At 38.6% G+C, this 143,769-nt stretch overlaps 10 protein-coding genes across 25 annotated transcripts; 4 read left to right on the top strand and 6 right to left on the bottom strand.

Annotated features, from left to right (window-relative positions):
* Positions 1-17,397: 17,397 nt before the first annotated feature.
* Positions 17,398-26,264, top strand: RB195_020965 (uncharacterized protein; the record flags this gene model as incomplete). Of its 2 annotated transcripts, XM_064189541.1 has the most annotated exons (13): positions 17,398-17,439; positions 18,807-18,832; positions 18,934-18,968; positions 18,997-19,025; positions 19,596-19,688; positions 21,585-21,695; positions 21,768-21,893; positions 23,105-23,235; positions 23,312-23,401; positions 23,463-23,581; positions 25,663-25,841; positions 25,908-25,974; positions 26,194-26,264. In XM_064189541.1, the coding sequence occupies 13 exons, from the start codon at positions 17,398-17,400 to the stop codon at positions 26,262-26,264; spliced, it is 1,119 nt and encodes a 372-aa protein (XP_064045421.1). The 2 variants fall into 2 exon arrangements, with proteins under 2 accessions (XP_064045421.1, XP_064045422.1); XM_064189540.1 differs by lacking the exons at positions 17,398-17,439; positions 18,807-18,832 and having other exon boundaries at positions 18,960-19,025.
* Positions 26,265-26,270: 6 nt separating this feature from the next.
* On the bottom strand, positions 26,271-28,824 carry RB195_020966 (uncharacterized protein; the record flags this gene model as incomplete). Of its 2 annotated transcripts, XM_064189542.1 has the most annotated exons (6): positions 26,271-26,323; positions 26,407-26,543; positions 27,323-27,399; positions 27,668-27,813; positions 27,876-28,088; positions 28,686-28,824. In XM_064189542.1, the coding sequence occupies 6 exons, from the start codon at positions 28,822-28,824 to the stop codon at positions 26,271-26,273; spliced, it is 765 nt and encodes a 254-aa protein (XP_064045423.1). The 2 variants fall into 2 exon arrangements, with proteins under 2 accessions (XP_064045423.1, XP_064045424.1); XM_064189543.1 differs by lacking the exons at positions 27,323-27,399; positions 27,668-27,813 and having other exon boundaries at positions 26,407-26,464; positions 26,515-26,543; positions 28,686-28,815.
* Positions 28,825-34,949: 6,125 nt separating this feature from the next.
* RB195_020967 (uncharacterized protein) lies at positions 34,950-51,107 on the bottom strand (the record flags this gene model as incomplete). Of its 3 annotated transcripts, XM_064189546.1 has the most annotated exons (18): positions 34,950-35,275; positions 35,504-35,616; positions 35,984-36,039; positions 36,703-36,824; positions 39,291-39,418; positions 39,493-39,566; positions 39,874-40,005; positions 40,098-40,202; positions 42,758-42,853; positions 45,340-45,431; positions 45,535-45,621; positions 45,680-45,792; positions 45,848-45,969; positions 47,862-47,993; positions 48,092-48,177; positions 48,296-48,403; positions 48,501-48,682; positions 50,731-50,840. In XM_064189546.1, 18 exons carry the CDS (start codon positions 50,838-50,840, stop codon positions 34,950-34,952), a joined length of 2,184 nt encoding a protein of 727 aa, XP_064045425.1. The 3 variants fall into 3 exon arrangements, with proteins under 3 accessions (XP_064045425.1, XP_064045426.1, XP_064045427.1); XM_064189545.1 differs by lacking the exons at positions 34,950-35,275; positions 35,504-35,616; positions 35,984-36,039; ... (7 more) ...; positions 48,501-48,682; positions 50,731-50,840 and adding an exon at positions 43,085-43,147 and having other exon boundaries at positions 36,670-36,824; XM_064189544.1 differs by lacking the exons at positions 36,703-36,824; positions 39,291-39,418; positions 39,493-39,566; ... (10 more) ...; positions 48,501-48,682; positions 50,731-50,840 and having other exon boundaries at positions 35,984-36,054.
* Positions 51,108-51,209: 102 nt separating this feature from the next.
* On the bottom strand, positions 51,210-55,972 carry RB195_020968 (uncharacterized protein; the record flags this gene model as incomplete). Of its 2 annotated transcripts, none has more annotated exons than XM_064189547.1 (17): positions 51,210-51,290; positions 52,014-52,102; positions 52,159-52,245; positions 52,296-52,408; positions 52,981-53,102; positions 53,176-53,335; positions 53,387-53,465; positions 53,702-53,829; positions 53,889-53,962; positions 54,024-54,155; positions 54,235-54,320; positions 54,378-54,485; positions 54,540-54,706; positions 55,452-55,507; positions 55,606-55,674; positions 55,747-55,857; positions 55,916-55,972. In XM_064189547.1, 17 exons carry the CDS (start codon positions 55,970-55,972, stop codon positions 51,210-51,212), a joined length of 1,719 nt encoding a protein of 572 aa, XP_064045428.1. The 2 variants fall into 2 exon arrangements, with proteins under 2 accessions (XP_064045428.1, XP_064045429.1); XM_064189548.1 differs by having other exon boundaries at positions 55,955-55,957.
* Positions 55,973-59,379: 3,407 nt separating this feature from the next.
* RB195_020969 (uncharacterized protein) lies at positions 59,380-63,474 on the top strand (the record flags this gene model as incomplete). 4 transcript variants are annotated; one of them, XM_064189552.1, is made up of 8 exons in its annotated part: positions 59,380-59,407; positions 60,537-60,606; positions 62,561-62,671; positions 62,738-62,884; positions 63,035-63,110; positions 63,159-63,224; positions 63,279-63,361; positions 63,420-63,474. In XM_064189552.1, the coding sequence occupies 8 exons, from the start codon at positions 59,380-59,382 to the stop codon at positions 63,472-63,474; spliced, it is 636 nt and encodes a 211-aa protein (XP_064045431.1). The 4 variants fall into 4 exon arrangements, with proteins under 4 accessions (XP_064045431.1, XP_064045432.1, XP_064045433.1 ...); XM_064189551.1 differs by having other exon boundaries at positions 63,279-63,355; XM_064189550.1 differs by having other exon boundaries at positions 63,279-63,355; positions 63,425-63,449.
* A 1-nt stretch (position 63,475) lies between these two features.
* Positions 63,476-73,673, bottom strand: RB195_020970 (uncharacterized protein; the record flags this gene model as incomplete). 2 transcript variants are annotated; one of them, XM_064189553.1, is made up of 18 exons in its annotated part: positions 63,476-63,587; positions 64,202-64,308; positions 64,517-64,591; positions 64,653-64,816; positions 64,877-65,000; positions 65,205-65,332; positions 65,402-65,540; positions 65,798-65,985; positions 66,083-66,155; positions 66,214-66,303; positions 66,371-66,500; positions 66,569-66,657; positions 69,380-69,478; positions 71,671-71,817; positions 71,869-71,981; positions 72,270-72,372; positions 72,655-72,876; positions 73,647-73,673. In XM_064189553.1, 18 exons carry the CDS (start codon positions 73,671-73,673, stop codon positions 63,476-63,478), a joined length of 2,130 nt encoding a protein of 709 aa, XP_064045434.1. The 2 variants fall into 2 exon arrangements, with proteins under 2 accessions (XP_064045434.1, XP_064045435.1); XM_064189554.1 differs by lacking the exons at positions 63,476-63,587; positions 73,647-73,673 and adding an exon at positions 72,928-72,972 and having other exon boundaries at positions 64,177-64,308.
* A 75-nt stretch (positions 73,674-73,748) lies between these two features.
* On the top strand, positions 73,749-84,024 carry RB195_020971 (uncharacterized protein; the record flags this gene model as incomplete). Of its 2 annotated transcripts, XM_064189555.1 has the most annotated exons (17): positions 73,749-73,992; positions 75,667-75,893; positions 76,552-76,650; positions 76,705-76,789; positions 78,521-78,757; positions 79,042-79,352; positions 79,417-79,574; positions 80,413-80,504; positions 80,557-80,717; positions 80,844-80,942; positions 81,090-81,304; positions 81,586-81,766; positions 82,851-82,984; positions 83,111-83,288; positions 83,399-83,583; positions 83,648-83,731; positions 83,928-84,024. In XM_064189555.1, the coding sequence occupies 17 exons, from the start codon at positions 73,749-73,751 to the stop codon at positions 84,022-84,024; spliced, it is 2,787 nt and encodes a 928-aa protein (XP_064045436.1). The 2 variants fall into 2 exon arrangements, with proteins under 2 accessions (XP_064045436.1, XP_064045437.1); XM_064189556.1 differs by lacking the exons at positions 73,749-73,992; positions 75,667-75,893 and having other exon boundaries at positions 76,648-76,650.
* An 8-nt stretch (positions 84,025-84,032) lies between these two features.
* On the bottom strand, positions 84,033-90,576 carry RB195_020972 (uncharacterized protein; the record flags this gene model as incomplete). Of its 2 annotated transcripts, XM_064189558.1 has the most annotated exons (11): positions 84,033-84,116; positions 84,178-84,302; positions 85,763-85,831; positions 86,850-86,928; positions 87,326-87,409; positions 87,490-87,539; positions 87,651-87,824; positions 88,015-88,126; positions 89,853-89,987; positions 90,138-90,144; positions 90,566-90,576. In XM_064189558.1, the coding sequence occupies 11 exons, from the start codon at positions 90,574-90,576 to the stop codon at positions 84,033-84,035; spliced, it is 930 nt and encodes a 309-aa protein (XP_064045438.1). The 2 variants fall into 2 exon arrangements, with proteins under 2 accessions (XP_064045438.1, XP_064045439.1); XM_064189557.1 differs by lacking the exons at positions 90,138-90,144; positions 90,566-90,576 and adding an exon at positions 90,434-90,508.
* A 736-nt stretch (positions 90,577-91,312) lies between these two features.
* On the top strand, positions 91,313-101,218 carry RB195_020973 (uncharacterized protein; the record flags this gene model as incomplete). 4 transcript variants are annotated; one of them, XM_064189559.1, is made up of 13 exons in its annotated part: positions 91,313-91,349; positions 91,397-91,502; positions 91,603-91,738; positions 94,650-94,736; positions 95,632-95,742; positions 95,814-95,927; positions 97,323-97,398; positions 97,465-97,553; positions 97,848-97,949; positions 98,078-99,058; positions 99,143-101,059; positions 101,109-101,135; positions 101,195-101,218. In XM_064189559.1, the coding sequence occupies 13 exons, from the start codon at positions 91,313-91,315 to the stop codon at positions 101,216-101,218; spliced, it is 3,807 nt and encodes a 1,268-aa protein (XP_064045441.1). The 4 variants fall into 4 exon arrangements, with proteins under 4 accessions (XP_064045441.1, XP_064045440.1, XP_064045442.1 ...); XM_064189561.1 differs by having other exon boundaries at positions 98,078-101,059; XM_064189562.1 differs by lacking the exon at positions 94,650-94,736 and having other exon boundaries at positions 98,078-101,059.
* Positions 101,219-101,351: 133 nt separating this feature from the next.
* RB195_020974 (uncharacterized protein) lies at positions 101,352-118,343 on the bottom strand (the record flags this gene model as incomplete). Of its 2 annotated transcripts, XM_013442600.2 has the most annotated exons (11): positions 102,862-102,972; positions 103,129-103,235; positions 103,290-103,381; positions 103,437-103,531; positions 103,583-103,677; positions 104,250-104,423; positions 104,490-104,613; positions 105,366-105,426; positions 111,412-111,459; positions 116,906-117,043; positions 118,243-118,343. In XM_013442600.2, 11 exons carry the CDS (start codon positions 118,341-118,343, stop codon positions 102,862-102,864), a joined length of 1,146 nt encoding a protein of 381 aa, XP_013298054.2. The 2 variants fall into 2 exon arrangements, with proteins under 2 accessions (XP_064045444.1, XP_013298054.2); XM_064189563.1 differs by lacking the exons at positions 102,862-102,972; positions 105,366-105,426; positions 111,412-111,459; positions 116,906-117,043; positions 118,243-118,343 and adding an exon at positions 101,352-101,480 and having other exon boundaries at positions 103,583-103,698; positions 104,490-104,628.
* Positions 118,344-143,769: the final 25,426 nt, after the last annotated feature.

The following is a 143,769-nucleotide window of genomic DNA, read 5'->3' on the forward strand; positions in this document are numbered from 1 at the left end:
ATCCATGTGGAGGTGGAATTTGAGGGTTTTCTGAATGTATATATTAGGAATTTAACAATTTTACCCTGGCCGGGGAGAAATAATGAAATCTGTGGAGAGGCGGGCGCACCTTTGGCAAAATAAGCCTGGTCTTTGGCCTAATTAGCTTAGGCTTGCCCGTCCAAATCCATGTGGAGGTGGGATTTGAGGGTTTTCTGAATGTATATATTAGGAATTTAACAATTTTACCCTGGCCGGGGAGAAATTATGAAATCTGTGGAGAGGCGGGCGCACCTTTGGCAAAATAAGCTTGGACTTTGGCCTAATTAGCTTAGGCTTGCCCGTCCAAATCCATGTGGAGGTGGAATTTGAGGGTTTTCTGAATGCAAATATTATGATTTTAACAATTTTACCTTGGCAGGGGAGAAATTATGAAATCTGTGGAGAGGCGGGCACACCTTTGGCAAAATAAGCCTGGGCTTAGGCCTATCTAGCTTAGGCTTGCCCGTCCAGATCCCTGTGGAGGTGGGGTTTGAAGGTTTTCTGAATGTAAATATTAGGAATTTAACAATTTTACCCTGGCCGGGGAGAAATTATGAAATCTGTGGAGAGGCGGGCACACCTTTGGCAAAATAAGCCTGGGCTTAGGCCTATCTAGCTTAGGCTTGCCCGTCCAGATCCGTCTGGAATTGGGATTTGAGGGTTTTCTGAATGCAAATATTAGGATTTTAACAATTTTATCCTGGCCGGGAGAAATTATGAAATCTGTGGAGAGGCGGGCACACCTTTGGCAAAATAAGCTTGGACTTTGGCCTATCTAGCTTAGGCTTGCCCGTCCAAATCCATGTGGAGGTGGAATTTGAGGGTTTTCTGAATGTATATATTAGGAATTTAACAATTTTACCCTGGCCGGGGAGAAATTATGAAATCTGTGGAGAGGCGGGCACACCTTTGGCAAAATAAGCTTCGACTTTGGCCTAATTAGCTTAGGCTTGCCCGTCCAAATCCATGTGGAGGTGGGATTTGAGGGTTTTCTGAATGTATATATTAGGATTTTAACAATTTTACCCTGGCCGGGGAGAAATTATGAAATCTGTGGAGAGGCGGGCACACCTTTGGCAAAATAAGCTTCGACTTTGGCCTAATTAGCTTAGGCTTGCCCCCGTCCAGATCCGTCTGGAATTGGGATTTGAGGGTTTTCTGAATGCAAATATTAGGATTTTAACAATTTTATCCTGGCCGGGAGAAATTATGAAATCTGTGGAGAGGCGGGCACACCTTTGGCAAAATAAGCCTGGGCTTAGGCCTATCTAGCTTAGGCTTGCCCGTCCAAATCCATGTGGAGGTGGAATTTGAGGGTTTTCTGAATGTATATATTAGGATTTTAACAATTTTACCCTGGCCGGGGAGAAATTATGAAATCTGTGGAGAGGCGGGCACACCTTTGGCAAAATAAGCTTCGACTTTGGCCTAATTAGCTTAGGCTTGCCCGTCCAAATCCATGTGGAGGTGGGATTTGAGGGTTTTCTGAATGTATATATTAGGAATTTAACAATTTTACCCTGGCCGGGGAGAAATTATGAAATCTGTGGAGAGGCGGGCACACCTTTGGCAAAATAAGCTTGGACTTTGGCCTAATTAGCTTAGGCTTGCCCGTCCAAATCCATGTGGAGGTGGAATTTGAGGGTTTTCTGAATGTATATATTAGGAATTTAACAATTTTACCCTGGCCGGGGAGAAATTATGAAATCTGTGGAGAGGCGGGCACACCTTTGGCAAAATAAGCTTGGACTTTGGCCTAATTAGCTTAGGCTTGCCCCCGTCCAGATCCCTGTGGGGGTGGGGTTTGAAGGTTTTCTGAATGCAAATATTGTGATTTTAACAATTTGACCTTGGCCGGGGAGAAATTATGAAATCTGTGGAGAGGCGGGCACACCTTTGGCAAAATAAGCCTGGGCCTAGGCCTATCTAGCTTAGGCTTGCCCGTCCAAATCCATGTGGAGGTGGAATTTGAGGGTTTTCTGAATGTATATATTAGGAATTTAACAATTTTACCCTGGCCGGGGAGAAATTATGAAATCTGTGGAGAGGCGGGCACACCTTTGGCAAAATAAGCTTCGACTTTGGCCTATCTAGCTTAGGCTTGCCCGTCCAAATCCATGTGGAGGTGGAATTTGAGGGTTTTCTGAATGTATATATTAGGAATTTAACAATTTTACCCTGGCCGGGGAGAAATTATGAAATCTGTGGAGAGGCGGGCACACCTTTGGCAAAATAAGCTTCGACTTTGGCCTAATTAGCTTAGGCTTGCCCGTCCAAATCCATGTGGAGGTGGAATTTGAGGGTTTTCTGAATGTATATATTAGGAATTTAACAATTTTACCCTGGCCGGGGAGAAATTATGAAATCTGTGGAGAGGCGGGCACACCTTTGGCAAAATAAGCCTGGGCTTAGGCCTATCTAGCTTAGGCTTGCCCGTCCAGATCCGTCTGGAATTGTTATTTGAGGGTTTCGTGAATGTAAATATTAGGAATTTAACAATTTTATCCTGGCCGGGGAGAAATTATGAAATCTGTGGAGAGGCGGGCGCACCTTTGGCAAAATAAGCTTCGACTTTGGCCTAATTAGCTTAGGCTTGCCCGTCCAAATCCATGTGGAGGTGGAATTTGAGGGTTTTCTGAATGCAAATATTATGATTTTAACAATTTTACCTTGGCAGGGGAGAAATAATGAAATCTGTGGAGAGGCGGGCACACCTTTGGCAAAATAAGCCTGGGCTTAGGCCTATCTAGCTTAGGCTTGCCCGTCCAGATCCGTCTGGAATTGGGATTTGAGGGTTTTCTGAATGCAAATATTAGGATTTTAACAATTTTATCCTGGCCGGGAGAAATTATGAAATCTGTGGAGAGGCGGGCACACCTTTGGCAAAATAAGCTTCGACTTTGGCCTAATTAGCTTAGGCTTGCCCCCGTCCAGATCCCTGTGGGGGTGGGGTTTGAAGGTTTTCTGAATGCAAATATTGTGATTTTAACAATTTGACCTTGGCAGGGGAGAAGTAATGAAATCTGTGGAGGGGCGGGCGCACCTTTGGCAAAATAAGCTTGGACTTTGGCCTAATTAGCTTAGGCTTGCCCGTCCAAATCCATGTGGAGGTGGAATTTGAGGGTTTTCTGAATGTATATATTAGGAATTTAACAATTTTACCCTGGCCGGGGAGAAATTATGAAATCTGTGGAGAGGCGGGCGCACCTTTGGCAAAATAAGCTTCGACTTTGGCCTAATTAGCTTAGGCTTGCCCGTCCAAATCCCTCTGGAATTGGGATTTGAGGGTTTTCTGAATGTATATATTAGGAATTTAACAATTTTACCCTGGCCGGGGAGAAATTATGAAATCTGTGGAGAGGCGGGCACACCTTTGGCAAAATAAGCCTGGGCTTAGGCCTATCTAGCTTAGGCTTGCCCGTCCAGATCCGTCTGGAATTGGGATTTGAGGGTTTTCTGAATGCAAATATTAGGATTTTAACAATTTTATCCTGGCCGGGAGAAATTATGAAATCTGTGGAGAGGCGGGCACACCTTTGGCAAAATAAGCTTCGACTTTGGCCTATCTAGCTTAGGCTTGCCCGTCCAAATCCATGTGGAGGTGGAATTTGAGGGTTTTCTGAATGTATATATTAGGAATTTAACAATTTTACCCTGGCCGGGGAGAAATTATGAAATCTGTGGAGAGGCGGGCGCACCTTTGGCAAAATAAGCTTCGACTTTGGCCTAATTAGCTTAGGCTTGCCCGTCCAAATCCATGTGGAGGTGGAATTTGAGGGTTTTCTGAATGTATATATTAGGAATTTAACAATTTTACCCTGGCCGGGGAGAAATTATGAAATCTGTGGAGAGGCGGGCACACCTTTGGCAAAATAAGCTTCGACTTTGGCCTAATTAGCTTAGGCTTGCCCCCGTCCAGATCCCTGTGGGGGTGGGGTTTGAAGGTTTTCTGAATGCAAATATTGTGATTTTAACAATTTGACCTTGGCAGGGGAGAAGTAATGAAATCTGTGGAGGGGCGGGCGCACCTTTGGCAAAATAAGCCTGGGCTTAGGCCTATCTAGCTTAGGCTTGCCCGTCCAAATCCATGTGGAGGTGGAATTTGAGGGTTTTCTGAATGTATATATTAGGAATTTAACAATTTTACCCTGGCCGGGGAGAAATTATGAAATCTGTGGAGAGGCGGGCACACCTTTGGCAAAATAAGCTTGGACTTTGGCCTAATTAGCTTAGGCTTGCCCGTCCAAATCCATGTGGAGGTGGAATTTGAGGGTTTTCTGAATGTATATATTAGGAATTTAACAATTTTACCCTGGCCGGGGAGAAATTATGAAATCTGTGGAGAGGCGGGCGCACCTTTGGCAAAATAAGCTTCGACTTTGGCCTAATTAGCTTAGGCTTGCCCGTCCAAATCCATGTGGAGGTGGAATTTGAGGGTTTTCTGAATGTATATATTAGGAATTTAACAATTTTACCCTGGCCGGGGAGAAATTATGAAATCTGTGGAGAGGCGGGCGCACCTTTGGCAAAATAAGCTTCGACTTTGGCCTAATTAGCTTAGGCTTGCCCCCGTCCAGATCCCTGTGGGGGTGGGGTTTGAGGGTTTTCTGAATGTATATATTAGGAATTTAACAATTTTACCCTGGCAGGGGAGAAATAATGAAATCTGTGGAGAGGCGGGCGCACCTTTGGCAAAATAAGCCTGGACTTAGGCCTATCTAGCTTAGGCTTGCCCGTCCAGATCCGTCTGGAATTGGGATTTGAGGGTTTCGTGAATGTAAATATTAGGATTTTAACAATTTTACCCTGGCCGGGGAGAAATTATGAAATCTGTGGAGAGGCGGGCGCACCTTTGGCAAAATAAGCCTGGACTTAGGCCTATCTAGCTTAGGCTTGCCCGTCCAGATCCATGTGGAGGTGGAATTTGAGGGTTTTCTGAATGCAAATATTAGGATTTTAACAATTTTATCCTGGCCGGGAGAAATTATGAAATCTGTGGAGAGGCGGGCACACCTTTGGCAAAATAAGCCTGGACTTAGGCCTATCTAGCTTAGGCTTGCCCGTCCAAATCCATGTGGAGGTGGAATTTGAGGGTTTTCTGAATGCAAATATTAGGATTTTAACAATTTTATCCTGGCCGGGAGAAATTATGAAATCTGTGGAGAGGCGGGCGCACCTTTGGCAAAATAAGCCTGGACTTAGGCCTATCTAGCTTAGGCTTGCCCGTCCAGATCCGTCTGGAATTGGGATTTGAGGGTTTTCTGAATGTATATATTAGGAATTTAACAATTTTACCCTGGCCGGGGAGAAATTATGAAATCTGTGGAGAGGCGGGCACACCTTTGGCAAAATAAGCCTGGGCTTAGGCCTATCTAGCTTAGGCTTGCCCGTCCAGATCCCTGTGGAATTGGGATTTGAGGGTTTTCTGAATGTATATATTAGGAATTTAACAATTTTACCCTGGCCGGGGAGAAATTATGAAATCTGTGGAGAGGCGGGCACACCTTTGGCAAAATAAGCCTGGGCTTAGGCCTATCTAGCTTAGGCTTGCCCGTCCAGATCCCTCTGGAATTGGGATTTGAGGGTTTTCTGAATGTATATATTAGGAATTTAACAATTTTACCCTGGCAGGGGAGAAATAATGAAATCTGTGAAGAGGCGGGCACACCTTTGGCAAAATAAGCCTGGGCTTAGGCCTATCTAGCTTAGGCTTGCCCGTCCAGATCCCTCTGGAATTGGGATTTGAGGGTTTTCTGAATGTATATATTAGGAATTTAACAATTTTACCCTGGCCGGGGAGAAGTAATGAAATCTGTGGAGGGGCGGGCACACCTTTGGCAAAATAAGCCTGGGCCTAGGCCTATCTAGCTTAGGCTTGCCCGACCAGATCCCTCTGGAATTGGGATTTGAGGGTTTTCTGAATGTATATATTAGGAATTTAACAATTTTACCCTGGCCGGGGAGAAATTATGAAATCTGTGGAGAGGCGGGCACACCTTTGGCAAAATAAGCCTGGGCCTAGGCCTATCTAGCTTAGGCTTGCCCGACCAGATCCCTCTGGAATTGGGATTTGAGGGTTTTCTGAATGTATATATTAGGAATTTAACAATTTTACCCTGGCCGGGGAGAAATTATGAAATCTGTGGAGAGGCGGGCGCACCTTTGGCAAAATAAGCCTGGACTTAGGCCTATCTAGCTTAGGCTTGCCCGTCCAGATCCATGTGGAGGTGGAATTTGAGGGTTTCGTGAATGTAAATATTATTATTTTAACAATTTTAACGTGGTCGGGGAGAAATTATGAAATCTGTGGAGAGGCGGACACACCTTTGGCAAAATAAGCCTGGACTTAGGCCTATCTAGCTTAGGCTTGCCCGTCCAGATCCCTGTGGAGGTGGGGTTTGAGGGTTTTCTGAATGTAAACCGTAGGAGTTTAGCAGTTTTTCCCTGACCGTGCCGAAAGTGTTCAGTTTAGTACGCAATCTGTCAGCTCGTCAGATTTATTTTTTTTTCTTCCTTTTGTTACCATTGACTGTTGTCAAGGTTTTAATGACTTCATGTGATGCACAGGGGAGCTGACGGTGCTAGAAGATTATGTTTATTATTTTCAAGAGAACGCAAATGAAGGCTGAACAGCGAAAAAAATGCTTCGATGGTTAGCTGTCACGTGTTCACGGTTCCTGCAAAAATGTCGAATACTTGAAAATTGAGATTTTTTAAGATATTAATGGTAATGTTATCTTACGAGTGTTTCTCAGTTCTTTCACAGTTGTGAGAGTTCTCCATCTCTTTTGGGATATCCTCCTTTGAAAGGCCCAAACAAAGTGATTTCCTTTTTTTTAATATTCTCAGTCTTTCCCTTTCCCTCTTCAGCAAGTCAAAAGTGGCGGGATTTTGAAAAGGAAAGATATTTTAAATGGTTATGGTGCGGATATAATAAGAATAGAATAAAGGATAAAGGGTGAAGTTTTTGGCGTTAAAGGCATCACCCCACGAATCTGAGGTGGTGCAGATTTCAGGTGTAGTATTCGTATACGGGATGGGAGACTACGGAGAGGGGGGTGATTCCGTCCATTTCTTCTTAATTGCCGTAAAAAATGACCCGGAAGATGCGGCGCTGCACAAGGCTGGCACGCTCCAGTCGAATTCCCTGTGGAAAATAGTGCGCCAAAACGCCTGAAGTCGTATCTTCCGGGCCATTTTTTTACGGCAATTAGGAAGGAATGGACGGAATCACCCCCCTCTCCGTACTCTCTCATCGCGTATACGAATACTCCACCTGAGATTTGCACCACCTCAGATTCGTGGGGTGATGCCTTAGATCATTCCGTTTGGGATGCTCCCCCACGTTCACTTCAATTCAGAATCGTATGAGGTTTTTTTACGAACGTGTAACTGGCCTATACAGTGACTGGCTAGCCGATGTGTCAAGTCAATGTTTTTATCCTCCCAGACTTATTTGGTACCACAGAGACCCCGGAGGGATGAAAGGCTTGGTGAGCACTAGGGCGGATTCGAGCCTCCGATCGAGGAAACGGAACCTCTAACCGCTACAACAATAGAGTACAATAGAGAATAGAGTACTTCAAAAACGCGAAGATTTTCTGGCAAGGGAAGTTCTTTGAACTTTGGTTGATCTCAGCTGTAGAAGGGCTTCCCGTAAAATATGCACTATTTCTTCAATTCGCGAACAGCAAAGATTAGGAAAAGAAAACGTGAATGGAGCTACGTGTATACAAATTTAAGAGGCTAGTCTTTGTTTTCTAGAGCTTTAGATTGAAGATTCGGAGAGGACATGAATCAGGTTTTACTAACACATGTGATTTGAGTAGACCTCCAAACATGCGATCAACTGTGAAAAAGTCAAAGGTTTGGATGTCATTCCTGTACAGGAATTATTTTATGAAACGGTGTCAGGAAGCGGAGTCCTAGTTGGAACGATAAATCCGACGTTTGTATGTATCGAATTTATTTAATTTTCTGAGAACTTCAAACAAGTCCTTAAAAAAACTTTATGCAGCACCCATGAGCTTCTGCGAATAGTCTGCTTAAAAAAGTAGGCGAAGAGCCAAACGGAATGAAAATCAGCCTTTTTTTAAATACATTATTAATATAAATTCAAATAATATGTTATTGAATATATGGCTATGTTTTATATTGCTCCTCCCTCTGCCGACATCCAATCCCTTTCGATAGATTCCACTTTGCGCTGAACTCCGCAGCCGTCCGATACGGTTTGCGGTGGATGTGTGCCACAATTCTGTGTGTTGCGTAATTCCGAACCACTCCGTTACGTCATAAATGTTGATTTCGCTGGGATTTATTGGATCCCTTCCATCGAAACCCTAGAACTTATCTGATTCAAACTATGCATTTCTGAGATTTCAAAGCGTACCAGATGAAAGACTCCCGAACTATAGTGGCAATTAACCCGCATTAGTCTATTTCCACCTACTTGATTGCTGCGAGAGGAATTTTGCAGAATAATAGAGGTAGACGATTAGTCCTCTCCGAAAAAATGACCCAGTATTTTTTCATTTGCAGCCTCTCATTCAGGTTGGTCTCGTCCAGAAGTCTCTTTACACCACATGTTTTTTTTTCCAGAAAACCTCTCTCTTATCAGCAGGCCAGCTATCAGTTCGATGAAAATCGACATGCTTGGCCTTGTGCGCTCAGCATTCTCTCCGTCTCCGTCCACTCATTGCTCTCTGTCGGGTTCAATCCCGAAATGTCAGCTGCTTTTATGAGCGGAACATGTGCGCGAGGGGAACCAGTGTTCGTGGATCTGCAATCATTTTTCACAAACCGGCTCCATTGCGCTCCGCACTCCTTCCAGTAGCGACCTCCCCGAGAATCCGCAGATCCCAGCAGTGCAGCAACACCGTTTAGCGTTCCTTACGTTATCGATCCGGTCCACAGAAATTGTTGCGATGTTATAGATACAGTGTTTGTAGACGATGTATCATTGGAGCGGTACAAAGTCATGCTTTTAACATGAGACTTCAATGCTTGTATATTTTGTGCAGGACGAAAACATTTCGAACGAAAATTTCCACTATTTTCTTGGCCTACCAGTGCAAAAATGTTTTTTTTCCTCAAAATAACGTACCAACGTCCCAACGAACTTGACCCTGCTTCTCTGGAAACACTGCTCTTCCCATTATATTATTGCATATTTGCTTGAAAGGTTTTTCCCTGTTCGTATTGGAAGCCAAGCCGATTAACTGCTGGTGCAAAACCTGCTTTTCTTTGATGTTCATCTCCAAGTCTATTTCTTCTGCATAAACACTAACACATGACTCAGGAAGCTTGTGAAATTCTAGAGTGTTCTTTGAAATCTGGTCTCGAGAGCCATTCTCTGAACTAGAATATCTATTCCAGTATCTTCTCCCGTCTTTGCATTTCTATACGCATGGATTTCAAATTTATTTTAAAAAACTAAAATAACTGCTATAGTGCTTTTAAAAATGAACAGAACTTATTTCCTCGTGATCCTCATCTTTTTCTGTTTCTTCTCGTTTTTGCTCTATTTTTTCGTTGCTTGCCCTCTGGTTTAAGCTGGAGAATTTGCCGGCTATTTGCTTGCGGAAGTGTCTGAAGAATGAGATAGGTCTAAATAAATAAGGAATCTTCATAGCTTCCCTGAACTGTCACTGGCACAAGGAGTTTGCTAAGACAAACAAAAAATACTCCACTAAATAAACAGAATAAAAAGTAAAATTAAATAACCATATAAAGTTGATAAAATGTTGACAAAAACAGCTTAAAAACGCTAAAAGGATAAAACTATCCATCGGTTAGACGAATGTGTTAGCAAGTGCTAAAATCAATCTATATATGTTTATTTATTAGCTTAAGGTATATTTTTGTTTACGGTTATTTTTTAATGAAAATATTTATCAGTTTTTTCAGTGGATGTTTTTCTTTTCAGTGCTTTATGTGTCCAACGAAAATAAAATATTACAAAAGTGCGCTGATTTATTTATCATAGACGTACATAGATGGATTAAAGATAGACCACCAGGTGAATATTCTGCTTTCTTTCTCTGAAAATATCAAAATTTGGATTTCTAAGCTGAAGATTACACGATTAGAAGAAAGGGGACAGTCGGTTCGAGTTTTCTCAATTGTATTCACCGTAAACCGTACCGTATTACGGTGAATCCTGTAGATTTCATTTGAATGTTCTGAAGGAACAACTACACTAGAAATAAAACAACTTTTGAAGGCCCCTTTTTTGGACACATGTATTTCATCAAATTGTAATCTGTTGCAAACTTATGTGCCTGAGATATCCTTAGATCAATCTTGCGACCAGTCCGGTCCGTGCGTTGCAGTTTCTCCATGTTAAACAGGTCATACATATCAATGTACAACTGATCAGAATCAATGCCAAACTTTTGACACATTTAATATTGAAGGTCTCAAGAAGGTTGCAGTGAGAAATTTTCTATTCTCACTCAATTTAGAAGAAGTTTAGAAGAGTTCGGACGATCGCATCATGAAAATATCGGTCGTGTTATTTTTTTGGCTCGAAAACCGCACTAAACTAGTCCTCCTCGACATGTTTTCACATCGACTTTTTTTTCGACAACTGAAAAACGTGTTATCTCTTGCTCCTATTCCCTTTCCTTCGTTTTCAAACTTTCATCTATCCATTTTTAGTCGTATCAACCGACTCTTTTCTTTATATGCTAAGGACTCGTTAGCTCTTCCTTCTTGTTATCACCAAACATGATAGAATCGAAATATTTCATACCAATAACACAGAATTGTGCAATATTCTTCTTTTTTTTTTGCAGACAGTCAATGATCGAAGTCAACTGAACACTTCAAGTAATAACACTTTCTTATAATGGATGTCTCTCAAATTCTACCTCTCCGAGAATTTTTTTAAACATTCGTTCCCTTCGAATAACGCGAATATAGGTCGTTTCGTCGCTTTTCGTTGTTAATTCGCTAAAATTCGTGATTTACTTTATTTCCTGCTTTGTTTTCCTAGTGACTTTAAATTTCGTATCTAATTATTTTTATATCGTTGTGATTACATAATTTATTAGTGTACGATGAGTGATGTTCGATGTTGTGAGCGTCCTCGAAAATTATCGCGCTGGCTTATTTGTTCGTGCCCGAATGCGTTCAGGAATAATTTTCCGAACAAATATGTACATAGGGTTCTCTGAAGAATAAACTAGAACTATGAGAAATAAGTTTTCTTTAATTTTCTCGTTTTTCCTGTTTACAGCTTCAATATTTTTTAACGCTAGCTTCTTCAACAACGAAAATGAATCCTCGAAAATTTTTAAGCAGCCTTTTTGCGTTCAGAGAATGCCTTAGAGGATTAATTCATTAGTCGTTAAAAGCGGTGCTGCTGAGAATTTTCAGTTTTGTGTTCTCCCAGTAATACGTGGATTCGAAAAACACATATTTCAAAAAGAACACAGTAAAAACAAAAAACTCTGCGCAAACCTAAGAATCTAACGACAAAAATTCCTCAAAAGCTGTTATTTTAAGTGGGGAACGGTCAAGAGGTACCCGCATGATGCGCCGCCGCGTATCCAGGAGGCTAATGAGCGTCGTTCATTTCAGGGCGCGTCTCCTGATACCGTCATAATTGCTACAGTAGCCTGATTGTTCCTCTTGTGCTACGTCTTCAAGATGCAGCGCCCACGCCACCCTTCCCACCCATTTTGTCGCGTCTGCCGCTCTTACGACGATTTTTTTTCGCTGCGCCTGCAGCTCCTATGATGCGCTTTCAAAATCGAACGGAAAGGAAAGTACCTAGTATTAGATGTTGTTCGAACGTCTACATAAAGAGTGCTTGTAAGTTGATATAAAAGAAGGAGAGAATGAAACAGGTTTGTATAAGTGATATGCCATTTAGAAATGCGAGTAAAAATGAAATTATCCTGTTTCGACTTGTTAGGTGGGAAACACTCATTCATGTCTGGGAATGCGAGAGATGTTTCAAAAAATGTCCCACTGATCGGTGTTATGCTATCTTCTTTACTTTTTTCTTCGCTTTCTAAGGATTTATTTTTGCTTATCTAGTTGGGTAAAACTGGCATTCAACGATTTACGAAGCGCGAATAATGCCTCGCAGACATGCACTGCACCTAAAGGCATATCTCGAAGATACAAAGGTCTCGGTTCGCCACTAATACACCTAACCTGTCATATTGATTTTATGCAGAGAATAGATAGAAATGGAGCGATAAAACGCTGTTGAAAGAAGTTTGAAGAACCATACAACTTCAAATTTCCATTATATAAAACTGTATAAAACGTACAAGCAAGTATTGAAATATTTGACATTCGCTATATATAAACATTACATCTAAGTGAAATTTTGAAGGGGTGAAATGTAGAAAGAAGATTAAGGAATGTATACAAAGTAATAAGCGCGTAAATTTTCTGTTATTATAGCTGCTGCAGTTGAAGTTGAACACGAATTCGCTGAATGGCATCGTGACAAACACATACTTATGCACTGCTAATTTATATAGAAGACTTAGGGCATGAAATGTGTTAAATTATGAGATGAGATGAGAAAATATATGCATGCTATTCTTTTCCCAGGAGCATCTTTTTGAGATAATTTTTACTTATGTAAAGTTACATTGGATAGGAGGATCTACTTTTTCTCTTTTATTCCCAATAATATGCTTAGTTTACTTTATTCGTACATCAGAACTCGCTGCGACAGTTCGTTTTTCCTTCCCCTCCCTTCAAAATTCGCACTATCCACCGCTTTGTCGCGACGCGAACGTCACGCACGGCGTTGATCAGAGAGCAATAGGGAAGCGGGGTGTAGGTGATCTCAGGCGGTCGTGGATGATGTCTAGCTGGTGGAGCGGCAGCAGTAATTACGCGGAGGAGCGCGGTGCTGAAGGGAGGACAGGAGCGGCCAGCCGGTTTTCACGGGTACCTCTTGTTCCGCACCCATTTTAAGTTCCAAGTTCGACCTTCTCGTGTAATCTACTCTCTCAAACGCCTCGTCATCCCACAAGATATGATTTAGCAAACAGATTATTTAAAAGCAACGTCAGAAGAGCAGACCAGCGCTCACCTTGATAGAAACGAAATCGTGATGTTAGCGGACCACCAGTTGTTAGAGTTGCGCCGCTAGTATTAACTAGTAACGATGCCTCGCCTCTGACCCCGCAGATCAAAACCCGCAAAGGTCCTGATATGGTGCCAGCTCGTTGGTCACAACCTCTTTACGATTTATGATTGGACTTTTGACCGTGATATAAAACGCTTCCAATGTTTTTCGCGCTAGAACGTCGATTCGCGTGCTAAGATAGTGACAGCTATCTTGAAAGGGGTGTTGTCATGACACTGTCTGCGATGATCACCTAAAAAGATGATGTTTTTGATTTTATGAGTCCGTCTAGGTTCATTGGACTGAGCAATGTGGTTAGCCATGTTTATGGAGGCAATGCACCCTTGAGCCTCAGAAGAAACCGTTGCCGCTGTCTTAAATATAGTTTTCAATGACTGACTTTTTGGTTCTCCAGGGGTGCGCCGATTAGTAGTGAATCAGAATGTTTTTACAACTTGGTTTTCGATACCATTTTGTTTTCCAATTTCCCCTACACAAATGGACCTAGACATTGAGAAACGGCAGCCAATTGTGTTTAGGTTTTTCCCTCGTGAAACTCATGTACTGGGATTGTTTATTTAAGAGATAGAAGCAAGTGTCCGTTTCGGCTTGTGTTGGACATACAATGCAACAATCATCTATGTATCGGCAGTACAATAGAGGTTTGCGTTCCAGTAGGGGTTTTTCCACTTTAGACATGAAAGCAACGGCTAATGTAGGCGCAAGTCTTTGTCCCATGGCCAAGCCTCTAATCTGCTTATAGTATTGCCCAGACCAGCGAAATACGGAACATCTCAAACATTCGCTTAGCAGCATCGTTATTTGCTGTATCGCAAACAAATACATGTTAAGAGCTCCCTGGTGTTCGATAAGCAGCTCTGATGTTGCTTGTAGCGCAGCATCGGTGGAGACGTTGGTGTAGAGCGAGGTGACATCGAAGGATTCGATGACACAATCTCACTATTATTTTACCCCACGAAGCAACTCTTTACAGTAATATTACAGTGGAAAAAGAACGCAAAATGGAAACAACGCCAATTGCTTCTAAAACAGTTATATTATTATCACTATTACATTCATTTTATTATTAACACTTTATTATTATGGAGAAAATCGAAAATCTCTTCTCTCCAGCGCTAAATTCTGCTATTGCACCATTACGACAACAAACTGATGAATTCAAGAGTTTGACTGTAACCAAGGAAATTAGCTTTTACTTTTAATTTTACAAGTGCAAGGCATATGGTCGAATTTTGAGGACTTTTCCCTTTTCCCATAAGAACAATGCCTATCTTCCCGCTGACATTACATCAAAATTGCTGAATGTTACCGAGCAACGCAATAATTCAGGCCGGAATATTTCATTTGGTGGAACTGGTTACACAATGACTTTCGATAATTTGTTATCCTTGAAACTTTCGCAAGGATTTGCACATTAACATTTCGAGGGGTTCGAACATCGAAAACACTTAAAAACGAGATTTCTTTCGTTACTTTGTACATAATGTTTACTTCTTTATACTCGCTGGTTTCTCTGATGTTTGCGATTATTTTTCTGCATTTCATTCACGGTTATGTGTATTGTAGCAAGATCTCATCACAGGTGATTATTCAGGAGGACGATGGATAGAAATTTTCAGCAGTCAGCGGAGGCACTGACAAAGTTTGTAGGAAAGAGCATATTAAAACAAATGATAAAATAATTTCGCTTACGTTGCGCTTGTTCATCCAAGAAAAACTCCAGGAACGTACGTACGGTACGGATACACTTTAATTCAAATCTGTATCTTTAGAAAAATGCGATCCGTTCGCAAGCCTATTCAAATCCAATCTCAATTCCTTTCTTTCTTTGCAAATTTCCTGAAATCTTGTTTGTTCGGTCCGAAGTGGGCCATCACGGCTCATGAAGTAGCGAGGATTGTTTTTTGATCGACGCCGTTTCGGTAATCAACGAAAACTACATGTTTTCGTTAATGAGTTCTGTATTCCTGGAAGCAAAATTTGAAGATGTTGTATGCTTTGAGCAAACGATCCTCATCAGATGACAGATGATGGCATGTTTGAAGAAATTCGTGCTTTTCGGACAGCTTGGGAACAGAGGGAAGAAGAGGTTAAACAAATAAAGCACTTAAAACATGAACAGATTCCATGGATTTCTAGTGGTTAAACATTACGCGAATTGAAAGCAGGAACATTTTCAGAGGTTTTTATGCTTTTTGGGTGGGAAAATGTTGAACATTAAAAGAATAACGGGCTGATTGTTCTCTTCGCTCGTCCGCCGGCATTTCTCACCATTTACAATCCGAAATTTTGCTCCATTTTCAATAAAAAATCTGGAGAAATTTGTTGGAAACTGAGCCATTCGTTTAGTCTGCAGATTGTTCAGTTAGAAATTTCTGGAACATTTTTTCTTCTCATTTGTTAATGTACCTCGTTTGCAACTCGACATATCCCTGATAACTACAAGAAACATCTCCTGTCTTCGAATTTTTTCTATCTTTACTTTAAAATACTATAGGATGTTGACGGATCCCTTTGGAATGTCTGAAAGGTGGCGAACCATCGACCTGGTAGTCGTAGTGTTAGTCCTTTTCTTTTTCTAGTTAGCCCTTTCTTAGTTACTTGCTCTGGAAAAAAAAGCAGGAGAATATATTTTATTTCATATGCGCCTCTTTGCTCTCCTTCCCCATCCTTCGCGCATCAATTCTTTATTCACACACGCAGTTTCTTCTGTTTTTATGCCACACTTTTTTATGGCAGAGGCTCAGAATTTGTCAAAGTTCGGAATGCATGCACGCAAACGCAAGTGTACTGGTAAATTTATTTACTTGGATGGCACAAAAACTGCAAAGTATATCTTAGCTGAACAGGTACGCTCACAACACTCTTCTGTCAAGTGGATCACGAGAAATTTTCAAAAAAGAAATTTCTGGAAGAACTTTGGGAACACACACAGCAGCACAGCAAAGGGTAGTGTCAAGTAGAAGAATTTTGATAATGTTATACAGCACTTTTGTTTGCAATGTTCCAAACCGCACTAGAACTTTTGGTTGGATTTTCAATTTTCACACATTTTTACACTAAAAGAACTTCTTACTGGAACACCAGACACACAGTACAGAGAGGTTAAGTGCCGATGGACATTTCCTTCGATCGATCGCAGAAAAATACTCTCAACTTGTGCAAGAGGTTGCTTATTTAATTTCAAGCAAATTATTTTCTCTATAAATTTTTATCAAGACCGGCTATTAATACAGGACTAGTCAGAGAATGTGCATCCTGAATAGGGAGTCGATGTGCTCCAGGCACTCGCTGTTTGATTCGTCTCCAAAGCGTCCGCCAGCAAATCAAAACGTGGAACTTTTGAAAGAAAAAAAAAGGAATTTCAACTTTTCCTGAACCTTTTCGACGCTAGAATTCCTGATTCAAAGCACGTAACTTCAAAAAAAAAAAGAAGTTTCGAGTGCTTGAACGTCCGAAAGGTTTCCTATTTAGAAAACTCGAGAAATTGAACGCTCATGAAGAAGTTGATTCACGAAATTCAATTCACCTCAGCGCGCTGGATGCGTCTTTAAGTCCTAACACACGATTTTGGTTTTCGAAACGGCGATGACTAAGGTCTTACATCAACTGATCAAGATCTTGTGTTTTTTTTTCCTCACACTCTTGTCATCCATAATGTGTTCGTTCCATTCCCGATTATTGATTGGTTAGATGACTTGGTAGATGACTGTCAACCGCCACTGGATCATTTTTTTTAATACTTTTAGTGCAGTGTATTACATATGTTGTGAAGATGTAGCAAGATGTAAGATGTAGCAAATTCTGTTGGTGTATTTGACAAAAAACTTGTATTACCTACTACATCTTAGCACTGCAGTTACAAAATTGGAATTTATAGATTTTCAGTTCTCGAATTACCCACAACTAGTCTCTCTCCATCCAAAAATCGGGTTGGTAGGTCTCTTGACCTACCGTCCCGATTTTTTGGGCTCATGATCCCATCTCTTTTTTGCCGCTTGACTTTTCTCGCAATATGAAAGGACTACTGTGCTATTAACGACGGCAGATCCAAATATCTCTGGATTGCTCCGGACATCTAACATCAAAAACGTGACGGCGTGAGATGTTATCGCAAAATCACTTGAGTGTTACACAGTGTAAAGTAATGCATAGAGCATTTTTCTTGTACAACGTACCATAAAATCATTAGATCATCCAAAGAATTTTGAAATCCAAGAAGTTTTGAAACCCGAGAAATCAAACGTCCAAGTATGCGAAAATCCGAGGTTGGAAAACTGGAAAATTCGAAAATGGTGAATATTCATTGGTTTTTAGAGCAAAGATAACATTAGAACTTTCGAATGCATCGAGGGCAGGTCCACATATGTAAATATATAAATAAGTAAGTAAATAAATATACCAAACTTTACAATAATCTAAGTATATATGTAGGTCTGTCGTCCGATAAATAACGCGGTTTTTCAACCGCACGGAAGTATTATTCATCAACTTTTCAATTCCATTTCATTTCAGTTTTTCCGAAATATGGTCGCTCAAGGAAGGAAATTCTAGAAAAATAAAACTGGATTTCGAAAGTCTATCAGAAAGATGTAAGAGGATCGTTAAAAATGAAGATGAATATATTTTAGTTTTAATAAGGTTTTTTTTTTGTTTTAATTTTGAATAATGAGGGAATTATGTATAGAAAATTGCATTATATACGGGAATGACCCTGTACAACAGATGTACATTGTTGATGTAAATACGTACGAAATATTGACATATTCGATAATAAAAAGTAAGTAAGTAAATAGAAAAATATTGTTGTTGTTATGATTATTATCGTATTGTTTATCGTCTTCGAAGATTTTTTGCGGAAGTTTTTCCTCTGAAAATCCATTTAGAAAGATTATGTTTGGTCGTATTTACATCTCATGAATATTCTCCTAGTGTAATCATCCATGTGACCGTTTTTTGTAGCGACTATATTACTGTATTATTTGACGTATAGTACAATTGTACTTCTAGTTAGAACACAATGTCGGACATAAATTTTCGCGATATGCAAATATCAGCGGGCGGGGCGGTCGGCGCGTTTCTCCTCGTTATTCATAGGCGGCTGCAATAGGATGGATGAGTCAAGGTTCATGCTCATCCTGATTTTGTACGATTCCTCGTTTCGCCCGAGGTTTCCTTCATTCGTTTTCATTGGTTCGAAAATCAACATACGTACATATGTGTTGCGAATAATTTCAAAGTTGCACACTCCTCAAAGTTCCCAAACTACTTACTTACGTCTGTCGTGCCTATACACATCTGCCTATACGCTTCTTTAGAAGTCTCTAAAGCTATCTAAAAAAAATTTAAAAAATCCCTCTTTACTGCTACGATCTTTGCCTGTTAGCTATCCCATCGGTTCCGGTACGGTACTCCGGAATTTAACTGTTGACATTTGTTCTGTATAGGCGATATAGAACCAATGAGAAATTCTTCTTTAAAATTCGCAAACCTATTGTTTTCCCACTGCAGCTCTCAATTTCGCTCTATTTTTTACGATTCGTTCCTGAACTTGCTACAGACATCCTGAACAAGATAGCTATCGCTTTTAGATTCTCGGATAAAAGTGCGGAGCTTTTTCTCTCTGCATGAGTTCACTTGCAGTTCAAGTTTTTTACTGAAGCAAACAATTGAAGTCACCTTAATAAGGTATGCATCTACATATATACACAGATAGTACCTTCTTGTGTGGTTTATAGTTCTTATCGGCCGTGATTCATCTCGTATAGGCGTGAAATCATGAATTGCAGTCATTGTGTGCTCTTTTTTCGTCACCATGGAAAACGTTCGTGTGGAAGTTTGCACTGACAAAGCTGTCTACGTACCTGGTCAGTCAATAAAGGTGAGCGGATTTGATAAGATCCGTCACTCCATACGAGGAAAATATTGACTCTTCGCATTCTAAGGGAACAATATCAAATAGAAAACACACGTTTTTTTACGACATCTTAAATTTCGACGTAGAATTGCGATTTTTTCTTCAAAAATTTAATTTGAAGTTACTTAAATTCACTTCAAGGAATAAATGATATGTCGAATTTTGATTTTTTTTTGTTGATGCATCACAAACTTTACAGTTTCATTTCTTTCGTTCATTCAAGGTGACGATGTCATTCTACACATTTTTCTTTATTCTTACTGTACTGTAAAATATTTTCCTTAGGTGCGCCATCCCTTTCGTAAGGGTTGGATTTAATTTAGAAACCTCACTTTGGAACAATTTTTCTATTACTAGAAATTTTCTAAATATTTTCTTCTTCAAAAAGGCAGCAAATGCAACTACATATATGGAAACAAAAAAAAAAACTAATTCAGGCGACATCTTTGAAGTACATATTGACAATCAAAAATGCGCACTAAACTCAATTTACACTTAAAATTGATCTATTTATGTATAAAACATATTATTTAGGGGTCTGTGTTTATTATCACTCCGAGGCCAGTTGCAATCGATAGCGTTCGAGCGCGGTTATATGGAGATATTACAGTTCAGTTTACTAATAAGGTATGGAAGGAAAGTTTTTTTTTCCAATATTTTGACTTAACTGAACTATAGCAACTCTTATATTATCCGATAGTTCCAGTATTTGAAGATATAATCTTTTTTGGATCCTTATACAATCAAAGTCGAAATTTTTCTACTGGACGGCTACGATGTGCGTTCAATCAGTTCAGATGCAGAAAGATAAGAAAGCGTTTATCATAAAAAGAATAAGAAATGTGGCCTTCCTTTGCGCGGCAGTCGCGTCGCGGTCACGCGGTTGAAGTCACTCGGCACCGACTATGGACATGTGGACTCAGCGTCATCATTAGTTTATTTGTCTGTCCTATCATTGGTACAGTTATTTTCGCCCGACGAGCTAGACTGAGAAGTATTTAGCAACAAATTATTCATTTTGTCAGAAATGTATCAAAAATAGCATCAAAATATTGTCAAAAATGAAAGTGGATCTTCCGACAGCGTCATTTTTTTCTAGTTTCTTTGAAATAATGTGAACTGTTTTTTCGGCAAACTTATAATCATTTTTGAAGACATAGATAATGACAATGAGGATTAAAATAATTAAATAATTTTCAAAAAATCTGATGTGGGGTAAAGCTTATTTTATGGGTAAAAGATCATCCAGGATTACCTCAACTTTTTTTGCGCTTTAGATGTTAGGACTCGAGAATACTTGTGGAAATTTTCTTTACTACATAGTTCCTTGTGTTTCAGTGTATCTCGATCGTTTTGATATATCTCCTGTTCTCTTCAGAACCGGCTCCGGTTTTTCACAACGTCTTCAGGAATGTTTATACACAAATAATTTATACTCTTTAACCGCTGCACGGTACTACGAAAAATTTTAAAACGCCTGTTATCGATCACTTGAGTATAAGATTCATGGATTCTCTCTCAGGACTGCAATATACTGTCAAACTATAGCATTGTACATTCAAAACGTTGTTATCTTAGCTGGTTGAAGGTTCGTACCTGGCACCCCTTATTAGCAATCATGTGTAGGTGCTTCGGTAACCAGCAGAAGCGGCTACAGATAAACTTCCTCGTGACCGTTGGTCTATCAGCCGAGCTATCAGTAGAGGGCGGTGTCCACTTTTTTTTTACTACAAATCACAAACCTAACCGTCTCGAACAAAGAACAAACAAGAAATCGTGCTAAACATTGCAAAATTTCGCAACGAAATCGTTTAATCTTCCCCGCGGAAGGTCGGACAGGAGAAAAAGAGTGGTTTAGAAAAATCAGTGCGCAAAATTCAAAAATGCATTATTTATGGCAGCAGGAGAAAAAGAGTGCTCTGAGAAGAATCAGCTGACGAAGAAATGTACCACCTAACAGATGGTAGAAAAAATAAAAACAGAAAGAAAACCAGGAGCTGAGAAGAACAAAAAGTAGGCCTTAAATGAAATATTAATTAATTTACGGGGATCCAATGGGAATCTGTGTCAGATTTGCGCCTAAATTATGAAGTAGTATACAATCTTCTGTTTTTATTTGACAATACACTTGTTAAAGCTAGAACTAGAAAAATAATAAAATTGGAACTATATATGTGTGGCAAAAAAGTTAATTTATTTTATATTGATAATAATTCTCGTTATAGCTATGTTGCTTAAATGGACAAAATCGTAATAAAATCGCTCGCAGTTGCCCAGGAAAGCCATCGTTGCTCTGACATTCCGAAGTTCTACGGAAGTCTGTACAGAGAACAGGATACGATTCCTTTTACTAGAAAATCCATTTAAATAGCCCCTTGCGTGCTTACCTAATTTATTTGCACAAGAAAACTTACTATTAGAGCAACAAAGGAGAAAACTATGCATTTAGTCAATTATTAATTATTTTCTGTCAATTATGCTCAGTAATTTTTAGTTTTGATGTCAAAATGCAATCCAATTTAGGATTTTTATGCATTTGCCAATCATCGGGTATTTGTAAATGAAGAGAAGGAATTATGGCATTACAGTACCCTTCAGGAAATGCTCGACATGACCACAATGGATATGAATGCCGTAAGTGCAACGTAAATTTTCTACTGTAGAAATAAATGCTAAAATTTGTGTCTTACCCATGCTCTCTTACAGAATCATCAGAAAGTAAGTTTTCTGACTGGAAAATCACAATTCCGATTTTCGTTCCGTCTACCGTATGACGCTGCGACTTCGTTCAGCTGTTCCGGAAGTCCCGTACAAGTGAAGTATCTCATTTCGGTGAGAATCAAGGATTATTTATGCACCTTCGTTTATTAGAGTGAGGAAAAGAGCAAACAAAAATGTTCGCTCTTCAAAACTTTTTTAATCGACAGAAGTTTCCGCTCAAAATTCGCATATTGTGGAAAAATATGGTAAAATTGGCTGTTACATGAAATACCTTGAGGGAACAACGGAGGAAGAGAGGGGGAAGAAGGGTTGGGGGACTGGTAGCTCAAACGATTCAAAGGTACAAATTTGCTTCGTAGCCGAAGTATATCAACAGCATAGTGAAAGGCTCAGCAGGTTTTGTTTTTTTTATAATAATAACAGTTTCACAGTTAATATTTTTCTCTCTCCTACACAGGAACAAAGTGCATTTATACAAGAACACTTCTTTAGGAAAAAGGATGTTAGAAACAGGAACATGTGTTTCAAGCTATCGGGGAGCTCAGGACCTTTTCGTATCTGCCCGCGGAGAGACAAGTTGACCTCTCCTCACCTCATCTGGGGGCTCATGACAGTTTGGTAACAATAGCAAATCCTGCGACAGATCGGAAAGCGCTTACTGCACACTGTACATGACGATGCTACAGCAAATCCACCTTCCGCGGATCAAAAATTAGCAAATGATGTTCTAGAATTGGAATTCTGAGATTTTCTTTAGGTGAAATACTTCACAACTCGATTTCGGACTAAATTTTCGAGAATTGAGATCACCTGCTGACGAATCAGACTTTTTTCGATCATATCCAGACCTTTAGATACACCTAGTCAGTATCAGGATCACTTCATTCCACTTTGAAATTTGCCTCAATGCTTAATGCTGACTAAACTGAGGAACTGAACCTTAAGACCTTCAGCGCACAACGAGAAAGGATACTGGCCTCTTAGGAAATTCTACAGATTGTTGTAAGGGTTCTGTTGACTTGTTTTTGACTCCTTTTATCCTCATCAGGCAAATGAACGAAGTCTTACTACACTTGCTCATAAACGTGACCTAATTCTACTTCTAGTACACAATCCGCGTATGTTGTGGAAATTACCTCGAGGTGTCCCCGAAAGGCAACAGATTCACACATGCAACAGTGACCTCTCCCCACCCATTATTGACCTAAGATATCCCCCATGCGGGTGCACTTCTGTATCTCTTGTTCCATTGCCCTGTTTCAGTTTTCCTTATGCTAAATTTTCCACTGTTCTGGTTTCTACAAAGATTTACATGCTTGCAGGTGACGTTGAACGTCAGAGACGAAATGGTCTTTCAACATGAACATCCGCTCAGTATAGTATCGCCTCAGACGGTCTCCAGACCGATAGGAAGTCAAAAAGTCGTCCATTCACGATGTTTCCCTTTGCCTAAGTCAGTTCAATATGATTTTCGATCGGGTCCAGTCTTGATGCAAAAACATTCGCTCACCAAATGCAACCTATTACAGAGATCGTAGCCTATACATTGAGTGCGCTCTGGATCAGACCATGTTTTCGCCTACAGGCCGACTGGAAGCCACAGTAACTATCTCGAATAAGTATATTTTTTTAACCTAAGGTCGAGAATACGATTGTTTTCTCAACTTTTATTCTCCTCAGGTGGAAACAGTCGATAAAATACGTTCACATGAATATTGTGCGTAAAATCGAAGTGATAGGAACGTTAGAAACCGACCGTACTATAGGCGAGACCAATACAGTATTCATGGACACAACAGGTTTGACCTTTTGGTGTTGTTATTGTTGTTGTTTTGATGGAATATGAACTCGATTCTCACCTTTACATAAATGGAAATGATAACCAAATATGTAGAATAGTAGAGATGCGAGAACTTCTGAAGTTCCCTTAGATTTTCTAATCGTTTGGCTGAATATATATTGAAATTTAGACGACCACTGAAAATATCGGAAACTTTTCATTTTTTCTATAGATAGCTTTTTAAGTAGGACTTAACGTTTAGCTGAGTTGTATGGGTGTCAATGGCATCATCACTCCTAACTTTGATTTCTGTGCGACTGCAACGGAGACGAAAAAACGTCAAAATAATTTTTATTTTGATTTATATTGTTTTAGAGGCAAATTTGAATGACAATTCCATGGAAAGTGCTTAAATAAATAGGAATCAGTGAAGATAGACATAGAAGAACCAGCCTAGGCTATTAATGAATCAAAACTGCATTCAAATCTCAGAAAAGTTGGTTGTTGGCTTTGTCGCCAAGCCTCTTGAATAACGCGCCAGTCCGATTTTTAAACCTCACAATTTTTTCGGAACTTAGAAGTGTTGTTGCTGCCGCATGATATAGGCTGAAGGAGTAGCTCCAAGGAAAACGGACTTTCTTTTTCTGGGTACTCTCTTCATCAGATGATTTGGAACATCTTTTTTCACCAATTTAAACTCAACTGTAAGTTAAACACTTGTACCTCGTATAGTGAGCGCTGAACATATTCAACCGGATGAGCGCGATGGAAATGCCGCAGCGCACCCTCTTTCTCTACTCGAAACACATCCTCTGCCGTTTGCTTTTCTTCAGCCGAAAATGCGTGAACTCATTCGAGGCTGACTGACTTTGATTTCTATTATTATTATCAGGTATTATTGTTGGAGAATTTAGTTCGAAAATTGACAACGAATTCAAAAAAGAAAATCTGTATGTTACTTGAATAACACAAGTACGATCGATACATAAATAAACATTCAAGAAGTGAAGTGAAAAAGATGTTAAAAGGAAGAGAAACCCGAGGGAGATTTGTGTTCGGAATGGTTTTATGAGACTCTCCCTTACTCTGACTGATGTTTTTTTAAAATTTACTTCCCTTTTCTTTTGCCTGCTACGACAATGTTTCCTCCTCAAAGTAGTTTATGGCTACGAAATAGTTGAGTAACAGAACTAGAACTGACTGCGAATGCAGTTTTTTTTCTACGGGTCGCTGGTTTCAGAACCTCTACCCATATGTGTATGAATGAACGAACAGTTCAAAGATTAGTTGGAATGTTGATATGTTCTTAGGAGGGTTAGTCATTACGTAGGTTGATGAAGGAATTTAAATTGCCCTGCGAAATTGGATTTTAGTTTATTGGTAAGAGATTACACCATAAAAACACCTTACTTTTCGCATAATTCTATCGTTCACAAAAAATGGAATAGATGAATTAGAGAATTTAGAACGAGAATAATTAGAAGAAAAAAGTATGAGTTTTTTGGAATCAAATCAGTTCCTAAACTCTACCCGTCAGCGTTAGTGAACATCGAAAATTTTGTAGAAGGTAACGGACAGTGACAATTTAATTGTATATTTAAGTACATTACACATCTAACCCCAAAAGAATTCTTCAGAAAGTACTAAACGCATCAAAGGCGGCTTTAGAGGGCAGTACTTGACAAAAGACGTTAGGACATTTCTTTAAAGAATTATACGAGCACATCATAATTTGTATATGTAGAATTTTGCAAGCATTATCAATTCTGTTAAATGTTGCTGATAAATTTAATTCATGTCAACTCAGTGAGCAAGTTTGCAGCATTTTAGCTCCACAATATGCTCATTTGATATGCATATCACAATTTTATGCGACTCGATTGAATTTATGAGGTCAAACGTAAGAAGATCCAAGATTACTTTGTCAATTATTGAGAAAATGAGGAATTTTTTTTTCATAGACTTCGAGATGTGAGGATTTGATAATATGATATGGTGAGAGCAACTCACTTAGATCACCTTACCTTAATCAATTTTATGTGATGTAGCACCTTTTTCCTCCATTTTTATCCAGCAAGGAGCAAGCAGTGGTCGTTCCAGGTGTTGGCTTACCCTCAACAAAGCGCAAAATATGCCCCGGAGAAACGTTCACATTCCGGCCGTCTTTCAACGTGCCAGCGCTCCCACCGAATATGGAGGTGCCAGGGCTGATGCGAACCGCTTATCTGCTGAAAATTTCCGTCGGACGAGCACATAACTACGTGATTGCGTCCCTTAGCGTGAGACACTTTTCTTGTACCGTACAACACGGTCAACTACTGGAGTAATCAAAGTGGTCATTTCAGGTTCCGATCACTATCGTAACAGACATTATTGACATCGTGGAACCGGTAGTTCCTGCCTCATGTGAAGGTGAAGTATACGTGCTCAATTTACACATACTTTATAAAGACAACAGAAGAAATAGATAAAGTCGTAGAAATTGGTTGGGTACAGGGAAGGTAGAAGAAATATTTTCCGGAAAATACTTCTACAAAAATAGGGAACCCGAAACTGTGGAACTTCTAACAAATAAATGAATAACTAACTGCATCTGATTATTATGAATATGAATAACTGCGCTGATTGCAGATGTGTTGATCGATTTGAATCCGTCGTCAACGTGGGTGGCCAACAAGGCTCCGATTGATCTTCTCGCATAGCAATCACTACGTTGTCGAGATAGTCGATGTAACATATGATTTGATGATTTGTATATACACTGGAATGTACTAAATAGATAATTCTTACTAGTTTTTGTATCATCTGAATAGTTTCTGCTTTTCGAGAGCACGAAAAAAATACCATAAATTGAGAAGTGAGATTCCAAGGAGAGTATCCTAGAGCATCCTATGATGGGAGCCTGTGTTGATATCAGTGCGGTTGCTCTGAGGATGATGCATTCGCCAGAACGGGATGTTCGACGATCTCGATAATTTGAACTGAAATTAAGATTTTTGTTTAAAATTCTTTTCAACAAACAAACACAATTCAGTTTAACAAGCAAAATAACAGTTTTTAAAATAACAATCGCACAAGTGGAAAGCATATGAAGATATTTGTACCGGTAGACAGAAATCAGATGCTTTCCTTTCGTATTTTCTTGAAAGAATCTTTATTCTCCGTCTTCTCCTCACTGGGAACTATCCGAAATGGAAAATCTTGCTCAAATTTCTGGCAGCATACATTTCAACGCTGTTTGTAAGGCAAGCTGTATGAAAAATGACGAGTTCAAGTTCGAGAAATATATTTTTCGAATTTAATTTATAGAATAGATCTATAGAATCTACATATTTTTCTTCATTCTACACCAAGTCTAGAAAGGTTCACCATGTTGCAATAAAGACATAAAAATGTCTTCGGCTGATAGTCTGTCCTTTTCTGGATACATTTCCAGTAGTTTCACACCTCACTGGCTCTCAGTTTTTGTTCATTCGGTACAGTTGCCATCAGTTTTAGTATTCTCATAATTGGATAAAGGATAAAGTGTCTGGCGTTAATCAATCCGCTTAGGATGCACCCCCACGTTCACATCAATTCAGAATCGTTTGAGGTTCACGATCGTCGCGTCAAAAACACCACGTCAGATTCGTGGTATGCTGCGTTTAATTTTCACCTAAGGCTTTCATACATGTCTAGTCTATACAGTGACTTGCGTGGGGCTAGCCGATGGGTCAAGTCAGGGATGAAAGGCTTGGTGAGCACTAGGACGGATTCGAACCTCCGAACGATCGTGTAGACAGCAGAACGTCTATCCGACTGCGCTACATCCGCCCTTTTCAAAACGGGTTCCAAAACCTCAACAGTTTCATACTTGAGAAGGAAATATTGCGAAGTGTTAATGCTATTTAAAGAATTGAGGGGAAATTTCTAGTTTTGGATCGTTCGGAGAGGAATAGAATTGATTAGTGAACCTCTATTAGGGCTTCAGTAGGTTCAACTACTTAATGCACCCAAAAAATGAGTCAAATTAATTAAAGAAATATTTGTTGGGCGGGTGTAGTGTAGCGGTTAGGGGTTCCGCTTCCTGCATCGATCGGATGTTCGAATCCGCCTTAGTGCTCACCAAGCTTTTCATCCCTGCGGAGTCGATAAATTGGCACCAGACTTGTCTGGGAGGATAAAACACTGACTTGGACAGCAAGTCAATATATATAGGCCAGTTACACATTCGCAAACGATTCTGAATTGAAGTGAACGTGGGGGCGCATCCTAAGCGGATTGGTTAACACCAGGAACTTTATATTTTATCTGTCAATTCTCAAATAACCTACCGTGCTCACGCTTCTCTGCTATCGTTGACTCTGACTCCTTTTTTGATTCCTCTTTGGAATCCTCATCGACATCCTCAGATTTTTCGTCCTTCTCCAGATTTTCAACTTTCATATGCGTCCTCACTGCTCCTCTCAAGATTGTATTCCCCCACAGTGCCATTACCGTACCTGACTCGACGTCCTCGATCTTTCCATCAATCATACGACGACCATCTAAATGGCTAGCATAAGAAAGATGCCTCCATATTTAAGTGATAGCAGAAGCTAATACTATTTTTCTGAGTCTGGATGGGCTATACACCAGGTACATGGCCTATTAATCATCGTTACTCCGTGAAATATCCTACAGCAGCTTTTTTTCTTGGAAAATTGGAAAGGCGGTGGGAAAATGGTGGCCTGAATGAGCGAACATGAGCGAGTCTAGGAAGGTACCACATATACTCAGAGGGATAAGTAGGCTGTAGCAGATAACTTTTCTTTATTGTATTTGAAGGAGAGATGGAGCAATTTTGAAGTCAGTAGAGGTGAATGCAACAGATAACTTCTAAGATAAATCCTTAGGAGGCTTCTTTCTCTTTGTTGGTTATGCAAGATAAGGCTAGCCGTTGTCGTTTCGTTTGTTGTTAGCCAAAAGAAGAAAAAAAAAATCAAAAAAAAAAAGATTTAAAGATAAACCTAGGTTTGCTCATAGTGAGTAACGATCTGAGGTATCTGAAGGAGAGGACTTAATCAAGTATTGTCCTTGTCCTTTTTCTAATTTCTTTATTTTCTTAAAAAGCTACTTTCAAAATTTTTTGGGAAATCAATGACCTTTTGTGTATGTGATACACTTCCTTGGTTTCGCCTCAGTAAACGTTTTCAAATCCCGATCGCTCATTCCATTCCTTCGATTTTCATTAGTGGCATAGAACTCGACAGCGTCGCTAGCAGAATTCATCATTCCAAGCATCTTTACGGCTGGAAAAAACAGATATTTGATAAATGTACAGACTAGAATCGAGTACAGACGAGATAGGCGGCGGAATGTTGATATATTTCCTATTTATTACAATGTCTACATTTAACGGGACGTTTGACACATGCAGAGAAATGACGGGACGGAACATCAGATAAAAATTCAAGTTTTTAATGCGTATAGAGAGGGAGATTGTCGAACGTTTGACTGTGCGCCTAGCAGAAAAGACATTGTTAGACGTGCAAGTGTACACGACCTAGTTGTGGCCGTTAGGATTAATGTTCGTGGATCATCAGCAAGATTTCCAAAAATGAGCGAAGCTCCTTCCTGCAGAGGATTATGACGGTGCATTCCATGGAAAGCAGGGATTCAGGAAGAGATGTCAGGGCTAGATAACAGTTTTTCTAGCACAAAAATTTAAAAAAATTAAGCTAGGCTAGAAAACTCGGTTATTAAGAATAGGATCGGCAATATTAGTCCCAATATTGCAAAATAAATGAATGTGAAGTGGAATAATGAACAAATACGAAGTAGTGATAAAGTAAAGTAGCAGGTGAAATAAGGTTCTTCTTTTTTTCCAAAGCATTTCAATGTAATGAAGTTTAGCCGATAAGGAAGTGGTATCAGTCAGACAAAAGGCTGGACCACACTGGAGAGAAATGGCGTGAACAGATGAAACGAGTTTCCGAGTTAATGTCATTCTAGAAGCTATACATCTCAATCTGACGTAGTGAGATCACCTCGCACAGAGATCAGCTTAGCCCTGAATCGTTCTACGTCGATGTGACTCTTCCAGAATGGGTCGCGATGGGTCTGAGTCAGGTTTTTATTGCGATGCGACTGTTTCTGCCACCTTTGCTCACTGATGCAGGGCAGTTTGCCGATTTCAGACCTATACGTCGAAAAACACTTGAGACAGCAAAATTGACTACCATTTGTTATATATTACAATAAATATGTGACGCATTAACCACAGTGGTCGTCACGAGAAAAACTGGTTCTTCTTTCCTCTTCGTTCCTGTTTTTCTCTTAACATAACAAAAAGTTCCATTCTAAAGAAATTTAATAAATAATCAGACATATTAGTGATGTAGTAGATTTCAAGGACCCCTTGGACAAATTCGTTACTCTCAAAACATCGCTTCAAAACGAACGTGCCGTTGGCGAACAACATTTGCTGAATATCTTCAACCAGAAGACCGTGATGAACCAATTTTTGAAACAGGGTAAGATTGAGAAGGCTCGTTAAGTGAAGGAAAGCGTGTGCTACAATATACTATACCCTTCGCAGTCACACGGTGGAACCCATCCGGTTGAACCGCGGCGCTGAATCCCCTACGTCCTCTCTTCATGCGATCCAAAACTTCAACCGCGGAACTTTTACAGATCCACCATGATAGTTCTTTCTAGATCATCTTCAATGCGAAAATAAGAAGGCTAACATCAAAGTGGATCTGGGAAAGTCCTGAAAATAAGCAAAAAATACCATTTATTAACAGCTATGCTACTTTACTTCTAAAAATATCTGATTTCTTCTCATTTTTTCTACAAGGGTTCTCTTTCCACTTCCTCTTTTGTGAACAGTGCATGACAGTGTTTCCAAAATGGAGTGAGAAATCTTCGAACTTGGTTACTATAAACACTACAGTAACCAGGGGCTTTACGAAGGATATTAGGGAGTCTAAAAAAACCGAAATAATCAAAGTTTGAGGAGAATCTTGTAGAAAACTGGGGAAAATTATCCGAACAAATCTTTTTCAAGCAAGGAATTGTTCATTGAACATGTTTGGCCAAAGTGCCGGAGCGGACATCAAAAACAATATGAGAAAATCCTAAACTATTTTTTTAAAAAAGAATATGGGTCAAATTCAAAGATTTCACGTATGCTTTCGGAACTTAAGAGAGAAATTTTTATCATGTTGAAGTCTGCTGAAAATCATATATGGGGATTATTTGAATAATCTTGATTTTTCTCAGTTATTTAAAAAATGTTCATTCGCTTATTTGTGAATTTTGTAGAGGAAAGTATTTTCATTATATATTTACTGTTCTATTATTTATGTATATGTATTGGAATGGTTCTCGTATGACATTCACGCTCTGGAGGTGAAATGAGGAATGCAGCTGAGGTTAACGTTGTAGATCCACATAATAGCATCTAATACATAAAACCATACTTCAAAGTAAACATGGGACGTTCACAGAATTTTTCGTGCAAGTAGTTTCTTGGGAATACTTTTCTAGACAGTACCTTACAATATGAACCGAAAGAGAATAAATGATCCGTTTTGAAAATTTCCGTGCAGATTTTCCACAGCTAGGAACGTATGCCTTTTTATTAGCCTTCAATGGAGCACTTTTGTCAATTTCCGAAAAGGATGGAAATATCAAAACCACGATGTATGATATGGAGTGCCAAAATGTTCTAAATAACCTTCTGACTACGAATATAATAAACATTTCGGCTAATTTTGAGAAGTTAGCACAAATCCCATGGACACCTCTTCCTTCCACGGAGATATATCCGCGAAATATGCCAAAAAAAGGGATTACGGAGGTGTGAAAATAATTAACGAAGGTTTGAGGAAATTCGTCTATTTTCAGGCTATAAATTTGTCAAAACTAAATTCTGGAAGTATATTTGAAATGAGCAGCTCATTTGTTTTCGGATGGTGATATTTTCAAAATTTAATTTTGCCCAATCCGAACAACTTCAGTGGTTTCTGAACTGATTAACCGTTCGAAGATGGGGATTCAGGACAGAAGTAGCGGTGCAATCTACGTTCCGGAGAAATCCCAATCTCGAAAATCTTCTCGTGCCGTGACTTCTGAAGATAATAGGAGAAATAATTTTTGATCATTAGTGCATAAATCTCTGGTCATTTTGCAAAGCTGTTTTTCCGTAAATGCCTCATTCAGTGGGATGGTTCGGTGGAAATTCGCCAATCTCCACGTCATTGGCGTACGGTGATTTGATAGCAGCAGCTAGCGACTGCGTGTCGACCTTGAACGCGCCTACAGCGTAGTTATAATAACGTTCTGATCGAAAAATCTAGTACAAGCTCGTCGCGCGATTCATCATTTCTCTTGTAGAGAGAATATGATGCATCACACTGATATCCTTGCGCCAAACATAAATCCAAGAAGAAAATATTAAGCAGTAAGCCACTTAGTAGTTTTATCCGGCGAATGTTTGATAACGTTTTGAAGAGAGTTCTCAAGAAAATCAATGTATTATTGCACAACTTGATCACTAGTAACATTAATGATAATATAATTGATGACTGCGCATAGAACAAGAAGAATGGCGGAAAAAAGAAGATTTAAGTGATGGTAGGATAATTATGGTGGAGCTACAGTACTTCTTAAAGGTTTGCGATTTCAACGCCATGTAAGAACCTAGCTGGCTTATTCATTAACATTTACATTGTCTCCAGTCTACCTCCTTACCATACACTGAACAAAAATTCAGATAATGACACTAGAAATTCTTTCTATTCCAAAAAGTCGTTATTCTTCTCTAGCCTAACCCCTCTCCAATGATAGCTTTACATAGCTCCATAGGAGTTGATGGGTTTGGTGACGCTTGATCGAAGCACCACGTAATGGCAGAGGTTGCAGAAATTTTCGCAGATAGAAGAAAATATTCCTGAAATCGAATACACATTGAAATGTTCCTCAGAAAAAAAAATTTCTAGAAATAGATGAGTCCCTAAAAAGATGTCGTGGTCGGATATGGATCAACGAACCTAGTAGAGTGGAATTAGACCCATGCTTAAGGATGAAAATAGGAGTTTAGGGAGATGAGAGAGGAGAAATTCTGGCATGTATATACAGTCGAGTGTTACATTAAACTTTTAGTGCTACTCAAGTGACTCATGAGACCCGCGCGTTGTGAAACTGGCTTGCACATTTCGAGAAAAAAAATCCAAAGATTATCTTCTATGACTAATCCACAAAACAGTTGAAGAAGAAAGAGCTAGAAGGACCAGTGAGAAGAACCACGAATAACTGATATGATCACATTCTTAAAGGCTTCGCACCGTGCCTAATCGGCAATACTAATCCGTCGCGACGGAGGCGACCGGTGGGTGAGCGAGCGTCGTCGAAATCAGAGGTGTTTGACGTAGGACATTTTATAGACGTTTTGCAGTTTGTTCGTCGAATACGCAGTGTATGCTGGTCAAGATGTTTCGCCGCCCCTTCTCGACGCACGTTTTTAGCATTTTAAGTTACAAAAATCCCGATGGAGATGATGACTCATAGACCTCATGCGGAATGGAAATGAACAGAATGATTTCGAAATGTGATGAACTGACGGTAACACACCTCAGTTACCTCTCCTGAAGAAGGTGGTGAGCGCTCAACCGAAAAGTACGAAGTGAAATGATAATAGGAGGCGCGCAAACACTTTTATACCATTCACGTCACCCGGACACTTAATTTATCCTGTTCGAGTTGTTTCACAACGGATTTTATGAGTGTTGAAACGGTAGACGTGATCATTTGAGTAGTCAGTGCCGATTTCGTTGTAAAGCTACGTTATTCGTATGTCGTTGCACGTAGTCCTCGCTCCAAGACAGCTAACAATAAACCACTTTTTATTACAACATTCTCAAAAAGGACAAGAATTCGTAACGGTCCTCGCTGGTATTATAACGGTCGTAATCTGGCAATTTGCTCAAGTTTATTGGTGTTGTTGTTGGAATTCGGAGTTCTTTTTCATACTGTGGATAGGCGTGCAGAAATTTGTCTACCGTCGTCATTTCTTCATAAAATGACGCTCGCGACAAGTGTAAGATTCTTCTTCAAGAAAATATATGAATAGATCTCGAACAACTTTTAAATGACTTAAATGACTCAACAGCTTGAATAACCAATTCTGTTTTGTGATTCTTGAAAAAAAAAAAACTAATTGTTTCAACAAAATCAGTAGGTCTATGTAGAGGGGAGATCTTAATGTGGAGTATATTTCTTCTGGAACAATATGACGCAATTCATGTTCACGTCAGCCTCTTCACCTCAAGTGGATCGAACAAGAAACCTTTGCTTCTTTTTATCGTGACCTTTCTAGTTATTAGTTCCATACACTGAAAAGTTTCATCATTTCAATTGTGTATTACCTGAATGAGTGTTCCAATGGAATTGCATACTTCCTAGTGACTCTGCCTCCTTTTTTTGCTTATTTTTCTAAAGGAATTACTTCACAGAATGATTACCAGAATCGCGTTACAGAGTGGATGTCCTCGAGAATACACATACATCTATAATCGGTTTATGATTCGTATAAGAAGAGGTCACAGTAAGCAAGACTAAAAAGTTCTGGACGCGTGGACATATCGTTCGAATAGCTAGCTGCACTAGGAAAAGGGCTACTTAGGGAATACGAACGAAATAGCGTAGTATCTTTACCTCTTCCGGTTTTATTTTTTAATTTAGCTCTACTTTTTCTGTTTTTATTTTTCGTAGCGAAATATCTCATGAAGATTTCTGAAAAAAAGACGGTTTTTTCAACAACGTCAGTAGGCCTAAAAGAATGTTTTTGCTTTAATACTTCTTCTGGGACAATATGACGCAACACTATCTCTCGTTCATTATGTCTCAGAATTGTAATCCAGAATTATCTTTTTCTCCTGTGGATTCGGAAGATGGCAGAAGTACATCGATTCAGTAAAATATTTATAACCTGTAAGCGCTTCAACGCAACTTCCAACTGAAATTGTAATGTTTTTTTTAGAAACAGGAACTAAGAGAATACTTTTTGAGGGTGAGAGAGCTTTCGTGAACGTCTGATTAGGCATTCTGATAGTAAATAGCTTAAGAATGCGCAAGACAATCACATTCCTGTCGCAGTTCAAAGTACCGTGTAAGAAGTTTCTCCGCTCTCTCTCCCGTTTCTCTTTGGAGAAATTTCATTGCTCGTTGGAAGTCATCGGCCTCAATTTCGGCTTCTCAATTTCGGCTATGGAACTGTCTAACGGAAGGGTAGAATTGAGATGTACACTATGACCGTTCAATTATAAAAAATATCGACCACTTTTATTTTCTTTTAAAATTTCAATTTTCGAACGATTAAATTCATAAATAATGTAATAAATTACGGTCATATATCATACAAGTCAGGACGTCGATTTAGTTTCGATATCCTGCCCCTCGTGAAGCACATCTTCTAGATCAGGTTCAAGTGAAGGCAATGCATAGAAATCAGTCCGAATGTTATTACTCTCAGCTGTATGATCCTGATCCTCTCCGGAACCTTCGTCGTGACCAACTTCAGCAATGGGCTCCTCATCCACATCAGCTCGCTCCCCGTCCTTCAACGGTTTTTGGATCTCCAGCTCAAATTCATTATTTTCACCGATCGTTTTGACTCCAGCTCCAAACGCGATGTTTGAAGTTTCTTCAAGATTTTCGACATCATAATCGCGAGCAATATTTTCGTCCGCTGAAAAAGGTTATCTGTGCAGTCACATTCTTTTAACTCCGTCGTTTAACGCCCTAAAGAATCTTCTTATCACTAACTGATGGGGTGACATCTTGGAAATCAGAAATGATGAGAATTCCCTTGTGATTACAAACTTTGACACAATCCTCCTTGAAATTTCAAACTCTCCAGGAAGTTGAAGCCGAAGAAATGTAGACAGAGTCAGTACGTTGCAGAAATCACACCCACCGAAACTATACTGGACAATTACTTGTGCCGATTTCCGGACAGCTTTCAGCATCACCGGCACGACATCCGAATTTGATAACACTCGCTTCTTTGACGCAAGATCACAGCAAAACCTTGAATTAAAAAAAGTTCCATTTCTGTCTACTACGTAGTGATAGAATCAGAGAAAATAGCAAAATAGAAAATTTTTGCGCATAAGAAATGTCGTCAACTAGTACATAGGTTCACTACATAAGTTATGTCGCCGTATTATAGCTACAGTATGTTGTTGAAAATGCTTTTCATCCATGAAGAAGAATTCGAGTTGATTCTCATAAACACTTTGGAAGTGCTTTAGGAGTCGCAAATTTTGCGGAATCTTTGTTTCCGCTGCTGATCAATAACTCATCCACGAAATTCTCGTGAAAAACGTTGATCGTCGTCAAAACATTTTGGACATCGCTCACGCTCTTTCATTCAGAGAATACCGGAGAATATGACCTTTCCTTCGAAAACTCTCGAAAATTCAAGTGTATGAAGTTCTTCACTTGACTGTTCTTTAAATAAAGCATTTGCAAGGATTATTTCAAAAGAAAAAAAATCTCTTCAGATTAGTTCGAACGTTTAGTTGCAATAAATCCGGTGGAAATTTCCAGTTTCTCGTTTCTCTAGTTTTTCCATAATCCTCTTTTCAGGGAGGAGAGGGAGACGTGAGCAGGGCTGAAGCACCGTGAATCGGTCATAGGTAATATATCAAAAGATGAGGACACAAAATAACGAGGTCTGTATCACCTTGATTTTTCTAAGCATTCCTCCTGTAGCACATCCGTAAATGTTAAGATTTTGCAGGGTTAATTTCTCCAAATATGGCAAATCTTTCTTGAAAACCACTGTTCTAAAAGCAACTTCTTGCGTTTATTTATTTATTTTTTTTATTTCTTTACTCTTTAAATGGTCATCCATGTGTGTATGAATGGAGTACACAAGGTACAAATAACACAAATGAACTCCAGTAAAAAGAGAATCTCCCAGACCATTGCTTATTTACTAATAAATGTTAATTGCTAGCATGTTAGGTTGCAATGCAGCAAATATAAGTTTCTGAACGCCCAAACAGTTAATTTCTTCCTCAAAGGTAGTGAGAACGCCTGACATTTTGAAAAAAAAATCATTTCTTTGGAGATTTTTCAAGGAGCGATAGGAGAGAATTCCCCACGAACCTGTTCCCTGTAATTCGTTTGTCCATGCGGACTTTGAACTCGGCTGTTTCTCTCCAGCACCCGGGTACACATGTGCCCTTTATCTTCTCTATCGTCAAATGGATTCGTTTCCCTTTCGGAGCCTGAAAAATTATTTTTCAAAAAACTGAAACCTTGCTATCAGGATTTGAAAACATCCAGTCTTTTTGAATTTTGAGACAATATAAGATTTCCAGCTAAAAACCTCTGGCTCTCAAAAAGTAAGATATTCTGAGGACAGCATGAATTTTCGGAATGAAAATAGTAGAAAAAAACATATAAACTCAGTTTTATAGATTGTTCCATTGCAATCATAGCACCTTAACTTCGCGAAGCGTCCATTTTGTTGAGACGAGAGCGAACAGAAGTAAGCCCACAAGGCACAAAAATACTGGTGTAAACTGTGCATACTTTAGTATTCGTGATATTTTCATGTTATTAGATTACTCGTAGTGCGGGTGTAGCGCAATCGGTAAAAGGTTTTGCTGTATCTACACGATTGATTGGAGGTTCGACTCCGCCCTAGTGCTCACCAAGCCTTTCATCCCTTCAGGTCGATAAATTGGTATCAGACTTGACTAGGAGGAACACTGACTTGACACATCGGCTAGCCTTACGCAAGTCACTGTATAGACTTAAACCTCAGGCGAAAATTAAACGCAGCCAGATACCACGAATCTGACGTGGTGAGTGAATCCATGGCAAAAGCCAAAGAGTTGTAGGTTGCAAGACCAGGGGTGGTTCTGCCCGCCTCTCCCTAATGGTCCTAAAAAATCGGCGTGGGAACAGCTGTAGTCCCTATGAGGGACGTGTAAATGATGTAGGTAATGCGCTCTATTGTGTGTTGATCGATACTGTAATATTACCTTTAGGGACCGATCTCTCCATCACGAGAAGCGGAGCAATTTCGCAGCAGGGTTCATAAGAGCCCACGTCTTGGAGCACATTAAAAGGACCCTAGCCACACCCACAGACCAAGGACGGATCAAGGACGCATAGGACAACAACACCAAGAACCGCATTGCCAGGTCGAGCCTCTCGACAATGCTCTCGATGGGAGCGAAGCCCAGATCAGCTATCAGAGGTAAGGCTTACTCCTTGCATGCGTTGAGAGCTGTTTCCGCTGCGCGACGGTTACTGACGTTAGAACGCTCCTCTATGTATACGTTCTGGTCCCCTCAGCAACCTAGTTTCACTTGAATAGGCAGTCGAGGAGAACTCACTGGCTTTCGACCGCTGCGGAGCTGGATGCGGCGCGTGTACAAAAGTGGAGCGTTGCAATTGACGTCGTCGTGAAAAACGGAGTCTTTCACGCCTTTTTTGCTACGATTAGGGAGAGGTGAGTGGAACCACACTGATTCCGCAATCTAAGACCCCGTGTAGAATTTGTCCATTGGAAATTTACACCACCTCAGAATCGTGGGCTGATGCCTCTAAGGTGAACGTTTTGACGCATCCAAGGCGGATTGATTACCGCCAGACACTTTACACTTTTATATTACTTAGAAAATTGGTAAATGTACTTGCCAGTATATGGTAGATACATGTTCTCGGTTTGCCCGCCTTGGGAGCTGCGTTGATGCGCAGCTTCATTCGTCTCGGTTCTTCCTTTGCGTACAATCGTCCTACGCATTTTCGAATTGACGGAGCTTGTGGACGACCACAGCGAGGCCCACCATAACCAGATGGGCATCTGGCGAAAGCAAAGAGTTCTTTTTTCTTCTTTTTTTGTTAATAATGTTAATAGTAATAACTATTAGTGTGTTACCAGTTATTAGTATTTTCTTACATGCATGTTCCACATTTATGCGAATTCTGTATTCCGCCGTTTCTACAACGTATCGGGAAAGGACATTTCACTGAAAATGCGGATTGTGAAATGTATGTGGACAAATTGTGGACACAAAGATGTGAACACAAAGTAAAATAATTCTAAGGATTTCATACGGAAGCATTGCAGGAAAAATACGTAAAAGACAAGATCGCAAATATTTAGTTCGTTGTCCTCAATACATACCCTTTCTATGTAGTAAGACTTATAGCGACCAGCAAAATGTTGGTTTTGGTGATATTAATATTGGTTAATGAAAACATTGGTTATGTTCACAGTCGATTTGATGTATTCCTTTGCACGAGGTATGTAAGATGTACATAGCCGAGGTTCTTCCTTTTATAGAAAAACAAGGATTTTTGAGAGGGAGGAAAACACGTCTCCTTCTCGGAAGGTCTTTAGAGACGCTCTCAGTGAGAGGAGGTGAAGGCTAAATTTTACACACTGCCGTTTAGTTTCGACTCTAATTTCAGCATCCTGATCAGATTTTGATTTGCATTTGCATTTCCGTCTTAGTTGACAAGTTGAAGTAATAATTTTTCTCTCGAATAGGAAAGATAATCGAGTGGGAGATCTTTTCCTTTTGACGGATTTTTCTAATTTCAAATATTTAAATGAGTAAAGTCTGCGATATATGTAGTAAGTAACAAGTACATAGTAACAATAACAGTAACAGTGAAATTCCTAAAATATCACTTATCATAACCGTAAAAAACGTAGTTCACTTAAATCGACTTACAACCGCATGCGTAATGAGCATTCATAATCTGAATATCCAAGTAAGAAGGACCAGCCAGTTGTCCCATGCTGCCCTGTTCGTTAATATTAACGGCCAACATCGATGGTATTCGAGGATCGATAGAGAATCTTAATAAAAACACCCATATTATCTGTTCTGTGAAAAATATTCAACTATTACGCTTATAAAATTGCAAACTAACTCAAACGGCGTGTATTGCATAACACTTCCAATGTCATAAGGTGTACCATACATTTTCATTTGCTTCGGACTCACCTAAAAATGGATCATTTTCACTGGATGTTGTGGCTGGTTTCATGAATTAATTATTTATCTTTACTTATTTTATATTTATATCTCATATCCGTACAAATATATTTTTTTTTTACTTTTTTGCATACACCAAAGATGCGACAAGAAAAAGAAAAGAAGTGCTGTATTAAAATTATTATTATAATTTTATTTATTAGTGTTAACGCCAGAATCAGAACATTATTTAATATAATGTTTAAAATAATATCTAACAATATTACAATTTTTTCGTTTTTTTAAGAAGCAAGGAAAATCTTAGAAAATAATGCACCTTTGCAAAGTTATATAGCTGAGATTTTGGAATACGTTGTGGATAAATAGTGATCCAATTGTCCCGATCGTAACGTGATTGCTCATGGAAGAGTCCCAAAGCGTGAGCCAATTCGTGTGATGTTATCCCGAACTGAAATGGACCGCTCAAAAGAGGGCGATGGATAGCAGTTGATTTACATCTTCTTTTTTTGAAGTGAAATTGTTTTAAATAATTCAGTTTACCGCCTCGCATCCTCTCCCAATCGAGACGAGCTGTTGTCCTTGTGCAGCGTCACGTCCCACCGTACTCCAACAGCCATCATCATTTCCGACGAAAAGCAGGTAAACCTGCAACTCACATATGCATGTCATTGTGTTTTAATTTTTTTCCTTTTTCCTAAAAAGTAAAGGGATGCAATAATATTCATTTCATCTCTTTCTCCAGGAAAATCTATTTATTTTGTTGACACCAAAAAGAACGACTTTTCATTCATCAACATGGTTCCTTTCCGATCCTTCTCTACTAAATACTACTGGATCATCGTGAGTTTGAGGTGCACTTGCCGATTGCACTCACTATGTAACGTTTTACTGCTTTAGTAGACTGTATGCATTACTTAATATTAACTCTTAAATATTAATCATTATTATAATATAGAATACGCACTATAATAATAACTAATATTTGATATTTACAGCTAATCACGCATCACATTGAATTGAAAGAGTAATTCTTGGCCGTTTCTTCAAACATACAAATCCGTATGGAATCCAAAAGTTTTGACAACATGGTATAGGTTGATCGATAAAGAATTTATCGCTTCACAAAGTCTTATTTTTCAGTACCCCCTTTATCATTTAAGCAAGGTGTTGAGTGAAATTACTCATAAAATTTGTGCTGTGCATGCATGGCGTTGAATGGGTTGAGTAGTAAGATTAAAAAAGAGCAAAAACGGAAGAAAAAACAAGAAAAATTAAAAACGTGGTAAAAAAACAGAAAGAAGCATCTGAAGATCTAATGGATGCATGCTGATAGTGAGAATTAATTTTTTGACTAACTGGTTGTGGTGGTTTTTTTCTGGAAAACATGATAGAAAATGAATTTTGTCTCAGTCTTCAACAACTGGTCGACAGGCGCATGAAAAGGCGACCGGTAATGGATGCTCCATCAAAGTAAAGTGGTCTCCCTCCATAAACGTCAGTGATCTCGGCTTAGACCACCTTATAAGAGATAAAATCTAGTTCCGGTGACTTTATCATTCCGATTAAATGCAATAAATAAATAAACAAGTGGTGTCAAACGTGTAATTTTTTGATTCACTTGAGGCTTTAATCTGGCAATCAAAAGAAAAAAATCAGTTAAATTTTTAAAAAAAATGCAACTCAACGGTCTTAAAAAGCGAGAAATTCTCTATCGAGTGTTGTAAAATATTTTCCCTACGCTCACTGTTTCTATATAGATTTTTGAATAAAACGACCTCGAATTATTCCTCAATCCTGTAATAGGCTTGCTTTGGATGAGATACTATTTTCTAAATAGATGCGTTTACATTTAACCCATCAGAAAATTCACATTTACAAATAGCTTCATTTAAAAAAATTGGCTGAAGCACCTGTTCCTTCGTACGTCGTCTGAAACGAATGCATGTATGTTTCCTCCAAAATTGTATTGCAGCTAGAACAGAGCGTTTTCCTTCGTTGTCTGAATGGAATTTCACTCCAATTACAGAGGGATGCACAGTTAAATAATTAAATCTAAATCCAGAAAATTCAGGCTAATTAAATCCTCACTCATGCTCTTATGGAAAGCATAAGGAACTCCTTTTTTCCAGATTGTGGATGGGTAAAGACCGTTTCGAAATGCTGTACGCTTGTGACGGCCATTCGCATCGTCCAGAATATTTCTGAGCATTTTTGTAGGTATGCGAATATCTCCTTGGAATAGAAGATCGCTGAAACGTTCAGTAATCATGCAATCCAACATTATTCCTTTTTTTGAAAATATTTTCAAGTTAATGTAGTGAAATCAGCAGTATTTAATGCTGCAATTTGTAGTCTTTTTAATTAGAATTAATTTCAAATGATTAGTTTTAATTTTTAAAATTTTGTAATTTGTAACTTTTTGGTTTACCTGCAGCGAAAAATTACCTACTCTGTTTTGGAAACTAAAACATGCGCTTCACTCTAACGAGGAAATTCTACGTATTTTTTGTTGTTGTTTACATGTCAGCGAGGACAGCTTTGCGTTGTTTTATTTACCAAGATCGAGTTTTGAGGTTGAAAGTTAACTTACGAGTAGTTTTGGTTTATTTGATTGATGGTTGGTAGGTAGTGTGTGTACGCAGGAAGAACTGCAACGTCATCCTTAATGAAGAATATATGAAATAAAAAAAATACTAGAAGAAAACGATGAGGTGAGAGCGAGCACAGATGCTGTAAATTACTGGAAGAAAGACCGCTCCTTCACATCCTTCAATTTATTGGTAATTAATTTTGATCTTATCAAATCATCATCTACATCTGCATCTTTACCTCAATCATCTCAACCTGTTATCCACCAATCTTGAAGTCTGTATAATTTCAGAATTATAAGCCTGGATTTATCCCATACTTTAATTTTGCTACTGTTTTATGAAAAAATAATCCTGAAATTATACAGACTTCAAGAATGGTGGATGAGAATTTTCTTTTCGGATACGAGAAAGATGGGAAGGAAAATTTTTTCACTGCTGTCACTTTTGCTGATTGTTTAGGTATTTTTAGATGTTTGAAGGAAATGTTGATTATAAGACAGCAAAGTTCAAAGAAAAAACAAAAGCACACTTTTGGCCTATTATTCAAGAGAAAAAATTTACATGTGGTTGGCTCATGGCTTTTTTTGTAGATATTTTATTTCGACATACCGAACTAATAACATTGTCTTTGTACTGCTCTTCGATTATACTTGAAAGTGTATCGCGTAGGGCATATTGTTCGGAAGGATTCACCAGTTCTCTGAGCTGAAACATTTATCAAGAAATATTCCAAATAAAAATATAAAAAGTATAAAATATATAAAAAATAATAATTAAATAATTATTATAATAATTCCATATTCCATAGTTCCAATTCCATAGAATATTACCACGAAATTCTTAAGCAACGAAACTTATACTATGACTTTCAAATAAGGTCTCTTAAATCCATAGTTTAAAAGAGAGTCATCACTCAACAAAAAGGAAAACACTTACAGTAGGAACATCCGTTTCCGAATTGACAAAACATATGAGAAGTGCAATGCCAATAACGAACATTCAAGCACTTATTCCACACTCGAGAAGCGTAGCGTAGGGGGAACTCGATATCCGCATCGATAAGAAATCTATCGCTAATAAATCGCACATCATGTGGCAACAAAGGATTCCTGAAACGTCACAAACACGCACAGGAACACTTTGATCCTTGGCTAAAAAGAAAGAGAATAGGATTTGTTCACCAGCAAAAAAAAAACCCAAGATGTAACGAAAAACCAAATTTTGCCGCCACAGTGATGCCAATTTCGCTTCAATAATAAAAAAAAAATCCATAGAATTAGCTCTCTGTCTCTTGATCAGATCAAATATGCCAAATAATAGCAGCTATCATGTGTCGCTGCTAATTACTTTGTCTAAGCATCCTTAAATACTGAGCACGATAAAATCCCATAGCCACCCGATCAACTAATCCTAATTAAATCTATAATTATTAAAACAGTTCCATTTCAGGAATTGCTCTTGGGCATAGCACGATCCCGAAAGTTTATTCTAGCAATTTACTTTCTCATGTCAAAATAAAAAGTCACCATTGAAAAGTTGCGCTAAGTATATGTGGGGCTAAGCAAAAACAATGAAGATACCCACTTTGAATTTGTTCAAAACGTTCAAGAAAAAAGTGAATAATATTATTAATCATCCATCTCTTGTGCCTATTATTTGCTTCTTTGCGTATGTTGTCATTTTTGTTCCTATGTACCGCCTCTACATCGCTATATTCTTTCTTGAAGCTAGCTTTTTTTGGGTTTTTTTCTGTTTAAAAGTTAAAATCCTATCTATTTCTTTATCATTCTCATTAATTTTTTTTTCAAGCTGCAAGTTTTTGCTGCTGCTACATCCCACATGGATTCCCTGTGAAAAATTCGTGCAATGCCAGTTTTTGAAATGTGGAATTGGATTGTGGAAGCATTAAACGGCTTAGGAGATATTAAAAAAATAGCTTTTTGATGAAAAAAGCCGTTCGAACCGGATTTTTCGAAGAATCCATGTTAGATATCTCGACCACCACCAGACCGCGCTTGAAGTTAAAGGCATCACTCCACGAATCTGAGGTGGTACGGATTTCAACTGGAATATTCGTATACGGGATGAGAGACTATGCAGAGGGGGGTGATTCCGTCCATTTCTTCCTAATTGCCGTAAAAAACGGCCCGGAAGATACGGCTTCAGGCGTTTTGGCGCACTATTTTCCACAAGGAGTTCAACTGGAGCGCGCCAGCCGTGTGCGGCGCCGCATCTTTCGGGCGGTTTTTTTTAACGGCAATTAAGAAGAAATGGACGGAATCACTCCCCTCTCCATAGTCTCCCATCCCGTATACGAAAACTCCACCTGAAATCTGCACCATCTCAGATTCGTGGAGTGATGCCTTTAAGGCGCATGAAACCATTGAAAACGTACATAAGAAACATTATCGGAGAACGAAAGAGCCACATTAGAATCAAGACTTCCTTGTTGAGTTCAAAAAGATCTTTTCAAACTGTTTCTATTGGAAATAATGAATAAAAGTGTTCAGCAGTGTCTGGACCATGATCGTTATCAGTTTGAATTCAGGCCCTGGATTGTATGTATTTGCCGAAGTGCATTGATATAATTTACTTCGATGTGGAAAAATAGGCTGCGCTCCACCAATAACCTTTAAATAATGTAAGATGTGAATGCGTATTTGGGCATGTAGTTCTGCAGCGACAAATTGAAAAATTGAATGAAACTCACAATAAAAGTTTTTCTTCATGAGGTCCCAATGGGTTCTTGTTTACACTTTCCAAAACTGCGAGAAATTTGGAAATCGCATAAGTTAGGGGTGAGCCTACAGGATTAATGTTTCTGTTATGATGTGAGTTACTTAGTCAATTTCAGGTCGATATCAAATCTAATGATCTATTCGTCTCTTGTCATAGTATTGTAGCTGCAAAATTAATCATCTTTGAACTTCATTTAGCTTTATTTACTGTATATCACATTTTATATTGCTTATGTTTAAAATAATATCTTACATACAATCATTTTTATTAATGAAAAACATTCTTCACGTATATACAGAAAAATCCTCGTAACTCTCTCCATCGCTTCCATAGAACAATTCTTCTTCAGTTCCTTTGACATCGTCGTGAGCTCTCTAAAATCCCCAAAGTTCAGTGCATAGGGCTAAATATAAATGACCTCAGTAGTGAGTTATAACAGGCGAGAGGGGTACATTTTCTCCAAATCCTCCATCAGGTGAGAGACCACCGCCAGGTGTGCCCATACCGCTACCCTCCGGCAACTGCAGCAATTCCATATCCATTCCTGTAAGATATCTCAATGAGAGTATGTGTATACGTAACTATTTTTATTCTTTTAGTTCCCTTCAGTCTGCAGAAGCGCTATTTTACGAAAAAAAATTACATACCGTAATCATTGTCACTCTGTTTATAGACCTCCATTAATTCAGTGGCATTCAGTGAGATGTTGTCTTCAGCATCCGGAGTGAGAACAACTATATTTAAAAAAAAATCACTAGAAAAGTACTAACTAGAATTTTCTTGAGAGATTACCCCATCGGAAAAACATTAACACTTCTAAAGTTCCATTTTGAGCGAAGAATATGATTGGAACGTTCCGTCCTTTCGAGAGAAGCCGACGGAAAGACTGAGATTCGCAGCAGAACCTGCAAAAATACGGTACGTAATAATCAAAGAGATAAATAATAGATTTATGACCACCTGTAACCCATCGGACGGAAATCGCCATTCATTTTCACCTCCATTGCGGAGGTGTAGCAGCCTTCTTGACATTTCCCTTTGATCGTTTCTATGCCGATCATAACTCGACGATTTGGTGGAGACTGTATAGGAATAGATCAAATATATATTTCACAAATCGGTACAAGTAATATGTATATGAATATAATAATGTAATAATGATATAATATTAATAATAATGTAATAGTAATGATAATATAATAATAATAATGATATAATTGTAATGTTTATAATTAGTAACAATAAAGGCTAAATCGGTCGGAATGTTAGCTAAAACGGTTACATATAACAAAATAGAATAAGCTAGCAAAAATTCAAACCCTTATGTGGTAAACACATTGTCTTCTAGTAAGCCCAATGCTCATTCGTATCCTCAAACGAGTTAACTTAGACGAAGTTGGAATCAGTCCGCCACATTTCATTGGAGCAGAAGAAGCAATCAGTTGACAAAAGTCTCCAGCAAATCCTGTCGGGCATCTGTAGGCAAAAAAAACAGTTCGACTAAGAGAAATATACGAAAAAAAAAAAAAACGAACCTGCACACTGTACAGTTTAACGGATCCACATATCCACCATTTAAGCAACTTGGTTGTGTTTCTGTGTTGTTGCAGGCGGCTATGAAATATTTTTTAAAGCTGTTTATTTCCAAGGAAAAATATTATTAAACAGCAACTATAGCACTGATAATGTCTATTGACGATTTCGACATCCTCAAACGATGGTCCTTCCATTTGACCCATAGTTCCTTGAAGGTTTTCATCAATCGCCATCAATGACGGGAAGAAAGGATTTATCGCAAATCTAGAATTTTGCTTGTTCATTAATCATGTGAACAATCTTGAATGATGATGATCCCTGAGAGAAGACTTTCAAAAAACGATGATACTAGTCTTCACTCTGTTGGTGCGTAGTGCATTATGCTTCCGACGTCGTAAGGCAGACCATAGGTGTCGAGGAATTTTGGTGATATCTGCAAGTACAAAAAATAATCCAAGAGTAAGTCTTGTTTGAACCACTATTGGCAGCGCATCACGTATTTGACGTGGTGCGAAAATCGCACTGAAAGCCTAGAATTTCAGCTGTAGTTTACGGAAACCGATTAAGAAAAGACGAGTGGATTTATTATAAATCCACTTATCTTTTCCTAAGCGTCGTAAAAAAACGGGGTGGGAAACGTTTAGTTCTTGAAAGTAGGTAAGAACGCACCCACCTCTACGCATACGTTCCGGTCCTCTCAGCAGCGTACTCATTCCCCTCACTTGAACAGACGGACAAGAAGACCTCATTGATCTCCGCCCGCTCCCTTGTGGTTGCCGCGCGTTGCAACTGACTTCGTAGCGACGTCTTTCGCGACGTTTTTATTTTTTGCAATGACCCGGTCAGGGCGAGCGAAGCTCCGCTGGTTAACGTAATCTACCACCCACACTCTATGCTTTCACAGGGTTCTCGCACCATGTTAAAATCGTGATACGCTGCCTCCAATTACGTAGAATGAACAGCTCATTTTGTCCTCCTACACTTCTGTTACAATTAATCATTAAAAATTCCCCAAAGTCCGAAGGTTTTTTCTCCAATTTTTACATAAGATAATGTGTTTCCATTGAAAACAAAGTGATTAGGCTGAGGTGATTTATCGAACTGGAGCTTTGGAAGCAACTTTTGAACGTTTTCGTTGTCGAAATCTGCTAGTCATAGAGAAAAAAAGCACAAGGTAAATCTAATGTCATTCCCCTATTATTCCTTATTATTCCCATTATGTAATTGAGTTGAAATCTTTAGGAAGTGGGGAGGCTTGCGATAAATGTAATTATGATCGGACTCCTAAAGACCCTCTAGGACATTTCGGCAGCACTCATCGACTTCTTCATTGGTGCTTTAGCGGTACACAAATAAAAAATAGTTACGAATGAAAGTTGCGAACGAACGAAAAGTTAATCGTGTTGCAACGTAAACATAGTAATAAGAGAAATTTTACCGTGGCGAAATTTTCACTGTCAGATGGGGCCACATTTTTAGGAAAGTACTTAACATAGTCGTCCCGATCATAACGTTGCTGATGGTGAAACAGACCAATAATGTGTCCAATTTCATGAGATGTCACTCCGAACTGAAAGCGCACTTCTGGATGAGATTTTCAGATGGGCCCACTTTAATAAACTGAACATTTATTGTTTTGTTATTCAATTTGGAGATGTTTTTGCTTACCTTATAACATCCAGGTCCGATATAGACAGGTTGCTGCGGCTGTGAAGTATCTCTGCCCACCGATGAAGAGCACATGTCAAGAGATCCTGAAGAGAAGTAGAGCACAGTGTTTATTTCATATTAATAAAATATTATTTTATTCGAGATTCCGTTCATAGACGGTCCTTGCACGTTAACATTTTAAATTCTAACCTTAGAACATACCAGTAAAGAATGCGTATTGAGTTTCAGTAGTGCGTGGACGAAATGTGACGCAAGTGTTATTTTGCCAAAAATCCATAGCCTTCTTTATACTTTCAAGTGCTTGCGGTGCTTAAAAGAGCTTGTAAAAACAATGTGCAGCTCACCGGAATTTCCTTTTTTTCTCAAAAAAGAAGGAACTGAGTCCTTATAGGATTCTAACACTCACGTAAATCAGTATCAAATTTGTAAGGTATGCCAGTTTGCCAAATAGTTTCCGGATAGAAGAGGTCACGATAGGCCCAACGCGTGAATCTTCTCCAGAAATCCTCTCGTTTATGTTCAGCATCTCCAACTATTTCACGTAGTCGAGTTTCACTAATAATTATGTCCCCATCGAAAAGGAAACTTCTGTAAAATACTGGATTTGTTTCAAATTAAATTGAATTTTTAGCACAGAAGCCATATGATTCGACTTGCGAGAAATCTCGATTGAGTTTCATGAAATTTCGCTCGCTAGGTTCCGCACCCAAGAGAACGTTGAAGGTTCGCTGAAATTCAATTTAACAGAAATAAACAGATGCTGTTTATGGCAGAGCACATACAGAGTTGTGTCGATTCGGCCGATATTCATTGTTTACCAGTTTTCTCAACCGATCAAGGTGTCCACGATTACCGCGGACCGAACGCCAAAATAATTTCTCTAAAAGAAATTGCACTATGAATACAAGAGAGAATGTGATTCGAAATGAACAAGAGTTGATAAATAAGTTATTTCAATGTTGTCCTACAATTTTCATTTATGGAAATTTTTGAAGATTCTAATATATTGAAAAATGTTATTCTGCAGTCCAATTTCCTTACATGACAGTACTGAAAAAGAAATCAGTTGACTAGAAGTCAGTAGTAAGTTAACAAGGGGATTGAAATGAGTACTTTTTGGAGGGCAAGGGGAGAGGGAGGCAAATGTATAAATGTGCTCATTTTCTGCCAGAAATTTTTTCCTGGCGGCGTCACCTTGTAAGAGATGCGATCCTCTATGAAAAACTTTCTCTTCAATATTGTTCGATGTTCCAATGAAGTTCTCGTCTCGTGTCATTACTTTATTGCCAAAAAATCCACAAACCTACAGTTTCGAAGGAGCAGCAGACACAGATCACTGACAGTACTAGTGCTGTAAGGCGTACAATCATGTTGATGTTTTGATGATGCGAGAATGCCTTTATATGCTCTGAGTGTGCAAATATGCCGTCTCTCGGTACTGTCATTCATTGTTCCATTTCCACATTTTGAAGGTATTTCCCGTAAACATGCTAGAGCGAAATCATACAAAGAGTTAGAAGATCACATTTGTATTGGAATAGAATCATTGTTGGAGGTAGAGGCGTTTTTTCCATTGTAGAGGTAAACTATTTATGTCTTATTAATGTGTGTTCGTTATTTGTCCTTAGTTACCTATGAGAAGCTGCGCTGTTTTCATTCCAGCCAGTTTTTCCGCTCTAACGTCGAAAATTCGCGTAAACAGTTCCACTATGATTCAGCGATTCAACTGATGTAGCGTTAGGGTAGCGTGTAGCGCAGCGGGTAAGCGGTTCAGCTGTGACTGTACGATTGATGGCTCGAAACCGCCTTAGTATCAGCCAAGCGTTTCATACAACAAGACAGACTTATTCAATTTTACTGTCTCTAGATTCAGCCATGGCAACTCTTTTATTTCTAATACTCTTAAAACCGCTATCATATATACTGAGACTCTCCGAATATCTAGGAACTGCAGTTTTCATTCAGATTTTATAGACCGACTATAGATCGTGCTCAAACTTCTGAGCACTTTAAAATATGACAAGAACATTATTATACAGGCTATTTTAAGTGCTTTATTAATAACAAACAAAAGAAAAACAAAACATCATTTATAAGCATGCTGAACTATATAGAATACCTAGTTTTAAAACATTTACTAATACGCTTGTATCTATTCTGTTTTTATGATCTCCTTCACCTAACACTTACTCATATATTGATCGTTTTTTGGCGCCTTAGCTGGCTGTAAATAGCAGGCTCTATATCAATTCCACATTCTGTTCACTCTTCCTTACTGAAGAGCCTCGGGAGTGAATAGCATTTATTATTCCTACTTATTCTCTACTTCCTATTCTGTATTCTACTCCTTCCGTCTAAGGGTAGAGGCGAAACGGAAGTATTTACTATATTCTGAGCTATTTCACTAGTATTCCGTCATATACTAATTTATTTTCTATTATTCTACTGCATTAGACTACTATTGATACATCGGCTGGCCCCTGCAAGTCATTGTCCAGGTTAAAGAAGCGTTCGTAAATACTAAACAATTCTGAATTTGGACCGGAATGCGCAGCTACATCCCCACAGGGTATGACGCCATGCACTTTATCCTTTATCCTTTATGCATAATTATTGTGGAGATGGTTAAGGTCAACCGAACTGAAACCTGGTGCAGCTGCGGAAGCGCCTGCGCTATAGGTGGGGCCTTATTCATTCCTGCAGCAAGCGAGGTAACAACCTCGATCGCAACCCCTTCCTCCATCATTTGGAGCGCCCACGCAGTTGTCTCAGCTCGCTTTGATGCTATTGTGGTGGATATATATATATATATATATATATATATATATATATATATATATACGAGAAAAAGGTAATGGAAGTAAGGGATATTTTACAGAGTTTTCTCTCGAATACTGGGGAACAATTTTCTTAGAATTCACGAAACCCTCCAGTCATTTACGAAAATCCCATCTTCAACACCACAGATACCAAATATTTATTATCACCATATATACAGTGGAACAACACACATCACACAATAAAATGAAATCCCTCCACTGCTGAGATATGTACATACAAATGTTACATTAAAATTTGTGACAATCGTGTGGTCAACCTAGCGCTTCAACTCAATTCAACTGTATATAGAAAGGTCTTCGTAGCTTTCTCCATTGCTCCCGTATTGCCCAACGTAATCCGATTCATCATTAGCGAGCTGCAACACAGAAGCTTGACCATGTTTTGCAGCCAACAGCCCCAGTTTGAACGATTAAAGGCAGCGTATCATGAAAACGACGTGTTGTGGAAACACCAGGGATCCCCCAGAGTTCGGATTGTAGATTACGAAACCCGACGTGGCTCCGCTCAACTTCCTCTAATCGTCGTAAAGAGCGTTCCTCTCTACGAGGTAATTTAGAATGCACCTCTCCTGTGCTCGTGCCGCGTCCATGAACGAGCGGTCGAAGATCAATGATGCCTTCTCACCAGCCTATTCAAGTAAAACCAATGAATGTACTGCTAAAAAGAACGGAACGAGGAAACGTGTTCTAACGTAGCTCATAAGTGTAAATTCCGTTCTCTCGCCGGTTATGAGGACGACTAGATGTTAATGCGTTCCCAGGTTCCCTTACTACGTCAATTTCGTGATATGTTGCCTTCCAGGCAGAAAAATAGGCGTATACGCTTCTCTGAACGTATAGTCGGTTTAAAATAGCATGAGGCGCGGTGCAGTTTCGCAAGAAGAGCAGTTAAGCTAACGGTTGTGATCAAGGTGGGACGTTGGCTAGCTTCGCTCAGCTACACTCCGAATCGCTAGCAGCCGCCAGCTTAACTGCGTCGCTGGAAGCGCAGCCTCTTACGCAGCAACAACGAGCTTCAATTCGTTTCGACCCGACTATAGTTTACGGTTAACTATTAAGTCCACACTGTTACTGTTTACCTGGGACTTAGATGCTCGATCTTTCATTTCTTTGTTACGATAAGGTGAACGATCTTCATATGGTAATTGCAACACTTGCATGTCTAGTCCTGAAAAAAAAATGATTAAGGGGATCAAGGGAGACGAGAAAATAGGATTTGTTTACCGTTGTCGGCATCACTTTGCTTGTATACCTCCGTCAACTCTGTCGTATTGAGATAGTTAGCATCCTCGGCATCAGGAGTCAGTACAACTACATATTTTAAATTAGAGTCATCGGAAATGGTCCGAGACGTTGCTTACCCCATCGGAAAAATAATGTGACTTCGAGCGATGAATTACGTGCGAAGAACATGAGAGGAATATTTCTTCCTTTGGAGAGAATTCGACGGAACGAATGCGATTCACAGCAAAATCTAAGTGAAACACTTTTATCTGCAATATTTTATTTATCTGCAATATTTATATATTTTATCTTTTATCTTTATCTTATTACGATTTCTATACACAGAAGTCCATATAAAGTATGATATGAAGTAGTTTTCGGACCATATCATCAAATTCAAGCAACGAAAGAAGAGGATAGGATGAAGAAAGGCGAAGAGGGACGTTCTTTCGATGATAATCCAAAAAAAAATTCTTTGGAAATTGTTGTAGACTGGCAAACCGTTGCACATAAATCCCAAACTGCTCCGGTTTCTTCTTATTTTTTTTACGAATTGTTATTCCTTTCCACAAGAAGAGTTTCCGTGAATACGTCTTTTTCCAATACACCTTGTTTACAGTGGCAAAATAAAAATTAACCCATCTGCGTTCTGAAAAGAACGAACCACTAGAAGTTGTAAATGTTATGATCCCTGTGAGATCTTTAAAAAAGGAAATTAAAGGTTTGAATCTTTCAGCCTACTAGGCCTTCTTACTAGATTTAATACTTATGGGACCCTGACGTTGTTGTTAAGAGTAAGGACAAATATCCTAGAGAGCACACCTGTATCCAACAGGACGAAAATCTCCGTTCATCTTCAACTCTACTGCCGTGGTGTAACATCCTTCTTGGCAATCTCCACGAACCGACTCCAAACCAATCATAATGCGACGGTTCGGTGGAGCCTAAACACTATTTCCCTGATCACTTATTTCCTTAAACACCCAGGATTTTCCATGCTGAACAGTTGTAACTTACACGTATATGATAAACACATTTTCTCTTCTGCGGACCACTTGAAACGAGACGAATTTTCATTCGCGTTAGCCTCGAACTGGTTGGAATCAAACCACCACAGTTCATTACTCCCGAAGACTCAATTAACTGGCAGAAATCACCTCCGAATCCCGTAGGGCATCTGTATGAGTGAGTTAACTAAGCAAGTCAGTTTAGTTACATTAAAACTTACTTGCAAATTGTGCAATTATGCGGATTCGGATAACCTCCGTTCAGACAATTTGGTTTGTATTCGGTTTCATTACACATCTCTGAAATCCCAGAGTAAAATTTCAAAATTAAAGAACTCCTTCAATTTAAAAAATAACTGAAAGGATTATTTATTAGATAACTGGTTCCAAATCTTGAACTTCACTATTCTTTTCATTTCCAATCGCAAATCCCGGTTGTTAACCGCAATTTACACATCTAAGCTACTAGCCGCTGCTCAATGCAAAAAAGGTTCCAAGATCCATTCAAAACAAACAAAAAATCAATGGAAACTCACTATAGCATTGGTAGTGCCTGTTCACGATTTGTACATCAAGAAATGATGGTCCATCCATTGATCCCATCGTTGCCTGGAGATTCGTATCCTTAGTCAGAAGACCAGGAAGAAATGCATTTGAGGTAAATCTGAATTTTTGAGGATTCTCTTCGATCAGTGCAAGTTTTCTACTAAACCTAAAACTTACTCAGTTGGAGTATAGTGCATAATGCTTCCGACATCGTACGGAAGACCATATGTGCCAAGGAATTTTTTAGGAATCTGAACAAACCAAGTGAATCCCTAATGATGAAGTGAAAAATTAATAATTAAATCCATTAACCTTTGCGAAATTAAGCCAATATGATTTCGGCACTTGTTTTTTGATGAACGTTATGTAATCATCTCGATCATACCGTTGTTGATGATGAAAGAGGCCAAGAGCGTGTCCTACCTCATGTGTGGTCACTCCAAACTAAATAGTTTGGGAAGATTACCATAAGTATTAAAATATGGACCATAACAAACGAAATAATAGCTAAAAGGAAACTGACGTGATAACATCCTTTCCCAATATTAACCGGTTGTTCCGGTTGTGAATCATCTTTTCCCACGGACGAGAAACAGCCTCTGTTTTCTCCTGAAGTCGAGGAAGGCATAACAAAATAGACATGAATGGGTTAAGCGTAAAAAATACCTGTGAAAAAAATATATTGCGTCTCATTTATACGTTCTCGAAACGTTACGCACGTATTCTGTTCCCAAAATCTCATAGCATATGTTAAACTGAGTATTGCTATGGAAGCTGCAATCGCATGTTTATGTTTATCAGAAGCCCGAACACGTTACTGTAACGTACGAAGGTCCTCATCGAAGACGTACGGCACCCCATCACTCCAAATAGTGCTCGGATAGAAAGTATCTCGGTACGCCCATCGTTTCTTCCGATGATTTTGCAGTAGCTCCGCTTCTAAGCTCCGTAATAACGCACCGCTCATAATCATGTCTCCATCAAAAACTACCGAGCTGAATACCACAAAATGTTTATGCTCCCATAAACTTGAATTAGAGAAATTTCAATAACAATGAGATTAGTAGGTAATGATTAAACAAATAAATAACAAAGGAAATAAATTAATAAAAAAATATAAAAAAAGAAATAATAGATAATAAATCAATTGGCATAATGTTGGAATTTCCTTCATAGTTAAGCAATAAAGTATACGACTGAGAATTCAACACAACAAAACAAAACCAGCTCATGTTTTCATACATCTGACCTAACCTTAATGGATAAAAAACCATAGTAGGGTCGAAAAAATTTGTCATTTGATGGGCTTATTTACTGTACATACTTCCTATGTACAGTAATACGAAATTGTTATGAGCAGAAAGAAGATAGAGCTATTCAGGAAGTTCTTTTCAGTTCAAGTGGCATTCTTAGAGTTATAACAACTACCATATACCTATATCTATCTTTTTTCTTTCAAACTGTGGATCCAGATACCTATATCTGGATCTATGGTTTGGAAGAAAGGAACCTAAAAGATATCATGGGACCAGTTCTCGTTGGTCGTTTTCAACTGCAATAAAACTGAAAATGCGACTAATACAGGTGGTGTTTGACCTTTAACTGTTAGAAGAACACTGAACGTTCTGTAATCGTTATTGAACATTTAGTATAATTATTAATAGCTGTGGACCTAAAATATATAGTTAATGTTTTTTTCCTTTATAGTCTCTTTAATGAAATTCGTACTACCATATTTACCGAAGTTTTCCATTCATCCTAATTAAGTGAGAGCCATTTCTTCCTGATGGAAATCCCTGGAATAGGTACATGTGAAAAGAAAGAAATCCAGGTGATAAAAATACTCGCAGCACTGCAAATACTTCAACTAATCCCCAATTTCTTTTCATAGTACCTGGATTGTTGTTTCATTAGTGTTGTTGACAGATTCCTGTGATGGAAAATCTCGGAACACTTTCTGGCTCTGCAACAGGCGGCGAAACATTCCATTAATCAAATGAATTTGATAATATGAAATAAATAAATACACACGTACAAATGTCAGCTCGGTAGGAATTTTCTCCAAGAGTTGTTCTGATATTTGCACCATGCAGCATAGAAGAAATTGATATCGTGAGTGTAAGGGCAACATTGCTTTCGATGATCGCTTAGCAAGAGTCTTTTATAGTGAGCTTAGTAAGGTTTTCAAGTAAACAGTTGAGTACACAAAGTGACTGACGTAAACATCCACGACAATACCGTACCATATAGAACATCACCATTTACCATTGTCACCTCTTCAGTAAACACAACCAGAATCGGATGTCTTTGCTAGTAAGTGTACCATTCTTGATTATTAGTTGATCATGACACTACAAAATATACTTTTAAATGAGCAGCTTTTTTTATTTTTTTTCGGAGAAAAATTTGTTTTGGGGGTATTTGGAATTCAATGAATGTCAACTCATTCTTATCAAGTTTATGGCGTTTGTGGCAGGGTCTGGTAGGTATTTTAATTTTTTTAAGAACTTGTTTTCAGAAGAAAGTCTAGGGTCCGAGATCACTTAGGAAAGAGGCATCAGCAGTGAGTGGTATTTTGATACAAAACTTAGGGAGACATACAGTATAGTCCTCAGTTTTGCACAATTAATACAGATTTTTGCAGTTAATGTGTCATTACAAAGAATTTGAAGCGATTTTTGGGTGAAGCAAAATCTTTCACACATGTCAAATGTTTCAAAACCAATAGGATTGTTGAAAAATTACGAAAAATACCGGCATTGATATTATTATGTCCATGAAAGTTTTTTTTTCAACACTTATCAAGACGTTTGATAAAGAGGCTCTGTTGACAGATAGTAGTTTAGTAGTTAATAACCACTCAAAATATGCAGCAAAACTGTGCGCAGAGAAACTTAGGGAGTGCACATATTTAATATGGTAATCCTGCCAACAATCAAATTTATCTGTTCATAGAAACTGGTAATGACTTTGGCGTTAATGAGAGTAGATACAAGAGCTTGTCGTGGGCTGGAACCCGAAATTGTGCCTCAGGAAACATCGAAAGCATTTTGAATAACTGCTAAAATCCCAAAAATGAACAGAAAATTTAAGCTTCGAAAAGCGCGTTCGCGTCAAAACGTTAATGAAGTAAGTATAAAGTGCACGGCGTTGATCAATCCCTAAGGGGATACGCCTACGCCGTTGACTTTAACCCAAAATCGTTATAGGTTCATGAACGCGTGTTCAACCTTTTAATGACTTGCGAGGACGAGCGATGTGTGAAATCAGTGTTTTTTATCCTCTCAGCTAAGTCCGGTCCCAATTTTTCGACCCCAGAGAGGTGAAAGATTTGTTTTGCTCTTTAACGGTTTCGAACCGTCAACAGTAAAGTCACAGGTAAACCTGGTACCTACGCTGCGCTATACTCGCGAATACACCGAAACTCTTGATAAAGTGTGTAGAGTGACGCTAGAAATCCTGGTTATGTGCTTCACTTAAAGTTTAAGAACCCAATCGCTATCCCATAACTCAAGCAAAGTCGAAAACTTGAACTTCAAAGAAAAAAGAACTTCTAAAATCGTACGATTTCGGATTCTTCATAATAGGAGAAGACGTATTTCTGTTTACACCTACTCGTCAGCTTGCAGGTATCCTTGTATCGTTAAACTGAAGTGACTACGTGGACATCAGCTACATTTTAAAAATGTCGAAAGTTCAAGTCTATTACGAAATTGAAAAATTCGAATTTTAATCCGTGCAGGTCAGAAATCTATTAAATTAATTAAAATTGTTAATTAAAATTAATATCAAACAAAAAAAATCAGAGAGGAAGCTGGATTTACCTTCTAATGCTGATGTTTTTTTTGAAAGAATTATTTGATTATTTCATCGTTTATTAAATATTAGGCACAAAAAGACTTTTCTTACAGGTCACATGCATGGATTCCGTCAGCAGCTCCTCGTACGCCTGCAACTGTTCAGACCGCCACTAGTTTCTCGATAAGACTAGTCGATTGCCCTTAAATGTTTTTACTGCTCTAGACCTCTCATCGGCCTCGTTTCTCGTTCATATTTCTTCGTAGACGCGGTGTGCATGAGTCATTCAATATCTTTTTTGTTTTCATGGCCGAACATACATGTATTTCTAGGACTCAGCCGAATGTTTCTCGAAAGATTTTCATTATTTCCCACAAAGCTAACATCTTCCACATTGAGATGTTGGTGACTGTGCGAATTGTTTGCTTTTCTCACCTCGCTGATTCGATTCGTTGCAGATGATTTGAAATCGATCTGTTTCTTGAGTCATCTTTTTCGCAACAGTGAAGCATTTTTTCTTGCTCATTCATCGCTGTTGTCACTATTCCCTCTACCATTAGAATTGAGTGGAAATGCTGTTATATACTGTATTTTTTTTACAGTGACTAGTTGCTGTCAAAGTAGAAATTGTTCCTAGTGACTTTCACTACTTTAAACAATACGACGGGATAATTTTATTCGTTGGTGACGACGTCACGGAACTAGACTAGACCAGCGAGCAAATAACTAGTTCGGAACACTTGAAGTTAATGTATCTTGTTTAACTAACACACGTGATACCTCACATTTTATGCGGACGTTAATTAGGATTGACGACCGAAGGTTTATTGACGACGGGACGACACATGTTCCTTTATAAACCGCTCCTTTCGAGTCGAATCTTGAGTTTACCTTAGTTAATTTACTTTGTGAGCCGTGTGCATTTTGGATAATTAGGTCATTAAAATAAGAATCTTTAATGATATACGTACATCTTCAAAGTTTATTTCTTCCAGAAAATGACGAAGAAGTTATGATAATTGATAGAAGCACTAGCTGCAAAAGAGTATCCGCCTGCTCGCTGCAGATTCCGAGAAATTTTTAAGAAAAAAAAGCACTTGACCACCCGTAACCAGTCCTGGTGTTGTCTGTCTCGTGCACATGCCATGAATCATCTGCACAGCTGACGCGAACTTCTCCCCCAGTCTGCTTGCTCTCTTCGTGAGAGCAAGCAAGCGAGTCGTTTAGCGATTTGAAAACTTTCATCATTTCTCAATTCTGGATTACACTTTCAGCTTCATTTAGCTTTATAGATGGCTTAGGAAAGTATCGTCATCATCATTATTTTCCTTGCTCAGGAACTAAAAAAAATCTAAAGAAACTAGAAAAGTTTTCTTGGAATTCCTTATTCAGGACCAGTACTTTGTAAGATACATGTGAAATCATTGCATACAGTACAGTTCCCCTAACGGAACCGTGAATTTCCGTACCAGTCTCTGTAAATTTTGAAGAAAAAAGAAAAAAAGAAGAGACTTCGATGAGAAACTTGCTGTACAGGGGATTTTCTCCTGAATGATAGACTTATTCTTCATTATTTTTCAAAAACTTGATTCATAAGTTCCTATCTTTTCAAAGAATTCACCTTCACTACACGTGTAGGACCTGCTTTTTTTCCGACACGATCAATATGCTATAAATTCTAACTGTCAGCGGTTCAGCGACCTCGCAATTCCTTATTCTATCCGTATTTTCTGCGTTAATTGCTGAGAACGCGTTCGCATTCGGGCAACGTCGCTCGCATTTGATTCCCTCAACTCCTTTGAATCGGCTCTCATTTAGTGAAAAGTGCCGGATATCCTTACTTCTTTTCCTTACAACATAACAAACTACAATGGAAGAGAAGAAAACAGTTGCGGAAGGTTAGTTCAATGAAGTCAGCTCTATGTTCTTTTTACATTTGTACGGATGATTCCTAAAATTATATTGCGAATTATTATTTTTATATTGTTTGCTACAGTTTCCCGTTCACGTTACTCTTATTGATGTAAATTGCAATTGTATGAAAGGGAAATGCGAAAACCGTTACATCCGGCCATATCCGAAGAGAAAAGTGTCAGGTTTCGCTTACCACCAAAACGTTTTTGATGTTTATTTCCAAATGCTTGGTTGGCTGCTGCTTAAAATCGACAATCAACAAGTTGCAATCTCTATGCCAAGATTCAAGGAAAGTCGAACTTTCGTATTTCTAAATAGTTGGTAAGAAAAGAAAATTTTGTATTTTCATGCCAGGTTCACGTTTACCTATTGAAAATTTTAGGATATAAAAGTAGAAGTAAAACAAAATTACATTACCGTGTCACATCCGCCCGTAATTTTCACTGAGGCCGAGCTAAACTTTGTTCTCTACTGGTTAGAGCTGTGCGATGATAATAACATCTTGTCAACAATATCGAATTGTCAACAAATTTCACGCTACCTCAAACTCACTTCCCAGCTGGCAGGCGTTTGGAGGTACTCCTCGAAAAAAATTGCATCCGGGGGTCCTCGTTATTACTTTTTTCACGCACTTACAAAAAAACCCAAACTAAAATGTACTTTTCTAATTACAGTGGAAAACTATGTTGTTGTCTGTACCGCATGAAGGAGGGAATTGAGATCAACTCTAAAAACGTCGTCTTAAGTCATTACAATTAAAATTTTCTTTTTCATTTACTATTAAAATATTGAGCAAAAAACCATCGTAGGAGGTACCTCACGTAAACGGCGATATTATTAGTCTGAAATTTCCTTATTGTTTCAGTTTTCTTTTCTTTTTCTAAAGGACTCACGCGTATCGTAAAATTGTGCTGAAGCACGTTGCACTTTGATAGTTCAGAGATTGATTCATCGTGAACTTTTGATTTTTCATTGGTACTTTTCACATAAGTCCTTCACTATTGATTAAAAAAACGAGAATTCCATTTATATTACAAATGTTCCACAGAAATGTGTCATCCATTAAGCAACTGTTGCTTCTTATCACTTTTCCTTATGTATTGATCGATTCAGTGACACAACGTTTGCGTGAGATTGAAGACTATAACCTTGCGTTTCGACTTCAGGAAGAAGAGTACTTGAGGTAAGTTTCAGCATTAAACACTTCACCAGTGGTTAACAACACAGAGAAGACTGATTTAGGTCGAAAACTCAAAATTAAGTAAAGATAATGTGAAGTTCAGATCTACTTGACCTTTTCTGTTCCCCGTCAGTCGTAGAATTTTTATAGCCTATTTACTACTTGTATACCCCATTTATTTGACCTTTATATTAAACATTTTCTCGACTTTAACTTAAAATATAGAGACGGGTGTAGCGCAGTTGGTTCCGCAAAAAGTATCTATCGTCAATCATATCGCTACGGATGCGCTAACGCATTCAATTCTGACCGTAAGGTCGACCGTTCAGAACCACCGTGTAGTCAACCAAACCTTTCGTCCCTCCGGGGTAAATAAATTAGTACCAGAAACACCGAACTGATACAAAATTGAACGCGCTGGCGTATCTTAAGCGGATTGATTGATACAAGATACTTTTTTTCTTCATCCTCTCAACCTTGAGATACAACATATTGTCGACACCGTCTGAGTGCCTGGACCGCTTACAATCGCTGATAGGAAAAGAACGAAAAAACTCTCGAGGATTATGTGTTCTGTTTCTTTTTTCCGCCTTCTAGATCTATTACATGCTGAGGCAATGTTTACATTACAGTTCTGTACCCACTTCAACACACACTTTGTGAGCTTTAGGATATTATCCTATTGGTTGTTGTCAAACTAAATAAATATATCCCTGCTCGAACCATGTAGCTCAGACATGACAATGATTAGTTCCGAAAGTAAGTATGTATGACATTTCACCACCTAAAAAATGAGATATGTTAATTGTTTCTCGTTATTTTCAGTGTAAAATGTTTATAGCTGGTCTCAACTAATTGAAGTTGATCAGGCAGCTTTGAGAACAGAAATAATATCGAAGATCAGAATTTCCTATCTAATCTGTACATAGAGATGCTGTCCGATCTCTTATAAGGCCAAACTTCTTGCTAACTGAATAACACAATATCATAGTCCTAGGATCATACTTTCAGTTGTGTTCGAATATTTCGAGTACTGGTCGCTTAACTGAGGCCATCATCCTCGAATTGCTCGGACTTTAGCGCTCTACTTTTTGATCGATTAAAACCAATGTTTTCACGTACACGTAGTGAGAAAAACCTAACCCCGCACTAACCTCAGACCACCGAATTAAAAAAGTAACACGGGTATGGATGTATGCAAATGTAATTATAAATGCAAATATATACTGATAGATCCTTTAATGTTTCATTACGCCTTTAAAATTCGACGTAGTCGAGTAACTGTACAGATAAAATCATTCAACAACGATATCATGTCACTAGAATGAGATAGTAAAGGCTTAGGGACAAATCCAAAACACAAATTGACGTTTATGAATGAATATTAGGAATTCTTCTTTTTTACGGAAATTTGAGGGCATTCACTGAATGAGTGTTGTAACTGAGATGGATTAGTTCAAATTAAGGTATTATACTGACGAATAGTCTTAACGAGTTAGATCGAACGAGGTGGAAAGATTCTGAATGAAAAGAAAAATCTGCAAATTACCTCACCACCCCACTAACTTATCAGACAGCCTTATCAGACTCCTTTAAGCTCTTCAGGCTCACGGAACATCACCGCTGATTTAGTGTTTAATCAAAGACTATTTCTGTCCACTGTTACTAGCAGTCTTGTGATAACCTACGAGGTCATACTCAGCATTTTTCCCCCACTAACTGGGTGAATTCGGGACTGCACATTCAGAAGTCGTCTGCGAAAGTTTCCTGAGAACTGAGGCGTGAGATCTAAGCGAATCTGTACGTGAACGACTCACAATATGCTCTCGGCCGTTATTTTACTTGAAAATAACAACAATTGAACGATCCTAAGGCATTCGATCAAATTTGGTATAGAAAATTCGCACAGCTTTGAGAGGCCCAGTCTTCTATATGAAATCATGCTGTTTTTTTTCAGTCATTACCACCGTAACAGAGAAGGACGACGCTTAGTTGGAGATGATACTAAACAATCCATTGTGGAGCAGGCCAAGGAGAATCAACAAAGAATAGAAACGATAAGAAAAATGTAGCTCGATGATGTTTTTGGTGCATATTGTTGGTTCTAATCAATTTCATTCTTTTTCTTTTACAGAACCGAGTCCGATGAAGAGTTGGCACGACGCCTTCAACAGCAATTTGAGGAGGAGGAGAAACAACGGCTCGATGAATTAGCTCGAAAAGATGCGGAACTCGCTCGTCGTCTTGCTAATAATGATGAACAGTCTACATCTGCTTTAAGGTGTGAAAAGGAATTTTTTTCGCTTCACATTCGTTTATCCGACGAAAACATCGTCAATCATTGCACTCAGCAGCAGTAGGGAGATTTCTCTGAAAATTTTGATACTAAGTGATTTCCATGTATATCTGTATTTGTGAATGTCGATTCCAGCACAATACCTCCTCCTGTTCACCCTTCGCACGCAAATCCAGTGCGACCACCACCACTTATCGACCTCTCCGATCAGGTTAGTGCACCTAAATATCCTCATATACTACAAAAATACATAATTCAGATGGCTACTTCGTCGAGTGTGCTTCATACACAACCAGACCTCCTCCAACAGCTTCCAACACCTATGGTTACTTCATCTGTCGAAAAGCAAAATGTTTTCACATCTCCGAATATTCACCAGGCACCCCCTGTCACACTTCATCCCACCAATCCATTTCTACAAGACCTATCCAAGGAACAAGTTCAAGGATCAACTCAGTACTAGTTTGTCACTTCTTAGTCTAAACCAATACCTTTTAATAAAGACTTGTAACATTTTTAGTTCAGAGTTTGGCCTGCCACCTCCATCTGATCTTGCTTTGGGGAAAAAGAGATGAGTCAAGTCTGTTCGACTCGTCTGTCATTCAGAAGAATCTCGCTCGAATTTGATAAGCCCGACACTATGAACTGGAATGTTTTTATTAAATAAATGATACTTTCATAACATTCTCTAAAACAACGAAAGAGATCAACGACCTAATTAAATCAACGATTAGGCTGGCTCGAGGCAACGTATACAACACGATACCGAAACCCGAAAGATGTACAGTATGAAAAGAGTAGTGAAATACCTATATACAAAGTAAGGAAAAGTGAACAGGACCCAAAAGAAACACCGAAAAAGCAAATACGAATAATTGATATCACAAACAATTCAATATCGGAGTGTGCTTTGCACACATCGGGTTGAAAGGATCAAAATCGAATAGTTACGCAATTATCGGTAAAAACCTTACAACGCTACCTTAGTAGCTGCTCTTAAAACTCTTGAGAGGTAAACTATAGATATCACAGGGTGACCGCGTACCTGACCACTGATAGAATAAGAACAACAAAAATTTTAGTGGATCATTAGGACGCTACGTAATTGTCTTGATGAAAGCATGTTCAGTTTGATACAAATTGCACAATCCACATAATGTAGGGTCTTCGTGTTCGACTAGGAGAAGATGAGATTTAACAAAAGAAAAATGAGGGAAATAAGGGGTGAAAATGAAAACAAGCGTTAAGGGAAATCGAGGAAAATTCACATCGAGCGACTAGACAGCGACGTTAACGACGGACTTCCCCTTCGCAGGTTGGCCACGGATCCACTCGGACTCGATGTTTTGAGCATCTGCTCTTCTTTGCAGTTCATCCTTCTCTATTTCCTTTTTCATGCGAAGTCGGACCTACGCAATACAAAAAGCTTGGAATCGTCAAATTTCCGCGCTTACAAGCATATGTGATGGTTGTCCGTAATTATATTAAAATAGTCTTTCCTCAGCAATCTTATTTTGGTATGCGAAAAAAGAAAAATTGTTCAGCAATTCTAAAAACAAGTGATACTAACAATCAGAGTACGACAGGTACTGTAGCAAAAATATACGAAAGGAGTACCTCGTCCGGATAGTAATTTCGAAAAATTCCTTCATGTGCACACCATTCCATTGATTCGTATGTGTGAAGTAATAGCTAAAAAAGAAGTTAAGTATAATCCAAAACAACCGTTGAGTTCTAAACTTTAATAACGTACCAAAGGGAAACGTGAGGTGAAGTATACGACAAATTGGTCAGGAATATGACCCAAAGAATCGCGAACGTCTTGAGGGAGCTCCCGGTAATGATGCTTTTTATTGCGCATTGCACGTAAAAGATCTTTTACCGAATTCCCTTTATATGTACGGAACTTCCTTAGATCTGAATTTAAAAAAAACCAGATAGAGACGACTTTTAACAAAAATACAGACCCTAATTTACCTGCAGCAAGCGGATCGCATATGTTATTTCTCCAGTTTCCTTTGACGACAGCACGAGCGTTTTGCTCTAACCTTCGCACGATTGTGCTCGAATCATCTTCCTTTTCAATTCTATCGGAAACATCCTGTTAAAGTTATAAGTTATATAATGAAAAGAAATTGTTCACTCAGTCTTCTTTTGGTGCTGAAACACTCGATGAAACTGAAAAATAGCCGTTGCTAGTTAAAATCATTTTCTGAGAAACATATTCAGCTGGATTTCTCTAATACAGTGACAATGGCAACATCAACTAAAAAAAATCTTCCCATTGACAAATTGGATAACCTACCCCGAAAAATTGCAATCTTCGATCGGGTTCCCAAAAGAAAGGATGTGCCAGAACACACGGCAATGACGGTCGCATGTTCGGGACTCTTTGAATCATTGATTCAATCAGAGAGATAGCCACTGGGACATCTTAATCAACCGATTTCATTTTCGTAGGCTTCAAAAGAAACAAAGGAAGCTCTAAGTTGGGAAAAATACCTCGTTTTATTCCGCGAAGCATGTAATCTCCGTTCACGATATTCGTTTGCCTGTGCAAACTATCTCCAAATGGGTGGTCTCCATCTGACAGCACATAGTAGAAAATACATCCGAGAGAGAAAACATCAACGGGGAAGCTCTAGAAGTCAAGTGCCGAGTGAAAACTTTTTAAGCAGAAACTTATGACTGACTCACTAAAACAGTGACAAAAAAAAACTTTTTTTAAACTTTTGTTTTTGAAGTCAAATGGAAAACCCGTGCTGTCTCTACTTTCAAAATTTGCGGCAAGTGAATAGACGTTGTTAAGATACGAGTGAAGGCAAAGGGCACGGAAATGACCCACTATTTTTTATTTAGAAGAGAAAAAAACATAGAATTGCATTGGAAGGGACTCACAGTGCTCTCGGAGCTAAGCGCTTCAGGCGCGATCCAACCATCTGTACCAGCAAGTCCACTTCTTTTCGAAAGTGAATGTCTACCAGGTTGTACTCGCTTACATAGGCCAAAGTCGGAAATGACCGCACGAACTCCACGAGTTCCTGTTGTCGACAGCAACACGTTTTGAGGTTTCATGTCACGATGAACTGAATCACAGATAATGAAAGGGTGAAGAAGGACGTCAAATAGAATTAGCTTTTGCAGCACGTTGAGATAAACACAATTTATGAACTTCTTAGGTACCTATGTGCATAATGTGTAGGTGAGCCAATCCTTCGGTCGCCTGACGCAGAAGCTCGGTTGAAGTGATGCAGACCTACAGAGGAGGTGTTTTAAAGTTGCAAAAATAAGTAATGTGAAGAGACAACTTTTACTTTTTCTCGAACCGTAGCTTCATGCACGTAGTCATTAAGGGAAGCAACACACAATTCCAGTGCAAGGTAACGAAACTGACTGTCTGATTCCTAGAAAAGAAAATAAAGAACCTAATTGAACACATAGACAATTGAGTAAGTCTTTTCTAAGTCTCACCATACAGAAGTACCGAATAACGTTCGGATGGGTGTCACTTTCGCGCAGAAGATCAGCTTCACGATCCACAAGTCTCACAAACTCAGACACTACCCTTTTAACGGCTACATCTCGGCCATCAAATTTGCCTCTATAGAAAAAAAAAACATTGACCGCTACCACAAAAAATATAACATCGTTATGAAACTACTTAATCACCTATATACAACAGTTCCTTCACAACCACGTCCAAGTATTTCCGAAGGATTGTACTGCAGTTTACCAACTCTCATCCATCCTTCAGGCACCTAAAAATTACATAATAATTATCACTATCAATTACAATTATTACAATAATTTGTGTCACCTTTATTATCATTACATATTACTGTGTACTCAGGGTTTGATGGTGAAGGCTTGATTATGTGTTTGGCTATAGATGGCTCAAGAATCATTTTTAAAAACTTTCAGTCACTTTTTTCACATCCCTGAAGCCTCACGAACATCCAACCCTGATCACATGTTTTCTTTCTCTGTTTTGTTCTAAAAAAAAGTTCAAACTCTGTTAAGAGACTGAACTGTTATTTGGAAAAATACATCGCCTTTCAGATGTGGGAGGGATAAAAGAGCAGCAAGAGTTATGAAAGGCTCAAAATCTTACTGCAGCAATTTTCCTACATTATATCCAACAACCATTGGATAAGATATGAGCTCTACAGAGATCATAGGGAGATATCATGTTTGCATTGCGATCTTTTGAGGGGAAGCGAGATTTTTTAAAGAGAAAATGACTGGAGAAAGTGTTGTTTCACCGTTTTCGAATACGCTTCCATCAAAAATGGTTTCAAAAGCGAACAACAATAACGACCTATAAGTTTGACTCGGATCTTCTTTCGTATAACACTTATTCATGAACTGAACTTGGAGAACAAAAGCAGGATCTCGCTGTAGAGCTCGCTCGAGACATAAAATACTCAGAAATATTCAATTTTTAACCGCATGAGGTTAAAACTCTTTAAAAGTTGCAAACGTCAATTAATCATATGCGCACTGCGAAACTCGTCGCATTTCCTCCTTTTTTGAAAGAATTTCCCGAGAAGAAGTGTATGTAAGTATAAGGGAAATTCCTTTACGGCTCTCACATCAAACAATACATAATTATCAAAGATGAGCTACAGAGATAATCGACCGAATGAAATATCTGAACAGAGAGGGATTTACAAACACTTGATTCCTTGTGCATTTCTTTTGACTTTGAAGCCTTTCCGGTAAAAAGAGGAAGGTAGCAGATTTCCGTCACTGTAGTTGGCCCATAATGCCTTTACTTCTCAGGCAATGGTAGTTTTGTAATAAATGACCAAAATGTGTTGCGGGCAGACCCATCTTTTTTGGTAGATAGAAGTATTAAAGTAATTTTCGACAACTGAAACTTTTTATAAGTACTGAAGTTCGCTTGCAACATTTTTAACTTTAGAATGAGAGAGTTTAATTTCTGCTTCCCAGACAGTTTTTCACCTTTACAGAAGCACTTTCTGGGTAGCCGCGTTGCTTCGTTCTATATATATATATATATATATATATATATATATATCGCATAAAAATGCCAACAGAATAGCAGAAGTTCGAAATGTTATGAGGTATTGAACTGGCGGTACGTGGCGGATCCTCATTGAAAACCCTCTGCACATATGCGGAGTTCTTGCTATAAGACTTCTTAGAGAAGCAAAAACTCTGAGATATTCTTCAAGCTCTTTGATTGAGACAAATCTCTTCTGCAACCGCCATAAGTCAATGGAGAGGAACGCCCGCTACGAGTAGCGAAAAGAGACGTATGTACAGCCTATGACGATAAATTTTAAGGATTTCGTTCTTCGAATCCATTTCATACCGCTGGATGAAGATGTGAACATAAAGAAGTCTCGTAAAAGCAGTAAGCTGGTAGAATTTCCCATGGAGAATGGTCTTTTATTTGAAACAATAGTAGATTACCGCGGACGACATTACCTATCCTTAAAACGCAGATGGTGAAATCTGATACAACTCCGGAGATAGTTTCATAAAGAGTAAAATGAAAATGACTCTACTTCCAACAAAAATGAGAATTTATAGGAGTATCAGATATTTTCTACTGGAGAACATTGAAAAAGTCCCTTTCAAGAAGCATCTGTCGGAATCGCATGAAGTTTTCACAGAGAAAGGATATTTGAAATGTTATGGTGGAAACGGATGTCATATTAAGCCCAAAGTCTTCGAGACAGCAGATGTCTCTAATCTAATTCTTTCGTCCATGACCGCATCCTCTTTCGAGATTCTGGACTTGGATTGAATAATAACGAAAGTAAGTTCACACTCTTCGTTATCGAACCAAGCAAAGACTGAAAACCGACCGAAAACTGCCGTGGAATGGAAAAAAAAATGCTATTTCATCCACCTGCGCCTCAAAGTATATAGTGATTCTACATTGATCGATTCTTTTGGGATGAGACAACGCGTTCGACCCAGAAACATGTGAGGTTTAGGAGCCGTAAGCGGCCCGTACGATGAGTTGAGGAGTCATCCGATAGCTCAAGCAACTGTTCTTGTACAAGGCAAAGTAAGATCTCCGAACCATGGAATGTGCAGATTCCGTAAAAGTCTTTATCACTGCGCTGCGCCGCAAAAAAAAAAACCATACCAATATCCAAAATTTAGGGTGACTACAAAAGATATCGTTTCCTACGGTACTCATTCCGCAACCGTCACACGGTGATTGCAGTTAGCAACGGTCACGACATGATAGAGTTCTCATATAATTCCCGAGTTGAGAAGGCGAATTGTTTCGAGAATTTGAGGATGCAATATGTGGGATGGATGAGGAAATGCTTGTCATCACCAAAAATTCCCAGAATGAATCTAACTAATCTCTATCTCTACCTAATGATAGAAACCAATGGTCAAAAATATGAAGAAACTGAACTCAACATCTTTTAACCTAAGCGCACCTGTCTGTCACCCTCTTCCTACTGCATTTAAGATGTTGACAGAAATTACCTCCTCCTTTCTAGTGAATATCCAGGTCGTTCCAGTGTTCGACTGTCTCGATGTTTGAGCGCTGCGAGCCTCTCCGTTGGCGATCAAAGCAACTCCAGACTGAAACCATAAATATACAAGAGGGGTCGAATAAGTAGCGAAAAGAACTCATCTAACCACTCCTAAGAAAGCCAAGTTGTCATTTAATCTGATCTTATTGATGAAAATCAAGGCGATCTTTACATCCGACAAATAACATCCAGTTCAAGAAATTAGCAGCGATCCCTCCCACGCCGGATCCATAGTATCGCAGCCAACAAGTGTTCAGATAGCTAGCTGTTAAGAGTTGTACGCGCCATAAATATTCGTTAAACGCGCTCGTACGTGACACCTATTTATTGTTACGAGTCAGACAACATCAGGAATGTTGGGATGTTTGCGATGGAATACCCTCACAACGCAGTCGTTCGTGACCTGGCTTTGTTTTTGAACACATACCAAAGCACAAGACGATATGGAGGTTTGATAATCTCTTTAAATCGGAGTTGTAACACTTTTACTGATGTATAACGAATCTAGCTATTTCACCTTCAATCCCTACCACTGTGGTGGCAACCAAAGCAGAGAGAAGTGAAAAGATAGGCTTTTTATCTTCGCGCCTATATAAAGAACTTCCATAAGTTTATGCAGAAAAAAACAGCGCATAATAAAAATACTCTTCCGGAATCAGAAGAAAATTTACGGCAGCATTCGGAAGATTCGGATACTGGGCGCTTCTTCTCAGTTTTCAAGAATCGCAGCGAAAATGCAAACCAAGTGTAGGAACCAGAGACCTCATGCGTACTCGAAGGGCTCAGTTTACTTGACGAGGCAACTCTTTACACATGTGCCAGTGATGCGATCAAAGCGCATAGATTAGATTAGTGGTGAAACTATCAGAGAACTTTTTACGCTCGTGCAAATAATGGAATTTTTTTTTTAATGCGCTTTCATTTCATACGTCGCAAAGCTAGGTAGAACGAATAGCCTGATGGGATAAAAACAAGTCTTTCAGGCGCTACTAAGGCCCGTGATCCTTGAATTTGCAGGTGTTCAGCATTTTCGCTGCCTTAAAAACTACATTCCGTTCTCGGTGTACTGCGTTAACGACGTCTGGTAAGACAGCAAGCATAAAAAAAGAAGAAAAGGGAGAATGGACTTGAAACTTAGTTTAAAACCCTTATGCGATCGAGAAACTGCAGAAGTGTATCCATTTTTAACAGAAGAAGTTGGGGCTCGAAATCTGATCCAAAGAATGTCGTTCGATCGTGCAAACATAACGTATGCAAATATATCATGAAATATGGCTCATAACCTGAACGTTCTGAATTCTGCCTAAACACGAGCGAAAACAAAATAAAAATTCAGAAGCGAAATTACAGAACAGTTTTGTTTTTTCACGTTAAAAAAATGTATCATTGTTTTTTTTCTCGCCCAAGTATCTGTTTTCGTGTTGAGTAAAGACAATGATGAAGCAGATATCACATTTCAACATGCCGCCCTATATGTTGTTCGGAAGTTTGTGAACTAATGAACACTCACTTGCTTAGCATACCTCTAAATATCGGAATGTGGCAGCTGAGAAAACTACGTGGCTAACAAAGGCCTCAAGCCTAGGACTTCCTGGTTAATACTTTCGGCCTCGAAGGCATCGTCTGCGCAGATATCCTTATTCAAAACTACGAGCTGAAGTGTTCAAAATTCGATGTAGAGTACTAGAGCCGCCATTAAAAGAATTCTATCAAAACTTTTCCTCCCTACATTTTCTACTCCCTCTGGTAGAAGATGTTTTGACCTAATCTTACTTTAGCTCAGTGGATCATTTAATCATCGCCCTGGTAACAAATGTCAAGCAGAATACTAGTAATTCTTTCTTAAAGTAACGACTTACTATTAACCCTGCTCTACAACCGCCGCACTAACTAACTGGGAAGCATCCAAATCATTGATTTCTCAGGCATAGAGATGTTTGCAACGAATCCAATAACATAATGATGCGCACTTTTAGATTTGGATTTTTACCATATCCTTTGGAAAGTGGTTACCAATTCAAAGGTGCAACATCACTCTAATGTGAATAGAAATAGTTGTGCAGGACAACAAATCAGAGACAATTATTTTGCACAGGAGTAGACCACCTGACCAAGTCAAATACAAAAGAATGAGCAAAGCAGTCCTGAATAGTATCTTGTCCTTTATACTTTTACATCCTGCTAATAGTTCCTTATTAACTAATTCACCGGGTACATTCAAAAAGACTCCCGTTAACCCACTTGTTTTCCGCACATCCATACAACAGTGATCGCCAACGTAAGAAGGGTGAAAACAGCTGTAGCGAAAGCTGTAGGATGACGTAGGTAGATCTCGAGCAGCATTCCACTCAGCGATGCTTCGAATGTTTGCGTTGAAGTAGAGGTGATCTGAAATCAGGATTATAATAATTAGAACAAAGCAAGACTATTCAAATTAACCTGCTTGATATCCCCCAAGTCTCGTTTGTAGACGATCGGAGGAAATGAAGGCGTATTCGTGAATCGAATCGGTAAAATTGCTCCCAGATCCACTGCAGGTTTCTCATGATAACCTGGCAAAACATAAGCATGATCCTCAATTACATTATATGATTCCATTGGCAAGAAAAAGAGATTAATTACGCGCCTGTTTTTACTTGCATCTAATGTGTTATATTTATGAGGGCACTAATCGGTGCATCAAAGGTGTTAACAAGTAGGTAAATAGCGGTGAAGACAAGAGTCAAAAACATTCGGGATCACAAAGAAGTGGTTTTTCCCAAACGAGTTATTATCCGTTTATTATCCGACGGGAAATTATTGCTGCCACTTAGAATTACGTAGGTAGAAGTAATACAAACCTAAAAGTAAGAACTCTCCATCTGTTGTTTTGTGGGTGAAAGCTGGAACATCGATAGAAATCATTGGCCTCGCGCTAGGAACAAATTTTGACTTCTCTTCGTCCTGAAAGAACGTTGCAAAGAATTTTTCGTTAACTAAGACTTATTCAGAAGTAATACAAAAACACAATATTAAGTAAAGAACGAAAAATGGAAGAATGAAGAGCCCTTTAAAAATGAAAAATAATACTAAAATGAAATAAAAATGAAAGAGATACTCTGATATACACTACAGATATCAGTCTGCCGACAGAACTAGAAAAATCCACATTTTACACCTACATTATATCGCTAATCGAAGATTGCCTAAAGAACCATCAACAGAGATACAAACACAAATTTTTACCGAAAGAGCTATAGGGCTCGGGCCTTCCAGAAGTGGTGGTCCAAGATATTTTGGAGCGTAGGTGATCGTATGTTTGTCCACTAATACATCCATAGCATAGAGTCCAAAAGGCGATTCTCCAACATAAAGCGTTGGAAACAACGCGTGTTGAGGAGACGTAGTTTTTGGCGAAGCGTCAAGGCTGGCAAGTACATCGTTTCTTCCACCAGGAATCAAAGCACTCTGAAAAGTTCAATCAAATGATCACCTCTATCCAGCCGAAGACTGGAAAACACCAAGAACAACAGAATCGTCAGAAACAGCGTCGCTATCAATCATTCGCAAAAGATGAGCGAGCTATCTGAGTGCAAACTCGATGTGATTTCGAGTGAAAAGATCGATGGTCGAAAAGGTACTGGTCATGGTTTGTGAGGTAAGTGAAAGATTCACTAGAACCTTGACCTTTTTCTATGCTCAGATATGATAGGTTACGAGGCACAAGCGTGTTTTGTAACAGAGTGTAATGAGCCAGTGATGAGCTTTCAACGAGCAGAGGTCCGTGCGGGTGTGAATAAAGTCAATCATCGCCGATCAGATCGACAGCGTTTGAATGAGATAGTGTGAGAGCCGCTCAAACATTTCCTTTAACCGTGTAGTCCAGTCTTGGACAAATTACCTCTCTGCCCAAATTTCGAATCTCTGTTTATATGCTTGTCATAGTCCGACGGACAGCAGGCGCATCCCTCCGAGCGTTAGCTGCCTCAGGCCACAACTGATTTGTGGCTGCCCCTCTGCACTGCTAACCCTTCTTCAATCAATACATCAGTCTATAATTCCCATTTTTTCGATTTTTTAAAATCAGCCTTCATTTCAGATAACTTCGAATGGTGCACAGAATCACTATATCCTAATTACTTGCTACAACTGAATAAAAATTCCATTCTGAAGTAAAACTGACTATAAAACACGCTGAGCTGAGGGCCACAAAGCTGGTGTGCTGTGAAGAAACGAACAGGGACACCGGAGTAGATGTTGCCCATGCCACTGACTGACTGACTAGCACATCAGCATAGCCTCTCTACACTCGACACTTTCCACTGAAGTTTTTTGAAACGATGGAGGGGAATGATGAGCCCCTCCCATCTTCTCAGGCACGAAACTTATCGCAAGAGCATTCAAGTGCCGACACTCACAAATCTTCTTTTGCTGGTACCCGACAAGCATCCGAAGACAGTAAAAATATCAGATTCGTCGAGAGTGATCTCTTAGACCACCACGGCCGCTTTCATCGACCCTCCTTTGGAGATCCCAGCAAGAAGTGGCAAAATGTACGACGAAGGATGTCGATCAAACCAATAGGTGTGTGACTTCTTTTTTCTCTGTTATGATTTTATCGTACTTTTTTTATTTGCAAAGTAAGACTTTTTCATTCGTAGAAGAAAGTAGTAGACTAATTTTGCTAATTAATTTTTCTTGCATATTCAAATCCTCCACTAATAATGTTGAATTGAGTTTCTCGGATATTTTGGCCGAAAAAGCTGGACATACAGAGAAATCCGCACGTGGTCCCTACGACGATCTGGTCGACCAACAGCCTTTCATGCTTCTCCTCCCTCTTTCTATCGATTCTTGATCACACCTTCATTACCACTTCCCTGTTTACATCGTGTACGTGTCGCGTGCTCGGAGATTCTCACTGGCTGTACTCGTTTTCACAAGAATCACAAATGTTTCTCCTCACTCGATTATTCTGTTCACGGATCTGATATGAAACGTTTGACTTTAATAAGGGACAATAGTTCCTCGTTCAAGTACAGAGGCAAGTGTTACAATGTTTCACAGCAATTAGTTTAGAATAGGATCATATTGAATCCGGTCGTTCGATTAAGGTTTCGCCTACCTATCGTTGCAACTTGTTCCATCATAGTTGTACAGCTCACCATCGATTTTTTCGGAGTATGCGCCGAAATTATGATGCTTTGCGAGAGAATACAAAAAAGATCTTCATGATGCATCCTTACTTCTGATTATAACTAGTATTTTAAAGACATAAAACTGTTCGCATCAAAGAAGTAATGGAGACTCAGAACGAAATTCAAGTAATGTATGAATTCGATTCCTAAAGCTTGAACCTAGGTAATCTTCAGGCTTCATGGAAACCATTAACTCAAAATAAATTCATTTCATGTGAAGGCATTGATTCCAAAAATTTATTTTAATATCTCGTTGCTAGTGGTTAGGAAGATCCGAAAATCTCGTTAATATTTGTAATTTCAAAAAAAAAAAGAAAAGGAAAAACATTTCACAACGCTTGAACACTGTTTGACTGTTTATGATCTAAAAAGGGTCCCAGAAAAATCTAGTGGACATTGAGAAAGTAGGTTATTGTGGAACATCACTCAATCTGTACACCTTGCCACCGCTCGATTTCATCATTTACATCTTGACTCTTTTCATATGTCAAGCTTCAGCTCACGCTACAGTTTCGTGTATGAGCTTCGGTGAGTAGCACAGTATGATAAATAGATCCTTCACTGGATCTGTCTCATGTTGTTGCGTATCACATTAGAAAAAGTTCAGAGAGCTGGCGTTCGCACTTGTTGTGATTTAATGGCGCTCGTTATACTTTAAAACAGCAGATGCTATGAGCGGTAAGAGCAAATAAAATAGAATTAAATTAAATAACAGAAAGACGAATATGGACCGTGCTGAGAAAGAAGAGTACCGCCTGTAAGAGTAGGAAATGAACTGCTTGTTCCTAATTGAAGTACTTCGCTAAAATTGAAGTACTTCGTAGCAGTACTTTAGTTGTACATTATTTTACATTCGCGGTAATACTTTTCCCAGAAAACCACCGCCTTCAACATAACTATGATATCTGGCCCTACTATTTTGGCATGGGTATTTGTTTTTTTAAGAAGTATAATTTAATGTCAAATCAATGAGGGATAGCCAACACATTTACAATCGCTATCTTAGATTAAGAATTTTGAATTAACACTCTCTCCTAAAATTGACTAGATGCTATTTCAGGCCTCACTAAAATACGGGTACGAGGACATCTGAATTATAAAGAGATTCGACATCGATTCGAACGGCAAAGCACATTTCATGGAATTAGCCATGCAGCTCTTGCTCCAAATAATAGATGGCGGTGTTTCTGGTACACTGCATTCTGGCTGTGCTTCTTCTGCCTAGCTATTCAGATATTTTTTCTCGTTGTAAAATACCTACAATATGCAAAGACTGTTGATCTCGATGTAAGTTTCATTTCTATGATTTTCTACTAGTATGTTCAACAATATTTGAAAAGAATTTGCGAGATGTAGCATCGTCTTTACACAAACTTTCAAAAAAGCCCAAGATGCCTTTGCTCAGATTTTTGTTTCCGCTTTTTCCCGAAATCAATCAATTGTGGTTTTGAAGGAAACGGTGATTAAGTTATTCTCAAGCGACATTTACCTGGCCCACAACAAGTGCAACCAACGCTGTAATGATTACAGAACGAAAAAAAGCGAAAAGGGGAGGTTTTATTACAAGAGCCCCTGTTCAGTACAATATTCAACTCCCTACACACAGATGAATGTGGGAACATTCATGTGTTGGTGGGGAGTTGAATATTGTACTGAGTGTGAGAAATGTGGGAAAAAATTCATAGAAATAGTCCCACGTTTCGTGCCGATATAGTGAGTATGAAGCATTCACTACAGCAAGCAATTTTTTCAAAGAAATAATCAAGCTTATGAAGCTTTTAGACCTTCTCAGCGGTAATTATCAAAAAATATTCGAGTAAATCACTAAGAATGAAAAAAAAAAGATCCAAAACATGCGCATTTCAGAAGGCTACGATCCTGTAAAAATACTTGAATCAATTAATTCAATTCATTTTTCATAAGTTGAACGATCAACATTTTTCAGTTAAAATTTGAAAACGCTCCATTCCCTTCTATTACACTATGCAACTTGAATCCTTATAAGAAAAGTGCAATTAATCAAAATCCGGAAACTAAAGCTATGGTGAGTGGAATAGGTAAATAAACGTCAACATGATTTAATCAAATGTGGTTGCAGATCGATGCATATTCCAAACGAATATTCACCGGTGATAAATCAGAAGGTATCGCCGCAGCGTTGGCATCACATCTGCATTCAAGAGGTAACCATTAAATAACCTCACATATATTAAGCTGCCGTTTACATACAGTATGCATTATTCATCTTCATACATCACATCTTGACGTTTTAACTCGTCTTCGCCCCATCTCCACGTGCCTCTGCTAAGTCACTTTCATCCCGTGCATACCTCTAACGCATTTGCTGCCCCTACTTCACATAACAGTAAAAATAATTATTATGGTCCGAAAAAGCTCCTCACTTATGCATTACACACAACTCTTCCAACCTCTTGAAACAGTCTCTGAAACATTTTCACGGTAAGAGCAAAGATGTATGGTAGAAATTTGTAACTATCTCTTCCTACTACATATTGTACTAATTACGAATTCGCTACTTTTGGCTGCAAAGTTAAAGACTTCAAATTTGACGGTTGGTATCCTTAATAACTTCGCAAAAAATTGAATTGTTATCAGATTTACAATCCATTGAGCAACCAGACAGCTGCACATTCTCAACTTTTTCAGATTATAGATCAGCACCTCTTCCATTCGTTTGAAAGCTTAAGCAAAATTTGTGACCTACTGGATTGATTTCACTTCGAATTTGTGCAAGAAGTTATTTTTATTCTCGAAAATTGAAAAGAAAATTCATATTCTTATTCGCAATGTGTAACAAGTTAACTGAGATTGTAGGTAATCCAATCTAAAAGAGAAAAACCTATGTTGCTTGTATGATGGAGGAACCAGTGATGCTGAAATTCAAATGATTTTTACATTAAAAAATCCTTTGTCATTTTAGCATTGACGATAAACGTTACTGACCTAGCAATCCACCTCCTTCCATTAAAGCATAATTTAGAAAAATAAGCTTAGGTTGTAAATCACGTCATCGACTCTACAATAAAACTACCTTCTAGGAAATCCAAAACAAGTAAAAGATTTGAGAGAACTATTTTGTAACAAGCAACTCCTCCAGAGAGACTGTCGGTTTTGTTCTGAAATTTGCGTATTTCCAAAACTGGAAACTTTTCTAATAGACTAGATATTTCTGTGAATGAGATTTTACAAGTCTTACAATATGTAATGTAAAAAAAGTTTTAGCAATCAGTACGGGGCACTGAATGTGACTGAATAAAGAAGAAATATCTGGAAAATTTTCAACTGTTATAGTGAGATCGCGTTGTTGAAAAATGGAGATTTTCGACTATGATAAAGATAATCGTATCGTTATCGTCTTTTTCTAAAGAATCTACACCCTTCGCCTATCTCAGTGCAAGAAAAAAATCACAAAGACATCCGATAAGTGACGTAGGCTTCAGTGTAAATTCTTCGACATCTCTCATTACCATATTATTCCCCTATCGATTTCCATTTCTTTCTGCAATTCCACACTCTTCAAAATCACAACCAGAACTACTGATCTCGAGGAAGGCTAAGAGAGGATAGCGTATTAAGTAAGCTGGCACCATCTCACTTGGCATAGAACAATTTGACCAATCCATTTCGCTACGCGGAGAATTTTCGTGAAATACTTGTTAAAAAAAGTAATGTAGCGAGTGTTCGCTGAGGAATGTCTTTGTCGCGTTTCAACATCAAGTTATTTGTCAAAACGTGCCGTCTAACAAACGACACATCGATGCTACGCCCAGTACACTGACGAGGGACAGCCGCATACGACAAAAATGTATGATGGGAATGAGAGCAGCATCTTTAGTGACACAACACAGTGCAGGTGTTCTTCTGTTGAAACGAACTAACATGCTCGTTTCCAGTTCGTCGGCACAAACGCAAACCGAAGCGACGGAAACACGACAGACGTTATCATCAGGCTCTAGCTGAATGTCTCTGCGATATTGATCCGCTAACAGCGGAACGGAAAGGTTCCTGTTTTGCTGCCTACAAAGGAAAGATCTCCGTTGACATTTCACTTACACCACGAAGCCTTCACGCTTCAAGATGTCTTTGCCAACTCGATATGGTTTCCAAAACGCTTTGGCCGTGTTTTCCTTGTAAGTTTTATCATAGCTTCTAGAATAAAATCCTCATCATTCACAAGATCATTTTTTTCTTTAAGAAATTCCTTTAGATACAACTTTTTGAAACAAAACCAACAATCTGCAGCCAAATGAATTACAAGAGAAATCAATTACATTTATTTTAATTACAATTAATCTTATTATTATTATTATTTTATCTAATTTTAATTACAAGAGAATGTTCAAAATGAGAAATTGCAACATTTCAGATGACGTCATACACTAGTGCACTGTCCATCAAAAAGATTCTGTTGCAGATAATACATGGAAAGAGAAGCTTTGCATAGAATGTGTTGACGGGACTGGACACTGCCCTATGAGGTTTTACCGCGGGAAGGAAAAGTACGAGGCTATTAAAGAACAAGTCGACCTCTGCCTCTGTCACAAGGAGTACAATCATTGCGTTTCAAATCGGGACGACGGTGTCATCATCGAAATAGATCCAAATGACGAACTTGACAGCCTCAATATCACAGCACGCACTGAAGCTCAAATAAGAGTGAAGCAGAAGTCCACCACAACAACCACAACAGAAGCACCCCAAGTCACCCAAGCGCTAGGATTTGAGGTAGGTTATCGAAAGAATGAGGGGTCGAAGAGATTGAACATATTTATCATTTTGCCATTTTCAGAATCTAACTGATGAAATCGCAATAGTGACTCAGGCACAGCAAAATTTAATGTTTGCTGTTGGATCCATGACACCAGAACAGAAGGAGGGGATGTCACATCAGCTAGACGAATTCGTTCTCAAATGTTCGTTCAATCAGAAAGACTGCGACATGGAAAAGTGAGTCATTGGTCAAGTTTTTTTTTCGGGTTGTTATAAAGTAAGTATGGTGAAGTTCTGGAGATGTTCATTTCGCTAAAATGCCAAAAAATATTTACAAACAAAATAAACAACAAAATTTCTTTTCCTGTCCTTCTCCACAAGCTTTTCGAATTGTCTGCTAATTTTCTCAATTTCATCGCCCAAGTTAACACATGTTTATTTGCGCAAAAGCCCAGCGTTCCCATGCGTGCAGACTTTTCCTATAAACTTTTTGGATAGGATAGGGTTTTAAAAATGTTAAGCATACATTATTCAAATACACATACATTTCCTTGTATTCATTTATCAGTTCTTATCTGCGGGGACCAAAATCTCTTTTAAAATCTTTGGAAAAAGCCTGCTAATGAACTGCAAACTCCGATTTTTCATGGTTTTTATTTTCCATCGACATTCCTTAACTGTTCTTTCCTTATCATTCAAATCTGCTCTTAAGATTGATCATCGACGTCCTTGAAGTTGTCCCTCCGGTTCCGAGGTCGCTCAGTTCTTTTGTTCTTTATCCCGACAATTCTCTATGCATTGTTTTCTTAATATTTACATGTAAAAAGTTAAATCCACTTTCAAAATCTGTTTGTCGATTCGAAAGAGACACCACCAGTTTGTTCTACAGCAGATCATCTTCAATTCCGCGCTCCAATTCCAAAAAAGCTATCGTCACTCACATTCGTAGCCACATATTTAACAAGAAAAGTAAAATTAGTTTTAGACATCAGTCTCTTTCATTTCTGTTGAGCTTGAAATGTTCAGAATGCAAAGTTTAGCCTTTGATTTTGGTCCCAACTCCTGAATTATTTAGTGATTTCACACTATACTACGATAACACTTATGGGAACTGTTACACTTTTAATCACGGAGGTGCTTCTTCACATCGAGCAGGCGCTAACTACGGTACGTAAAAAGTCGTCGTAACTGCAAAGGAAAAGAAACAAAACTCTTCCAGGACTAAGAATCCTTTTGTATGCAAATGTGAGCGAATATCTACCCACATCTGAAGCAGTGGGGTTTCGGATAACAGTACACGACAAGCATATCGTACCATTTCCCGATGCATTTGGTTACAGTGCTCCAACAGGTTTTATGTCGTCTTACGGTGTGAGGATGGTTAGTAAATTATTTATAATTATATAGTAAATAATTATTTGTCAAGTTTTCGCCATCTTGATTACGTACAGTTTTATTTCGACCTTGTATTCTGCGAAGCCAAAGTGAGAGAATTTCAATTTTCAGAAGCAGTTCATTCGTTTAGTTGCCCCGCACGGGCACTGTAAACAAGGCGGGGAAGACGATCCGAATTTCATCTACAAAGGATTTAATTACTCTGTCGAGGTGATTTTCTCTTCGCTACGAACATAATTGCATCCACTCACATCTCAGTGTCACTGAGTGAGGAGTGGTTATTTTGAGTTTTTTTTTTGCTTCAATTATAAGGTTGGAAAGATTCAATGGAACTTTGGAATTGAAAATGGAATTAAGGCTTGTCATCGAAGCTGCGCACAAAAAGTTATTATGGAAATGTGCAAATGTGGTGACCCGATGTTTCCAATTCCGAACATCACGGGGATTGCAGCTTGTCATGCGACAAATGCAGAAGAACGTGACTGTCTTCGAAATGCGACACTTTATCTTGGAGAGTTGTACTCTAAGGAGAAGGAAGGAGTTCCCGGCTGCTATTGTCACCAACCATGCGAGTGAGTTCATCGCCTCTCACTAATTTGCGTAGTTTCCAAGAATCCGCACGCAACACACTGGTTTAACGTGAGATCCTAAGAGTTCCAAAGCTACGGGGAATATTTCTATTCGTTTTCATAGAACAGCATCAGCTACCGACATCACACACCAGCTAGCATAAAATGATCCGCATATCAGCTACAGTTATCCTTAGACAAATTTTAATGCATTCACGTGTTTACGCCTCCCGTTTGAACAGAAATTCCAAGCAATAGGGTATGGCTATGGAATGTTCTTCCAGGGAAACCAACTATGAAGTGACATATTCGGCAGCAAGATGGCCGTCCGGTTCTGCAAAAGTAATGGACTGTAACCCTGGCGATTTCTTGTGCCTTGAAAAATATCGCAAAAACGCTGCGATGATCCAAATATTCTACGAAGAATTGAATTACGAAACACTGCAAGAGACACCAGCGTATACGGTAAGTACAATTTTCGTTCTAGTTTTGAATGACTGCGGCATTGCTGATTAACACCATCTTCAAAGCAAAAAAATCTACTAATTCCACTTGGTGAATTGGGTCCCGGTTATTTTAACAGTGCGGTTAATCCACAATACGTTAACACCCCTATTGGCACGAAGCATCCAACAAACGTTAAATGCCAAGCTCTCCATACCCGTTTGATTTCCTGGAATAATGTCGAAAATAACTAGTCACTGTATTTTTGCAGCAAACTACATAACAGATCAACCTCGGCATTCTCAATACGCTATAAAGTAGTTCATAGAGTAATAACTGCGAATATGAGATCTAAAAAACCAATTACTCTGAGGTATCGGGTAATGCATGGTTGATTTGAGCGAAACGATTCACAGACAGATACATTTAGGGTCTACGAATATCCTCACTTCCTCCAAAAAATAAACCTTTAAGACCTACTCAAGCTGACGCGTAACGGATGGCCAACTAACCAACCGCTTCGCATAGCTTTCTGCTAACATTTACGTTAAAAAATAGTAACCTTTACAATTAGAACGCAGAGTTGCTACCAACTCATCTAAATAATAGAAGGCTATTTCCGTCACAGATAATATTCGGCAAAATGGGCTCGTCCGTCACGAAAAAAGAAAATCTAATGTAGAACTTTGAAAAACGGCACCATCTGCATAACTTTCTCAGAGTGGAAATATTAAAACAGTTTGCCCTTAAAATTCCTCGATCTCACTGATTTTCTGGTTTTAAAACGTTTATAGAGTGCTATTTATATAAACTCATTTGTTGAACATTAGAAGACAAACGCGGAAAAATAAACCAATTCTAAAAGCCTGCATAATGTGAGACTGCGTTTTGAAATAGAAATTAGACAATTCCTTGCTATTCTGAAGTAAATGTTGCAAGCTTTCAATAAATAAATTTAAACGGAAAATAAATCCTCTTCAGCTGAATAAGGGAGCAAAATTAAAGCACTTCTAGCAACTAGCTCTAAGACTGTAACGAACTATTCGCTCTTCGATACGCGTTCTGACAGTAATTATCGACCTCAACTCCTAATCTTATGCTCCAGCTTACAAGCGTACTCGCCGATCTTGGTGGTTTAACTGGTTTGTGGATCGGCGCCTCGGTGGTCAGTCTGCTCGAAATTTTCTCACTGATTGTGTTTGCCTCACAAGCATACGTGAGAAAACGAAAAGGATCAATGTGAGCGTATTTTCCTATATACTGATCACTTTTCTTTGTCATTTTTCACCAATATAGTCCCAGAGAATCGATATTAATGACTTTTTTTTCAAATTTCAAGATCAACGTAAATTATATAAATTGCAGTGCATCATCATCAATGTCTCAATTGGCAGTGCGGAAAGCATCACGCGCTTCGGGGCATGCAATTCATAAACCTAGCATTCATCGACTGTCCGTGCAAGATGTTCGTTCACTACACTCAAATCACTCATCACGATCTAAACAATCCATAGTGATCGAGGATCTTCCATCTCCTATCCAGGTAACCGTAGAAATTTTGTGCAGAATATGCATTTTATAGCGCAATATTTTGTGTGTCAACGTCCTAATTAACAAACTGTGTTTTTCGACGTTCTCTATAAGGACTTTCAGGAGCAAACAGATGACGAAGAATCATCGTCTTCTGGAACCGAAGGTACCGTAGCTAGCTGCCGGTATCTTGCTCCTGGCGAAGAACTTCCATGCCTCTGTAAATATGATTCCGATGGCAACATTAGGGTTATGAAAGCATTGTGTCCTGTTCATGGATTTATGGTCAGAAGAGGCTATGACTACAGGTATGAAATAATCTGTGCTTGCAGTGATCGTCTACGTTCATAAAATGCAGGATACGCATTTCAGTGTCTCAAACAGTGAAGAAGACGCCCAGGATGACGAGGTACATAAAGAAGAACCTTACTATGCCGAACCATACCAACCTAGAAAGTCAGTTAGAGGTTCATTTTCCTCGGACTGCAGCGTGAACAGAACGCTGTTGTCTCAAGCAGATATCTGCACGCTATAAGAGTTAATACTCATAGCTTCCTTCATGATAGTTTCCTTCATATGGGTGCCCTCGACGGAATAAAAACTAACATCATTTTACTTAGAACAAGTGCGGGTTACTTCTAGTTATTTTTAGGAGCTCGAGAAGAACGAGTAAGCGGAAGAAGGAAACGGGTCCAAACGGTCAAGTGTCCGATCAGAATACGCCAGGAGAATCATCAACTGAACAATGAAGGCGGATCTAGGGCGAACAAGAACCGCAGCTTAATTTGCGCACATATCTCATGTTTAATGATGTTTCAGCTTTATACGCTCCAAAGGAAATCTGTGATTGTTTTTGAATAAATAGCTCAAAGAATAGAATGATAAGATGATAAAAAATTTACCTTAATTATATTTTCCATTGTTTCACCACCCATTACTGTGAAATGCAATTTGTGAAGACCATCATGTTGAAGAAGATACATAGCTACAACGGGTAAGCCAAAGTCACGCTGCCAGATGATCTCCCCTGGAAATGTTGAGTACTATAGTACCGAGTTCCAAGGATTTTTTTTTTGCAAATTACAGCTATCTTTTAAAGAAATTGGTTCAAATAAACCGTTTAATCGAGACTCAGATCTCATATGTTTTTTGAGAAGTGAAGATAAAGTTGCTGTCTTTGCAATAAGTGTGCAGCACTTTGCAATAAGTATGCAGTACTATGCGTTTATAGCTTTCATTATTAATAATGCATTCAGTTGCAAAATTGTTTCGTAAAAATGTACAGTATAGCAACACTTCAAATATTTTCAAAAGAGGAGAAAGATGAAAGTGATTAGCATTGATATCACCCATCTGAAATTGGTAATGAATTGAAAGCAATAATCGAAGTTGATCTTCTTGAAACCAAAACTTGCCGCGGAACTCATTATCAACCAAACAACGCCTACTCAGCAATTTGGATGTTTGCTCAGACGGTGACTAAAAACGAAAAAAAAGCTCGTCTGCATAGGATCGCAACTTTTAACGAAAAGTGAATTTTACGCCATCAGCTTGTCGCCTCCGCTGGGGTGGAGCTCCAGCTGACTTTCGGGGGTTGAAATGGATCATAGTCACTGTTCGGAAGTCTACGCCAGGTCTGATCCACAACAGAGCAGAGGTGAAACTATTAAAATTGGGTATGCTCAGGGAGTAGAGGTGCACCGAAAACTACAACGTGAGGAGTCTGCGATATTCAAAGACAGGAATAACTCTTTTTACATGGTAATGAACACAACGAATAACTCCCCAAAAGTTCGAAAAATTGGGCTACGGATTTGAGGTTCACACTATTTTATTACAAGCGTAGTCGCAAGAGAGCTGAGATTTCAAAAATATTTCGACAAGTTTTTGCATGGAAAACGACTTTGCAATCAAACGAAAACATAAAATGATTTGTAGAGCCTCATGCGAATATTTTTTCCTATTTTCTTTAGCTGGGACAAATTCATTTCTGAAAGATGTAATGGTGGGACTATAATTCATATTCCTACTATCATTACTACTTCTTACTATTTCTATTAATGCACATTCGCGGCGAAATAATCTGTGCATTAACAAGACTCTATGAAGAGCGCAACTTAACAATGAAGGTAAATTCAAACTTGTCTTCGCGTACTGAACCACTGAAAACAGCCTATGCGCCGCACATCTGGAACAAATAATTGTAATTCTAAAGGAAACACATCAATATCATAAGCAGGTTTTGAACTCAGGACAATAAAGCGGTCGAAAGAGAACGAGATATGGAGCATATGGCAGTCCAATAGAAAAGAAAATTGGGAAACACATCTTAAACCAATGAAAAAACAGCACAGCATGGCGTAGATTTCCGCGTGGATGAATTTGCCCAAAAAGCCCCAATATGTGCCCAAGATAAAGGAAAAATACAGAAATTAGCTCGCTAAAGCAACAAAATAATGAAGGGATATGACTACTGAGAGGACTCACCAGTAGGTCCCACTGTAAGAACGTTTCCGTTGGACGTAACATAGTGTCGAAATGGGTAGTCATTGTTCGCTAGAAATAACAAAATTGAATACCTTCACTTAATTCGATAAACTTCATGTATTTATTGGCTGGCCTCCGCAAATCAATGAATACGCCAGCACGCGTTCATAAAACCTCAACGATTCTGAATTTCAGTCAAAACATGTAGGCGTATCCCAAGTGGATTGATGCGTCAGAGATTTTATCCTTTTAATTCCATAATCGTTAGAAAGAGAAGGAAGAGGTAGGAAAAAAGCAACACAGTGCCACAAATAATTATTGATTCTCTAAGTGAATGCATCAGAATGAAGACAGGCTACCATGAAATTGATGACGCTGGGATCTCTCAACAAATAGATAGTAATGGTATAGTTAACAAGTATGGGCGTGATGACGCTCAATTCCCCCTAGTAATCTAGAAAAAAGAGTGTGAAACAGCTTTGTGTGATTACTTCCTCTCAACAATGCAATCTATTAAGCGAAAGAACGTAGGCAACTTCGTCGTCTTTCTAAATCAGCACTCCAACGAATAGAACTCAAATAAGCACCCGAAGCTGCTCTGATCGCACAGTTGTATATGCGTGGCGGACAGACGTCGTTCTGCTACCCGTACTAAGGTGCATCGTTGTGTAGGCGAGAGCCAGAGACAAAGCCATTTCTCATGCTCTTTTTGCATTGCTGTGGGGGAATAAACGCAATCACGCTCGTAATCGTGAACTGCAACCCTTGAAAAACGTGAAAGGTGGGGGGCTCAGTGGTGCCTTTATTTCCCGAAGCTCTAACTTACTTCTTTCTTCTTAGCAACTTTACTTTACATGTCATCGATCCTCTAAGACTAATGCTTAGGCCTTAGGGTCTCATTGATTTGATTATTTACTACGAGAAATAAGGGTGTCACCGAGTGCCTCCCCCCATTTTATCCCAGCAATCCTACCCCTCTCTATTCCTGGAGAGGTCCTTGCATCGCGATCTCGTAGTGCGCTGCTCCCAACGCATAAAAGAGCATTAAATGAGCAATTTTAAATAAAAAAAGATAAAGGAAACAAACATGGTAGCAAATGAGCGGTGTAGTCTGAAAATGTGGTGTTCCAAGTCTTTCCACGATCCTTTGTATCATACATGCTTATCTAAAACAAATTCGCATAAGATGACCATACATCTAATGCCACATTAATGTCATTAATTAATCAATCTAATGCCCTCCTTTAAACAATGTTTTATTTCTGTTTTGCGACTTAAAATACCCTTCCCAACAGCCGTATCATATAAGTCGGCCAAAAGAAAAAACGTCTTCGTCCGAATGATAAGCAGTGCAAATAGAAGGAAAACATCAAGGGCATTAGGACAGACATCCCCTAGACACCTAAGAAATGTAAGATGCACAATTTTCAGGCAGTTACTGGGAAAGACAAACACTTCTCCATAAATCTATGCCTAGCATTGAATGCGAAATCTTATGCATATCAGGCAGTGAAAATTCCTAAGACGAAGAAAATGTGAAGAAAAAGAAATAAGCAAACAAACCCTATATTCAGTCCGGCCAACAAAAACCCCATCCTTGTTGTTTGCAGGGCAGACTTTGTCATTCGTAGCCGACAACGTTTCGACCTAGAGTAATATTATAGTCTAGTAATGGAATCATTGATTGTCCAGCACAAAGGAAGGATTTTGGAAGCAGGGAAAACCACCTTTGTACCGGTTAGAGGATCGATTTCAAGCCACACATCCCGTTTACTTCCTAGAACAAAGTATGTTTCTTCTGATGAAGTCGGACATGTTTGAATGAGAAAATATGATATTCCTAAGGCTATAACAGTATACTCAGAACAATTCTTATTAAAATACTGACCGGCATACAACACTCCATCACTGCTCTTTAGAGGTGAAGCGTGGACTAGTGCAGGAATACTAAGCGGAAGTCGTTTAAGAATACCTTCCTTGAGTATATAAAGGGAACCATCTTGTGGATTAGGGAGAAAGGTGAAACCTTGTTTGACTGTGGTTGGAGCTCGTAGTACGGGATCTTAACACAACTGTATAAGTATAACATCAAAACTACAGTACCATGCTCCTACATCAAATTCGCAGATATAAACAATCAGAACTGAAGAGGACTCGAAATAACATTAAAAATTGAATTCTATGCATCAGTTTTGCTTTCAAATAGCTTCTAACAAACTATGATAGCCAAAAGCAAAACATTATTCACATACCATCTTGTAGGGTCCACTTTGTCGCTCCATCTTCGGTGCTCAGGGCCCTTAGCTGACCATCAAGGGTGCTAACAAGCACAGTTCCATACGATTGCCCAATACGGGGCACATCCTTAACGATTCCAAAATAGAAGAGCTGATAACTTTATAGGTTGTTCGTAAGTCCAGCTGACAGTGACAACAATAGTGATATCAATATTCATTGTATCGACGCTTCTGTCAGCCACCACAAAAGCATGTTCAGCTCTTTTGCATGAAATTTGCATGGAACTTGAGTTCGAAAGTGAAAAGAAGATAAAAGCTTGGGTTTAACTGCAAATATGTACACGTAATATTCCAATCTAATAAATTCGGCTTTTCACTCATACGAACTCTCAAGGCTCCTATCGAGGAAAAGAATGAGCAGAATCTTCCTTGCGTATTAGAAGCCACGGTAGTATATTTGATACAAAGTTATACTACATCTTTCCAAATAAACAGCAGCTCCAAATATGTGGCGAACCTTTATAAAGGAATATCAAACCACAAATAGGACACTAAATTCCGAATGAACGTGCTTTAAGCAATGTATATTATCTTCAGCATTGTCATTGCATGGTTTCTCCTCAATTTTCACTCGAAGAGACTGAGATAACACAGCAGAGAAAGCCGGTTACTCACTATTGCATCTTATCTGCACAGAGAAAGACAGTTTTTTTGGCAGATCTAGTGGAAGCACATGCAGGTGTCGCAACTGTTCGAAATTCGAAAACGCCGTTATGTGTTTCCAGGCAACAGTGTCATGTCAATATCTTCAGAAAAAGCATCGGAATAAATAACTATACTGCATATTACTATTATGTACCAAGTCGGTGTTTTCACCCTCCAAGACGAGTCTGGTATCAATTTATCAACCCCGAAATAATGTTGAGCGTTGGGCGGTTTCGAACCATCAATCGATCGTGCAGACAGAGCAGAACCTTTTACCGACTGCGCTCACCCGACCCGATACATCGTTACAAAACTCGGCTAAATTGAAAAACGCGGTAATACAAGTCGGCCAAAGATGAATTGGGTTTCATTGTATGGGTGTGTATATAATTCACGACTAACTCTGTCAAACTAAAAATAATTTGTAGTAATTCAATAATAATAATAATTTATCAATGCATAAGTATTCTCTTGTATGAGTTCGCCTTCATTGATGTACTTATGTCTAGTGATTAGAACAGAATCAACGATGGTGCCATATGTCACATGCACGCACGGTTTTATAATCCCCGGCAGTCATAGTTTTAGGTTAGTTGACTTTGACCTAGGTTGAGGATTCTCGTCCTCTCTGCCATCCGAAAATATCTCCACTGCTAGACTTTTCGCTTCAGTTTTTTTTTGTCGGCGACCTCTAAATATATTTGAAAAATGTAGTTGGGAAGGGGGCACTCAGTTGCGCCCTTATTTTCCGTAACTAACTTTTTTCTCCTAGTAACTTTATTTTACGTCTCATAGATCCTCTAAGACCAATGCTTAGGCCTTAGGGCCCCAACTGATTTATTTTCTTCGAGAAATAAGGTCGCCACTGAGTGCCCCTCTTCAACTACATTTTTCCCAATTTATATTGTATCCACTCAGCAAGGAACAAAAAAGCTTTCTACTACCAGCATGCTTTACAGATTTAGGGGGGGGGGGGGGGAATTTTGAGAGCCTCAATATTTCAAAAAGTAGGAATAGGAATTAAATGAAAAATTATGTTCATTCTTATGGAAGACTGGTAGAATAGCTGCTTCAAATTGTAGTTGTCGATGTATTATGCAATAAAAAAAAGTAATAAGAGAACAAATTCAAACAGAACGTCAACTCACATCAATGTCGTTATCTGAAGCGAATATTGAAGGAAGCAGTAAAAAATAAGTAAGAAATACTGGTATCCACATGACTCTTTGCAGAGCCTGCGTCCTGATAATGGCCGACAGTGCAGTGGCCACGAAGAAGTCCGGCTGAAAATACCAAACAATGAACATCAGAAAGGAATAAACACAAATAGTTGCACATTTCATCATCAACGGCCTCGCGGTCCCTTTATTTCTATACACTCAAGAACTGTCACTGACTTTCCAAGAAGGCATAGAGGTCCAGAAGAAACGTACCCTATCACTTAATTCAAACAAATCTCAGGGAACAGTCAACGAACAGCTGAAGCGCGCCAAGCAGGATATCCAGCAGACGGTAGCGGCCCTGAGGCCGATCTCCGCAGAAGGCGGTTGCGTCGCGTACGCTCGAAACCGACCACGTTATTTCATCAGCATTGCCAGTGCTATAGTATTAAGTTATATTTTACCATAGTTCCAATTACATTCTAGATTCTTTAACAATCATGTAATTACACTAACATATTTCTCAGTGTTTAGCTTCATGACATTTCAACTCATTGCAAATTATTAACCTCAGTTGGATAGTTATCAACATTGGCTCGTATCTGTGCATATTTATGTACCACCTCCGCAAATTCATTATTCATTCAAAATGTTTTACGTTCAATTGAGATGTACAGTCAGAACAACGAAACCATTCGAACCCTAGTCCCATTCCAAGCGCCTGCGCTTGAAGTGGTGCAGTGGAAATGGGACCCTTGCGGCCCCAATCGAAGTGCAGTGATGAGTAACGATCTCATCTTTATCTCCACTTTGAGCAAAGCCTTTTACGTAATTGCACCATGCCTCAGGTCATTTCGACGCAATTGTACACTTCGGCGCAATTTAACAATTGTACGACTGCCCTGAACATGGCTAAGAGGACCAGGGCTAAATGCGGTGAGCGCAACGGATTTTAGTGTTTAGATTGTATCCAAAAAAATCATAATTGTTGATTGTTTTAATGAATGTTTTTGGTAACTGACTGTAATTGATGGTGAAAAATAAAATAATTATGAATATAAATAAAGCTTGAAATTTGATGGATAGTCGGTCGATGCCAACATAAGATACTTCTAAGTCTAAACTGATTCTTTGAACAGAAAACAAAACAATCGCGCACATTTTGACTAAAATGATATACTGTTGCGCAGAATTGCGCGACGTCGTTCCACGAGACAGACTGGCTGTCGCGAACCATTGAGTGACATTGTTGTCAACGTGTTAATGGAAGACATTGCTGACTGAGGAACGGTGTAACCTTATAGTTCATTCTGTGCTGATCAGATGTTTTTCACTGCAAACGAAAACATGATAATCATTGTTTTGCTGACACTATAAAAGAATCAAAGTGGAGTTTGGTTGCGTACTCAACCCATAGTTTTACTGGAGTGTGCGGGCTGGTTTGTTGCATGTCACTGAATCCCAAGACATGTTCAGTTCGAGCAAGTGAGTGTACGTTAACGATCCTCCGGTGTATTACGATCTTGTTCCAGACCTGTGCAAAAAAATCGAAGTAGTGCGGCAACTTTTCAAAGCATTCCATGAGAAGGAACGTGGACATAAAGTTAGAATAAGAACGACGGAAGAACCAAAAGAAGGGTGTGTAGTCGAGCAATTCTGTTCCGCATAATAAATGTGTTATTTTAAAGGAACATTAACTATCCATTACCAGAAATCAGGAAAGAGTGTTTGTTTTCAGAAGAAAGCGTGAACCAGAGGATACACTTGCAAAGACAGAATTTGAAGAAGTAGAGGTAGCAAAGCGGCCAGCAGTCTCCTCGGTTCGAAAAAGGAGTACGCTTCGTTGGAAACAGGACCCGGGCACAGCGATAGGTGTACGTGTTCCAATGTCATTGGATATAGGAAAGCTTGTGTTTCTTTCGGCTAATGCTACTGATTGGACTCAATAGTTGAGAATTAACCCCTCAAGTGAAGTGTGCCTGAACACAAAGTGCACTCCACAGTGGTAGCCGCAACCGCATGCGAGTAAACACGTGTCTGGTGCATAGAAAGATGAAGAAAATTAGTATATATTACCTCCGAGAAGGCCTATGCCACAGTGACTCGATTGAATAGGAGCCAATGCACATATACAACGCCGCAAGCAGACAACTATGGCATTAATTCTAGTCTTTCGCTCACTTTCCTACGATACGGATATATATACGTGATAAACGCTACTTTAGTCAAACGACCGTGACGTATATACAGTAGAGTCAAAATGACGTGAACCACGAGGCTGTTAGCGGTTGCGCTCGAAGCGGTGCGGTGAAGCCTAGCGGTCGAGTGAGGACCCCTGCTACCTCCGTTCACTGATGCGGTTCGCGATGGTGCCAACTCGATTCCAAGCGCTCTCTCCAGCGCGCCGCTCCGAGCGCAGCCACTTACGCAACTGCGCGGTGCTTCATGTCATCTTCACCCCACCCCATATGTACGTATGGTTCCACGTCAGATCATGTGAATTGTTGGCTAGTATTTAAGCGGCCGGCTGCATTCGTGTTTCCAATTTCTGAAGAGGGAACGTTACCGACCTGATTAAGGAGAGATGGAGGAGAATAGACATGCGGTGGAGTACATAGGGGCGAAACGCAACACAGTAACTTTCGCTGCAATAAAATAGCTCGCAATGTTTCGTTCACTTCTTGACGAATTCACTTACCGGCATTACTGCATCGCAGCGCACCAGTTCGACTCCATGTGACCCGTCCCACCCCATTTTATGGCGCACTAGAAGCGCAGGATTGTCACACTTTCAGGCCCTCGTACTGCTCATCACTGTCGGTGTGAATTCCTGAACTTCACATTTCGGAATAACGAACGACAACGAATAATAATCACCCTTCTCTCCATAATTTACTATCCCGTATATGAATACTCCATATGAAATCCGCATCACCTCGGATTCGTGGGGTGATGCCTTCAAGTTGGCGAAGAATGCTTTCCCCTTTTTTCATCTGATTTCACATTTGCAAATTTTGAATGAACGTCACCACCACCGTCTCCTGATCAGAATATCCATCCTTCATCTTAGAATTTATTTTCTAGAGTTATACGTAGAAGAAGAAGAATATGAAATAGAGTTCAATTTCTACTGAAATAACTATACAGAGGTACACGAACTACTCGTGTATTTAGTTCCATGTTGATGTTTTTTTTTGTTCGTAAGCAAGGAAGAGTAGGCGAACAAACACAAAAACAAACAAATAAAATTTTGAATCAAATTTCAAGATCAAAACATGAACAAAAGCAGTACAATAACTTAAAAACAATACAGATACAATATAGATCTCTATAGTAAAAACAAATACAGGAAACATTACAAAAATACGAAAAAAGAAACTCAAAAAACGAAAAAAATAGCCAATATATAGCCGGATGACGTCACTTCAGGTCAGTTTGGCAAATTGTCAAGCAGACCGCTCGCAGAATGCTTCGAGCTGTTAAAAACGGCGTTGCTCCAGCGCAACGGCTCACTACACTCGTGCTTCATGTCGTTTTGACCCGACTATATCTGAACAATAATCAATTTTGAAAAATAGAAATTGAAACGTTGAACCTCCGCAGTGTGAAAGAGCATTTTGCTGCATCACGTGTGGAGGCTGCGTGCAGCTGTGCCATTATCGTAATTTTCATGACATAAACAAAAAAGAAAAGGAAGAGAAATCTAGGCTCCGTTATCCTAGCAGCAAAAACAGCCAGTTTTACCGACGTCTCGCGCTTGAAATGAATTCACCTAACAATAGGGTGTAGAATCTGGAAAAAAAAAACTATTTGTTTAGGGAGCATTTAAGCACTAAATCACTGAAACAAAATTTAAAAGAAGCATTCGAAAACTTTTTTTAATACTACGTCCCTAATATTTTCTGACGGACAAGCGAACAAACGTTCCCACCACTTCGTCCCATAGGCCTAAAAGTTCAATCACCCAAGTTTCACATATTTAATTACTTACTCGTTGCTTCGTATAGCTTTCCGACATACTTCAATTCTGCTATGTCAATATTTCTGTAATTCGATACGCGGATCAAGGCTTCTTGTCAACGAATCCTGTGGTTCAGTTCACCTCATGTTGGCGATTTATGCTCAAAAGCTCTCTATTTGAAATCGTGTCGGATGGACGGGTAACAAAATATGGATTTACTGCATCATGTTGCACTGTTATTTAAAGGCCGAAATTGACGCAATGCTGAAACTCCAGGGAACCCGTAGAGTTCGCGTTGTAGACTACCAAAACCAGCGTGGTTTCGATCATCATTCCCTAATCATAGTAAAGAACCGTCTGGAAGACGTCGTTCTTTCCTACGAGTTGTTTCAGTTGCAATGCACTGCACTCGTGCACGCGCCGCGCCCACGAGCGAGCGGTCGATAATCAATTATGTCTCCTCACCAGCTTATTTAAGCTGCTGAGGGGACCGGAGTGTTCTAACTTACCTCGTAGGAACAAACGCCATTGCCGCGCCGTTTTTACGAAGATAAGGAGAAGTTGAACGAAGTCACGTTGGGTTCCTTGATATATAACACGAACTCTACGGGTTCCCAGAGATACAACGCTAAATGGAGAATGTAGCACAGTAGGTAAGAGATTCCGCTGTGGCTACAATCGATCGGAGCTTCGAATCCGCCCTAATGCAAACCAAGCCTTTCATCATTTCGGGTCGATAAATTGGTACCAGACTTGTTGAGGTTTTTCACAAGCAAATGCGATAGAGTTGCTTTACGATTAGCAACTAAACAGTCGTTTTCCAGAAGAAGGAAGTTGTATCGTTGTTAGATGGGAAGGTTATGCCAGTCGAGGATCTTGTTCAACATCGAGACTTTCGCATAGCTCGCAAGGTAATATATGACTCGGTTTCTCAGTTTGAAGGCAGCGTATCACGATTATGCCGTGTTGCGGAAATCACAGCGGAACCCTAGAGTTCGTGTGGCGGAAATCAGTGTGGTACCGCCCATCTTTCTGTAATCGTCGTTTTGAAAAAACGGCATGGGAACGTCGTTTATTCTTACGAGATACCTTCGAACGTCCACTTGTACACATCCCGATTTGCCGAGGGGACCGAGACATGATCTTAAAGGCAGCATATTACGAATTGGACGTGGTGAGGGAGTCCGCGGGAAAACCCAGAGCATAGGTTTGTAGATTGCGGGATCCGGGGTGGTTTCACTTAACCCTCCCTAGTCGTCCTAAAAAACGGCTTTAGTGCTAAGAAACTACGTTAGAACGCTCCTCATGTACCCCCTGTCTTCTCAGCAGCCTATTCATTGGTTTTACTTGAATAAGCTGGTAAGGACACATCATTGATCATCGACCGCTCGCTCGTGGGCGTGGGGCGTGCACGAGTCGCAGGAAATTACAGCACCTTCCACGCCATTTTTTTACAACGAGTAGGACAAGAAAAGTGGTGGTTTCCTCACCACGTTAAAATCGTGATGCGCTGCCTTTAAAACATGGAATAGCGGTATGATCTTCACAGCTTGAAACTAAAAGAAGTGCGTTGTCTCTTCAATGAAAAAGAGAGTAAATTTTAAGAACTACTGAGAGCGTGAGAAAAAGAGTGTTTTGGAATGACTGGATCGTTTTTCAAGTTGCTAGTGTAAAATAAATAGTGTTTTCCTGCAGCGTTTCCAATTAGGGAGCCTCACATTGATTTGATGATTGGCAGGGTTCAAAGTTTTCCATTCCTGCAAAATTTGTCTTTGTCATTGGGTTCACGTATATCTTCTTTTTCAGATAATTGATGAAGTCGCAAAAGCCAAAATTATTGAAAAATTACTAAATGAAGAGGATAACGCCACGATACGACGACTTTTTGAGACAGATTTAGCTAATCCATCCTTCAAGGTTGAATCCTTTTAATGTCTCTGAAACTCCATTTTACTCAAGATGTACCGGTATAAACCTATTAGTTATAGGAAATGAAGCTACTGCATCGTGCCTTAAGCAAGCTATGGGAATATTTGATGTGCAATCTTGGGCAATTTCATTTTGAACAAGAAACACTTGTATTTCTATGCGAACGAGAAAAGGTTGATTTATATTGATTGAGACACTGAACATTTCATATAGGTACTGCAATTCCGCTGTGTTTTTTCTAAACGGCAAACAATTGCGTCTGCTCCACTAAAATTCATATTCTTTCGGAGCTACGGTCACAGTGCCTATAGAATCTACTGTAATGCCGACAATATTGAATGTATGACAATATTACTTTGCTGAGCAACAGTATTGTCAACATCGAAGCGTGATGCTTTCCTCATATTCCTTGTAACCGGATTATCGCACTCACAAATACTTACCGAACATTGACACCTTTTATGGTCTTTAGAATGTTATTGAAACATCATTTCATTACTCCTGGCAAAAAAGGCTCGAAATCATGAAGATTTTCAAATATTCTAATATTGTCTTTGAAAAAAATTGACAGAGCCCAACGCCGATTTATCCAGTTTAAAGGCATCAACCCACGAATCTGAGGTGGTGCAGATTTCAGGTGGAGTATTCTTATAAGGGATAGTAGATTATGGAGACGAGGGTGATTCCGTCCATTTCTTCATAATTGCCTTAAAAACGGTCCGGAAGACGCGGCGCCGCACAAACCTGGCGCGCTCCAGTCGAACTCCTTGTAGAAAATACTGCACCAGAACGCCCCAAGCCGTATCTTCCGGGCCGTTTTTTAGGCCAGTTAGGAAGAAATGGACGTAATCACCCCTCTCCATAATCTACTATCCCGTATACGAATGCTCCACCTGAAATCCGTACCACCTCAGATTCGTGGAGTGATGCCTTTAACAAATCGTCAATCTAAATAGTTCTTCCGGTCACATTACGCGAAGTTCGACGACAAAATTTGTTTTTTTTTGTGGGTGTCTTTATGTTGCTAGTTGAAAAAAAAAGAAATAAGAATTTTAACATACAGCGATAGGTTTGAAGTCTCTAAAGTGAGATCGTGTAGGTAATGCTAGAAGTATATCACGATGCATTACGCGAATGACGACATATATTTGAGTTGTATAGAAAAATCTTATTCATCCAGTTATTTTCCGATAGTATGTGCTGAATTTGCATTATTCGTATCATAACCTGGCGCGTCAGTGTCACTACTCTCCTCTTGTTCTCTTCCCAATTCGTAGTTTTCGTCGCTCTGACGCGATACGAAAGTCGCGCGGGACGTCGAGTGGATTACAGGAGGGGATAGTGTCCAAATGGTCCCATACAGTCGCAGAAGCTCCCAAAACGGTGCAACGACAGCCGTAACTACGTGGAGGCTGAAGGCGCGCGGCGCTGCAGCAGCGGTCAGCCGATTTTCGCGGTTACCTGCGTCTCGCACCTCAATTTCTGCTATTGACCGCTCGAATTGGTTGCAAAATTCTCTTTTTATGCAGCTATGATCACCTATTTGCGTATGCATTATAAAAATTTAGGCCAAGGCCCGATTTCTCGACGTCTTGCTTTTTTGTCCAAGTACACTTCCAGATTGTTGGGGAGGACGCCACATTTGTAAGACTTTTGTTGTAAATGTAATGTATAACACGAAATTGTATATGTAAGCCTGTTCCTCCACAGGTGAAGTAACCGAATGCGAGTCTGGAACACTCATTGTACCAGTATCTACTCTTCCAGGTGGAGAAGTACCGAGGTCTGCTATTTCAGAGGTGGATTATTCTGTCAGAACAGAATTAATGAAGGACTGAGAAAATGAAATGTAGGGGAGGGAAGAGGAATGATGATGCAGCGATTTACAAAAGAAAAAAAAAGACTATTTTGGACGTTCTCAGATGTGCTAGTGTAATGTGACTGACTCTTATCACTAGATACGGTAGTCAAGTTACAGCCTCGTTCCTTATTCCTGCAAACAAAATATTCGGGTTTTCACATTCACAAAAGTTGGAAAATTTGAAGAAAAATTTCAGACGGCTTGAGTATTCACTTCAAACTGGTATTTTTAGACGTTTCCTTCGCAATGGAGTAAGCTTGTGAGGGTAGTCATGGACGAAAATAAATCGAAAGCGCCGATCCCATCAGAAAAGCACGATAATGCCATGGAACAAGTACTCGACGTTTTTACTTCCCCTACGCTTACTTATACAGTCGAAGTTATTTCTTGCAAAGTTTTGAAGCGAAGAGTTGTAGTTCATAATGTTAAACGATGAAAAAATACACAACATGCCTGTTGCAGCGGAAAGAAAGTTTTGGAACGAAGATTGTTAGAAGAAAATCACCATCAAGTCTGATTAAGCCAGATCATAGAGGAGAACAAGCCAAAAAAGAAAAGAAGGATGTTGAAACTAGTTTGAAGCATTCAAAGAAGATAATCAGTGCTAAAAAGGGAGACTTGAAGGATTCCGCAGGAGCAGCCACAGAGAAGAAAATTGGGCAAAAAATTGACGTCAGTGAGAAGAAAGACTCGAAAATCTCTGCTGCGGCGAGTATTGATAGGAAAATTGAACGAAGAGATCAAAAGCCATCTAAGGACTATGACTATATTAACACGAAAGAACTGGAGGATTATCTTTGTGAGCTCGGAGATACGGAAGGAGCTGAAAATGTCGTGAAAAAGAAAGAAAATGAAGAGAAGAAAATGATAGTCCGTGATCCACATTGCATAGAAGCTATCATTGAAACGTACAGTATGGGCGTAAAAAATAGAGCAGATAGTAAAAAGGAGGCACAAACAACTCTGCAAATGGGATCTTCCCACAAAGCGTCAACTCAGAAAGTGGATACGGAGGGAAAGGATGTGCTATTGAAGAACTTGTGCAAGACTCAGGAAGAAGAATCGCAAATGCAGTATAAGATAGATCATATTGCAAAAAGTGAACAAATGTCCGCGCAAATGAAGTCCTCCAACAAGGTATCGACTCAAAAAGTGGAAACGTGGGGAACGGATGCGCTTCTAAAGGACTTGTGCAAGACTCAGGATCATGAACCTCACGAGGAACATCGAAAGCGGTGCAAAACGGATCTTAAACTGAAAAGGGAACAAATGGCTGCGCAAGTAGAGTCCACCAACAAGCCATCGGCTCAAAAAGTGGATATGGGGCGAAAAGATGCGCTCTTGACGGACTTATGCGTAACTCAGGAGGATGGACCTCAGAAGGAACATCGAATGCGTCACAAAACTCATCCTAGCCCAAAAAAGGAACAATTGGCTGCGCAGGTGAAGTCCTCCCTCAAAACATCGGCTCAAAAAGTGGATATGGGGCGAAAAGATGCGCTCTTGACGGACTTATGCGTAACTCAGGAGGATGGACCTCAGAAGGGACATCGAATGCGTCACAAAACTCATCCTAGCCCAAAAAAGGAACAATTGGCTGCGCAGGTGAAGTCCTCCCACAAAACATCAGCTCAAAAAGTGGATATGGGGCGAAAAGATGCGCTCTTGACGGACTTATGCGTGACTCAGGAGGATGGACCTCAGAAGGAACATCGAATGCGTCACAAAACTCATCCTAGCCCCGAAAAGGAACAATCGGCTGTGCAGGTGAAGTCCTCCCACAAAACATCAGCTCAAAAAGTGGATATGGGGCGAAAAGATGCGCTCTTGACGGACTTATGCGTGACTCAGGAGGATGGACCTCAGAAGGAACATCGAATGCGTCACAAAACTCATCCTAGCCCCGAAAAGGAACAATTGGCTGCGCAGGTGAAGTCCTCCCACAAAACATCAGCTCAAAAAGTGGATATGGGGCGAAAAGATGCGCTCTTGACGGACTTATGCGTGACTCAGGAGGATGGACCTCAGAAGGAACATCGAATGCGTCACAAAACTCATCCTAGCCCCGAAAAGGAACAATTGGCTGCGCAGGTGAAGTCCTCCCACAAAACATCAGCTCAAAAAGTAGTTACAAAGGAAAAACATGTACTCTTGAAAGAGTTGTGCAAGACTCAGGAGGATGAAGGTTTGAGATTGTCTACAACACAGAAAATCAGAAAAAGTCAAGAAGATTCAAAATTATTTTTCGGAAAACACGTAAAAGAACCAAGACAAGAACAGCAGGGTGGAACGTTTGGGATGATGAAAGGAAAAGAAGCAGAAGTTTCTGGGAACTCAATGGAAAAAACCAAGAGTAAAGAAAAGCATAGGCACAAGGAGGGCGAGGCACATGAAGGCGGAGAAAGGGATGTCAGGTCTCCAGAAACGCTAGGTGGAAAAAGGACCAAGAAAGGAGGAAGTTTGGAACTGAAGAAACATGAAGAAAAGCACTCATTGCCGCAGATAAATAGAGAGGCTTACGGTCGAAACATTGAAGACAAAAAAGAGACCTCAAAAGGAAACGATCAATACAAAAAGGAAAAACATTTGGAGAGAAAAGACGAGGTCAAAGTAGCTGCTGTGAAGAAAGAAAGTGAAGGTGCTGCAACACTGAAAAATGAAGAGAAAACAGAGCAAAAAGTAAAGGAGCGAAAAAACGAAGAAGAGTCAAAAACAACAGATACATTACTAAAAATTGTAGGAAGTGTAACTGCGATGCTTAGAGAAATGTTAGTGCCGACAAAAAGGGATCAGGGAAAGGTGGAGACTGACCCAGAAATTTCGTTGCAAAAGACCCAGACTGATGATGAGAGGTTTATCCAGAGTGTAGATCAAAAAGGACAAGACCGGAAGGATCTGGAATGCAGACCGTATGCTATGGAACTCGCTAACACTCAAGAAGAGATCACCGATAGTAATCAGGATAAGAAGCCAGCAAAAGGAACGAAAGCGAAAGAATCAAACAAGAGGCAGGTCATAGACTTTTTGAAGAAGGATGTCGAAGGGAAGAACACTACACAAGCGAGTCCAGGAAGTGGGAACCAAATAAAAATAAAAAACATGAAATCAAAAGAAAGAGGTAACGAACAAAGTGGCAGAACGACTCGAAATAGGTCAAGAGGTAAACAAACAGATGCGGCAGAGAAAACGAGAGATATGAAAGGAACGGGCCGCAAAGAAGAAGTTATCGCAGAGGTGAAGCAGCAAAGTGAAAATGTTCCAAATGAAACGTTAAAAGCTGATATTATGCAGAGAATACGTAAAAGCAAAGATTCTATGAGGAAGATACATTCCAAAAAGGAAGACGACAATAAAAAGCTCACCAAAGAACGAAAAGTTGACTCAAAGGGTCCGGCGGCGACTAGTGGACGAGATAGCAGATCACGAAAGAAAAGCATCCCTAACGTGAGGGAAAAAGGATCGTCTAAAAAATAGCACTTCAAAGATTTAACAGTCGACGATAACTGATAAAACGTTAAAAGTAAGTTGATTCTACGCTTCCGGTCTTCATTCCGCTCGTCTAGTGGAGGACGTTTTCAGGTTTTACCATACTGCAACTTTTAAAAGCTACGAATACAATCTTATAACATTTCCTGAAATGTTCCCAAATCCAAAGAAAGGAAGATTAATCGACTTTTTTATGGTTTGTATGGATGCCAAGCCTAACGAAATATGTGATTAAAAGACTAAAATAAACTCATTGTAAAGGTGGTTGGATTCTGTTGATATTCGAGAATCTTCGACTATACCACAATTTCTTCTTAACTGGACCATCGATCGCATCTCGAAAACTAAGGAAATTTAAAAATGAGGTTTTCGTAGCAATCTGAAAATTTGGATTATTGGTGACCGAAGTGATAATCAATATTCAGAAGAACTGAGAGTCAATTTTCCTTCATCTACCAGGGTTCTTTCCTCAGCGTAAAACTTTTAAGAGGTGCTTATGTTCTCTGTCAGTCTGTCTGCAGTACCGCACTTTAGCAGGCGGCGCTCTTGAAACCTTTTTCGTACTCTCATTTTGACACGAGTTTTCTACGTTCTTTATTCCCACTTCCAATCACTTCCGATATTCTGATGATGACGGTTTTGGAACTTGTGAATCCTTGTTTCAGGAAGTTTGGCACCAACTCCCGGTCATCTACGACTTCTTTTCGATGATGAGCCTGGGATTTCTAGTGTAGAAAGGAAAAAAGTACTTTCTTTTGGTACCAGACAATCGTACAACTCCATAATTTTTTAAAGCAAAATTTGCAGCTCTCGCTGACAGTTGTAGAAAAGTCTTGGCCCTCGAGAACGCTAATACCTTTCGAAAGTCCTACGGTAGTTCCAGTTAAAATATTGACCAGCTCTTTATTTACTACTGTGAGTAATGAACGATACAGGATTATACTTTTGAGGTTTGTAGCCAGTAGTTGAAAACACAAACCACAAAACCAATGCAAAATAATATAGAGCTGGAACAAAAACAGTAAGTCCGGAAAATTTCCAAGATTAAAATTGCAGCTTTGAAGACTGTTAGGAGCCAAATTGTAGATAGTGCAAATTTCAAAACTGCTCATTTCTTTTCCCAGCCACCTCTCTCTATGGTTAGTTAGTCTTGAAACGTGCATCTTTAATCATAGAAATTTCGCGGACTTGCTAATTTTGTTCAACTTTCGTATTATTTTGCATTGGTTTGGTGGTTTTTTGTTTCAACTACGAGCTACATACCTCCAAAGGGAAGGTGGGATGAAACTCTCGAGCAATCCTTTTGGAAATTGCGAACATATTCGAATTAAAGGCGGCGTACAATGGAATTAAGTGTATTTATCCTTTCAAACATGTCCAATATCAATTTGTCGAGCACGTGGGGATAACAGGCCTATTTGGCCCGTACCGGCTTTGAACCATTAGTCGTGTGAAGGCCGCTTTACCTCTTACCACTGGACAAATCAATTTATTTTTTTAAAGCAAGAATTGATAACACAGATAAGATGTATAGTGGATATTGAGTAGATGGGATACGAAGCAGAATACACTAGATTTTTGTATTTAGCATAGTGATGCGCTTATCGCTAACTGTATTATCACAAAATATAAAAATTACCAGCGTAAGAACATTGTAAGAAGGATGGAATTTACAGATAAGATGAACGAATGAGCATTAATATGTACAAAATTATATATACACATATTAGAAATGACATTATTATTTGTACACAATACGTTTAGGCTATAATTCGCTGAACGATCTCTTCACATGATTTAGCAATACTTCGACCTCGTAGAAGAAGTCGATGCATCCATGAGTGATCTGACGGCTTGTATTCGGATGGATCCTGCAATAACGCGTAGACGCTGTTCTAAGCGTAGTTTGAAAATTTGAAAAAGATGGGAACCTATTCATTTATTTCTATTTCCATTACTATTGCAGTTGATTCGAATTGCCATCAGAACCTCTACATATCCTTAGCGTCTACAGAAAAAAAAATCACCTGGATTTGTTTGATTAGTTCTGCCCACAGAGTGTCAGTGTTCATCGAAAGCAACGCGGAAACCTCAAGAAAACTGCACTTGTAGATTTTTGCCAGTGATTTTCCCTCTAAATACGTAATCATTGATGATTTTGTTGTGAGTTTCGTACAAATAAACGTACCTAACGTAGAGATCACGATATGTCTCTTCAGATCTATTTTATTTCCTACAAGAACTACCGGGACTAGAGGGGAATTCCGAGCTTGGTGAATCCTGAAATTCAAAGGGAAATTTGTCGCTACTCTTGTAGTTCCACAAACCTTCTCACCTGTAGAGTAAATTAGTAGCCCGTTTGAATGATTCCCTGCTATCTACGGAATACACAACAACATACATGGTTAGGTGGTTGGCGAATGGTGAGGACTACAAGAACTGTGATTATGTAATTTTACACATCCATGCTCCTCCATTTACCTCAAGTGTTGATTCCATAACTATCTCTAGCTGGATTTCTTCGCCGTTCAGGAGGAAATTGATTGTCTTTGATGTTGTTTGTTCAACTCCACTTGCTGGAATAAAATGCGCTTCACCTGCACAATCAAAAGCAGAGCACACGAAACATGTCCTCTAATTACAGCCAGGACCGACACAGAAAAAAAAACCATTTATAATAGTTCCTGAGCTTCAAAAACATATAGAAGTTCAGAGTCGAAAATTTTACTTAAACAAATCTTTTTAGCTCTACCTTAATCGGGGACAAAAGAAAAAAAAAACAAGAAAACCTATAGGACAGAAATTCTATATAAATAGACCTTTTTGCCTCCACTTTAGTCTTTAGTCTTCAGTCTTTAACAACAAAAAAAAACCGTGAAAGGCTATAGAGTTATGTTAATATTCTTTCGAATTAGACAGAATGTGGTCAGATGTGGATTTTAATTTTTCCACTGTTATTTAAATCGTGGATAAGTCTACACAAGTTATGATTATAAGTAGCCAAACACTGATCCATGAGACAATGAGTCCTTTGCGAACGGCTTTAATACATTTGCTTTAGTTTGCCAGGTATGAAAAAAACAAAGTAATAATAATATAAATTAAATGTAAACATGAATACAGAATCTGTTTGAAAAAAAAAACTCACAAATGATATGTGTTTGTTCCGGTTTGGTAGTCGAGGCGACGTGATGGATTTGGTGCGCGAGGGTTTTTTTGCCAGTATTTCGACTACCGTATAGTCGGAGTACAACATGGCGGGTCGGATTATTCGTCTCGGTATGAAGATAAATTTCGGGGCAGGTCGCTCTTCTGGTTTCACCTTCATGGGAGAAAATTTGAAAATTGTCGTAGAAGTCTATAAAGAATCTAGGAAAGAAAAACTCACTTCTTTTTCGTGCAATTGTTTTTGCCAGACTTTTGAGCTCGTAGCCATTATCCACCAACGATCCATGTTTAAAGCCAAAACTACGAAGTTGTCCCTCGATTGGTTCAATTTCTCGTAGTAAGTTCTGTAGAATATGCATTACTAGTATAGTTTAACAGAAATAATAAGTAATATAAAAAGTGAATAATTCAAAATGACATTGATAGATTGTTAAGTAAAAATGTGTTAATTTAGTAAACATGCAATGGGAGCACAACTTAACAAATTAGTTAAAGCCTATGATGATATAGACAGGTCGGGAGAAAAATGATCGGCCTCAGAACCCGGTCGTGACCTGGGTAAATATGAAAAAAAGTAGAAAATATGACATGGTTTCTCGCTTTCAATAACAACAAAGTAGAGAAAAAAGCAAACTATGGTAATTTAGATTATTTGGAAGGTAATTAAGCTATTGTTTTATCTTATCAAGGGATGGTGAGTACGACGTTTCTCCGAATAAATGCTTTTCTGAGTTATCTCAGCAAGCTTTAGAGTCCAACATAATTTCGAGGAAAAAAAATCAAATTCAATTCCATCTCTATCCCGTATTGGGATTGCATTACACATATCCATTCGCGAATGGCGACGGCAAAGCGCGGCTAACACGGAAACCACAAGTGTTGCCTTGCTGGGTACTATATGTCTTGGAAACCTTCTGTTTACTTTCTGTTTATTTTATAGGAACTATCGTAGAGATTTCCTTTCTCCAAGAGAATTCCAGTTTCTGCATTATTCGTTGGAGATAAAGAAGGAATAGCAATAGGAACTGCATGAACTATAGGAATATCCAAAGAGAGCGAAGAGAAAAGAGAAGATTTTCACTGAACGATTGCATACCTTTGCACAGACATTGTTGTTCGTTTCCATCAAACTGCCTTCGCGTAACGAAAATTTGAACCTGGAAAAAAAACAGAAAGTTTTTGAACACGAGAATTATGCGATAGAAGTAGTCTCATTACAAAAAAAATGTCGCTACCGAGAAGTTCTGATTTGCTGAAATCTGAATCTTTAATGAATTTGAAACATCAGAGTGAGCATATTTTTTAAGCACCATATTCTCATTGGGAAAAATGGTTTATTTGCAGTAAAACGTATGAAAAGGCAGTTTTTGTGTGTGCTTAGCCCTAAAATATGTGATGTGTTTTGGTGAGAAAGATAGGAGTTCATCCGAAAACATCGGAAACGCAGGAAATGAATTTCGTTTCTGGAAGCGGCAGCGTGGAGAGATGCGTTTCTCGAAAGAGTCGATTGGTATTATAGTTCCAACATTCATGCATGTCACAAGCAGCAGTAGGGTTTTAAAGGTTGTAATAAGTTTTACACGGAACGAACGACGTCAGTGGTTATAAATAATCGAGGAACGTGATAAATTCACTGGAGTCGAAGGAAATGGGTGGTTTGAAGCTATGAATATATGCGCGCACGCAGGTGCAAATAACCACAACAGCTCATTCCACATTTTTCAAGCATCTTTTCACATGTTTCCATCTGAAGGGATTAGATTTCGCATTCAGAGTTTTTTTCTGTGAATAAAACTCAATTAATGCAGTTATTACGACACTATCTTTTCGTAGTCCAAGTTAAGTAAGCGAGGTCGCATAATAGATATAGAGATTGATATGCATACTCTACTTCTGAAATGAAATTTTGAAACGATATGGGTTGAAGATGGATCCAAACATCCGAAATCCAAGATAAGGTAACGACTAACCTTTACATCCCGGGTATAGAGCGAAATCCCCAAAAAAGAGCGAAATTCGTATAAGATAAAAAAAAACCAAATAAATTGTACAAAGTAAAAGACAAGGTGAATTTTTTAAATCTCAAACATCTAACTAAATCGATGTGGGATTAGGGAAAGACCCCAACGTTGTGCGCAGAAAGAAAAAAGGAACGGAAAACAAACGCAGGAGGTATTAAATCTCGTTTCATGGCTATTTGAACCTATCGAAGGCGCTGCACATAAATTTGAACTTCCGCATTTCCACCCTTTCCTGTTTGCCAAAATTTTATAAACTGAAATAATGCATACGAATAGCTGTTCGTAGAGCAAGTAGTTGTTTATCTGATCTCATGTAAAATGTTTATTTTTGTGAATATGCTTTAGTGCTCTTAAATTCAGGTTCAAGCTGGTAAATCTTGAAGAAAACATCGAATCACATCAAATAATTCCCTCAAGGATGAATCAAAAGCAAGCAGATTTGAGAAAATCATGGGATAAAAAATGTTCTCACGTGGTCAGCTACAAATTCTTTCTTTTAGCATGAGATCTTCGAAAAGAGAGGAGGATTTTTTCTACCAGACGACAAAAAGTGTCAAAATTAATTCTTCTTTAATTTTATAATGTGAACAGGAACTCGTAATTTCAAAATGTTTTTTTAAATGCCATTTTCAGTTACGAAGAGCAAATGGGAAGAGGAAGAGCCTTCACGTGCACAGAACTATCAAACGTCTAGGAAAAATAATTGATCTTTTGTAGTGAAAATAACGAAACAAATTATAGATCGACATAAATCGACAACTATATCAATAATTCAATAATTGTTCATAAAATAAATGTTTTTTTCTCTGAAGAAAGAATATCGACAGCTAAAGTGTTTTTTTTTAATGCAACCTCCTGGGTTGAACTTCAACAGTCATCCAGGCCATCCTCAAACTTAGATAATTGCACTTTTAACTGGATTTACCGTTCAGAAGGTGCAACAACGTTGTGTAAAATTTCTACAAATGCTTCAGGAGGATGTAGTTCAATGCAATTCAAATTCAGGATGCGATTCAAAGATGAGAATGTTTGGAATTGAGTGAAATCAAGCTAATAACAAATAAGTACTGTACTGTATTTTAATATATATGTAACTCGAATCAGCCCGAATGAATATTCGTTTAATTAGGTGCATCAAACGGAATGAAAATAAATTACCAAAATTTTTTCTAATATTCTAAGTGTAGTACGAAATAAACTACATACATAAACACTTGAAATCTTCATCCTAATAGTTAGTAGTACGAAAGCGTTTGCCAATAGGATTCGCTCAAGAATGGATTATGCTATGTATGAGAAGGAAAATCAGCAGAAAATCTGCGAGCGAGTAACAGCAATTCCGAGTGGGATATTCAGTAACAAAAAGGAGCTTTTGAGGATGTTTAGGCTTATATTCGCTCTGTTAAAAATCTGACTGCAGGGAATCGTGCGAATTTTCGAAGACAGGATAGGGTGGGTGTGGGAGTAAGAAATTGAAACCTTTCGAACCTGCGTGTGAGAAACGAAACACACACCAGGTCTCGCAATGGTAAAACAAACAACGGGAATGAAGAAAATCTAAGAATACACATTTGCTGGGATGATTTTTGACCGTTCTTTGAGATGATGAACGAGGGAAAAAACTCAAAATATCCGATGATCCTAGATGCATATTGAGCGAAGGTAAGGATAACACCAACCCACAACAGATGCATTGCTATTAAAAAAATATTAGCAGGTATGGATAAAAGTATCTGAATGTTTATTTCAAAGAACTACTCCATTAAATATACTAGAAACGTTCTGGAAAAGTCATCCGTACTATTTTCTCTGCTTTAATCCTATAAAGTATGAAGATGAGGATTAATAGCTGGAAAAAAGATTTTAAAAAGAATTCAAGCTGGCAGATCCACATAGCAATTGATAATGTTTGTCGAATTGGATGAGAAGGAAATTTCTGAGGAAAGAAAAACTGCTCAGTGATGCAGTTGTCAATAGTAATTAGTTCGAAAACGTCGAATTCAATTCTTCAGAGTGGAATTATTCGGATCCACTTATCCATAGAAACGACTAATATCCACTGATTTTTCTTTCCGTAATCTGTAATTTTGCTGGTTCAACGCAAAAAATGACATAGAAAAGAGAATTTTTTTGAGTTTCTCTAGGTCACCCAGGAAGAAATAAACAATATTCATCTTATGCGACAAATCTGGGCCGAGCATGTATGTGGGCTGGTTACGAAAATGTCTCCTGGGGGAATGACGAAGGTCACAAGATCAAAGAGCTGACGAGGCAACTGTGAACACGAATGTGTCATGTAGAAATTATATGAAGTGAATATTAATTGAGAAGAAAAACAAGAAATAAAAGGATATAAAAGAATGGAAATATTGATATTGACCTATTCATAAATGAGGCAGTCAATTACGATGTTACGTTAAGCTAACGGGAGAATTTGAGGGAACGGTTATTGTGATGAGAACATGGACGAAATCGGAGCATAGTGCTCATCTCAAATCCAAAAATTGACGTTAGTCCATCGTCCGTTGTTGTTCTCACAGATGGTCGATAGATGTGGTTTGACGATAGCAAGCGACTGCTACTCAATGATAAATAAAGATGTGAATGCTTAATTTCCCTCTTCATGCTGTGTATTGTGAATCAAGCATAAATATTAAAAAAAAAACATAGAAATTACATATTCAATAGTATGGATTACTATATCAGTGTGCACTTGTGAAGAGTAATGCTTCAATAATTGTGATTTTCTGCGAATGTATCCTGCATTGCACAGCGAAATGAGCCATAAATGTAAAATATCAATGTTAAAGTGATATTGAATCCTCTAACTCTCTTCAAATTGACTATTTTCCAGAATTCCGCTTCAAATCCAGATCCAGAAAGGACGATGTCTTGTGTAGGCCGAATAAACAGACTAAACTAAACTAAATAAACAGACTCCTAACAGTTCCCATCAACCACATAGACATCAACAACTGATTCCAGTAGCAGCAGCCCTTCATGAGCACACCTTTTTTTTCTGTCAAACAAATCCTGTGCTTGTTCTCTTTATAATATTAGTTTTAAGAAAAAAAAAGAAACTGTACAATTGAAGTTGTGAAATACGAGGATACGTTTCACTGGAAATAAAAGTGATGAACGTAAAATGAAAAAACAAATTATAGCGAAAAACCGGGAACAACGAGGTCAGAAACCTCGACCGACTTTAAGGCTCTTTCTAGAATGAAACTGGGTACTTCATTTTAGAAAAAAACGTTAAAATCGGTCAAATTTATGGTTTTCTTGTTTTTATGCATTACTCTGCTCTATCAAATTTTTTTAGACGAGAAGATATGTGCTCGAAAACGATATTAAGTTGTCTGGGATGTAGTACGGGTTTTTTTTGGCTTAAATTAAGACTGAAAATCAATTTATCAGCCCCGATGACACAGTATGCACTTGATGTGTCAGCTTAATTGAGAATGGTTTCTATTTGAATTCTCTATTCATACTAAGAAACAAACAATAATCCCTAGTAAACGATATCCGCTGTCGCCGGAGCACACAAACGTCTGCCAAGCAAGCATTAAACCGCTATGAAGTGAAATGACCGTATCGACGCAATGATTTAGGCGTACAAACAAAGAATTGCGATTATCGAGGGAGGTCCCCAAAAACTGACTGAAAAAACCTACTATTAATAAGTTTATAAGTTGGTTTAGCAGTTCTCAGTTTTTAAGTCATACGAAGAACTTTTCTATGAGTCCAAAAAGGAAGAAATATTTACGAGTGAAAGTGCAAACATGAATGACTATCGAGACATTGAACAAAGCTCGGTTACAACGCTGAGCATCGCTAGAAACATTGGCTCCTTGCATGGGTGTCGTTTAATACCACCACATCATAAATTATTGAGGGCTTAATATATAAATGTTACGTCATTAAAGCGAGGAAAATGTATTCCAGGCAAGTTAAGTCCAAATTTAAACGGTGCGTGGTATAATTCAGTTTTCAACATGCGCACTCCTAATAAATAATAAAATAGAATAAAAAGTGCAATCAAAATAAAGTAAAATGTTTCTTGAAAAAGATTAAATGCGGCAATTGTATCGTACACTTTGAAATAAATCATATTAAATAAATAATACTTAAACTAACTAATAATAATGACTAATACTTATTTATTAATTAATCATAAATCATAATGAGGAATACTTTGAAATTAGTGATTCCTAGCAAAGAATCCAGAAAATATCAGAGTAACAAGGAGCACATTCCCGTATTTGTATTTTCTCTTTCAGTAAACTGTAAAGAAGACTGGTAAACGAAGTAAATAGGCTGTGAACAAATACCTTTTGTAGGCTTTGATATTCAACTGTCAAAACATTATGATGTGTAAACTAATCATAAAACACCAAACTACATTTTTCACAATTAACTGCCTGGATCTGACTACAAAATCCATCCATCCACTTCGTCATATTTGTACTGCATACACCTTATCGATTGCGACTTTTCTTTGAAGAAATGGAACGCTCAACTCTCTGGGACAACAAAGTATCACCGAAAATAATCCTAGAGAAAAGCACCCTATGTACCTTCAGAAATATAATATCGCTAAGGTCAAAAAATTTGTTTAAGAAAAACCCTGCGAGTTTAAGGCTGTAAGTTTAAAATTCATACGGTACTATTATTTTCGTATTTTTTTAAGTATTTTCCATGTATAGTATTAATATTAGTATTTTCGCCTCTATTTCAACCTGAAACTGCATTGACTTTATATCACGTGGTTGAATCTTTTTGCTGGAACTCCTTTTTTTCCATTATTATATGCAAACATAAAGCGCGATTTTTATTGTTTTAGAGAAAATAACTCCCGCTAAGAAACATTACCAAATTTCCTGTGCTAATAAAAAAAAACGCTAGTAAAAACAAGCATCGCATTGAAATGATCGGCGAACCGTCTGTAATTCATTTAAGGTTTACGTTGGCCCCATGATTAACCACTTCTCAACGTCGAAGGACTACGGACCTCACGCATGAATCTCATGAATATTTTCATGAGATTTTTCATGAGAATTAAGTGACGTGAGTACGTGAAGCATACGTTTAAAAGGGGAAACAAAAAAAGAAACCGCAGACCTTCGGGAAAGATTGACACGGCTCGGATGACGTGGCGAATTCTCCGAGCTGCAAATAACCACGTTATTTTTCATTTACGTTCGATTATTTCTCCATAACAGAAAAAAATCAGGAGAATTATCCTGGGAGTAAAGTCCGTTTGATATTTTTGTTGTCATTTCCATCAAAACTCAAAGTCATAATTCGAAAAAAAAATCAAAAGCAGTTAATTTGAAATCCATTAAAAAAACAATAGCACAAAACGAAAAAAAAACACACATAAAATATTCTAATAATATGCAGAAAAGCGTACAGATACCGCCAAATGTGCTGCAGCGGACCGTTTTACGTCCTCAGCGGAGACAAACAATGTATCGTGCCTCTTTCCAGGCAAATGATCGATAGCTCCTTGAAAATCCGCTTTGCCTCTTTTTTTGACGGTTTTTCCTTCTTGTCTTCTGTTCTATGTAGTTAGGATTACTTTTCAGCCCTAATCGTAGGCAAATCTTTCTTCGTCAGCATCAGCGCAATCGCCCTATTGATTATCGTCTCATCGATCCGGGAGTGCAGGATGCCACCGGCTGCCTTCACCGAGAAAAGAGGACGTGAGTCCGTCAAAAAAGGTTTGGCAGCGACCGAAAGCGCGAGGATTAGCGCTATTATTCGACCTGTCTAACATTTTCTTTTTGTTTTCGATGTTTTTGAGAAAAAAATCGGCGGCGAGAAGAGGAATGATATATATTCTAGGAACTAAGGAACTTTTGTTAGAGACCGAATTGAGGAGCATGTTCTCAAAACAAATAATGAGCTGGTGGCAGCACTAATTCGTTTCTATCTTCAAATAATCAGTCTATCAAGAGCCAGCAGTGAATTGCGCAAAGTTCCAAGTGCTGGACACGCACTTTAACAATACCGTTTTTGTGGGGAATAAAAAGCTATTACCACTACGGATCGTTGAGAAGGCCGGAGTAAAAATTGTGTAATTTTAGGGACGACAAAATCACTGAAGAAGAACGGTCTGTCAATGTGCATAATCCATTTTCTGCTTTCTTTAACAAGTAGCGAATAGCACAAAACCCAGAACGTTGTAAAGCAGCTATTAACATAAAACTAAAACGTTAGCTTTATCGTGATGATTCTCATTCTGAATTGAAGAGATCCCCGTTCAGTACGTCTAAAAATATTTATATTGCTACGCTGCAGAAGCTACAAAACGTTAGAAAGTTGTGGTAGGTGTAAAAGCTCGCCGTTTCTCTCCTTGAGAACCATTATATATATTTCAGTAGAGGAAATTAAAGGTTTAATTGTCAGCAATTTCATGGCACTACATTAAATTCTGAGAAAAAAAGTTCGTTCTCATGAATTTTTGATGACGTCGGTCACTTCACATTTACTGTTCGGATTACATGCAGCAATCGAGAATAATGTAGGTTAAACAAGGTGAACAGCACCACAGTCGTGTATTTTATACAAGATTAAATTAGAGTCCTCAGAAAGGAAAACTTTCCTTCATTATTTCTTCATATGTTCAAGGAAGTGTCGCATTCTCCTTGTAAAAGCTTGATATCGAACCAAAAACGCGCTTAATTCTCCTTTTGTAGGGTTAAAAAGCCTGTAACTTTGCTTCGTGACTTGAGAAGTTGAGTGGTCAGAAAACACGTTCCAGTATTATCTAGGAAGTAGAAATTTTGATGGATGCGAGGTCTTTGTACATGCGCACAGTGTCTACGTATCATATAAATACATGCGTATATTTGAAAATGCAATATTTCGTTAGATAGATTTCCATAATTAAATTCAGGCGTCAACGTTGGTTATTTGGGTCAGTCACGTACACCCGAATAACCGACGGGACCAAACGTGACTTTTTAAAAAAATCTGTTTGTTTTTCTAAACCCATAAATTGTGCGGTAATAATAAAACCGTTTGGGACATGCCAACGCCTATTCAATTTTAAAGGCAGCATACTACGAATCTGAAGTTGTGAGGGAATTCACGGGAAAAGCCGGAGATGGGGTTGCAGATTAGATTAGAGGATCCAGGGTAATCCAAGGTGGTTTCGCTGGTCTTTATTTTATCGACGTAGAGAAAAGCCGTTTTAGTTCCTACGTTGAAACGCGCCTCTATGTACACGTTCCGATCCCATCAGCAGTCTATTGGGACACAAAGGACACAACAATCTGGGACCCCATATCTAGCTTTTCCAGCGCATTCCCTAACCACGTCAGATTCGTGGTATGCTGACTCTTCCGGAATCGTTTGAGATTTACGAACGCGTGTCCAGTCTATGTAGTGACTTTTGGGGGCTAGCCTCCAGCCGCCGCTGTTTTGCTCCTCTCAGAGAGGTCTGGTACCAATTTATCGACCACCGAGGGATGAAAGGATTGGTTGGCTCCGGAGTGATTTGAAACCATTCATCGTGCAGTTGGAACCTCTTGCCAGCTGCCCCACATCCGCCCCATTTTCTTTCATGAATCTTCACTTCACACCTCACTTCGCACTTCTTGCTTCACAAGGATGACGGCCGGTTGGTCGCGGGGCTACGAAGAGCATCCCCAGGTGACTGATATGACCATAATCCCAGAAGCGCCAAAGCGACTTTGTGCCTTCCCAAAGACGGATTTGAATTCAACGGAAAGAATCCCTGGTTGTGTGTGGGAACCAAGAGGAACCTGGGAACCTGGGAAACCAAAATTTGCATATTTCGAAGACAAGAAAAAAAAATTAAATCACACAAGAAGTAGCGTATTACTTGTAAGAATTTGTAATAACTATATTTATATCTGTAATAATATCTTAAAGGACAGTGCACCACGAAATAGACAATCAATGCTTGTGCACAATTTAATTCATATAAAAGTAGAAGTTCAAGAAGAAGCCTGGAAAACAGTCGCAAGGAAAGTTGTGGCTAATAAAATAGCCACGATTTCATTTTAAACAATATTAATATTGTATTGAATGAGAATATTCAGGGGAAATTATCCGACTCGCTATATGACATTTAAGCGTTCTGGATTGAGGGAGGAGACCTCGTAAGAAGATTCTCTAGTTTCTGGAGTAGGAGAACGAAATGTTTCATGTGCAATTCGCCACGGAAAAAAACAGCTCCGGGCACCAAGATACATTTTCCGAACTTTTGAAGACGTTCTGACTCAAACAAATGCATTTTCTCTTTTTTGTCCGCCATTGGCGTATGTGGATAAAAAAAAATAACATTGCGGTTTTCCTGAAGTACTGATTTGGGGAAGGAGAGAGGAAGGGGGGGGGGGATGATCTGATGATTTCAAAAAAGAGGTACAGCTCATATAACGTACATTTAATGTGAAATGAATGAAAACGAAACGATAACAGCATGAGCAGATAAAAAAGGGATTTACGTACTAGATACTTATTTATTTGCAGAATCCATACGTTTCCATCCTCTTTCATGAAGCTGGCCGACTTTCCGACCCCATCTTTTTCTTAACTGCCACCGCCTACACCATCCCGTACTTACTTATTTCCTCCTCGAACGAAATTTTGTGTACACTTTCGAAGATAAAGTACATATCCGTTTAAAGTACACGAGTGTTGGTTTGGGAGAAAAAAAGAAAAGCAGCAATGAAGTAGAGATTTGCCCAACTTGTTGGGTAGAACTTAAAATAAATGCGAGCTTGCGTGATTGTAAATTACCTCACCCATCGTAAAAGTCCATTTAATATTCTTAATGGTTACTAGTAACTCAGATAAACAGCCGAACTATCAACAACAGTGAAAGGAAAGAAAGTAATTGAAAATTGCCTTACGTTGCTAGTTGCACTATTCGATTATCCAATAACGCAAGGCAATGAAATAAAGTGCACTTTATTTGGTTTTATTTATTCAAGGAAAAAATAACGTGGATACCTCAGAATTTCCACCAATTGAGACAGCAAATCAGACCTAGCAAAACTAAGAAGCACATGCTTAGTCTGCTAAAGAAAACAATAGACAAGTTTATAGAAACAAAGCGTAGAAATATCGTTTTAAGCCGAAGAATCTATAGAAAAAGAACTTGCAGATTGCACGAAAATTGGCATTATTCCGTGGGCGCAAAAGTTCCTCTGAAACCTTCACTTATATGTAAAACGGGCGAGCTTTTTTCGTAGGGAGCAAAAGCGACGGAAAAGTTTCACATGGAATTTGCACTTTTCTCAATAGTTAGTGAATTACAGTAAGAGTGGTGCTAAAGAATCGACAAAGCAAAAGGGTTCCAGAAAAAAATTCGTTGTTCTTGTGAAATAATCTTTGACTGTGACCATGTGTGATGCGCCGCATTTAATCAAATACGACCATGGTTTTTGGAAAGCGTCGCTTTGACAACGGAACTGAAATCTGCGTCCTCCTAAGCCCATTGAAACTTAAGAAAAAGAGAAAGAGTTTTTCGTTTGTTGCCTCTTAGTTTTGTTCCTTGTACGAGATTGAACTAAATCTTAGAGAAATGAGGATCGTCAAGAGTCACAGACGGTCGAGGGAAGTTGTTTTATTTGAAGGAATTTGGAAAACTACTAGAAATCCTAGACTTGTGCCAGTTATAACATAATTTAATTACGTGGTAAAAACGTCGAACATCTTGGATTTTACCTATCTGTAAAATGGGACTGTGGACTGTGCAACGTGCCTAGTCTCGCAATCTAATGTTAAGATTCTTTTGCATAATTTAACTACCGAGGACAATCAAAGAGAATTTTCTATTTTTTTTTACTGCTAAGAACGCAGGCACATAAAAGCTGATCTACTTTGAGTAATTCCCCTCACCGTTTCCCATTTTGCACCCAGAAAGTGCAATTAAGTTTTTCTGAACTTTTTTCGGAAGGAAATAATCAAATATCGGTGTCTCGTTTCTCTCTCATTCAACAGTTTCTTTCAAGCAATGAGACTTAGTGTGTGTTGCGTTTCAGTTCTCTTCTTGAAGGCAGCATGCCACGAAACTGACGTGATGAGGGAATCCACGGGAAAAGCTAGAGATGAGGTTTGTAGATCGCGGGATCCGAGAACCGCTTTAGTTCCTACGAGGCACGTTAGGACACTCCTCTATGTACACTCTCTCGTGTCTTCAGCAGCCTACTCTTTACTTCTAGTTGAACTAGACTAGTGAGGAGACCTCATCGATTTCCGACCGCTCGCACGTAGACGCGGCGCGTGCACAACGGAGGCGCGTTGCAACTGAAATCGTCGTAAAAAAGTCCGCTACGCCTGTTCTTACGATGACTAGGGAGAGATGAGCAAAACCACTCCGGTTCCCGCATTTTCTCTGAAGTTTAATTTCTGGACATCCTAGTTTTTTGCTTCCATCTATCATCCAATCTCATCTCTAGTTTTTCCCGCGGATTCCAAACCACGTCAGGTTCAGGCATGCTGCTTTTGAATCTATGAGGACAAAGTTGCTCAGTGTTCTGTATAATTTCCTGCAAATCAGGAACCCCTTGTTAACTAAGATAAAATCAAAAATGAACTTTGTTTATGGGACTCAGAGAAAAATTTGACGATTCCTAACCTCGAACTACTGCAGGAACCTTCATCAAGATGCGGCAATGCACGATATCGTGGGCTGATGTTTCTGGGAGTACCAGGAAGAGAGCGACGTTGCCCATGTGTTGGCAGTTTTGAATTGACAGCGTTACCATGGCTTCTCCTGGAATTTTATCATTGCTGGATAACTTCACGTGCGGCTGTTACGTGCCTCACAAACTAAAGAGTTTACTCTGCTTAAGCCTAACAATGACAAACCGTGGAGAAAGAGGGTTTCTCAAAAAAGAACACGGACGTAGCTAGGATGCGTCTTCGCATTTGATTTCAATTCAGAGTCTCCTGGGTTTATGAACACGTGTAGAGCTTTACAATAAACTGAGAGCTTCACAACATCAGTAATTCAAGCAAGCCTTCCTGCCTCAAAGGGATGAAAGGTTTGGTTGGCACTACATCGATTTCGAACCGCACTGCATTCGTGTGATAGCTGCTGAGGGATATGTCAGGGACTCCCGTTAGAGGTCAACAAGTTCGCAATGAACTCTGAAATGCTGGGAACAGTGAGTAAATCAGGTTCATAAGGTACTGGTAAAAAATCTAGCGCTTTCTCCTTAAAAAAAAACAATTCCCTCTGTTTTGCTTTCTTCGATGACCCTAGGAATCCAATACTATGGATATAAATGAAACTTTGCTAGAATCCATAGCTGATGCTGAGAATCGTTGCTGAATTTTCTTTTTTCCGCGTCTTTCAAGTCATACTTCCTGTTCAATGAAGTATTTTATTCCCCATCCTGGCTCAGGAACTGCGCCATACATAACAAAACGTTCCATGTTCTATGATGCTTTCCATCAAAGATGGCTGATTCCGCTTACTAATGATGCTCACGTCTTCGTTAGCTTGACGACCCTTTGTTTCGCTTACGCCTATTTTTTCTTTCTTGGATGGTTAATGAATCCTTCAGGAAACGAGATCCGTTGGGAAAGCATGATATTTGAGGGTTTTTTCTGGAGAGGGCACGACAGTGTTGCGGGTACCAGCGGAAACATATCCCTATTTCCACAATAAATGTTTCAAATGCTCAATCAAGCTGAATAAGAAAAAAGTTCTGAGAAAATGCCATTTTTTTGAATGACCTGAACAGTTGAGCTGGTTTTTTGTAGGCTAATGTATTTGTAGTCAGCAATAAGTCTGAACCCTAAATGACTTCTCGTCTTGAATTTTGTGGGAATATAACCCTAAATATCAGATAGTTATCTTCTCTAGAAAAAGAAACCAAGCGGAAGGATTAATGCGCATAGAGCCGATCCAGAGCAGTAAGTTATCTGTACAGTAATTATCAGTTTCCTCGAAATCTTCAAACACACCTTGTTATATACGAAGGCGATGGAGGTGATAGGCGGGAGTTCGAAGAGTAATTCCGCGGTGCACTAAGAGTCACTGGAAGTGAGACTCGACGAGAAGACATGGAAGCAGCTGAACGAAAAGAATGAATCAACTTTGAGAAAAATCCTATTCACGATTTCACTTAGAAATAAAATAAAACAGCAAGAGAGCGATCAATCACAATTTTCTAGGCTTCACCGGAGCGATCTGAGAAGTCTAAGATCTCTTATGACTACATCCAGAGAATAATAAAAGTTGCATGAGTTGTTTATTGATGAGAGGAGTCTACTAGCCTAGTCAGAACACAAACGAATGGAATTAAAGTTCTTACGGGAGGAATGAATTTGATCGGATACACCTTCGCTATTGCAAGAAGCTCTTTTTCTAAAATGTGAGCAAATAGAAAAGAAAAGAAAATGAAGTGGACTCACTCTAAATCAACGGGATGGTATGAAGACTTAGTAGGGTAATTGTAGCTTATTTTTTTCAAAGATATTTCCCAATCACTTTCTAAAAAATTCCTGAGAAATTACGGAAAATCGTTAAATATTATTCTTCTGAAATACACATTCATTTTCTCATATATTTCTCATCTTTAAAAGAAGCATTCGCTTACAACGGAATTGAAAGTGTTGAGATCTCTGACGAATAGATAGGGTTAGGGGTGTAATTTTTGAGTATGAACACGACCACGCTCTCTTAAAAAATCAAAAATCCAAAAAAAGAAACCGCGCGAAGAACGTCAGAGATCTGTACACTTCCAATCTCCCTCCCTACGAGGCATCCTCTTAAGTGCCAGTCTGTGAGGACAGGAAGACGCCCAAGACGGACCATCAATGAGTTGCTTAAGCTGTCTTTTCCACGCGTGCTGACAGAAGCAGCGCATCTGCGTGCTCCGTGGAGTGGATGTGGAACGTTACTAGGTGTTAGGATTCTCTGAGCCGGCTTTGACTGTTTCCACTTCTTATTTTCTGAATGATAACGGGGAATCGAGGATGATCGCGTTCAGCCAGATAAACTACAAGTCTAACCATATTCTAATACAATTCGTAAAGAGATCACGACACTCCCAGTTCCGTCGTATTCTTCTTTAAACACAATGACAGCCAGCTAGAGGTTTGCTAAGGATTCTAAAGACGAGCAAATAAAATACTATGAAAACATAGAACCATCTAAAAAAGGTTAGGGAGTTCTAGTAGTTCTTTTTTGCCCTCGGTTGACCCTCGGTTTCCAGAAGTATTCCATGCGAGATACGCGAAAGTACATTTATAGGAACCTCATTTGTCATTCTGGCGTGTCACAATGTGACGAATTTATAACGAGTTTCTTATGGTTGAACACAATTCCACATCGCTGCTTTTTGCAACAATCACAAATGAAAAGTTACTCCACAAATTCAACAACAACAAAAATCCTTGACGTGACATGGGGGTGTTTTTTTGTTTTCAAAGATCCACTTTCTGTGACTATACGATTACTGTCAGCGTGGAGGATTCGTACTCTTCTCTTGGATCAAACACCGGTGCACGGACGTAATCCTCGAGAAGAGGGCAACAAGACGAATGCACGACATTCATTGAGGACTTTATTGCTTAGCGTTGCATAGGATTGATTATTGAAATCCTGAACATCAAACATCGCATTCTGTTGACCCCTGACATAATTTGTGATCTAGTCCTACGATTTGATGGAATATTTCAAAAAAAAAACACGTACACTTAACAAAGAGAGGAATAAGGAGGATAAAGGAATGTTTTGGACAGAACCAATACGATCGTCTAATAAAAAAGCATTTTTGTTAATATAAATCATTGAGATATGTTATCCTCCTTCGGAAAATTGGAAGACCCAAAGTACATATGCCCAGTAAGTTGTTTTCCGCAGTCGTCAACGCAGTAACTTGGAGTGCCCTAAGTCCTAGGCCAAAATAATTAAAAATGTATCAGATCGATAGAAGCTATTGAGTATTCTGCTGAATATAACGTTGAAAAGATCTGCTGTTGAACAGAAGACAAAAATATCAGAAAAACCAAAAAGATAGTTCTGGGACCACCTAACCAATATGTAATATGATCAGCATCATCTGAAAGATATTTAAAAATACAGGCAGTGGTCCATTAAATCATCTTAGGAGCTGAACATTTATGAAGAAAGGATAGGCGTTTGTGAGGCAAATATGAGTTAATAAATCCTTGGGAACCTGAGCCTATTTTCTATCGTTCAAAAAAGAGGATTCCATTGTGATTCTTAAGAAGTTTTCCCTACGGGATCATCACAGTGCTTTCCATCAGATCCCACCATCTTGTTGTAAGCCTATGTCAATGATCAGTCGCGAACGAATCCTACTTTTTCCCCCTCTGCAACTAATGAATGCTATGCATCTTCTATGGGCAATCCAACTTCAAGTATGTTATTGTTTATACTCTCACTCTCTAACTGGAAATAAAGTATAGTAGCTTATAGTAACCTCGTGATTAATTTAAGTCAATTTCAAAGGTGACTAATTCAAGAGGAGTTAATTTTGCGGAAACAATTGACGGAAACATAATTGATAAAGTCAGTTGAGATAAAGTTGATAATTGAAAAATTGGCAGGAACTTAGCATTTATTCGTTCTACTATCGATTTTCTAAAAAAGTTTATTAGTCTCCAATGCTGAAATTCTATGAAGATAGGTGTAGACGTTATAATTTCTTATTTTGAAGACATGGAAATTTTTTTTTGCAAATGTCCGTACTGCTGAAATGCATTAGTTTTCTTCAAATTAAATTAAGTTAAGTCTGTACAGTGAATTATGTCGTTAATTTTACATTTACAGTACAGGATGACGAAAAATTACGGGAGCGTGACATTTGACATTGATGCGAAAGTCTATCAAGAAGAGTTCCACAAGAAAATTGTGGCGCTATGGAAGCAAAATCATCCCAATTTCACTTTTCAACAGGATTGGGCTCCAGTCGATGGAATCAGAACAACGATGAATTTCCTCGGGATCAAAATCAGCTCCTTTTTTCACAAAGGATTTGCGGTCTACGGACAGCCCGGATCCCAATCCGTCAGACTTTTTTGTTTGGGGTTTATTCTATTTATTGGTTTTATTCCGTTCCTTCATCGAATCGATGGAAGAACGAATGGACGCCTGTATTAAAGCTAATTGCTGGCGGCCATTTCGAAATAATTCTCTATCATTATAAAATGTTTTGGTTTGTTGTTTTATAAAAATATTCTTTAAAATGTTTGTGGGCGAAAAAAAATTGATGATGTAAATATAAATATATAAAAAAGAAGTTAAAGAAGTAAGATGTTTTAGAAGCATCGACTTTATCAAAAGGTTCACTGATGTGCGCTGAGAGTTAGGGGGACGTGATGAGTAAAATAGTTGCTGAGGAGCCAAGAACTTCTCTAAACCTAAATGCACAGAGGATATTTTTTAAGTGATGATTGATTTGCGCCATTAGCTCTAGATTCCCATCAGACAGCTTTAAACACTTGTCGAGAAAATAAGAACGGAAAATCAATCATTCTCGCTCATATTTCATTGACGTTGTATGAATGTGGCATGAATCCTTGGCAGCTGTCGTATCATATGAAAAAGGTTAATATAAACTGTTAAATAATTCCGACACCATCTCAAAAAGGCAGTCGTTTGGAATTACTCGATCATCATAGAAATGAAAATTTTTCATCATGACATCTGGATCGCATTCTATGAGAATTTGGACTAGAAAAATATCGAAATACAGCTACGGAAGCAGAGCGAGAAAGTTTTAAAAGTGTTGATGTGAGCTGAAAAAGTGCAAAACGTGATGAAAATTGTTGTTTATGAGTAGCGAATCTTAATTGCATACAATTACGAGACAACGCTAGAATTGTATTTCCGTAAAAGAAGGCATGCGAACGGAATTGGAAACTTTTGAAGCAGTCTAGACTTGTGTTGGAAAAAATGTTGAAGGACAGGCAAATTAAGACAAGGTACAAATACTAGAGTGTGTGCTTGCCCGTAAACGAAAGGTGGAGCATTATCCATATACATAGCTAAACCTCCAGGGAATCTTTGAAAGGTCCCCGATCACTTTTACTATCACTTTTTTTGAATTCTGTATTACAAATATCATTTCGTTTAGAGTGCGTTTAGCCTCGAGGCGACATCGCCTTATTTACAAGGAGGATTTGAGACACGTTTGAGACGGACGGGATCGAGAGAAAGAGGAGCGATTCCTGTGCAAAAATCATTCAAAAATATCATCTTTAAAGCTCTCTTGTCTGGAAAAAAGTGTCGAATTAAGTATTTGGAAGAGCAGAAATTCTCTTAAAATTCCCCGAACACCTGGAACGTTCCATTTTCAGTTGTAAATCTAGTTTTAAGGCAAATAGTATGGTTTTTTGTTTAAAGCTATTCTAATTTTAATATTGGCAGGAAGTACTTTGATATAATATATGTCACAGTAAAAACACAGCATGCAACAGCAATGCCGGGAAAATGCATCCTATTTTAGAAAAATAAGCAAAATTAAAGGTCGTACTAATTTGTACGCTAGTGGAAGATATCGGCCACAGTCACCGTCAATTTTTTTGTTCCGCTATTGATCGACCACATAACGACCGTTAAGCTAAGATACATCTCACCTAGCGTGTAATCTTTCCTGCCTGCCTCTAGGGATCGGCGCCGGCCACGAATGACTGCAGTCGTTTCTGCCGGCTACGAATGACTGGACGAAAAGAACAAAAGTTCTAGTAGCGATCTTATTCTCAAAGAATCAAATAATTAATTTTTAAATAATGTCAGTGATTTCCAGTCACATAATGCCTGAATAAATTCTAAAACTCAGCAACGCAAAGCAATCTCCTAGCATGAAAAATCGTAATTTGACATCAGGAGAGCTGTAGACGAAAATCTCTACCAAGAAACGATTGGATTCTCGAGCGGATGAGCGGGAGAGTGGTGGTCTTTTGCCGCTGCAGATCATAAACTTCTAATTACTTATCCAACTGCGAATGATGTCCATGAATCAGAGAAAGGCGCATCCTAGACAATTTTCAACATCGAACCTCTGGCAGAGAATCCGCAAACATTTTTTTTACCTCTTTGAGAATAAGATGAAAAAAGTGCACCTCCACTCACATTTTCTCAGTTTTGTGCACAAAATTTCTTACAATTTATCATTAAGATTGCACTAGCGATAGAAAATAAAAAAAAATATGAAGTGTTTCATTTTTATAAAGAAATATGTGTGGGCGCTTGCGCTAAAGCTTGTTTTTCAAAAGAGGTGTATAGGTCATTTCGAGATGCAATAGTTTCTGTTTCTCTCTGGATACGAGTGAAAGTCTTTCAATAGTTGGACCGCGAACTTTTTTGTGTTGTTGAAATTTTAATGTTCGTACCTAACCAGATTATGAGGCTATAATTAAGCAGAGAGATGTGAAGGAGTGTGTGGCAAGCTGCAGCATTCGGAAAAAGTGAATGAATTTTAAAAGAATGGAAGAAGATTTCTTCAAACAGTTCCAGATAACGCTTCCATCTTGGTATCATATCTTGGTAGCGAAAATATATGTATACGGATATGGTGTTTTTTCTGAGATTTATAATAATAGTAAGAACCTGTTTCCGGTGAAGAACACGAAAGTTGGCCAGAATTAACATTTCCGAGGAAGAGATGAAACTCTGGTTTTATACAATTAATTATTTTTACTACTACTTGTATTCAAATTTAAAGAATCATTGACCAATATTGTCCTTCGTAGAGTGCGTAGAATCCGTGACAAATTGAAGTTAAATACTCTTCAGGGAATGCAAATGACCTCAAATCGAAGGGAATAGGAATTTATTAAAGCGTCCAAAAATATTCCACCTCCGTAGTCAGCCCTTCTTGAAAGTATATCGCAAGACCTCTCGAAATAACATATCAGAATGCAAAAAAAAGACGCGTACGGTGCTTATTTTAGTTGGAAAAATATCATTTGCATATAACTACGTTTTATCTTGCTGACAATTCTATTACAAAATTAAAATTAAATTTAAGTTTAAATTTTTCGTTATCAAATAACTTTGAACTAGTAATAAAATGTATGTGTATCCGTTAAAAAAACAAAAAATGTCTTTTTATGAGAATATTTTTTTCTTCTTAGACAGCTTTCAAATGGCAGCGGATATGTAGCGTGATGATATTTATCTTCTTTTTCTGACTTTAATTTGTGTATTTACTAAGTTTCTTCTTAAAAGTGACCACTAAACGTTACAATGACTATGACAATGACAATGGTTCTATGTCATTTTTATGGCAGACTCTAAAACCAAAAAAAAAGTTTTCGTTTCAGCTTTGTCTAACTCTGTCGCTTATGATCCAACATGAAGCTACGAAGAAAAAGAAGAAATCGAAGTTTTCAATGTGAAACTAGAAAAGTTCTCCGAAAGGCATCGAATCTTTGTCAGTAAAACAATAAGAATTTTTAAACATGAATAATCTACAGTCGGAGTTAAAAAAAAAAGTTTTTAAGAATTGTATACATTGGTGTTAAGTAAAATACTGTAAAGAGTCAAACCATATCATTCCAGGAATACGTGCAGAGACGCTACAAGTACAAGCAAACAACTGACAATCACTTTGAAATAATGCATTCGAATTAGCCACCCGTTAGAAAATGTGACATTTAAAAAAGAAAAAAAAAGATAAAATAGAACAATAGCATTTCTACCATATACCCTAAGGAAATGTTAAGAAGATTTCCATGCAAGATTTCGTGAGTAACTACTGTCTTCTAGGAATATTTTTAGCGGTTAGATAAAGGACATAAGAAGTTGGAACTACATTTGAAAACACCACGAATTTTAGCGAACTCCAGCTTTAGGGGGCTCAATGGATGAGGAGTAAAAGCATAAGTTTAGGAGCGTTGTTAAGAGTGGAAATCATTTTGTAGCATGCTACGCGAATTTTCGCCAAATTGCTCAAGTTTATGATTTGTTTTACACAAATATATAGAAAAATTTCTTCGTACACTGCTGGAATTTTAGCTTCACTATTCGAAAAAATAAACAATCCCATTTTGGCAATCTAATTCCCAGTTCTAATACAAATACGGTACTCCCAACACAGTAAGATAAAAATATTCAGGAAAACAAGAACTTGCCAGCTAATACGTATATATGCAGTTGTTCGTTCCAGCCTCCTTCCCAATGAAGGAAGTAATGCAGGAATTTAGCTTCACCGTCCGAAATTATATGTTCCCATCTCGACAATCCTATTCTTAGTTCTTACTGAGGAATTACTGAGGGGTTTTGAGACATCTAGACACTTACTACACAGTTAATTCAGAAAGATAGAGGAAAGCCGGAAAATCCCTTCAAAAATTCCGATAAAGAGAGGTTTCAAATGAAATGCAGCTGACAGTGCGTTTGAGCAAAATTATACACAAACCATTATTTACGACGGGAAATCGGTTATTTATGAATTCAAAGCTCTACCAGAAGCTAAGTAGTGTGAGTTTAGGAGGTTAGCGCATGGTTTTACAAGGTTTCACGGAATTCTCACCTCACGGGAGGTGAAAAATCCGTCTGGACATCTGTAAAATATAACCTTCCGTTATTCGTCGGAATAAAGGGTCTTTGGGATGTCATAAGTGAAGGTATGGTAATCACTGGAAATAAGCCTTAATTACTGAGGAGTTTTCAGACTAGGAACAACCCTACAAAGCATATTTTTTCCAGAAAAATTAGCAGCTCACAGAAGGACAAAATTAGAAGCAGAAGACAATGTTACATCGATAACTGCAGCACATATAATGAACATGCATGTGTCCGAGCGTGAAGAATTCGTTTGTGGCACAACCAGCCTTTAATTAGCGTGCAGATGGTTGCGACGACAGAATGTATAGTTCAATTGGTTCCAGTTATAAATAGCCTATCAATTACGAAGTGCTGTGATTATATTCGTGGGAGGAAGACGTAAAAGAGTAATCCCGAATTATCAGAAAATATTAAAACGACTGAACGGCTATAGAAGGTGATATTCGAACGAGGGAAAGGACCTCGGTGAAATTCGAGAAACTCGTTGTTGAGGGATACTATAGAGGGTGGAGCGTATTTCCTATACATGGACATCGAATCAGCTGCCTCATGGCTTAGCGAAAACAAGCTCAACGCGTAATGACGTTATGATGAGTTGCAGCAAATGCAAAATTCAAGAATGCATGGTTGTCGTTTTAAGACTCAGATAAGAGGTCTGTAGGACCCAGGTTGAGTCTCAGCTAACCGTTTAAGTATTTTATTAGTATCTGTTCCAATCGATATTTAGAGTATCAATCGTTGTATAGTAGTAATGAAATCGGAAGAAATTCTTTGGATGTTTCTCCATTTTTTTGTGCTTTAGTTTTATTTCAAAAGATTTGCGAACTTTGGATCGAACAATTGTCAGGAGATCAAGCTACAATAACGGTGAAATATCAGTGTGATTGACAAGATTTTTCCCGAATTTTCTATTTTTTTCTGTACCCAAAACTGTGTTTGCGTTTCAAACCAGTTTTTTCTTCAAAAAAATGTTTACACATTACCGAGTATTTGTTTATGTTGGGGGCGGTGTAGCGCAGTCGATAAGAGGTTCCGTTGTAGCTGCAGCATGATCGATCAGAGGTTCGATTCTTCCCTATTGACAACCAAGCCTTTGATTCCTTTGGAGTCGATAAATTAGTACCGCCACATCAGCATCATCATTAGTATTAACAGAAAGACTTGTCTGGGAGAAACAGAACACTGACTTGACACATCGGCCAGCCCTCACAACTCATCGTATAGGCCAGTTACGCGATCGTAAACCTCATACGATTCTGAATTGAAGTGAACGCGGTGGCGGATCCCAAGCGGATTGATTAAAGTCAGCAACTTTATCCTTTATCCTCTGTTTGTGCTAACTGTTCTTGAATAATAATACGGTAATAGAACTATACTCAATGAAAAACAGAAAGAGATGAAAGGAAAATATTGAGAACTTTTCTGAGAAGAGCATTCAGAATAAGATTCTGCAATACATCCATTTGACTGCATTCAATTCACCCTGTAAGTAAATTTAACTACAATTTGGATGAATAAAAGCTGCCCCATACTTCGATAAAATTACTACTAATTACTACCTAACTTAGAGCCAGTATTTCTAAGGAGGGTCTGTAAATCCTTTTTTTATGGTTCAGAATTAAATCAATCGACAACATGTCAAGTAATTTAATTTCGTAAACAACATATCTTAATATTGTCTACTAACGTCATAGCATTAACGTTAGATTCGTTAAATGATTCATGAAGGAAGGTAAGGGATAAACGCTGAGCACTTTATAAGAATAAAAAAGGAGGATACAGAGAGGTGTGGCGACGAAAAAATCCATGGGAATAGTAAATTGAAGTCACGTGTTTCTATGTGTGAGGTGGAGCGATGATACGATTATGGTAGCTTGTGGAGGTTATTTTCGTTAAGAGAAGATTATCAACGCAGATCGTAGATCCGTAGCAACAATATGTAACGAGGTGTTAGTGATTCGGAATTGAGGCCAGGCGTTAGCGTTCTACTGGCTCTTATTTCTTCAACCCTCTACACTCTATTGTCGCCGTAAAAGCGACATTGAAAATGCGTACTTTAATCCGTCGCGGCGACACGCTTGTTAAGCCTATTTCAGCACTTCCAGATACCAGAAAAACCCCTGAAATTCGTTCGTTCTTGCGATTTTCTACATCAGACCTTACATCGGAAAGAATAAAATTCATTCGTTCCTAGAGTTGCTGGTGACCCACGTGCGTTACTAAACGTTAGTGATTAGATTAGTGATTAGTGAAAAGATTAAATATCCACACAGCAATCAATCAGTTATGTCGACAAAATCATTGAAAAAATTATCCCGATCAGTCAGTACCATATTTTCCTCGTGAGTCCAGAGGACTTACTATTTTTGCTTTTAGTTTTTTTTTTTTTTTAAGTCTTAGTTTTTATCCTTGTCAATTATTTCTTGCTACATATTTTCATTTTTCTAATGTTTCTAACGTTTCATTTTGTTTATATTTAGTTGCAAATAAATAAAAATTTACAAACAATGTAATTGTAATACAATGTAAATGACTATCTTCCCATATTGATGTACTACAAATGAGGATGAGGGTTATTCAGATTTTTTTGCCATCATTTATGGGGCACTGAAACTCGATGCCATCCTGTCACTTAAACGTAAAAAAAAGCAAAAATTCTACTTGTCGTTCGTATGATTCTGTATTCTAGGTTCTAAAACAAGAAAGAAAATAAACACAACGTATTAGACATGCAAACAATAACGTCACCGAGCAGTTCCCAGCCATCTCAGTTCCGAATGTCCGATTCTAAGCACGTCCTCTAGTGCTGGTGCACTATTGGAAAAAGGTTTATCCTAGAAAACTAGCCGTGACATTTTCAGCAGCACTGCTCGTAAACAGAAATTGTGTTAACTTTGTAACGTGCACTTGTCCATCTCCATGAGAAACAATGAACTGCCGAAAGAGGATCTCGGGAATTTCACGACAACAAGACTAGGACGAGACAGAGAAGAAGATCAGCAAATTTTTTCTCATTGAGATCTATTTTTATAGTTTTTTAAAGGTAATGTTGACCAGTGAAGCACGAAAAATATGCAATGGGCAGCGATGGTCGCAGAAATCCTATTCCACAGAGGCACGCAAGAAGAGTAGACGTATTTGAGGTATTTAAAAAGTCAGTAAATAGGAAAACTTTCCAATTCATTCTTCGAAGGTTCTCCATTCACGTTTTGGATTTTTCAGCATAAAAAGCCACCTAGCAATCATGAAAATTACGTATGATGCAATCAAACAAATTAAATTCTCTGACGTAGGTACATTTTTAGTCCACGATGAAAACGTAGCGTAGCTTTGAGCTTTCAATTTACATTCTTGTCGAATCGAATACGGTAGCAAAAAAAAAAAAACGATTTTATGATATTTGAGAGCATCAATGTCCGGTGAGAATATAGAAGATGATGGTGAACCATTTGACTCGTGAATGTCTCTCCTGCTTTCGGGTAATGTGAAAATGGAAAATTCTGCGCTGAATCAACGGTTCGCCGTAATGTGACGCCAGCGATTACATATTCTACACGTAGGTGCAATGTTAGGAAGTACTTTAACTGTTGTTTTCTTCGAATTAGGCAATTTTATTCTTTTTTGTTCATTTTCGTGCTAGAGAATTTTTAATAATTTCTTCTATGTGCCGCAAAAAAAAAACACCGAATGAGATAAGAGAGGGATAAAGAAATCCAGAAATGGTGTGCGAGAAAAGTGTAAATAAAGGTTCAGCACTCGTCTAGTATTTGTTTCTTATATTTAGACACACAGAGTTGTCGTAATCGTTCACACGAGAATTTGCAAAAAAAATGTCATTATTGGATATGATCCGAACGGATTCACAATTGTTTACCTCCCGTTTGAGAACTCCGTCAGAATTTTAGAGGGTGAAGAAAAGAACAATTTTTATTTTTAATTCCCTGAGTCAAAATTTACCATTTGGCTTGGTCATTTTGATGAATTCCCATTAAAAGTACATGTTTTTCGTGACAAAAATTCGTTCCCATCAGGATGAATTGAACGTGGAGAAGAAATTTATAAAGAGTATGTGCTTGTGACTTGAGACGAATTGCTTCAAACGAAACGAAGACGACAAAAATAACATACTGGCCAGAAATACAGACTGGAGTTTACAGTGGAGTACTGGACTAGAGTGGCGATAGATAAATAAGATGTCTGGTGCTTCCCAGGAAGTCTAAACGTTCAATTAGTCGCGGACCTGCGCGGAGCGCATTGAGAACATATTTGAAGAGGTCCAAGAGCATTTTGCATTTCGGTAATTTATTCAGAGTTCCCCAGCAACTGAGGGTTCAGGGCGAAGAATAATTTAAAAGAGTGTACCCGTCTCTGAAATCCGTCTATCTGCACTAAAAAATAAACTTTCAGTAGAGTTCGTGCTTCGTGTGAAGACGATTCCAAGCTCAAAAGAGGTAGAAACGTAAGAATTCGTGTGACTACGGTGTTGATGGGGAGCGTCGAATGAAGTCGACTCGGAAAACAGAGTGTGTGGGGCGAAGCGAACAAAGGTTTCTATGGCAGTGGTTCCAGAAGAAAATCCTATTGTTTTCATGCCCACGTAAAGAGAGAACAAAAGGATACACTCATATATGCAGAGTTAAAAATATAGTAGGTATTAGTTTTCAGCAATTACCTCACGGTAAAAACCATCAGAAAAATCTAAGGTATTTTGGTTTTCAAGCGCAGAAATTGCCTACCTTACTGTCTTTTTCTCAGTCATGGCCGTTAAACTTCTATGAATAAAGTGCATAGAAATACGATCAGCTTAGCTTCTTTATGGAATTGCGAAGTCTAGAAGAAACTAGTGCTGAATTCAAATGATAGACTCCTATAAAAACTAACTTATGATTTATTACATAGCCAATTAAGGATAACTATTATAGGCAGAGACAAGTACACAGAAATAATAATTGTACCTTTGGGAGAAGTGATTGTGTTACGTGACCGTGTCTAAATAAACAGTCAAGGAACTTTAGCGATGAGAACGTAAATGGAGAGCCGCTTTCATTTTTGATTGAAAAAACTTAAATACATATTCATCCGACGAAGGATGAAAAAAATGTGCTACCGTCACATGTAGTATAAGTTCTCTCGCAAGTCTTTCTTTTTAAAATATGATGAAGCAAAATCGAGCTTGCTGTATGATTCCTTCCCTCTCCTCCCTTCTCCTCGTCTTCCTCAACAGAGCTCACAGCGGAATTTTTTTAGTCAGCAGTACTTTTCGAATTTTTTGATGCGGAAAAATCCAACCACCTCTAAGTTGTCGAGAAGACGTCAGTTTCGGTAACACGTAATTAACAACTACAGTACCCTCTTTAAATTAGTTATACTAATATATGGTAATTCACTAATTAATTTAATTACTAATTTACCCTCCTAAAAATGCACACAGTTATAAAAATCGAAGCGGATATGTCGACTATGTGACCAATGCTGTAAAATTCAGAGAAAAATCACAGTCAGAAGCGTTTCCAGCAGCTTATATCACAATGGCGTAGATGAATTTTCCTTTGAATATAGAAAAGAACGGAAATGCAAATCGCAGGAGTCTGTCTTTTCTTCTGTGGACAACCTTCTTTCAAGAGAATATCACATTACCCATTTGGTTGTGTTCAGCGAAAACAACATGCATTGAGGAAATGGAAGCACTGGATGCGTTTACGGGTACTACGGAATAAATACGAAGACGGGGATTCCATGACGAAAATATAGCGTTTCTTAAGTTTTATGGTGGAAAAATCATGTTTTCAAGGTTTATTTTGGCTAACATCCTCCTACATCCTATACAATCACGTCATCAAAAGTTGGTCGAAGATATATGTGGAATGAGAGTTAGTTCATTGAGAAAGAAGCTTTAGAACTAAACACATTTCTCGCTTTGACAATGAAAAAACTACTTTTTTTTCTGAAAAATATCTTGTTTTGTTGTTTACTTCAGATGTATAGGAGGACTGTTGCTGTGCTGTTGTTGCTGTAAAAAAAAAGTTACAAAAAAGTACCTATATAGTAGTAAAAGGCGCAGAAATTTCTTCAGTATCTTAAATATTTTAACTAATGTGTTTTATTTAATTGCATTTATTACCGTGTCATTTTATTGCAGAGCGAACGCAGAGCGGTGATAAGAGGTTAACAGCGGGCTGCACGCTGGATTAACCGACATCCGACACCATGAAGTCGTGCGTGTTGTCGTATCCCGGAAGAATTTTGATCAGTACCGAGCACTTCATTCATCTTCTTCATAATTTCGTTCGTAAATCATATCTTTTCCTTTCTCCCATAAGTCCCAGTAGAAAGAAAAAGGATTAAACAAACGGCGTTGGTCACTTGATTTGGTGTCGCGCCTACGCGTTCCACTTCTCTTCAGGTCAGAATCGTTTGAGGTTTACTTGAGAATCAGGAGGTGTAGTCTATACCATGATGCCCGGAAGCTGGATTAGTTGTCAAGTATTCATTTCCATACTAAAGATGGTTGATACCGGCTTTTTCGACCCTAGAATGGTGAAAGGCTTGGCAGGCACTAGGACGGCTTCGAACCGTCGATGGTGCAGTCACAGCCGAATCCGAACTAGTCTTTCAGGCCCCATAAGCAACGGGAAACGATAAAGAATGGTAGTTGCTTGAAAAAGATGTAAAATAATTGGTTTTACTAAAAGCTGCTGATTTCAGGGAAAATGCCAAAAAAGTGGTTGGAATGGGGATGGGAGGGACTCAATCGCGCTCTTTTTGCTGGAAACTCTATCTCCCTTTTTTCTCTTAGCACCTCTAGCTTACAATTCTATTTATTACCAGAGAGATACGTTGTCTCGGCGTCGAATGCGCAACGCGTGTCGTTCCTGATTAATTTTGCTCCGCCACGACAAAGGGCATGCGCACTCTCAGCGTATTGCTCCAAATCTCCTTCGCGAATTACTCCTAGGAGAGGGAACAGCACTAAAGGACAACAAAATCAGGAGCAGCGTCTTCTGAATTTAGCGGATTCTAGTAGTTTCAAGTGACTAAGGATGGATACACGTTACGAACTCCTTAATAACAATGAAATCCTGAATATTAGCGCAGATTTGAATCATTTGAATATTTCAAAATGAACTACGTGGACAAAATTACTTCCACACAGTTGTTCACAATTTCCATACATTTCCATACAACCTCTTGTGAGTTGATGGCGCCGTGAATTTGTCGAATAAGTCATTCTGACGTGAATTTTTGAACGATCTCTGCCCACGTGAAGCGGGGTTGTGGGCCGTAGCTCGTCCAATTCACGTAGTACACATCATAACTGGCCAAATCAGCTAAATTTAGCCCAAATTCATGACATCCCAGATTAACGTAGGAGTATGAGCAATGACATACGGCTAAGCGTTAAATCATTATAAATCTATCGCCTTTTAAAAGAACAAAAAATGTCTGAGTACTTTCATTCCTTCGCAGCGCAGATATACAGGAAATATCTTCTGAGGGACATTTGGTACTTCTACGAGATCAGTGGTGAGAATGACTGGTGGTTTGGACCTGGAATCTACAACGTTTGAAACCAACTCGTTTTTTTTTAATTTTTACTTATATTCTCAGCCTCCACCCTACAATATGTTGCGATAGAAAGACTGCATAAGAACCACTTTATACAATTTCGTTCTCTTCATTTTATGTACCTCGTTTCTTCACCTCAATTTCCTCAAATTTCACTTTTCAGCGCAACTCTTGCACTCTTGTATTAGTAACGCTTCCGCTAGAGTATGAAACCATAGCTCGTCTGCACCTCTCAGCTAAGGTAGCGTTTTCGAGGGTTTTTAATAATGGATTTCCTCACTAATTAGGTGAGACCCATAGTCTCCAAAAAACCACAGAAAAATTGCCAACAGAAAATCCTCTTTCATCAACCCACTCCTATATGTGTAAAATATTGCTTCGTCGGGTAAATTAAATCCTTCGTGTGTCCCCGAGGCATCTGATTTGTGGAAGAAGTGGATCTTTTGGTATCATTCTCAAAACTTAGACCCTAAATCATCTTGAAAATTCTTGTAAACAGAGAACTGTGGGAATGACTTAAAGGAAGAATTGAAGAGAAGGATGAGAGCAGCGTGGGCAGCATTCGTATCCTACAGAAAAAGTATAGACCAAGACAGAGCTATAGCGAATCCAGAGCTCCAAGTTCACCTGTTTTATGGTTCTTCCAGAATTCGATTAGGCAGCGAAGACGTGCGCAGGCACCGCTGTCACGTTTAAGAACCTATTTACTACTCGGAGAACACCTTAAATATGTCTTCTGGAGTTTGACCGGTGCACATAACACTCATCGGGTCTTCGTAGCTCCGACTTAATAGAAATGTCTCGTCTTCACGACTATATATGCATCAAAAGCTAAAAATAGATCCTCCGGTCACATTATGAAGAGAATCAACGATGGACGGACTAGAAGTACGATGGAGTGGATCCCAGGAGACACTGAAGCCGTCGAGAGAGTTCTCCAACGAGATAAGTTGTATTCGATGCACGGATGAACCAGCAGAGAACTGAGCTTGTCACGGGTCAAGGACATAGCCATCAGGATATCCTAGAAGGTGATTGTGAGGAAACGAAACTACTGGAAAAAGATAAATCTGGGTATCTTAGTAAGTAAAGTCAAAACTGCTAGAATGTATTGCCTACCTGCACAATAACTGACTTAGGTGAGAATGACACAGGACCCTGCTTACACAATAACTGACTTGAGTTAAATTTAAACTGGGCGTTGTAGCACTTTTTTAATTCTGCAGATTTCTACCGAATTACATATTTTCCTAGTCATGAGGACAGAATGTTAACAGAGCTGTTTGATCCTTGGTTTGGTTGCCTGCACTCAATCAAAATGCCAAGATCAACCAGTCAAGTCTGACAATTTCTCACATTTCAATTTTGTTGTCATTTTACAATTTCTTATATTTCAATTTTGTGTTATTTGTTATTTTAGTATCTTCTCAAATCATTGCTATTCTAACGTACAGAACATTAATCTTGTGATGGAGGTTCCTTTAAACTACTACCTTACAGTCACTGAAACGCTACCTCAACGGAGTAAAAACTCACATTTGTAGCAGTATGTAGCATACTACAGTATTACAGTAGCTTAAGCGCGAAAATTACAAACAGACAACGTATGAATTGCTCTCATTTCCCAATGGATTCTAGAGAATTCTGAAGATGGCTAAATACGATCAATATTGCTGCGGAAACAGGATCACTGAGTGTCGTGGAGAGGGAACTAATAAGGAACGAAGCTGTTCTGCTAAAATGGATGAATGAATGAATGTTGCAGTGAATTGCTCGATTTTGGTTGTTTCCTACATACGTTCAAGCCGTAGCAATTGCTTTCCACACGAGAAATTAACCAGCGCACACTGGATTTCGCGCTAAGCCTCGCCATCATTAATCTTCACATATTCGTCAACGTTGTCATTTCTTTTAGCAGAGGAAAATTTTAAAACGAATAACAGCAGGCACGCATGTGTTCATGTGAAATCCCCATCAACAGATGATTGCGATTATTCACGTCACTATGTTTACTCTTTTAGATCATTCCAGACATGTAAATAAAATGTAAATAACACCTTACTATATAGGCGCAGTGTTACATTAAACAGTCTCTTCTGAGAAAAAAAAAACAGCAGGTGAAAGTATTTTAGCTTAGTTGGTGATGAGAAGCAAAAACAAGAAAAAAAAGGCAAAGAAAAATATTTGTAGAAGGAAACTTAGAAATCTGTTGAATCTTGTGGCACATTTTAAATTTTAGCACAAGTTGCAGCGAAAGTTCAGATATACATCGTTACAGTAACGAAATTTGCAGATTATTGAATTAAATAAAGAATGAAGTCCACAAATATATGAACGGTCATAGAACAAATATTTCTGTTTAGAAAATTCTCAGAATATGTAGAGAACTGGATAAGGACCAAACAATAGCGGACATCCATTGTTTCGATGTTCTATCATCCAGAAAAATCATATGCTTGGTTGATTGCGTCGATTATAAAAATTCCATGGATGACCGCTAACAATTTGGATGTTTCTATGTTTTTGTTTTTGTAATTGCATCAGTGATAAGGCTGTTTTTTGCGAATAATTTTTCCTTAAGAGGAAATTTTGATGTTTTGAAAAAAAAACCAAAAGTAAACACCATTTTAGTTCAAGTCTTTGAAAAGCTGCTTCTGAAACTTCAACAGCATTTTGAATAATTGCAGAATGCATCATTTTGGGTGAACCACACCGATTTTTTTTGAATGAAACGAAAAGAAAGAACGATCCTGACACTAGTGAACTAAGACTAATATTCAATGTATTATGTACGTCCTCCTAGAAGGCCTCTTGGAATATTCCATCGGAGAGCGGCTCCACGTATTATATATATATATATATATATATATATATATATAATATATGGAGCACACGTATGCAACACGCAAATATCAGGTGAACGGAAGGTTTTTAGTTATTGCGCTTGTGAATAGTTCTTAAAATAATCCTTTTAAATTTTTTGAATATCCACCTTTTTTAATATGACGGTGCAAATGAGTTTTAACCAATTTTCGAAACAAAACTACAATTCAAATCAAAGGAATGATTTTCCATAAAAACAAGCAAATAAGAAGAGGTTGTTTGGGGAATGTGTGGGGGTGAATGTTCCGCATGTCCCGCCAGAAGAAAACGATTGGTAGAGCAAAATGAGGACAGAAAGCGGTTTCGCTCTACTCCTAAGAGGTTTCGAAGTAAAATGAATTGACAAAAATCAAAAGATGGAATTACTGCGATGTGAAAAAACCTGAAGAAACTGTTAAATTCATCTATCAAGATAGAGTGACAGAAGGTGAACACCGCAAAAAAATCATCAACGGATGTAGTGATCAGGAACATCATGACGTATCGTTCTTTGAACCAGCGACAAAAGGTGGTGTGGTGGTCATTGTTGAACGCGTTTCTGTCATCAGTGGCAAAGATCCGACCAGAAAATAAGAAGAGCTTATGTAGGTGGACAACGGTTATGGCCAAGGAGACAGTCGAGTCGAGTCGACACAACCTGAGTCCCAGTGCAATAGCGTGAGCTTCTGGAAGTTTGAAGTGGAGCCAGCGTTGGACCGCTCTTGCTGTAAGCGGACTGCGCGGACACGAGTAAGGGTCCCACCTTAATCACAGCCTCTAGCTCTACCGTATCACTTCCAGCGCAGTCGTTTTCATTATCCCACTAGCGAGCAGGTCGTTTCAGTAGGACAATACTCATTACACAAACAATATAATATGACTACAGCACGTCTATAAATGGTCCCACATAGTGTAGTCGAAATGTTCCCACTAAGAGAACAAATTTGTTCAGATGTAACACGGAAAAAGATGCAGAAGCAGATCTTACTGCAAGTTTTCACATAAATCTGGAGAAAATCTCGCCGGTCAGCTGATGAGTTTCAGAGAAGTGGGCTCCTCCATAGTGCAAGTTTTTTAAGGAAGAGCTACATCCTCTTCTCCAACAGAAATCATATTTTCATTTGTTAAGAAAAAATAAATAATTTTTGATGGGAATTTCCTTCATGATTGGCAAAGATTTAGATTAATTTTGCAGACTGCATCAAACTGATGAAATTAATAACGGAACAGACGTTTGAGTGAAACATTTATCTGATATATTTGCTATTTTTCAAAGCTCAGTAATGATTAGAGGGACCACAAAAAAAGTAGCTACGAATGTGTGGCTGATTGCTGCCTCAATGACACATAAAAAGCCAAACAGTCCCTCTCCTTTGATCTTCATGGACCCTATAAAGAGAGAAGTATTAAAGGCTTTCCTTTTTTTGAAAAAAAACTTCTTGTGTACCGTAATGTACTATACTTGGAATGAGAGCACACCACATGTGGATATAGATTAATTTTTTTTCGAACTAGAGCTATTCGAGTGCTCAATCATTTGCAACAGTTGTTTCTGAGTGAATGCGAGTAAACGTAACATTTGTCCATGTTATCTTTCTCAGTGAAAATGTCAAACTGGAATTTGACTGACATTTCACAGCAATTCTGTATGCAGATCCTAACTACGACAACAATTGAGGCTGATTGCTGTAGCGAAAGTCTACTTTAGAGTATCATACGGCGCGTCAAAATCTCTATAATTTATTATTTTTTTGGAAAAAAATTAATGCGACAAAAATGAGTAGGAAGCCTCTACATTGCATCAAATTCTAAATAAAAATAGTAGTCATTAGGAGTAGTTCAGTATCTATGAATGGTAGGAAAAAATGTTCTATCTGTGAAAATCACATCATCACTAGATCGAGGAATACGCACACTACATTCAACTCTGAAGAGGCGGTAACAACTGTTTTTATAAATTTCAGTTTTATGAATTTAATGCTGAGTGTTTGTCATAATGAGACGCGCTACTGAGGACATTTTTGGTGGAAAATGAGACAGAAAAGATGGAGTAAAATATTTTTCAACCACATTTTCTATACTTCCATATTATATATTAACAAAACAAAAACCGTTCATTATGTCTTGCTTTAAAACATTTCATCATTTTCAAAACTGAAATCAGGATTTATTTTCTTTAATTAAAGAAAATTTCATGGAATTTGAGGGAAATAAATCTTTCCACGTCAGTGATATCTAGTTAAAGAAACGTTAGCTGTTGGAAGATGGAGATATGGCATGCAGAGGATTTAAGTCACGACGTAAAATCCAAGAAAAGGGGAGGAGATATAGGAGGTGTTGCCGTTAAAAAAAACTTATCGAAGGAATGTGAGAAAATACCATATACATAATTATATAGTCATATATGTTGGAATTTTCGAAAGCAACCACAATTTTGATCCGCCTTTTTCGTATTTTTCAAAGTAAGATTGCAGAAAAAATTTGCCATTTGGCTAATTCCTTCATTTCATTTCCTATTTTATGAAAATGTGCAGAGATTATTGTACACATTTCAACTCTACTCTGTTTTTGTTGTTGTTGTTTTAAAGTACTGAGAAAGCATAGCTGCAGAAAATTTCCCGTTCTTTAGAAGAAAAATAGTTCTGAAATCCGGAAGAAGCGGAAAAAGTCGAAGTTAAGCTCTGTGTGAAAACAATCAGAAACGACTCCAAATAGAATCAACTTAACACGATATTTCAACGGTAAACATGCTTTCAAATTCAATTAAAGTAAGTCAAAGATCCAGCTGTGATTAGATTTGGTTTTAAAGAAACACGGCAGTTGAAAATTAATCAACATTTCACATTCAGCATCTGCAACATAAAAACTTAGCGTGTTGGTCATGTCATCATCAAAACCGACAAAAGGAGTAAAAAAAGATAAACGATGAATTTATCAAGGATAAATTATGAAGTGTCTAGCCTTAATCGTCTGGTTAGCGTCGGCAATTTTTCACAATTAATTTTTAGGTCCAAATTGATGGGGAAAAGTGAAGAACTGATGACCCTGAAATAAAGAATAAAAGGATAAAGTGTCTGGCGTTAACCAATCCGCTTAGGACCCGCCACCGCGTTCACTTCAATTTAGATTCATTTGAGGTTTAAGAACGCGTAACTGGCCTATACACTGACTTGCGTGGGGCTAGCCGATGTGTCAAGTCAGCGTTTTTACATTCACAGACAACTTTGGTAAAAATTTATCGACCTTGGAGGGATGAAAGGCATAGTTGGCACCAGGGCAGATTCAAACCTCCGATCGATCATGCTACGGCCATTAATACTTTTTTGAAATCTACCTTACATCTCCATTCATTAACAGTCCACGGTGTATTACTAGGAGGAAATTACATACCTACATAGCAATTGCCCTCCTCCTATAATCACTTACTTTACTCCTTTTTGACCACGAAAACGTGCATGTCCAGCAAACATAACAAAAATAGCTACATTTAATACATTCACTTAAGGAGGTCTTACAAGAACTCAGTTTGAAAAAAAAAAAAACTAAACTTCGAAGTTTCGCAAACGGCTTGAAAATTAGGAAAGAAATGGTGCTAGATTGCAGTTTTCGGGAATTAGAGAAAAGCAGAGTTGACGAATTGCTACCTAAAACGAGATGTAGAAACAAGTTTGACGAGAACTTCAAAAAGGTAGAAAATGGTGGCGAACTTATAGAAATATGTAGCTTTGGCCTTAGCATAACTTTCTCCCTCAGCACTCTCCTTTTATCGGCTGTGGTCCGCTGTCTTCATTAGAAGATCATGCGGATTTTACCTTACATTACGATTTCCACATTATACAAAATTTCTGACTGCATGGGGAAAGTATTTGTTCTCGAAAGGCTTTTGTGTTCGCAAATTCAGAAAATTTAAATTCAAAACTGTAATCGAAGTTTAAGAAATCGTTAGTTTTCCTCTGTGATCAGTGGCGTGTATGTAATTAGCAAGTAAATCTGAAACGTTTTCTCACAACCTTCTCTCACGTTACCCAAAATATCTCATTTGAACACAATTTCAGATGTAGTCCTGGTAAAATGCTGGATGATGATTGAAAAAACAAGTCCCTGAAAGTAATTACCACTATTTCACTGTTTTATTTGTGTGATTGGAGACTAAATGAGATCCTTGCGTCAAAGAAAAAAAACGAATACAGGGCGTCATTCTCCACAGAAGTTCGTATAATTAAAGTTGTGCATAGATTCTTGCGATCATTTTTTAAAACTCAACTCCCATTCTCTCAAAAGTTTCCAATGGAAAATTAAAACTAGTAAACACATATTAATGTGAAGCAAATGCACTCTTGGGATTCTAGATCACAAACGAAAAGTCAGGTTTCTCAATTAATGCACGATAAAGCAGGAACTTCTTCAAAAAAGATTAAAATTGAAGGAACAAAACCAGTTAATAGAGCTGCGTTCTATCGCATTCAAGGATACCTCTTACAATGCAGACCATTGTTAGGATCCTGGTCTCATCCGGCAAATGGATACCACATACACCACGCTGCTGTCGAGTATCCATTTGTTGGATGAGCTGCCGTTTCTGGAGCTGAGGTGTTGAGGTATTGGCGAACGTGAGCTCATTACTGTGCGGCCATAGCCGGAGCAGCGCCGAGATATCTTAAAGATACTCAAATTTCGGATCCATACCCGGATTCGTTTCCCTGTTTTTGGTTGCAGGGCTATGCAAACTCTAAGCGTTATCAAACGGAACGTTTATGTTCTTTTCATTCCTCCGATATGGCGAGAACATGTGGATGTCATACTGTAGTGCTTCTAGAAAGGGAGTTGTTTCAGGCAGCTGCAAGAACAATTGAAAAATACAACATACGCTACGACGTATTTCTGTTTTCTTGTTATGCCAAAGAGGTTTTGGTGAGACTTTATTATTTATTCACTTTAAACCAAAACATCGCTCGCATAATGAGAAAACACAGACAATTCCCAATACCGAGTTTTTGAGAAGAAAGATGTTTGAGATATATTCTAACACAACAAATTTTACAAAATTAAAAAGGAACATTAGTATAGTGATGTAGAATCTTAACTCCTGCTATCAACGAAAAGAAATGATAGGATTTACAAAAACAGGAGCAATATGTAAAGGCAGGAGATCTGAGAAATTAATGGAGAAGAAACGATAGATTGCAGAATCAAAGCGAAAATAGCGACTCATTTTTATGAATGCAGCAACATCTCATGCGAAATGATGAGATTGCGCTTTATATACCACTGAGCATGGATCTATACTTATATTTACTGCTCTTAACCGCAAGTAGAAAACTTTGGGACTTTAGCAAGTGAACTTTGCGAGTGATATTTTAGTGAAAAAGGAGATTTCCGTTTTTTTTTTTCGAAGCTTCTCCATCACTATTTGGAGAGCACTGATGTAGAAACGCGCAAAGAACAAGTTCCTTTTTTTGTTTTGAAAAAGAGACAATTTACTGGTCATACAATTTTTGTTTGAACGAGCTTAACCGGTAATGTACTTTGGTGAAGCCGAAAGCACAGAAAGCAATCAGAACTTGTTTTCAGTAAACAACTTCTTATTTATTGAAGAGGAGAACAGGTAATGTATGGACATATTTCAATTTGTAGGAAGGAAATTGGTTAAAAAGATAATGTGGTTGCATTTCTTTCGGATATCTCTGTGATACTGGAATATAAAATCACCAATGTACATAAAAAAGAACTTGGTTAAACTGACGTCGAACAAATGGTTCACAGTTCTATTTTTTCTTGAGAATGCGAAGTTTATGGAATTCAGATACATACAAAAATTCTACATCGATTTTTTTTATATGAATAAATACAATGGTTGTAAAATTTCCAAAAGAGAGTTGTGAGGAAGAAGAAGATGTAAAGAAATGTATGGAAGTACAGACTTCCTCTTTTATTTGATCTACTGGAATGCATGTGTTCGCTTCAAGTTTCCTATGAATCTCGTATTTCAGTCGCGCTTTTCTTTCCACAAGTGACCTATAAAAGAGGATTGGCTCTCCATTCGCAACGATATGCTTCCCATAGCACCAACCGCTTGTTTAGTTCCTCTTTAACTTAGTCATTTCTGATTTTTTATGCGGATTTCTAGGTTTTCCTGCCTGTAATTAAGGCAAAATTGTACAGATATAAATGTATGTAAATGTATTGTGACATATTCTTAGATTATTTCATGGATTTCATGGATTTCTTTCTCTAGCATAAGCATATTTTTGTTCAATACACACCAACACCTAGATTTAAGAGCGTAAATAATAAATGTTTGGAGAAAGGCAGTCTGCATTTGTCTCGCATACAAACCATAGTAGAAAGCCATTAATTTTACTGCACTTGAACTTGCACTCATAGCTGAAGTGGAGATGAAGCTGACTCCAAGAATGGAAAGGAACGAAGTGGAACGTTAATTAGAAAACTTTAGGATGTCCCAAAATTTCCGTAAAATTTGAACCAAAAAGAAAACAATTTTCTCTAAATTGAAACATGAAGTATATAAGATAGGGTTATGTAGGGAATAGCACATAGGCTAAAGGCGTTATTCGACCATACTTTTTTCATAATGATATTTCTCTCGTGTCCCGTTTCGGTGATCAGAATTCATCTCCTTGATCACGTAATTTAACAAAATCGGATTTCTTTTTATGTGGTTATTTGGAGTCAATGCTTTAGGTGAGCAAGCCCACCTCCATCCGTACGTTGACGGAGAAGATTCCGCGCTGCATCATCAAAATTCAGCAATAATTCCATGTACAAAAAGATCATGAGAAATTCCTTTTCGAAATTCGAAATGAAAATGAAAGAATGAAAAAAGAGTGCGTATGTGCCAGCGAAGCCGTAAAGGTCAGGTTTGCACGATGTGGTATTCCATACATAACCCCATCCTATGTACTTTATGTTTCAATTTTAAAAAAATCGAGAAAAAACGTACTTTTTATTTAGTTCAAATCTTGCGTATAAACATAGACAAAATCATTCTACGTAAGTTAAGAAAAATTTAATAAAATAGGAGTGTTGTCGCGCGTGAAGTAATCTTTCAGCGCTCCACTAATAGAGTCGTCCATGCTGATACCAGGATCCCATTCAAAAGGCAAATAACCGGCTATATTTAGCTACGGCAGTAATTATTTACATAGAAGTCACGTCTAGTGACGCAACCGAGCACATGACAATTTTCCCATGCAGCTGAAGCAAAATATTCGGTAAATATAAGAATATAATGGCAAGATTTTGCGTTGACGACAATTAAGGACATTAAAATAGACACCATGTTTTGTCGCTATGGCATGGATAGACTATCCATCAACGTCATAATTTCATCCTGAATAACTATAAACGTCATCATTCACTAATCAGCGCGTAAAAGTGCGCCATTAACCAGGACGATTTCTTTTTTCTTACTCCATCCCGCGATATAGTATCTACATACTTCAAATAGACCATGGTTAAATTTTTTTCTGTTTATAAGAAAGGGGCATCTACAAAACAAA

Source organism: Necator americanus, chromosome II (genome assembly GCF_031761385.1).
Source record: "Necator americanus strain Aroian chromosome II, whole genome shotgun sequence".
Lineage (NCBI taxonomy): Eukaryota > Metazoa > Nematoda > Chromadorea > Rhabditida > Ancylostomatidae > Necator > Necator americanus.